The 137,463-nt window shown below is 39.7% G+C and overlaps 1 protein-coding gene, 1 long non-coding RNA gene and 1 pseudogene across 2 annotated transcripts; 1 reads left to right on the top strand and 2 right to left on the bottom strand.

Annotated features, from left to right (window-relative positions):
- Nucleotides 1-9,411: 9,411 nt before the first annotated feature.
- Nucleotides 9,412-12,727, bottom strand: LOC121954019. The gene is made up of 4 exons (XR_006106534.1): nucleotides 12,549-12,727; nucleotides 12,050-12,147; nucleotides 11,765-11,946; nucleotides 9,412-9,585 (listed from the first exon to the last, which is right to left on the bottom strand). It is a non-coding gene; the product is annotated as an uncharacterized LOC121954019 (long non-coding RNA).
- A 12,283-nt stretch (nucleotides 12,728-25,010) lies between these two features.
- Nucleotides 25,011-31,814, top strand: LOC121953820 (annotated as a pseudogene).
- An 8,796-nt stretch (nucleotides 31,815-40,610) lies between these two features.
- On the bottom strand, nucleotides 40,611-80,911 carry fndc5a (fibronectin type III domain containing 5a). Its single transcript, XM_042501242.1, has 6 exons — nucleotides 80,854-80,911; nucleotides 52,054-52,169; nucleotides 49,789-49,987; nucleotides 43,133-43,222; nucleotides 41,841-41,974; nucleotides 40,611-40,785 (listed from the first exon to the last, which is right to left on the bottom strand). The coding sequence occupies exons 1-6, from the start codon at nucleotides 80,909-80,911 to the stop codon at nucleotides 40,726-40,728; spliced, it is 657 nt and encodes a 218-aa protein (XP_042357176.1). The 3' UTR covers nucleotides 40,611-40,725.
- Nucleotides 80,912-137,463: the final 56,552 nt, after the last annotated feature.

Raw genomic sequence — 137,463 nt, 5'->3', positions numbered from 1 at the left:
TTAGCTAGCAGGAGACAAAGTTCCATACTCGCTAGCTTAAATCTTCAAATGCAAAAACAACCGCCAGGCACTATTGAATGATGTACAATTTCATTATGGAAACTATAAGTATATAACAGTTCTAAATAAATGTAATGTTTTTTTTTTCATTAGATATGCACATGGTCTTTTTAGTAAAGTTTGTTTGCTAACTTTATTTTAGCTAGCAGGTGACAAAGTTACTTGCTAGCTTAAAGCTTCAACTGCAAAAACAACCGCGGACCAGTAAAGGGTCTAAGTGGAGAATATAAGTAAAATACAAGTATAAAACTTTTAAATAAATGTAATGCTTTTTGCAGTTTTTTCTTTAGATATTCCCATGGTGGTTTGTGTAAAGTTTGTTTTCTAACTTAATTGTCGCTCGAATTCTTGTTTCTGTTCATCATATTTCAGTCTAACCCTAACATGAAATAATTACAACAGTGTAAAAAGAAAGGGGTTTTAAATTTTAAACTCTGTTAAAGTCTTCTGAGGCTTTTTATTTAAGTCGACTCAAATTCTTAAAGGTGGAAGGCTCGAGTTCACATTTGTAGTGTCGCTATTAATAAGTACATTAAGTACATTAAGTACAAACATTAAGTAACAAAACTGAAATTTGACAATAGACAAAACAAGTCTGCAAAAATAACTGCACAAGTAAGCTAAATTTTAACACCACTTTGGGTAAATGAATGCTCATTTTGCAAATAACAGTATTATGTTTTCTTTGGCATCTTTAATGACGACAAGAAAAAAAATCATGCATGTGCGGGCAGCATATTGTGAACATCTGTTTTTATCAAGAAAAAAAACATGCATGGATATGAAACTGTTGGAACATAAAATGTTTTATGCATCACAGGATTTTTTCCTAAGATTTCGCTAATTGAATGTTTAATTTGATCATTTATTCAAAAGATGTTAGTGAAGTATCTAATTTTCGTATTGCTACTTCGTAATGCTATAACTTGTGGTTTTCAAACCACCAGTTTATCTGATAGTGACATGAGGGTTGCCTTGATAACTGTGATGGTTCCTGCAATGAAGATAAACAAGTGTATTTTAAATCTCAGTTCAGCACAGTTGTATTACTGTGTGGTTTTTGTATCAGATGTGTGATGTTAAACGTTGTTATAAGTCTTGTTTGACAGCCACAGAAATCAAAGCAATGCATTTGGTGGTTCAGGCATCTGATCAGGATGCGTCCTGACAGTCCTGGGTGCCTCCTGTTAGAGGTTTTCTGGGCACATTAAACTGGTAGGAGACCCAGGGTTAGAGCCAGAACAGGGATTATATATCTCCTCATCTGGTGTGGGAGCGCCTCAGGATCCCCCAGAGGGAGGCGTTGTCTTTTTGATTGTATTGCAGTATAAGTTACTGTTAATTGTCAACATTAAAAACAAAAGAAAACAAGTAAGGGTTTGAGAAAAGAGTTGATGGTAAAAAACAAACTGGAACAAGCAGAGCCTGATGTTTACTTGGTTGTGGTCACAAAAATTAAGTGAATCATTTTGACCCTAAAGATGCTGCCACATGAATACTGCACAGAGAAGTGGTTTTGGGAAATGTAACAGAGTCAAACTGAAGAATAGACGAGATGAGCTGTGAGAGAGTAGATATATGTTAAAAGTAACTTCTGCAATATTATAAAAAATACAAAGTCAGTACAGTCAGACCTGCTCTATCCTAACATGATGATCAGTTTGATTTGTGCCACTCTACTGCATCAGTCTCAAAGGGATTTAACTTAAAGAGTTCAACCTAACCTAACCTTCCTTTTCTCTCTCTGTCCATCTCACTAACAGCCAACCAACAAGAGGAAGAGGGAGCAGGACAGCAGCTCTGGATCCAGCGAGGAGCCCCCGGCCTCCAGACCCCAGCCCTCCACCTCTGGCTCACAGGTAAGGATGGGAATCTTAAAGGAGCCTCAAGACTCGGGTTTGATTCTGTTTAGTTGGTGTAGGCTTGAATTCAAAATGATTTTCGACTGAATGATAAGAAAAGAACGCAAAATTTAAATTCTGAGTTTTGACATTTGTGAATCTGTGCCAAATCATCCATGTTTTTATTGCAAGACATCTAGAAAACCTTTTCTTTTCCCCCCCTGCTCACAGGTGCACCCTGTTCAGCCAGAGAGGAGCTCCAGTCCTCAGCCGTCCACCTCCGGCCATCAGGTGAAGCTGCCCGCCAGAGAGGAGCTCCACCCCCCAGCCGTCCACCTCAGCCCACAGGGTGGAGAGCAGGAGGCTGCCCCGACGGGAGTAAGTAGTCCATCCTAACACTCTGCTGTAAATGTGCACACACAGAGAAGTGCCTTCTGTGGAGTAATACAGTGATTGTGAAAATACAGGAAATCACTCATAGAAGAATTCCAGTAGGCATTTTTCGAGCACATGGTTTAACGTGAGAAAGTTCATGTGGAGGATTACTTTTCCTTCAAGAAAATAGGGCTGACTTGTGAATGGTCGTGGTGTTTCTGTCGGCAGAGTGACCTCCACGACCTGCCTCAACCCAAATGACTCGTCTCATTCTTCTTCCTGAACTTGTTGGAGCTTTTTCTGACTCTTTTCCCCTCTGCCCATCTTTCTAAAAGCTGCGTCCATTTGGGCCATCGAGTCAGAGAGAGAGAGCGCCGCAGAGACGCCCCGAACGCCACCAGCCACCTGCCGGAGGGCGACGCAGACCTCGCGACCGCCGCTTTGATGTGCAGGTAACACTCTCCGTGTTGGGCAGGCCTACTGTGGCCATGCCCACATGGGTTCCACTTGCTAGTCAGTCTCAGGTGATGTCTGAGGTTTGGGGTTGGTGGGTTAACTCTCCTTACAGTGTGGAGCTGTGAAACTCCTCTCAGGTAAAGGGCGTGCGTTACTGCACCATCAGGTAAAGTATACTTAGTGGCAATTCCACCGCCCACACACACACACACACACACACACACACACGTTTATAAATCTTCCTCTACAGCTCTTTATTTTCCTGCTTTTTAAAAAAAAAAAAAAAAAAACAAAAAAAAACTTTTGTATGTAGATGTATTGATAAGTTTGATAAGATGTTAATAAGTAGTAATATGTTTATGATAAGTTGTAATTTAGGTTTTAGATAAATGTGATAAGTTTAAGATATTGTATCTTTAGGAGTTTAGATAACTGTTGATTTTATTTATAAGATATGAGATAATGTAAGTTTTGACAAGTTTAGATTAGTTTAAGATGAGTTTAGATATTGATAAGTTTAAGATAATATAAGTAATGAAATGTAAGTTTTAAATATTGATAAGTATTATCAAAATTTTCAAATTGTAAGTTTAGTTGTAAACAAGATATAAGTTTTTGATATTAATAGTTTAGGATAAGAAGAAATGTATAAGTTTATGATTTGTAAGTTGTGACAAGTATAAGTATATATATAAGTAAGTAAAGTTTACTAATAAGTTTTGGATAAGAACTAAAGTAACTAAGGGTAAGTTTAAATAAGTTTAATATTGATAAGTATTGATTATTTTAGGTTATGAGATAAGTGATATAAGTTTAGGTTGTAAATACTAAGTAAGGTTAAGTATAAATATTGACAAGTTAGAAAAGTGTAGGTTGTAAATACATCATGATAAGATTTGAGATAATTAATCTTTTGTCTTTAAGTTTAGGTCATTCCAATAAACAAAAATTAAAGCATTTTAGGATATAAGTAACTACTTATAAGGCTTTCAAAATTTCCAGTATTTTTTCAGTTTCAAAAAGCTATTTGTAGATTTATTAAAATGACTCAAAATCTTTTTTTCTCACTTTCTTTGAAAAATAATCTTTGTTTTAAAAATTAAATCTCAGTTTTCAAAAATAAAAAAGACTGAAAGGCTTTGGGAGGGTCCCCAGGAAATGTTTCATTCATTTTTTAATTTTAAAGCTATGTCTTGGCTATTTTAATGTTAAAAAAAAGACTCAAGATACAATTCTTTGTTTTGTAGTCTTTTTTAAATTTAAATTTAAAATTTCTTTTCCACTTTTTGATTAAAAATAGGTTGAACGCAATTTTAAGAGTTTGCAGAGCAGTTTCATATTGTTGTTGGTTTGTTAAATTTAAATGGAGCATTTCCAGAGGGTCAGGGTTAGGGTGGGGGGACCCTCCTAAAACCCTTTCTTTGTCTAACTCTTGTTACTGTTACTGAGTTATCATAAGTCTCCTCTGCCATTTCTTTAAAAAAAAAGGAAAAAACTCCTCACAAATGTACATATATATGTTAAAAACTTTAGGATTTTTGCAGGTAAAAGGAAATCTTTAACTTAATTTGGATTTAAAAAAAATGTATATATTAAAACATATTGATTAAAAAGTGTAAAAGAAGGAAAAGACTTCAGGACGGTCTTCAGGAAATGTTTCATTCATTCAAAATCTCTTTTCACTGTAGTTGATGTAATTCTTCAAAGTCACGTTATTTACAATATTAAATTAATTTGTTGAAATAAATTTATTTTTTCATTTTTATTGATGATTAATTGAAAACAATTTTCAGAAACTACAGACTAAGCATATGATAGCAAAAATTATCATCTAAACAACAAGAACCATGTTTGGATGTAACATTTCCAAAGGGTTAGGGTTAGGGTGGGCGGAGCCTCCTGAAGCTCTTTCCTTCTCTTACTCTTATTACTGTGACGTACTGGTACGGTGAGTCATGATAAGTCTTGGTTATGGTGGGTTAGACCCACTCAAAGCGTTTTTCTTCTGTTACTTCTGTAACTGTCACTCAGTAGTTACAACCCATCTACAAAAACAATTAAAAAGCATTAGCATATACATCATTAATGAAACTTACCTAATTTCTTTACACATATTTTTTTATTTAAGCATTTATTTAACATCTTTAAAAATAGAGTGTAAAATGTCTTAATAAAATAATAATAAGTATATTATCAATTTTTTTTTTTTACTATAAATTAGATTTTAAAAGATTTTATATAATGATTTTTTTTTCTGTTAAAGACAGTAAAAAGTACAGACCGGTGTGAGATTGTAAAACTAGTGTGTGAACAACAGGAAACAGATATATTTGGATAGAACATTACCAAAGGGTTTAATAATATGATATTTTTTGTTATTCTAATAATAATAGAATTAGATCTGTATAATTTCAAAACCTTGTTCCGTGTTACTGGGACATACGTCATCAATCTGAGATTAGTTTACATGAAGAAAATTGTAATTAAAAAAACTACAAAAAACAAAATAGAAACCTGAAGATTGACTTCAAAAAGAGAGTCAAAGGACTTTAGGGTCTACTGGCTACAGCTGTTTTTCTACACTGCATTATGTTCATGTCATGACTGAACAGAAATCATTTCCCATGATGCAACAAATTTGATGTGTATTTGATCTGATGTTAGTCTGATTTCAGCCACAAGAGGTCAGGAGTTCACAGGTCTCATTCACTAATATCACAGCCTGCACTCTTTTGTCAGAGTAGAGTTCAATCTTAGCAGTTTATTGTGAAAGTCATCAGGATACTGAGCTGTGCAGCTGACTCAGAGACTAAATAAACAGCTCCAGTCTTGTCACCCTCAGTCATCCCATCATCACAGAGAATGTAAATTTGGATATTAGAGATATATTTGGGAACTGAATAATTGATTGTAGTGAATTTGCACTTTTTTACATCCATGTTTACACAACAGGTCAGTAATATGAATTGATTTGTTTTTTTGGACGATAGAAATGTGTATGGTGTCACTCACGTACATATAAGTGCTTTTACACATGCTAGTAGAGCACAAGACACAAACTAAACTGGAGCCCAGTGATCAAAACATGCTCCATAGTTCCACCAGTGACCAGTAACTCCACTGGGAACCTGTTATGGAGCTTGTACCGAGCACTCCTGACCTCTTGTGGCTGAAACTTGTAAAAACCACTTTGATTGGCTGCTTTGCTTCTGGCATTTTCTTCCCTGGTTGGTATCAAGTCTTGCATTTTTGAACAAACAGGAAGCAGATATTTGGATGGAACATTGCCAAAGGGTTTGGGTTAGGGAGGGTTGGACCCTCCTAAAGCCCTTTGCTTCTGTTACTGAGACTTTAGAGCGAGTTCACCAGCACAGAAAACAGCTTACACTGAACTGAGGAAAACACAAAAGTAATCTGTGCATAATAGTACATGTAATATTGATCATAATTGATTGATTTATCAATTGATTAGTTAATTTAAGTGTTGTGACTTAATTGTGCCGATAACAATGCAGAACAAAAACAATACAAAGATGGTCGCGTAGCCCTTTCTAATACGTCCACAGAAAAAATATATATTATACAAGGAGCATTTCTTAATATACAAACCAGTCATAGACAATTATACCGGATACAGTGTTTTCTGAGAGTAATGTCCATGCATTTCAATGAATCTGGCTAAGGCGTAAATCTTGTCCTTAAATAGCCAACTCAACATATCACACCCAGAGGCAAGCTACCAGTCTTAACTGAGCACACAGGGGCCTCTGTCCCCTTTCTTAAGTTTTTTGTTAAATAAGGTTCTGTGTAGTGATTTTCTTTAATTTGAACATAATTTCTGAGTTTTGGCTTACTCCCAGAGCTCCTCCTTCCATTGTTTCTGATGGAGGTGTAGTCATTTTTTTTTGTTTGACTGTATATTTTATATATTTTACACTGCAGCACATTATTAATGAAAATATAACGTAAAGTCAGAAAAAAAAAGAATATTCAAAACTAGGGCAAAAACTGTGCTATAAAACCAATTATTTTATAAATAACAAGACAAAGCAACAAATACCATAAATGTGTTGGGTATATCGAGAACAATGGGGTTTGTTGTTAATTTACCTTACAAATCATTCCCATAACATAATGAAATAGATAAAAAAATGATTATAGATAAGTCTAATATGTATTACAGGTAAACAGTTATTGAAACTTTGAAAACAAAAAATTAATTAAAAGATAAGTGTTATATGAATTGTACTTTCTCCAGAGGGAAAATTTTTGCAGCAGTTGCATTGAAAAGTAGGAAAGAGTCAAATATGTAAAGTGCAAAGAAATTCCAAATTCTTTATAAATACAGATTATCAGTAAGGTGCAAAAAGTACACAGTGCCATAAATGTCATGCCATAAAAGTTGAAAGAAAATTGTTCAAAATTCATAAGTATTAGTGTGATTATTAATAAGTTTTGTTTAAGTTTAGGATATGGACATTTGTTAAGTTTGGGTTATCAATAAGTAATGGTATTTTTTTTTTTATTTTAAACTATTTATTAGTTAAGGAGTTATAGATAAATGATGAGTTGAGTTTATAGATAAGTAATGGTGTGTTTAAGACATTTTTAGACAAGTATAAAAGACTTTGAAAATCAAAAGTCTTCTTACAAATTACCTATTTCAAAAAAAATGTAGATAGTAAAGATAAGTGTTATAACTGTTTAATCCTCTTCCACTTTCTTCAAAAGTTTAAATTTTTGAAAAGTGTCAAAGAAGAAAGCTTCAGGAGGGTCTCCAGGAAATGTTCCATTTATTCTTTCAACTTAAAAGCACCATTTAGGTTATTATAATTACTCAAGAAAAGGACAAGAAATATATCTTTCAAAATATGTTTATAGTCTTTATTTAAATTGACATCTCAGTGTTTGAATTAAAAATAAGTTCAGGCTAAGTATTAACAAAAATAAAAGGCGAAATAAAACAAGCAATTTTAAAAGTTTACAGATCAGTTTTACATTGTTGTTGGTTTGTTGTATTTGGATGTAGAGCACATTTCCAGAGGGTTAGGGTTAGTGTGGCACCAGCCTCCTGTTACAAAACCCTTTCCTTCATTTACTCTTGTTACTGTTATTGAGTTATCATAAGTTCAGCTCTCTGCCATTTCTTTTACTGTTTCATTAAAACAAAAAAACAATCTAATTCCCAAAATATCAGGACACCCACTCTAATTATCAGGTTAAGTCACCTCAGTCTCATATAACATCTACTGTTTACATGTTGAAGCAGTAATAGTACTTTCTATTTCTCTTTTTCTTTAAAAGTACTCGCTGTAAGAAAACAAACCCCATCAAATGTAAGTATAAGATTTAATAACACTGGTATCTCTAAAGTTAACACAGAGTTAAGTCCTTAACTATATATAATCAATATATATATTGATTTAAAGAATGCAGTGTAAAGCAAAAACATAAACTCTAAAGATTGTAGTCAACAAGGTGCAAAAAAACAATAACAAAATCTGGTGAAAATCTAAAATAGACTTTAGGACGCTCGCTGCTGGCTACACTCCAGGGATGGAAATTAGCACCAGCCACCAGCCAAATGCTGGCAAAATATACAAAGGGCTGCTAGATTTGCTTTCTCATCGTCAGACAAAAAAACAATGGTAATCTATGGAGAGGCTGCTAGATTTTGATATCCACATTTGAGTTAATTTCCAACCCTGACTCTGTTCTACTTTTATCTTACAGTCATTTTGTTAATATAATGTCTGAAAACTATTTTTATATATATATATATATATTGATTAATGTGATAATTTAACCATGTTCCAACAAATTTAAACTCTTGTTTATCTCTTTCTTTTTAGCGAGCAGCACTGTCCAAAACATAGAGGTAGCTTTATATATTTTACAGGCACTTACTGTCGCTTTGAGTGATTAAAATGACACTTGCTAGCTGACTCTATTTAATGGCAAATCTTAAATCCTGACATTATTGCAACAAAAAGTGGACAGCATTTTCTAGCAAGGTCATTTTAAATGTTATTTTAATAATAATGGTTTATGGATGATGATGAGTGGACGGCAGGCGCAGGAGGTTTGCTGCCACAGGAATTTGACTCTCTGAAGCTGGAAACAGGCCAGTATCAAGACAGAAGAAAATATCTTTATCAGAAGGTAAAACTGTGAATTTTAACACAGGTTCTAGCAAACACTTTGTAGTACATGTGAATTTTGTATTGCAGTAGTATTTGCGATGTTTAATGTCTTTCAGATTGAGAAGTATCCTCTCCAGCACAATACAGGAAATGACTAACTGAAGAATCCCAGTCGGCATTTTTAGTGCACAGACTTTGAACATGAGAAAGTTGACGTGGATGTATTTATGTCCTTGAAAAAAAAAAAAAACACGACCGACTTGTGAATGGTCTTCTGTTGTCAGAGTGACCTCATGGACCTGCCACAACCCAAATGACTTGTCTCATTCTTCTCACTGAAGTTGTTTGACTTGTTTGTACCTTTTCCTCCTCTGCCCCTCTCTCTAACAGCCTCGTGCGAGGAGGCTGAATGGAGACGGAGGAACCGGGGGAGCAGCTGGAACGCCACGAGCCATCTGCTTCTGGCCCGCTGCAAGGAGGGAGGAAGGAGCAGGAGTGATGCTGCAGACCTGGCAACTTGTACTTGGGGGCGTGCAGGCAACACTCTCCGAGTTGGGCAGGCCGACCGAAAACATGGCCGCTTGGATTCCCATTGCAGATGAGTGATGGTGCAGGTTTGGGGTTGGTGGGTCACTTTTCCTTACAGTGTGCAGCTGTAAAACTCCTCACAGGTAAAGGGCGTGCTTCGTTGCACCATCAGGTAAAGTATACTTAGTGGCAATTCCACCACCACACACACACACACACACACACACACACACACACACACACACACACAAGCACACGTTACTAAATCTCTTTCTACAGCTCTTATATTCCTCCCTTTAGTAATATGTTTTTGGAAGTTCTGATAACTTTAGGTTGGTAAATTCAGGACCTATATAACTGTTAAGTTTAGATGATGTTAAGTTAGTTGAGGTATCAATAAGTGATAAGTTTTAGGCTGTAAATGAGCAATAATAAAAATGTGGTATTGATAAATACTGATAAGTTAAGGTTACAGATAAGTAATAAGTCTGGGTTGTAAAGAGGTCATATTAACTCGAAGCCATTGATATGTATTGATAAGTTTTTAGGATAATGATAAGTGTTAAGTGTAGGTAATAGATTAGTTGTAGTACATTTAGGATAAAGATAAGTAACTCTTTCTCTCTCCCTTTCTAAAATAAATTAGAAACAGAAAAAAAATGTAGTAAAGGGTAATGTCATAACTCTTGTTGTCTGCCTCCACTTTCCTTAAAAAGTGTCATCAAAAATAAATTTAGAAGGTGGGTTTGGGTTAGAAGTAAAGCCTTTCGCAGGGTCTCCAAGAAATGTCTTCACAGACCACAATCCGCTGACCTCTCTCAATTCCTTGCGTTCTCTTAATCAGCGGCTGAATTTGGGTTTATTGGTGGTGAGTTTTTTCCCTCCTTTGTGGTGGTGGATGATGAGGCGGTTTTAGCAGTGAGATCAATGTCAGCCACAAGACGTCAGTAGTTCACAAGTCTTGACTGCTAATCCTGCAGTCTGCCTTTTTTTTTGTCAAGGTATGAGCCAATATTTCCATTAGGTTAGTGTGGGTGTCATGTGGATACTGTATGAATTGCAACAGAACTGGAGATTTGATAAACAGCTCCACACCATGTAAACCTATGTCATCATTGTCAGAGGGAATGCTTGTTCTGACATAAAGATGTATTTAGGGAATAGATGATAGACTGCAGATAATTTGTTAAACAAAAATAGATTAGTTATAAAAAAAAACTCCACAGAGAACCTGTTATTGAGCTTCTTTGTGTAGTCTTGACCTCTTACACTGCATTTTGCAGCATATATATATATGGGTCAATGACAAAAACAGCTTCTAAAAAGGATTTTTTTAAAAGTACTTTCAATATAGATGTCAAGCATATTTTTAAGTCGGGAACAATGTGTTTAAACAAGTTTCATTTTATTGAATAATTTTTCTAACTGTTTTTACTCATTTTTTAACAGTTTTTTAACTTCACAAGAAAAATGTCAGGTGGCGCAACCAAATATTTATAAAAATATATATACATTCCTAGTTCCTAGTAATTAAATCTTTGGTAACTATCCTTCAGAGTGTCTACACTTGGTAACACATTTTTTATTTTATCATTGTGGGTTTTTTTTTTTTTTTTTACAATAATTTCAGATTTTTTAATTCTGTAGGTCAGGTTATAAGTACGTTAACATCACATTTTACTTTCAAAGACAGGAAAATAATTACATAAATACACAAATTCATATATTCAATATAATAACTACAAAAATTACATTTAGAAACCATTTGGTCATTTTAACTATCATTTTTTTATCTTGGTTGCACCACCTGACGAATATTGGTTGTACCACCTGACAACATTAGTTATGACATGAAATATGCTGGAAAAAAAAATGCATTTTCATTTCAAATAGTAACATGTGTCTCTATTTAAGTTTTCTTAAACATAGACTAACCCCGGGGAGATATAGACTAGCCCTAACCCATCAACAACACTTCACATAAGACTACATTCGATACAACACTAACTATAACACTATTCTAAATGGCAACAATGAAGTATCATTTAACAAAACCGGAACATTTTCTGAGTTGTTGGGTCAACATTAGTAGACAGTATCTCAACTCAGTTTTTGTGTATTGAAGTATTCCCAGTCAGAATGCGTTAGACGTGTGTGTCGTGAATTGAGAGGCTCTGGCTCTGCAATCACTTTGAGCACTTCAGCTGCGTAGAAAAAAATGATGTCAGCACGTTGGGGGCCAAGTGAATGCATTTTTTCCTCCCAGTTGCTGCATGCAGCTCACCTCAATCTCTTCCCCAACCACTTGAAGGACCTGCCCCACAAATGGCTGACCTTCGTAATTCACCATGATGAACCTACCATTTAGATCACTGGTGATCGCTGGTGTGAAATTCAAGATTTCCTCCATGGCCCCCTTTTACGCTCCCTGTGCTTTCTCCGATCTTGCCTCCACTGTTGCCTCATTTTTTTTTTTTTTTTGCTTAGACAGTTGGCTGATGGGGGGCTTCACAATCTTTCCCTCTCTCTTCCTCCTCTGATAACTATAAAACACAAGAACTAGTAAACTGACAAATTCCCATTTAAGAAACTGAAAGTTGTAATATAATAATAATAACTGTAAAATGAACTTTTGTGATTAATTACCTCTCTTTTCTTTTTGCCAGATATGCTTCCCTTGCAGCTGGATCATTTTTAATGCGTGCCCGATGTCGTGCTGATTTTTCTTTAGTTGATAGTGGCATCTAAAATGTACAAATTATCATGTAAAATGTTTTAAAGTGTATAATATCTTTAAATTTAAAAACTAGTAAACATTTTAAAAGTCTCATGGATAATCTTCGAGCTTTGAATAGCATTATATAGTGACATTCCTTGCAGTTGTGCCACCTGACTAACTGGTTGCATCACCTGACAATTGCAACTATCAAATTAAACAGGCTATCGTTTGTTAGCTAGCATTAGCTTCTACCCTTGTCATGAAGTTCAAACAGACCACTTTTCTTAAAAAATGAAGAGTTTTATGATTAAATAATATGTTTCTATCCTTTTACACTGGTTGTACCACCTGACATGGAAAGCGTACCAGCCTACATATAAGTTAAAAGTAGTTATTTTTATCAGTATTTGACAGAGATCTACAAACCTTTTAGCTTAGTCCCAAGGGTCTCTTGGCTGATGCAACATCCTGTGTACAGCTATTGTCTCTTCACTTCAAAATAAAAGTCCAATGTTTATGGTTGCGCCACCCTGACATTTAGGAAATGTTAATTGCCGGACAAAAGTTTAGCAGTTATTTTAAAAGCTTTACAACTATTAATATGAGAAAAAAAAAACATTTTCCAAAAGACTTAAAACATAAAACAATGCCAAAGTATTTTATTTTGAATTTATCATTATTAATATTACATTTTTTTTTTTTTATAGTTTTCTTAGCCTGCTGCTCACTTGCTTGGACAGTTGCACCACCTGACATTTCAAGATTGTGAGAAGCCAAAACATAAAATAAATAATTATTTTTTTGAATTAACTAAAAAATGTATGAAAATAAATAGGTTTTATAGAATGAAGTGACAGATGTCAATGAATAAATTTTATTTTTTTTTTTTTTTTTGAAGACTCGGAGTGACAAAAAAGTTGCATGTCATGTCATTGACCCATCAATATATATATATACCATATATATAAATTATGAGGACACCCACACCCAATATTGGCTTTTGTCACCATAGACAAAAAATAATAATATAATATACGGTATGTGCTTGCCTGGTAGTAGTAACAATACTCGTGGCAGTTTTTGTTGTTGTTGTGGAATACTTGTTAAATGATGTTAGTGTAGGAGTCAATGATCCAGGTATCAGTACAAAGTGAACAAACTACTGGTAATAATGTAAGCGGAAGCTGTGAAAGGAGCAGTATTGGCAGAAAGAGAAGCTGTTGTGACGACTGCATAAAAGAGAGAAAGGACTAAAGGAAGGTCGGCTGGTCAATCCTCATTCTGTGTCTTGAGTCATGTTAATGTGATGAGTAACTTAATATAATGAATGGAATGGTGCTCCATTCAGAGTACAGTAAAAAGGGCCAGCATTTATAGCAGAGTGATGATAAATGCTCTTTAATAATACTTGATGTGATGAAGAGTGGATGGCCAGGCTCAGAGGTTTGCTGCCACATCATGAGTTTGACTCTCTGAAGCAGGAAACAGGCCAGTATCAACACAGCGGAAATGATCTTAATCTGAAGGTAAAACTCTTTCCTTTAAATCAAGTTACAGTAAACACGTTGTGGCTGCTGCATAATCTGAAGTGTGTATTGCAGTTGTATTTGTGTTGTTTGATATCTTCCAGATTATGAAGTGTCCGCTCCAGCACAGAGGCCAGAAAATGCTGTTGTCAAAAAATGGATATTGATTAACCAGTCTCTCTCTCTCTCTCTCAGTTTCGCTTCCCTTTCCCTCTCCCTCACTCCCTTTCTTTCACGCACACACAAAATATGCCGCTCCAACACAACACAGTGTGAGTAATACTGTGTGTGAGTAACTAAATTTGCATCAGCTGTTTAGCGATAGTTCCTTTGTATTTTCAAAATAAAAGCAAAGAATTAGCTGTAAATGGACCTTAAGCGTTCACTATGGTAGAGAGTGATATCAAAGCATTGAGGACACTGGTATTAGGGTAAAGTACACTATTGGAATCTTAACAATTTTACTCATCTAGTAGGCTGGAATGATGTGATGAAATAATGGTGTTAAACTCTGAAGGATGTCAGTAACACTCCATGTGAACCTAAAAATGACTTTATTTTTTCTTGACTCAGGCTATTGACTGTTGAATGTATCAAGACATTATCTTAAATGGCCAAAAATAATCTCTGAAGGTGCTCTGTATGTCTCAATAATCATGAGACATTTCATTAACTCAACACGCTGCTGTAGAACAAGACCACGCTTTAATTTTCCTACATACCTTTGATATATTTGCATGTGAAGAACACTTCTTTCAGTTATGTGATGCCTACAAATACAGTATTTCTCAATATGCCATAAGACAGGCCTTAGAGAAAAACAAATCTATTTCAAACCTTTGCACAACACAATCTGAAGCTGTGTTCAGTCCAGCATCTCTGATCTGAATCTAGTAGTCTCTGTAGTCTCCTTTATTTATTAAATATAGATAATACACAGGTACAGCATTTACAGATGTTTCATAATTCAGGAGTTACTAATATACATGTTAAATATACAAAATCATGCACTCAACTGATATGTGAACAATCATTACTGGTAGTTGTTTGTATATTTGTATAAAAGTTAATGGCCCATCTGCAAAACTCAAACCATAAGAGTTAACCATAACACACTCTTACCCTTCTTGTGGGAGAAAAAAAAGTACGCTCAGGCTGCATAAGGTTTTATTTTGAAGAGCAGTGGGAGGGTTTGTAAGCTTTGCTTGACGCCTTTTTTTGAATGACTTCACGCTCACTACTGCAGGCATAACAGAGAAGAGAAAGCCTGGCAGCCGGCAAGATGGTTATCGCTCAGAGGTGTTTATTTCTGATTTGTGAGTATTTTATCGTTAAAATTATGAATTGAAAGTAAATCCTGTAACCTGCACAGCAGTGAGCAAAGACTTCAATGTTCAAAGTGTCTGCTTACTCAGAACTCATGATTCAGACATTTCTAAACATTTAAGTCGCTCAGTGTGAATCATAACATCTCCTATCTGCTTAGCGATGCAAACTGCTTCACTCACTGTATCGATTGTACACGGTGAATAATGTGAAATTTCATGTGATTTAGAAGGCAGCATTTCACATGCTGACATTGTTTTAGCACTGCTTGGCAAGTTTAGAAATGCTTAACCACTCCATACTCAATAAGTTCACTGTGAGTATGTTCAAGCAGGAACATGTTTGTTGAGAACTGAGTATTTACAGTGTTGCATTTAATCTAGTTTTTTATGTATGTGGTCTGTTTTAGTATTGTCAAACTATGTCATTATATAATTCTAAATGAGCCTGAAAAACTTTCATCATTTAATGAGTGAGATAAAACTGTTAAGTTTTCCTTGAAAGTCTGTGTTGTTTATGAGGGATTTTAACCACGTGTATCAGGAGTTGTTTGAAAGCACACACATGTGGACTTCCAGTAGGCTGGAAGAGCAATGTCTGGCAACATGACGTTTACTTCCGTCATCTTGCTGTCTAGTCTGCACTTGAAAGGTCACATGACTTCTGGAGAATTTCATTGGCTTACAATACAGATCTAGTGAAATTCATGGAGCGTACAACATGCAACAAAAAACATAGTTTATTTCTGTATACTGTTTTATTCTTTTGTGTGAGTGGTGTAATACCATAAATTATTATAAAGCCATGTTTCAATGAAAATGTAAAGAAATCAGACGTCTGGCACATCATGAAAATAATGGCTTTGATGGTGTTGCATCCTGCCTTTTTTAGTATAGTATAGTCTAAGTATCGGCAGCCTACACACTGTACGCTCTGTGCATGTTAGCATCGCTCCTTTTATAGTTATTTGCAGACATAGTCTTTGAGATAACTATATTATTTCAGTCTGTCTGGCACACGCAGTCAGAGAATTTTATAACCCAATCTTACCTCTGGTGATGTATTTGTCTTTTCCCCAGGCTGCATCCTTGAATATTGCAGTGCAAAGATACTCAACTGCACCGTCACTCAGTACGCTGACCAAACAGTCTGCAACATCTCAGACAGTGAGCTTGTCTCAGGTGCTGCGGCAACCACCCCTGTGTACACATGGGCCAACGCAAGTGTAAGTTAAACAAGAATAATTTGGATCAGTGTTTTCTCACTTCTCTGAGTTATAATTAACAACATTACTGAGATAACCATTACATTAATGTTTCCATTACATTTAAATGTTCCAGTAAGCATGAGCAGGGCCATGGCGCAGACACACCGGCCAATTCTGGTGTTTTGTATCATGCTTTGACATGTCAAACTGCCTGCAGTGAAGAGGCCTAACTTAACGGCTAAAAAATAACCAAATATCACTCACATGTACATTTGAAGTTAAATACATTCTAATTTGTTTGGATGATCATAAAACTGTATCCTCTCTGGAACAGACACATGCCTGTGGCTTTTTGTTATGTACTTCCTGTGATGGACTGATTTTTTTTTTCCCCTCACTATGTTGACTTTAGGGCTATGTGCTTGCAAACAACTATGACAAATCTCCCGAGCAGGTGTTGAGACAAAACCTCACCGTTCTCGTCACCTCAAAATGCATTGATGAGATCGTCTTCAAGTGTCACCCAGATTCACAGGTATTACTACACTTTTACCATGTGAACAAAATGACTACACGCTGACCAATTCAAGAAATCTAGAACTAGATTCTCTGTTTTAGTCCAAATAAGATTACGTAGTCTGGAGACTGAAGACTTGGTTTTCATTTCCCATAGGGATAAAAAAAAAAAAAATGGCACTATAGATAAGCTTTGATAACTTTGACACCTGACATAGAGGTTATGATAATAATTTGAAAATGTGACTTGTCTGTCAATAATAATCTCACTGCATTGCCCCTTTCTTTCCTCTCTATAGCCGGAAGCATACGAGGCTTACTGCCGCAGTGAGTAACACTCACTGTTCCACTTTACTATGTTTGTTAGGGGTGTTTTAATTTACATAAATTCCCATTGTCATTAATAATGTTTTGTTTCACTAGTGACCTATTTAACAGATTTTCTCATTCAGTTGTATCTTCAGTAGTAATTTTGAGTGTTGTTCATCATGTATTTTATAGTGAAAAGTGTATTTCCATTGACCCAGTCTTCTAATATCTTTCTCTATATCTCTAGTATCTCTTTTTAACTTTATTTTATTTTTTTTTTTTACAGTCAACTGCACTCAAAAAGCTCAAATGTTTCGGAACAACAAAGGTAAGGAGGAAATCATATAAGATAGATATGGTTTCCTTGATTTAGATGATATTATCAGTTATCTAAAAGATCTGTATCAGACATAGCAAATTGTTTAAAGTCAGCAAAAAGCCACGGTGTGGCTGTTGTGTTTTGTGGTCTGAGCATGAGACATTGTTCAAGTAATGTTTCCTCTACTTCCTGTTTTGTGCAAGAACATGAATTGTACACAAATAGAAAGCTCGAGGATGTTGCTATTCACCAGGGACTTTTGCTTCATAGCACTTTCCATTCATAACTAACAGACAGAAGGTAGTTGTCCTTTAAGACATCTGTAGACATCTGTCACAAGTAAACCAGTTACAGTGGAGCAGGCAGGGGGTCAAACTTGTGACACCTTTAGGAAACTCTGCCTCACCGTCTTATTTGTGAGTTTGGAAAATAAAATGCAGTGTCAGTTAGTGGATTTATTAATTACTACACATTGACAAGATGAAGCAGTTTTTCTCCCACATGTTGTTTCCTGCTTCTGATTTTAATAGATTAGTGTAAGAAGGCTACATGGCTTCCTATTGTGTAGATTTCCATTCAAATAACGCAGCAATTGTAGTAAGCTAAAAGAAAACACTTTTTTTGTGATAAATGTGTTATTTGATTGATAAAATGGACAATTGAGGTAGAAAAAAAATTCTGTTAGTAGATTATTAACTGGTATTTGTCCTCACAGAGCACATCTGGATCCTTCCTGTCGCAGTAATCCTTTTGCTGGTGGTGTTTGGTGTCATATTCTACAAATTCAGAGACAACATTTCTAGGTATTTCTTTTATCACATCAGTATAGAAAAATGACACGCATTGCCCTCATATGGCAAGTTTTACATAATAATCTTTTTTCTTTGGTAGGATATGCAGCTGTTGCCCACTGAGACGCTTTTACAATTCTGTGACAATGCAGGACGTTGACACAAAGGAAGCTGACGCTGAAGCAGGGAAGGTGTAGAAAGACGTTTATCTATCTACAAGGCACGTTTTTATCAAACTTAGATTTTCACTTGATCTGTTACCGCTGAGGCATAGTTTGAAACATTTTCAGTGCCTGAGACTGTGCCCTCCATTTTTAGCTTATCATCTCAATGTATTATATCTACTTCTGCATCATGACATACTGTATTTATTCAGGCTTTCCATGGTGTTTCCCTGCATTATTTTAGTAGCAGTGTGCTTTCATTACTGTATTGTGTCTGCTGCACTACTCTTACATTTAGGAAAAATTATTGTGGTGAGCCGTTCTTTAGGGAACCATCTATTTCCAGTTTGACACAAAGCGATTCCTGCTGAAATCCATATTTCAGCTATGGGATACAAAATATACATCATGTCATGGTATAATTATGTTAGTCACAAAGGATTGGGTTAGTAGGTGAAACACCTATAAGCGAAACATCGTTGTAAGGTTCATACAACCCCCATCCACAACTACCATGACAACATGCCACTGCTGCAAGAACGAGTTCCAGGGAAACACGTTTTTTTTATACATACGTATGTTTTTGCTTTTATATATAATCTAAGGCTAAGTCTTGAGTTACCCTTTTGCCAAGTATCTGCGCTTTAAGCTTTCTCACTCTGTCATGGTTCCTAGGACACATTTATCAGTGTCCGTATACAGACATATACTGTGTGTGACTGCACCTATGCAAAACTGTCCCTTTAAAGAAGCGTCCCTCGCTAATCTTGTTCACATGTGGCCTTTTATCAGGGTTATGTTGATCGGAAAGCTTTTACACATTAAAAAGTAAATTTTGAAGACTAACGCCCAGTAGCAATATTGTAACCCCACCAAGATCCACTCCGGACCCCCATATTGTGTTAACATGAAGCTATGACTTGTAATGCCCTTTCAGTGTTCTGTTGCATAACAGCAGCCCCCCTTGATGTTTATCTGAAGTTTAAAATACATAAATATTACGTTGATTAGATATGGCTGTCATAGCATTTTCATATTTATAGATATTTTCACACAGCTTGATAATATATTTATTTACATGCTATTTTATTTTACAAAATATTAAATGATAGATTCTATTTTATTTGTAAATATATTTATATACTAACATTTTTACATATAATTTATTGATCTAATTTATTGAAATTATTAGGATTTTATACATTTATTTTACATATTGCACCCAAACTAGTTATAAATATATATATATTCATAACTAGTTTGGGTGCAATAATGTTTGCAATTGAATACTGTCCCAAAAACATTTTGTGGAGTAGAATATGGTAATTTTTTTGTTTTGTATCCTTTGTGTACTCTGTATTTTATCATCACTCATCAAATCTTTTTATTATTACTGCATTAAAAAGGTATGATTTGAAAACAAGAGTTATTTTTATTTTTGTTGTTGTCACATGTAATATTATGAGGTGTGGTTTTACAGCAGGGTGTGTACTAATATCAGGTGATATGAGCCTCAGCCAGTAAAAAGTGGGTCAGCTGAGGTGAACTGAGCTGAAGACAGACACTGCTAGTGGGATTTCCCTCTCTCTCTCTTTCTCTCTCTCTGTCGCTCAGCATTTCAAGATAAAAGTCAAAACAGAAGCTTTTTATTGTTGAAACTATTTCAAACTGATATACTGTGAGAGTTGTGAGTACTACCGATAAAATTTGAGAACCTGCCTGCATCTGATGAGTAGATTCATAAAGTTCTCATGCAGTTTGAAAAAAAAAAAAGTTTTAAATTATTTTTCAAGTTTCATAAAATAATCTGCAGTGCACGTGTTTCATCAGTCAGCCGCCTGACTTGTTTTTTATTGCTCGGGATATAAACATAGCAATTTCTCAGACCCAGCTTTTTATGACTCACTGGGTCATGACATCATGTTTATGTGGGGAGTCGTTTCACTACTTTCTAGTCTTTAAAATGTAGCAGTTATGCAAGTATTCACATGGTGTGACCAGTTCAGCCAATCAGAAACAGGTCTGCTGATAAGTGTCACAGTTATATTCAGCTATTTTGTCACACAACATAAACATTAAGCTGATTCTTCTGTTAGTCAAAGTGAAAATCTGTTGTTGTGACAGAAGTGTGAGGAAGTGTAGATGAGTAACCTCCCAAGGAAGTAATAACAGTACAGTGTTCGGTGATTGTTTTTACGAAGAATACCCTCCCCGCTGCGGGCCGTTTCTAAATATCTTGACTGATTGTATCTATCGTGACCTTCCTCTTTGACTGAAGTACGCCGACATATTTAAGGTGAAGCCACATGTGCTTGTCCCAAAGAGTCATAAGGGAAGCTGTGATCACTTTTGTGTGTGAATTAACTGAATATAAGGTTCACTATGCCTGGTGTTTAGATAGAAAACCTGTTGGTTGCAAGGTGTTGGCATTTGATCAACTTGCTGAGTCATCATCTGTGAAGAGACAGGGTGCTGTGTGTGATGTTTTGTTAAGACTAAACTAAGATTGTTTAGTGAGGGGAATGCTTTCTGGCATATTTGGTTAGTATGTGAACCATTTATGAAAATGCAGCCTGGTGTTTGTTAGACTTTAGTAACCATGACAACAATATCTCATGATCTACCGAAAGACAAAGGGTCAGACATCCAAGAACTCCAGTCCACACTTCATGAGATTACTGTAACTCAGTCATGTGAGTTTAGTGTGTGTTTGTCAATATCTTTGTGAGTGTGTGTGTGTGTGTGTGTGTGTGTGTGTGTGTGTACAATAGAGCTGAGGAGAGAGTGTGTGGGCTTGCCCAGAGATCAATCGTGAGTCACAGGAAACGGTGCTTGTGCAATGCTGAAATTCCCTCGCATACAATGGCCAAGCATTTAGTAGGCCTAATGTGAATATGGAGCCAATTACGAATGTATCTGTGACTTGATCTTGATCTTACTGTCTAGCTTTAAAAGAATCTGAAAATATATTAGTACTAGTATTGGACTCAGGTGTTATAATCTCCTGTCTTGTAATGTATCTTTCACTACAAAGGCATCACTATCATCACCCTCATCTCTTCTCTCTGTCAGGGTTACTGTCGGTCATGTGAGTAAGACCTATAACACGTAACCTCAGCGAGTAATCTGCCCAAGTAGAAGTAGTAGTTTCAAGTAATAGTGAAGATAATGCGTGGTTCTTGTGTGGAAACTGACTCAAATGATTTGCTAAAGCAGCTGTTACAAGACCTACCTTCTTTAAAGACCAGCGAGAAACACATGCTCACATTGCTTGACTGATTGTAACCATTTTAGAATTTAAATCCAAAAGATATCCCTCTCTTGTGCTTTTAAAAAGTGATTATTGGCCTTTCCAAAAAAGGCAGAGCACAGATTTTCATTGAAAATCTAAGCAGGACAAAAGCAGGATAATTCCAAAGTTGCTTTGACAGTGCTTTTGGTGTACAATCCTGCCACTAAAAGCCACCTTTTGCGTCTGCATCATATGCTCCTGGACGGCATCAGCTAAGAACACAGTCGGACAGAATCGGTTGTATTGCTACTTTATGCTTCCAGATGTGCGTGCCAGGGTGGGAAGGTTGGTGAATGGGTCCAACAAACCCCTGACTTTCATGCAGGAGTCCGGTGTTCATTTGTGGTTTTGTAAGGAAGGTTGCACAGCCTTTGAGTCATCATTAATAATCTAAATGAAAATTATTTTTGTTTAATCACAAGACTGCTACTTTGCAGTGGACTACAACTTGGCTAGCTGTGGGGAGTCTCCGGACTAGCTCCCACTCTGGGGGTTCGGAAAAATGGAAAGAATAAGGCACCAGCTGAAGGCGCATGGCACACATTTCAGTTGACGAAATATATATATATTAAAAATCTTGTGTATTACGTAACACATTGTTACAGTTGAAGAATGTGAGAGCTACTTTAGGCCGACAAGAATGATAAATTAACATTTACAGTTATTCATCCTCACATAATTTTTTGTCAGGCCACAGGGATCCACTGGAAAGGGGCTTACAGTAAGTGCCACATGAGGCTCTGGAGCCACAGGGTGTCTACCCCTACTGTAGGCAGTAATAGTGGTGGTAAAATGGACAGATCATAGTCAAATTATGTCTTGTGTGGCAATATTGAATCATTACATGGATGCCGAGTATAGCTTTTTTTTACTATATAAATGATTAATACTGCAAGCGCAAATTAAACTTTTGGTAGCCTACTATGTATACATAAATTACTTGTTTTAACTTAAAAAAGGTAGTATTTGGGCTGCCTTTTTTTAAATTTTATTTTTTTTCAAAGTTGTCTGAATTTGACAAGTTGAATCATTACAAAATAACATCAGTTTGTCCTCTCATATTTAGTCAACTTAAAATTTGAAGGGAGCCGAATCAATTGCTTTCAGTCCACTTGATACATTTTGCTGCAAGAAATATTATTTAAATGGAAAAACTTAAAACATCTTTAAGACTTTATCTTTTTAGATAAAACATATGCTGACCATTTTTTTCCTTTGGGGACATGATTTACAGTTAAAAAAGATAATAAATTGCTACTTATTGCAATATATGTTATTGCAATACTAAGCGTATTACAAAACATTTAAAATCAATAATTTGTATCGTGACTAAAGTATTGTGATAATAAGTGGGGCCTTGGCTGATTCCCAACTCTAGATTTCTGCATAACAACAGCATTTATACAGTTTGAATGTATGCGAAATGCATGATGGCATTTCTTATCTGGTATTATTAAAAAAGACAAAAAAAAAAAAATCCAGCATGTATTTCATCCTACATTTTATATTCTTCTCCTTGCATACTTATTAAATTACTGTAATGTATACAAGCCTATGCACAATATACATTTGAGAGGTTAAACCTGCCACTACTTGTGAAAATGTGTGAAAATGTTCGAGTAATGGCATGATTGATACAACAAGTGTGCCAGTTTTTGCAATCACCTCATTTAGTGTTGTGGCAGAGCTTAACTTACAGTGTATCAGCTTGTGTGCTTAACTGCACTCACACGGTTCATACATATGAATGAGAAACCAGATGCAGAACCGAAAGAATCCCACTGAGGTGGCTTTTTATGAGAATTTTCATATGAGTGCTGATTAATTTGTCTTTCTTTGTTATTTCCACTCTCTATTCTGTAGTTATTTTGTCTTTTTGTGATCACCACAGGTTTTTTTTTTTTTTTTACCTCCATTGTATTGGGATGTCAGCAGAAGTCTCACTAGCAGATCTCAAGAAATAACTGACAGCAAAGATGTATACTAGGAAGAGTAAATGTGAATATCTTTCTGTGCAATTTATGTGTATTTACCCTTTAGTGGAGCAGAGCAGCAGAAGGTCGGTACATTGAATGCAATGTGGCTTTTTGGTGCAGTTTGAGAGACTGCACTACCATCTGCTGGCAAATGATGTGTAGTGGATCTATTCAGCATGGAGAAGGCCAACGTGCTGAAGATAGACATGGGCGGATTATGAGACATTGGTTCCCTGGGCACGATTTTTTTTTTTGGGGTCTTATTGAGGTACGTTTTTTTTTTTTTTTTTTTTTTTTTTGCCTTTTTGAGGTTGTTTTGTGTATTTTTTCACATTTTTTCCACCTCCTTTCTCTAGTTATTATGTCTTTTTTCTCTTCTCTGAAATTATTATTATTTTTTTTTTTTTGCTTTTGTCTTTTTTCTCTTTTTTCCTCCTTTATTTAGGGATATTATGTATTTTTCCTCCTTCCTGTAGTTATTTTGTGTCTTTGTCTTTCCTCCTCATTTCTGTATTTATGTTTTTTTCCTCCTTTCTGTAGTTATTTTGTATCTTTTTTGTCTTATTCCCTCCTTTCTGTTGTTATTTTGTGTAGTTTCTGTCTTTCTTCCTCCTTTCTGAAGTGATTTTGTGTCATTTTTTTCTCCCTTCTGTTGTTATTTTGTGTCTTTTTTGAATATTTTCCTCCTCTCTGTAGTTATTTTGTGTCTCTTTGCAGTTCCTTTGCAACTCCTTGTGGTCTTGTTTTGTCTTTTTCTGGTACATACATGTTTATCTGACTGGCATTTTGCATTTTTATGCTCCCATGACTATTTATTTAGTCTAAATAATCTTGGTGGTAATCATAAGAAATATTCATGGGAGCGCAATCTAGTGTGCAGACTGTTTTTCTTTTTCTGTTCATATTTTGCACATGGATATCAGGGTCAAGCTCACTCATATAATTAAAAAAAATCTTTTTTTAAATAAAATACTTTGTAACCTCCCAGTGAGCATACTGAGACAGAGCTGAATCCAAATTATGATGATAAATATGATCAAAAAAATATGATCTCATAACAACAGTATGTTAAGCACATCACTGGACTATCAGTTACTGATTACACCTGCAAGACAACTCGTTTATTTTGGCTTTATAACAGCAGGCACGCCCACAAATGCGCGCTCACACTCATATAGTGTGAAATATATGAAGTTATCTTTCACTGATCCTCTTATTTCTTGTTTATGGTGTCAGATTTCACATTATGAAGGCGTTGGCTGTGATGTAAATTCATAAATAATGTTTTAGAGTTTTAGAACTAGATGTTTATGTGTTCAAAAGTCGCCAATAAAGAGTCGAACCAACAAAATCAAATGACAATAATGGCAAACTCTGCAGATACAAGTTTGAACTTCAACAGCGCCCCCCCTCCCTCTGCGCGTTCATGTACCGGGCACGAGTGCACGTGACCGAGACACGCAAACATGTGCGATAGAGACACAGCCAGCACTGATGTTTCCAGCTGCAGATTTCCGATGGGAGGTGAGTTTATTTAAGTTCTATCACATTTTGGCAGACAAAAACAGTTGGTCGGCTTCATTGTGCCTAGAGGTGCAGCTAACAATTTGCCTTTTGTTTGCCAAATTATTAGCAGCGCAAACGAAGTTAGCTAGCTAGCTAACCTTAGCCTAACTTTGACGGAAGCATTGCATGATAGCGCTAATTCCCGCCCAGTGCTTTTAGCTTTGTGCACCACAGTCAATTCTTATTACATTTGTGTACTTAAATGTTTGGAAATGCATCTTAGAAGTGGAGTTTGCAAATGTCGAAGTGAATTTAGTGCGACGTATTTTTTCCCGTGCGTTTTGAATGTTTTGCCTTTAGCTAATGTCAGATAACCGCGACGTTTACGCGACATTTAGGGAAATATTTTAGCTAACTGCGAACTGACCAGTGAACCACCTTTTAGCTTTGTTACAGAAAATTAATGACAAGGCGTCTCGCTGGAGGTGAAAAATGCGCAATATGTGCAACATTTAGTAAATAACAGGCTTTTAACAGCACTTGAGGCTGGCTCGTGCTGATAGGCCGATGTTTGTGAGGAGGTCGCCATTAAACAGAGCATATGTAGAAGAAAAGGTTACAGTGACAGCGTGTCTTTGTTTACTTTTAAATTGAGGATAATCCTGGGGGTTTGAGTAAAGCTTGGTGCACATTATTAGTTTGTGAAGATCACTTCAAGCCTCCAGTGGACTGTGGCAAGTGTGTCCATTCATTTCTGATTTATTTAGGTTTAGATTAAAAGTTTTGGTTAATCATGCACTTCCTTATACTTTATAGGGGATGATGGATCAAATTTACTAAAATAGTTTTGCTTTTTTTGGCATACACGATTTTGAACCAATCAATCAGTCACTTATTTTTTTTTTTTTACATTTTTACACCAGTAAACAGATCCCCAGCACCCCTGACTGAGGTTTTAGCTAACCCCCTAAAAATGTCCTAAAATTCCAGATATGTCCTGGGATCCTAGAAATGTCCTAAAGTCCTGGGAACTGTCCAAAATCCTAGAAATGTTCTGAAATCTGAGAAATGTCCTCATCATAGAATTGTTCTAAAATCATAGAAACATCCGGAAATCCTAAAAATGTCTTAAAATCCCCGAAATGTACTGAAATATTAAAAGCATCCTCAAATCCTTTAAACATCTTCAAAACTGAGAAATGTCGTTAAACCCTTGAAAAATCCTAAAATCCTAGAAAAATGTATATGGCTGCTGGCCTCCTGTCGTTTTGCATAAGCGGCCCAAACTAAAGCGAGTTGAGTTTCTGTGGTTTAAGGCACTGTAGATGGTTCTGGTAATCTTCGAGCTACTAATGAAGTAAAAATATTTGAAACGCCTAAAAATGTGAAATATTTTATACTATGATTTAGATCCATTCATTGGATGTTTTTTTTTGTTTGTTTGTTTTGCTGTTTCCCTAATTGATAATCTCAGTGTAACTGATGGTCTGGTGTATGTGTTCTTTCTTTCTTTTCAACAGACATGGACAAAATATTTCATTCAACAACAGACACAGTTTTCAATAGGCTCAATCCAGCCAAACATTTGGCGCCGCTGTCTATTTACTCAAGGATGATCAGTTGTGAGGAAAAAGCCAGTCTCCATCACCAGGGAAGGCTCTCAAACCCATTCATAAATTTTAAAATTGAGATAGTAAACAATTGTGCCATAAAAAGAAAACGGGTGGAAGACAATCCAGATGATTATGAGACTCCGGCAAAAAAGGCCCTTAGTCCAAAGGTCTTGTCCCCTGACCTCGGCTGTGTCATGGACTACAGCAGCCCTCCTGCAAGACAGGACTCGGTGTGCTCCTTTGTGAGCTCCATGCCTGAAAAAAAAAGCGTGAGCTCTCCGCTGCATCCTCAGCATGTGGAAAGTGGGTCTTCAGCAGAGGCAGGGGTTGATGAAGGGACTGTGCTACATTGTTCATCATCTGAGGAGGACCTCCTAAATGTCCCACCTGTGTTTGACTGTGATGTTGATGACATCTTGTGCCTCAATCCTTTGGGCCAAAAAAATACCACTTTAGGATTTTCTGCCAATGTAGGGATCTGCAAAAGCCCAAGCGGCAACACATTTCAAAACAATCCAGTCGCAACTCCCACTGTGGCTCGTGGAGAAAAGCTGGAAAGAGGAGATGGACAAGTGGAGGAAGGACGAGAGGAGCTCGAAAAAGAAATGCACCTGAATGTAAATGATAGAGAAGATGATAAAGGTTATTTCTCCATGTCCTACACAAAGGAATGTAAAATAGGTAAGAACCTCTCTCAGTCTGTTCGCTCTTAGCGGCCTCCCCCTAACTCTAGCAATCGAGACAAAATAGATTGATTATAGGCACCAGCGACCTTCCTGCACCATCCTTAAAGTTAATCTGAGCCAGATTGTCATAAACAAACTGAGCTGTCTGGGCTGCATAATTCCTTCACAGTTGGTGTTTTGTGTCCTGTTGTAATTTGGCCACTGTTAAAGTCTCATAATTCTCCCGTAGACTCTTTAGAAGGTGAAGTGGAAGAGGGGTGGACGGTTGGTCCCCCCCTGCTGCAGTCCTCTGTCTGTCATGGTGCGCCTGCGGAAGAGGAGACAACCTTGGATACAAGCTTTGAGAAAACATTACCCCTCCGAGTGAAGGTAAGCTGTTTCATCAGGGAGGTATACTACAGAGTCAACAGAGCCACACTCTCTTTAACTGAGCTGGCTCTCGAAACCCTGCGACCTCGGTCAGAGCTAACAGGGTACAACGAACTCGTTATAGTTATATATATATATAACTATACCGTTGTAGCGGGGGTAACTACAATATAGTTATAGTATGGTTTTTATACTGGTTATTCACACACACACACAAATTGTGTGCTTTTTTTAAGGTCAAGTCTGTTGTGGTGGCTATGAATCAGAACCCTTCGAGCAGCAAAGCGCCAGCACCTCCGGGGTCAGCGCACACTGCTAAGCCCCCCAAGCTCAGCACAGACAGCAGAGGCAGGTATGTCAAATGTGTCTGGAAAGAATCAAAGGTAGTGTAGTCGCTGCTCTCACCTCTAGAGGGAGCAGTACACCCACATAAAACACAATATGGAAGTTTTGATTATGACTCAATGATCGCAAGGGCCGCTGAGTGTGTCCTTGATGGAGCCTCATACTCACCTGTCTGTCTGTCTGTCTGTCTGTGTGTCTGTCTGTCTGTCTGTGTGTCTGTAGGTCCATATGTTGTGTTTACTGTCCTCACAGATTGCTGTGTGAAGCCTGAGATGTCTTCAGTGGCTGAATGTGGTTAAGCGTGCTCTTATAGCCATTTTGTTTTTTTCAGGCCGGTGGTGTTTGACAGCGACTTGGATTGGGAGCGCGAGAAACGGCTTTACGTACACTCTGTGATGCGACACATGCGGGAACAGCCCTGTGCTGATGAAGGTATGACCCTGTGCTAAAACACAAATACTAGAGAAACACACTGACACCAGCTATAATGGATTATTTCATAAGAGGCAGGTTTCATTGTAGTTTGAGCCAATTCACATTCTGTGTTGGAGTACACTGGAAAAAATGCAGATATTGTTTTAAACACATTTTTTTTACTCGATGCACATGGGATGGAGGGGTGCTAACGAGGCTGCAGGTTTGTAAAAAGCAATTTCTAAAAAAATGTAAACTTGGTGTTAAAACAATACTGGCACATGGACTGAATGTTTAGTGCACAGGTGTTTGTGGTCAGAGACAGAGGTGGTCTTTGATCTCGTTACTGTACAGGTCTCTGCTTTATCAGTCGTGTATGAATTACACTGCAGACAGAGTGATGACAGACTCCGATGGGGGGTTCATATTTTAAATGATCGCGTGTCCGTTTTGATAATTCTGTGTTATCACTCCAGCATCAGACGTGTTTGTGGGGCTTCTTTTTCTCCTCTGCAGCTGAATGTCTGCGAGGGCTGGATAGTTGATCTGTTGATATATTCACAGCTGATCAGATCAGATCAGATCGATGGATGAGAGATGTCTGTAAGTTAAAGCAAAGTTTTAGCGAAATTAAAGTTTAGTTTCACTTTTAACGCGCCTGACGTTCTGCTGCTCGTCTCTGCTTCTAACGCGCTATAAAAAACACCCAACAGTGTATATATTTAACTACCACTCCTGATTAACAGCACAGCTCCAAAAATGTAACCGTGGCAGCGGATGGTTTAGATGTTGTGGTCCACCACAAATCAGTGAACGTGTGAGAAGCCCTGTTATCAGCTCTTCATCCGCCTGAATCACCGTGACGCTGCAACAATCATTTCCGAGAAGAAAACTTTCAGCTGATTTCAATTTTGGAGCTGTGTGAAATCTGCAAATGTATTTATTTCTGTTGTCATCTCAAGCTGTAATTTTTAAAGATATATTTTTAAACGTGGTGCTCCGATCTGTCTGATCTGTAATGTGCATCTTCGCTAGTGTCTTTGATAAACCCAGTCCAACAGTGCCGAAGCTCAGCAATATACTGCGGTGGACGGGGGCTGCATTTAGCCAGCTAAAAAGACGTCTGTCGCTTGAAGCTTATGCTGCACTTCTGTTCTCCACCTTACCTGACTCACTAACCAGGCAACACAGCATCTCCGGTGTTCTGAAAAGTAAAATTACTGCTTTAATCAATGAAGTCTGGTAGCGTTGACATAACTAATTGCTAAAAGGAAAAGGCTTTTTGGACAGCGAACTAAAGTGGTGAAAATATTCCAAGTATAGCATGCCCTTTAACCGATTGATTTTAAAAAAAAAAAATTTGGTGGCTAAAAACGAATTTGTTAAGCGCTTGCTCTGTTTCATTATATGTGTGATGCAGTTTTTTAAAATTTTCTTTTAACCTTGACGTTACTGCAAACAGCAAACAGTGCTTCAGTCCATATGAAAGTCTTTATTTTTAAATCTGGTTTTGAAAAATGCACATTTTTGTTTCCTGAAGATGTCACGTCTGAGCTGCAGAATCTAATGACACATGTGGCCGACCAGACGCCAGGGACAGGCAGGCAGTGGCAGCATCCATCCGACATTACGAGGAGGTATATTTTTTTTTCGTTGGGTTTCTTAATAGTTATGAGGAGGTGTGGATTTAAGGCAGACCTGTCAGCCAATGTAAAATACGAATCTTTGCTTACTTTTAGGAACTACACACGGAGGTTCGGAAACAAACATCCAAAAATGACGCTCCACGAGTGGAAGGCAAAGAACGATACACACAGGCGCTTTTCCAATGTTCCAAAAATTTTTGTAAGAAGTCAGGTTTGCTAAAGTTGTTTGGACATTTTTCTTTGTTGTGTTGTGGAATTATAGTAAGGAAGTCAAGGGTTTCAGGCGTCTTAAATGGCATGCCTTTTTTAATATTTGAAAGTGTGCCTGTTTTAATATGTATTTATGTGTGTTTTGTACTTTTGCAGTTTGTAATGTTGAGCTTGTAATGAGCGCTGAGGTATTCTCATAGAAAAAGAATAAGCAGAACAGACATTGACTCTAATCGGAGAGATGGAGGTTTTTACGTGTGTTGTTGCCATTGCCACCGTTGTAGTGAGGGTAACTTGTATAAACAAACCAACAAGGTGCGAACTGAAGTTATGTGGTTCCTAGCAGAACCACATAACCACATATGGTGTCAAATATGCAATCCGTTTCTATTAGATACGACCATATATCCCTGTTTCTTTTGTTGCCATTAGTGCATGTTTGTTGAAGCGTGGTGTACTGAAGCTGCCTCTGCAGATCGAGTTAGAGCCGCCGCTGAGAGGCAGACCAGCATATTTTCACATCTACCTCAGTGAATTAAGGGTTTAATTCAACTAAACCTGAGTTTGATTGTTTGAACAGCTGACTAACTAGATCATTAACAAAAAAAATTAAGACAGTTTTGGTGAGTTTTGTTTCTGTTGAGCTTAAATGAAAAGTGTTTTATGAAGAGTTAAAAAGGAAGTGAAGCAAATATTTTTTTTAGTCTGGTGAAAGAGAGAAACACGGATTGGTGCACGGTTGTATTATTTTTCTGATAAATAAGAATAGTGGGTATAACAATAGACAGAATCAATGCTAAAATCAAGTGGCACTGAGCAAACACTGCTTATATTGGCTAGTGTTTAGCCACCTAACAAGGTCTACCAAAAAATTCAGTATCAGTTAAAATGTATGCTATATTTATAATATTTTCACCACTTTACTGTGCAAGCTTTTCATCAGGAAATCAGAGTGATTATTTCAAAGCCACCAGACTCCATTGACAGAGAGTATTTTTTTTACACTGGGTCTACTGCGGCCTCGATCGGTTTGTGTGTAAGGGAAAGAAGAGAAAATATTCAAATATCATGTACACTTACTCTGGTAATGAGGGCTGCGGGCTCGTCCGCAGCGGTACGTTGCTGAGCTTCTGGTAGATTTGATTTCTGAAAGGCGATAACAAAGCAACACAGAAATTAAAGTCAGCAGAGCAGAAATGTCAGATCAGCTGGACCAAAGTGTTTAATTACATATTTGAATGTTAAAGTTACAGCTGGACATGAGAAATAAATCAAAATTTGCTGATATCACCGAGCTCTGCATTTGAAATAAATAGCCAGTTGGCTGTATGGAAGTGATTGTTTTTGTCAGAGCCACATTGTGATGATTCAGTTTTTAGGGCAACCGAGTTTTCAAAACTAGTGATTATGGCCCTTAATGTCCCCGCTGACGTGTGTTGTCAGCATGGAGTCTACAAACAATCATCATTTTCGTTTGTACTAGTTAAATGACCACGAAAAAACAGCTCAGTGTCTGTTCTGTTTGTTCTCTTTGTGTGGGTATCACATGCTCATGTTTACAGTCTCAGGCCTGTCCTGACACGTTTGTGTTCCTGTTGACTTCTCGTCTCTTCGACTTCCGATGGCGTCACTTTTGTTTCTGAAAATTATTGTGAAAACGCAACCTGCAGCACTGAAAGTTTTACTATTGAAGAAATTAGGTTGGCATTTTGGATTGCATTATTGCACATTGTCACACGGTCCTGTGACGTTGTCCCTGTTGTCAAGTCCTGTGTGTTTGTGAATTTATGACGTATTCTTTGAAATGTTTAAATGAGGTTTGAGCCTGTCCTAGATGCAAACCTCAGCACATGTATGTTCATGGACATTCCTGCACATTTAGCTCAAAATTGAGTCAACCCTAGCATTTATAATGTCATTTAATATATTTTAGATGTTGGAATTAATCGTTTGTGCCCCACCCAATGTTATGTTGTTAGCAGAAGTGATTGTTTTTAAGGTCTGTTCACCAACATCATAGAAACATTTTTCAACTGTACCCTAAATTGAAATGGAGGATATGTGTGCATTTATATGTCCTCAATAATCTGAATCATCCTCAGACCTGTGGACACTTTTATAGCACTGTTTTGATCCAAAAATTCAATAAAGCGATTCACAACAAGGTCTGTAGTAAAACAGTCTGGGAACCTTGCTTTTGAGCTCTTTAAAGTTAGTTTGTGAGATCCATAAAACAAAATTCCTTTGGACAATCTTTTTTTTTTTTTTTTTTTTTTGAGGATGTGTCAGTGGTTTACATATCAAAACCTGGCGAATAAACATGACCCCGAGAGGTTACATGGTAAAATGTTTTAGTGATTTGCGTGAACGGACCTTTTTAACTTAGCAGCAGTGAGCACAGTGCGGTCTGAGCTGCTCGGAGGACTCTGCTCTGCGGTCTCATTAAGGCCCGTAACACTGTGAGAGAAGTGTAAGTGCCACGGGTGCTGAGAAGAGAACTCGGCCCCCAGAGTGAGAGCAGGGTTTGTGTTTGTGTGGGGGCGAGACAGCGCTGATGATGAAGTAGTCATAATAAAACCGAATCTATTCAACTCACATCACGTTTGTCGTTCCCTGTTAATGTTTGGATAATAGTGCCTCACCTTTTAGCTTTATTCTGAGTGTACTTTACATTATGTGGTACAGGCAGACAGAAATGACCCCAGGGAGCCCAAATACACAGACCTTATCAGCATGGGTCCCTCTCGTTGAATAATGCAGGCTGTTAAAGTAGTCCTCTCTGTACAGATAGTGGGGCAGCCATCCCTGGCCAGCCATCCAGAAGGCAGAGGTGTGTGGGTGTCAGTGAAGGCCTCGTGACACACACTGTGCACACTGCAGGGCACGTGCGCAGCAGAGCAGCCGCAGCGCCCTCTCCGCACCTTCCAACAATGTTTCGCCCCTCTAGTGTCACGAGCAAGAGCTCAGTCGTCAGGGAGCAGTCCGTGTTCCTGCCTCGCAGTTCTTCTGCGGCTGTGTTGCTTTTTGTCAAAACAGAAGCAGCAGACTGAGAGATTGAAGTGGTACATGACGGCTATAAAATCCCACAGCCTCCTCTCGGCTGCTCGGTCAACCCAGCGGTTGCTCTCGTATTGATGCATGGATGCACGTAATCTAATGTGGGACCGGAGTACGATCAAAGTGATTTGTTGTGTTTTGCTGTTTAGGTTTCATTGATTTGAAAGTCATTACACATTCAGGCACATTTTCTTGCACAAGCTGCTGACTCGACAGTACACGTAGTCTCCTGAAACCATGTAGTTGGGTGAATTTTTCAGGAGAAATAATGTCTTTCTCAGGCAAAACTCATTCCTTTCCAGTAACAGTTCGTAGCTCCGTGTGCTTTTTTTTTTTGATGGAGAAAACTGTGACAGTTGAAGCCTGAGCTTCACATGTTTTATTCACTAAAGAATAAGTCTGTCTTCCTTGGTTCTGACACAGAGACCCCCCCCCCTCCAAAAAACAAAAAAACAAAAAAGATTTTCCTTTGTCCAGAAAGGTTTAGACAATGTTATCTTCACACTTATGTTGCACTTACTTCGCACTTACTTTATGTCACCACTTAAAGGGATGGTTTCAATTTTTTTAACAGGGTTGTATGAGGTACTTATACAGGGACGGTAAATTATAAACAGTGGAAGTACCAGGTTGGAGAAGCAGGCTGGAGACCAACATGCAAGCCAAACATTGTTCTGCAGTTCAGGGGTCAGCAAACAAAACACGTTTTAGCCACCTTAAAAATGTCCCACCTAAAATGATATCAATTTAATTTTAGGCTATATTGAGTTTTTTCACTGCTTTACCTCAACGTCAGATAGTGATTTCCAAGAGAAAAATAGATCGTGAAGGGCCGAACAGATAACGTGCCTTTTGTGTGATCGATTCCATTGTTGTCAATGCTGCAGGCACATTCGTAAGCCACACAGACGCCGTCGCAACACGCATGTGCTTCTGAGTGTCTGTTTCTCAGGGTGCAATGGCCGCACCCTGAGATGAACATTGTTAAACTTTTCGAATGCAGCGGCGCGCATCACATGTTGTGTGAGGAGGAACAACCAATCACACAACGATCATTTTTGAACAACATGCTATACGATGACGTTTTTAAAAAAATTTTCAATGACCTACTATTCTATGACGTTTTTATGATTTTTGAACGATATACTGTACTATGACGTGTTTTTAGGATTTGTGGAATATGTTGAACTTTTGTAAGGTGACTAAAATACATTTTGCTGCAGCACATTGCTTAACTTCTGTGTCAAACTAAAGCCTGATTCCCCAAACTAGCAGCATAAGGAATGACATCTACTGTATGCAATACACTGACTATGGATAAATTCCCCATACAACCTCGCTTCAAAAATCCTGAACTGTTGCTTTAAGGTATTGACCAAAATAACCCAGCACAAAGTAGTATTGACATTTCTCCAGGTAAACAATACACTGTGAAAAGAAACTAATTATTTTTTTGACCTAAATAAGTGAGTGGGCTGCCTACAAAAACTTAAATTTACTGTATTTGAGAAGAGATGTTGAGGTAATTCTGTAATGATTTAACTTATTTTCTCAAATTCAGTCAACTTAAAAAAAACTAATAACTATGTTAAGTTAAAACAAATATTTTCTTTTTACAGTGTTCCTGCATTCAATTATTTTCTTACCCAGATCTAAAAGAAAAAAAGAATATTGTATAGTTTTATTTGCAGCCTATTACTGCAGGCATTTTTATGCCTGTCCAGGACGGCGATAGCAGTGGCCAGAGGCATTATGTGTTCAGGTTTTTCGTACATCCATACGTCCGTGCGTTCTGTTTTTGAGAGCGCAATATCTCAAGAATGCCTTGATGGAGTTTCTTCAAATCTGGCACAAATGTTCACTTGGACCCAACAATGAACTAGTTAAGTTTTGGTGTTTAAAGATTACTGTGACCTTGCAAAACATGTTTTTGTCTGTAGCTCAAGAATTTGTACGGTAATTATGACATCATTTCACACAAATGTCTAATAGGATAAAATGATAAAGTAATGATATTTTATATCCCAAAGGTCAACTTCACAGTGACAGTATAATATTCTGCAAACTATCTCTTTAATTTCCTTGTTCACATTAAGATCAAACACAGACTTTTGTGGAAAACATTAGATATTTTATTGAAGCATACACAAGTAAGCATACACCATATTCTTCATAACTGAAGTTGTGTAACCTTGTGCATAATAGTTAAACCATGCTAGCCCTCATTAAGCAATGACTCCTGTACACTTCATACAATGAATATAAACATGATAGCACTAATAAAGCAGTTCATTTTTCTAAACCATGCTTCTTTGCACATCTCATTCCTATATTTCAAGAACTCATAATGAAATAGTCCAACTCCCGTGTTTCAGTCTAACACAAAATACATATTGTGTAAGTTGTTTTGAAATAGCCGGTGCCTCTTTACTGCCCTGCTTTTCCGTCACAAAGTAGTCCCATCACCGCTACCAAGCATACAGTGTGTTCCAGGCATTTAATCACACATACCGTAGCATGAGAACGCGTCACACTGACAGCATGTCCTCCGTGTGTTAAAAGAGTGGTTCGCCACCGCAGGGCTGAAGTGGAATGTTGAGTTCTTAGTCACCATTAGTGGAAAGTGATAAAGGAAAAAGATTTTTCTGTCTATAGCTGACAGGTGTTTACTTAACCTGTTCCAACCAGAAACACTAATAGTGTCTGGATGGCGTCGCAGCTATAAGTAACTTGAATCCAGTCTGATTCTGTAGTAGTAGGAACACTAAGGTCCGTGTACTTCACTGAAGTCCACCACCAGGTTTGACTGTGCGGACTAATTAGGTACCATGATGTTATCCACTAATTCACCCTCTGTGTAGTAATTTAACATAAACACACTTCTATGAAAAATCAATTTCTATTCTGCAGCTGTTTACCGTCGAACTGAGGCTGCTGAGTTATGTGCAGGAGAGCTCACTCAAACACACTGCTTTTATGCAGAAGCTGCAACCTTTAAAGGCATAGTTTGACATTTTGGGAAATATGATTTTATGCCAAGAGTTAGACTGAGGGATCAATATCATTCATGTTTGTATCCTAAATTCGAAGCCTAGTTTCTAGTCTTTAACGTCATGCGGCATTATGCAGCTGCTGTCTTTAGCCAGGGACAGAACAACAAATTCTGAGGCCTAGCAGCCTCTCTGGGCTCCTTCCCCCTTCCTATCTTGATCCATGTCTCTCTCAAACATCTTTTTGAACTGAATTTCTTATGCCTCAGTGCTGGCACTATAGCCATAGCTAAGAGCATTATGTTTTTGGGTTGTCCGTCCGTCCGTCCGTCCGTCCGTCTGTCCCGTTCTTATGAACATGATATCTCAAGAACCCTTGAGTGAAAATGCGTTGAATTTGGCACAAACATCCACTTTGACTCAATGGTGAACTTATTAGATATTTTGGTGATCAAAGGTCAAGGTCACTGTGACCTTGCCTTTGTCATTCTTGTAAACCTCTCAAGAATGACGTAAGGAAATTTCTCCAAATTTGGCACAAAAGTCCACTCCAACAACTAGCTTCATATTTATTGTACAGATATAAGAGTGGTATCCGTCTTCTCGTCTAAGTCTGTTAGAAATTCCCAAAATGTCAAACTGTTCTTGAACGGTGAAGTTGGACTACAACCTGCCACCAAAGTGGATTTATACAAAAGCCCTGCATTTAAATTGGTAATAAAGAATACAATATTTACAGTGGCAACATAGAGGAGTGTATCATCTTTTGGAGTTTTAATTTTTATTCAGTTGTTGTGTAACTTTTACTCATGTAGCCAAATCTCACAACTTGCCTGATAGGGTCATCCACACCAAGAGTGATAACTGTTACTATAACTTAGTTAAAAACTACTTACATACTAATAATACTAACAGCCAATCAGAATCTGTCTTATTTAGACATCACATCCAACATAGATCCTGACATCTAATGCTGACCACGTGATGTATGTTTTTATATTGAAAAAGATGTCTGAAGCTCTGGACTGTTATACCGTTTGGTTTTCTTTTTGTTGTTATTTCAGTGAATTTAGTCATCAGTAGTTGATTCGTCTTCCTGACTTCAGCTGATTCTGGCCAGGAGATGGAGTTGTTGACCGCTATCAGAGGAAGAAGACGAAAGAAAAAAAGTCCTTAGTGTTGATTGAAAAAAAAAAAACACCTTAATAAAATGATTGAAAGGCTACATAACAGATTTTAAATTCTATCCTCTGAATTTAAAGTACTCAATTTGGGTGCCATCAGAACATTTAAGGGCCAAAAATAAAGTTCTACAAAATAGTTTCAGGGGTGATTACAAGATTGGTGTCTTAATTCAGCTTATCCCTTTCATTTAGGATTTAGGAGCAAGCTTTAGCATGGTATAATCACTTAATCACGGCTATAAATGACTATATTAGCTGTTGGGCTGCAGATTACACAAAAAGTAATTTGACCTGAGACATCCAGCCAAACGGTCTCTGGCACTGATGGGGTCTCTGAAGCTGGTTTGGTCTTTTCTGATGTCGTCTTTTACCATCGCCAGAATGTCACAGCAGCTCTCGAAATACAGTGTTTGATTCTCCCAATTCCTGTCGTCTTTGAAGAATTTCTCGGACTCACATCGTTTATTGTTTCCTGTTTGTTTCTCGTCAACCTCTGCGCAACTTACAGCCAGTAGCAGCTCGTCAACATCCGTTTTCGCGGAGTGCATAGCGCGTGCTCTGCGCTGCTGTTTACACGTTATCGGTCATCAGTGTGGATGCTGACATCATTATAGTTATGGTTATAATTATAGTGCTTGGTGTGAACGGCCCTGTAAGGGGTATTAAATCTGTACAGCATCATATGACACCCTCTGTCCTTACACCCTTGACTCAAATAAAGAAAACGCACTCCTAGCTGAACCTCTGATCTCTAGTTTTAGTTTTACCGATTTAAGCAACCAAAGAGAAGGGGGGTAAATTTACAGCCTACAGGGAATGTCGTTTAGAAATATATTGTTGGCACTCTTAAGACATGGCGCCCGTTCAAAGAAACCATCCAGGGAGACAATCATCATTATCCGTTACTGTGTGGATGGATGCCTATCGATCGCAGAGCCAGCTACCGGGTGCAGTGTTCCCAGGAAAAAAAAATGGATTCAACCTTCAGCTGTAGAAGTTTTCAGTGAAACTCTTAATAAGAGCAGAAGTGGAGGCAGGGAAGCTGCATTGGTAATCATTCTACCGACTCCGCTCAACCTTTTCTGTCTTTCTCTTCCACACTCAAGGCCACGGGAAATGTGACCTGCACGTGTGTTTTTGTGTGTTTACAATAAGTGACCAGGCAGGATGAGTCGTTAATACAGATTTTCCAGCGGCTGAAAGGCTACCAACCATTATGTTTGGGCAATTATTTAAAGTACTTTTTCATAATTTTCCTCCTCAAAAAGAGTCTTTTCTTATTGCACATAAACAGCGCAATGACATAATGTAATAGAAATACATAACAGCAGAAGAGCGCTATGAAAGAAGCTAAAAAAATCGAAAGGACTCTAAATAAATCACCTTCACCATTAGCAGGGCCCTTTTACACTTTCCACATTAAAGGCTCTTTAAGCCACCAAACAGGAACATGAAATATAAAATGTATTTACACATTCAATGGCAGATTTTCAAAACTTCAGTCTATGTCTTTAATATTTCCTTTAACTTTGCACACACAATTAAATATTATGTGAATGAATTTGACACAAATGTGAGATACAGGGCCTTCTGTCTGGTTAGATAAATCATAAGATACAATTATTTTTAAGGCAGTACTACTGAGTTTGAATCAGCCCTCAAATACACTGTTTACTTTCCTAAAAATGAGTTCCCTCACAGTGCACAGTACTGTATGGCAACAGCTGATTTCTTGCTTTTTTTGTCTCCTCGACGTGGAGTTTCAACGCAAATGTTGACTTTGATTAGTGAAAAAGTTTTGATAGAAGCCCTTCTGTCTTGGTGACACCTGTTGATGTCATAAGGAAGTCTCTGGGTTGAGTGTTGGGCCCGTAAAAAGTTTTTTTTCCTCATGCTTTCCATCAGAAAGTTTCTACAACAGCGCTGAAATACTCTGAAAGTCAATGTGCATGAACATGGCATGCTGGGAGGTTGAGTTTTTTGAACGAACAGGCTACAAGAGTTCGAGTCCTCGCTTCCGCACTTCACCGAAGGCTGTTATTGCTGATATAAGGTATCTCTTCAGACATCCATAGAGTCCAGCCCCCCTTTTCAAAAGTTCATTAATTAGACAAATGCACTCCATCGTGGCTGCTCCTCTCCCTTCCCAGAATGCTTTGAAATCCATCAAAGAGAAAGACACGAGGGAATACTAAAGGGCTCATCCTGGACGTGGAATGTAACATTTCTGATAATAAAAAGCATGAAAGAGGACGAAAGCAAACGTGACCATATGATACCACACCTGGCCGTTACTGTATGTACGTGTTCAGATCAGAGATGCCTCTCGAGTCTTTTCTGGGTGATTCAGCTCTGGCGGTGAGCCAAGTGATCGCTCTAAAGCCGCTCCGGCGTCGTCGCAGCACGTCAAAGAAATGGCTCCAAAGTCAGCCAGGTGGAGTCTGGATTCCCTGAGGGGGGAAAATGAGCTCGGCAGAATGAAAACATTTCCCACAGGAGTTTTCTGCCTGAAAGGGTGGGGATCTAAAAAAAAAATGATACCAGAACAACAGGACTGCTCCAGTGGCACCTCATTAAAAGTAAAACTACAATAATACACTTGGATAATCAACGGTGTTTACATCCGATACAGAAAGCGTAGAAAACAGGATGTGATGAAGAAAATCAGGTGTCGAATATGAGTTTTCGACAGTGTGGGTGCATCTCAGAGCCGCCCCGTTAATGGGGAAGGTTTGTGGTTGTAGATAACGCACTGAAAGAGAAGAAGGAAGTGACAGAGAGAATGAAAAGGTCTCTGGCTCTGTTCATTTGCTTTGGTCCCTGGGGTTGGTTTATCTGCAGTCTCTCCACCGCCGGAGCCATTTGGCCCTAATCTCTGCTGCCCCATGGTACAGTAGTTATTGAGCACGGTTCGGCCCCTGAACTGTGGCCACAGTCGCTCGGCTGCAGGATCTGCTCTCAGATCAGCTCCGGACTGACCCTCCGGAGTCATGCAGCTTGGCTTCAGCGGCAGGCCCCGTGCCAAAGGAGAGTAAACGCCGCCGAGGGTGGGGCCCACAGTCCCGGCCTCATCTTGACAAGCAGATGGGCTTAAAAGGGGCCCCGCTTGTTTGTGAGAACACAAAGTTTTTTGGATAAAGAGGAGACGTCCTGGCAGTCACACCTCAATGATGTTGACAGATGGCATCCTATTGTTGTTGTTGTTGTTCTTGGGGAACTGTGGGAGGAGAGAGGGAGACGGCAGGTATGAGAAGGCTGGAGGACTCACAGGAAATCACACAATAAGCTTCTTCAATGAGCATGAGGATGCCTCTGTACACTCAGATGTTTTATTGATGTTCGTAGCAGGAGCGTGAAAGGGGTAAAGATTTGTTTTGACGTGTTTTCTGCTCTGGTTTGAAGGCAGGAAATGGATATGATATGGGGCTCTGTGCACTGACCAAAAATAAGAACTTATTTGAAGCCATGTTTGTTATTTGAATGTTGCAGAGTCATGCACATTATGGTGCCATGTTGAAGCTGAGGCTCAGATGACGGGTTTCCATTACAGATTTGCGCCAAGTTTAAGCGATATTTTCAAAAAGTCAATGAAACACAATTGCGAGATGACTGCACTTCTATTAAGTGATGTTCTGCAACTTTACCTCTTGAGAGGAGCGCGGCGGTGGATGTTCAAAACATTGGCAGGTTTATTTATATTGCATCCATCGCACTAGCCGTCATTATTTCCAACCGAAGGTGACATAGGCGTGTTATGTGAGAGATAATGGAAAGGCGAGCCCCTTATACGTGGGAGCGGTCATGTATGAGGGATTTCTGGGAGCTGCTAGTCCACGATTTTACAGAGGAATTGTGGTTTCCAAACTTTCAGATGATCCACTTCACTTTTAAAGAGTTATGCGATGCAATGACAGCTCTTGTAGCTGCATCTTGCTAGCACATAGCCAACCATGTGACCTATAAAAGCCAAAAAAAGTGTTTCCATTGCAGTTTTACAAAATATGGCTTTGTCGAATCGCCTGAAATACCACCTCATGCAAGGGTAAAAATGTTTTTTTTGCGATAAATGGGAGTTGTGGGAGTGTCTCTATTGGACGTATTTTATACTCGCAATTTCAATTTGCGTAATTTGAGGGTTGATGGAAACCCGCCTACTGTGATTGTGCATGAAGTGTCAGTGGAAGAAGTCTAGAAGTGGCCGGGACCATTCACCTGCCCGGCGCCGCTGTGAGGGAGGCACCCGGGGGAGGGAGGAGGGGGGGTGGGTTATACCTTACTGCGCAACAGCCCCCCTGTCGGATGTTCAGGAGTGCTGCATTCGGAGGAGTTTTTGGCTTTGTCCTTGTTGTTGTTGGGCTCGTTGTCTTTGATGATGTCGTACTGGCGGCAGAAGAGAGCGATGACACCTGGGAGGAGATGAGGAGTGTATTCATCATCAGCCAACTCTGCTTAGACACACACGAATGAGCCAGCTTTTGTTTTTCTGTTATTCTTTGTAAAATAACAACAGAAATATTGGGCCTCATGCAGGAGGCAATGTACAAACCAAATTTCTCTTATTTTTGTTTATATCAGTGATTTGGTCTTATTTCGTCAGTACCTTTGTCCTTAAAAGAAAAAAATACTTTCACTGTCCACAAATGGTTGTCCGCTGCGAGAAAAAACAACTATTACATTTGATGAATAATAATAATAATTATTGCGTCCCTTACGAGGACAAGCGGTTACGGACAATGAATGAATGACTGAATTATAATAATCAAATTTTGATTATATTTTAGGCTAATTATAATGATTGGATTGTATAATTTGTTGACAAAAAAATACTGCTATACATAGTCCATTGATCCTAATTACTGTAATGACACTTACACATTTGAGGTATTTTTAATCTCAGACCACGTCTACACCACTGCACTTCAGAAGAATAGGTTGTGCTTTTTACCACGGATATTAAATAACTTTACTTACAAGTTACTTTACACCTTTCGATTTTTACACACAAACCATCTGAAAATGTACAAGAGCAGCTGAGATGATTAGTGGATCATTTCAAAAATGGATTTGCAAATATATTTTATAATCATTTTAGAATTGTTTCATTGTCCAGCCTCTAAATAAAAATGGGACCTTGCTGCTTATCATTTTGGCTGTTTTAATTATTTTGAGTGATTAACATCCATTCAAAAAAAATTTTTTCTCCTTTTAATATCTTTAAATAAAAATAACCCTTTTATTTGTTTATTTTTAAACAAACATTTTTATTTTCTTATTTTTATTTTATCTATAAACATAGCATCATGAAAAAAAACTGGCATTTAAAGGGTTAAAATTCTGAAAATTGATTCTGATTTAGGCTGATGGTTAAAGTAACAACTCAACGGAAGTAATAATATTAATGTCGAATATTTTTTTAAAGCTTCATTTTTAAAAGCTAATTTTGTGTGCAGAGCAGTACGAGTGTGTAATATAAAAGCGCCCTAAATGAAAATTAAGAGAAACTTCAGAAATTGTTGCTGAGTGAGGCCCACTGTGTGTATAGCTGAGTGCAGTTTTGTTCTCACCTGCCCACATGATAAGTACCACCACGATGATGATGAGCTCCCCCGCCCTAAGCTGGGTGGTCTGGCCCACTTCTTCCATCGTCACTTCGTCTGAGGGATTCGAGGGGGCAGCACATGAAACATTGTGTTAGACGATTATGATTCACTAAAAATGTCAAATCCTGAATAATGACTGAAACACAGGAGGAGGTAGAAATAAATTGTCACTGAATGATTCGCCCCAGACGCACATATTCATCTCATCAGGCTGCGTAAGAGTAAAAGAACAAGGTCGCATTGCTGCTGATCTTCATCAGAGCTCATAATTATCAGAAACTTTTTAAATTAAATTTTCTCTCCCTGCTGCCAGAGTGAAACTATTGTCTCACTGACTCAGATCACCTCTCCTCACCCCAAGTTTGGATAATTTCTCTTTTGCACCCAGTGATCCGTCATAAAGCTTTTGCTGTTACATCCTGCATGGAGGTTTAAGTGTGTCTTGATGTTGAGGCAAGTTGTTGTTAATGAGCTAATTGGCTTTGAGCAGCAAAATGATTCAACACATCAGCAAAACCTTTTCCCATGAAATCAGGATTTTCACTGCGTCTAATGACTGACACTTCAAGCACGCCGAGCTCGGAGGCAAATAAGCCGGCCTCAGTGTTTGTGCAGCTCGGCTCTGTTGTAATAAGAGTTGCCAGGTTGCTCGATCACAGAATCAGCACACAAATCCTGCGCGTGATAGAAGAGCTTTGCATCAAGCGTCTCCTCAGACGTCAGACGGCTGACGGATCAGGGTGCTGTGATCACAGAGGAGGCTTGTAATTTGAATAACTCTAGCATTTGTGACACGGCTGATTTAACATTCAGATATCAAACAGTAAACAGCTTCTGATATCCATTTCTTCCTCCTATGGTAATTAAGAGACGGAACGACAAAGTAAAAGGGCTGGGCTACGTAGTTTTTCTTTTTGATGACTTTTGGGAGAGCTGAGGTGCATGTTTTCACTTTTTTCTTGCCACAAATTTGTGTTTTTTTCAGTCTTCCCTTGGGTGGAAAAAACAATACTTTAGAGGGGTTTAAAGATGCGCTTTAAGCCTTTGAAGCCTGGGCTCATCTGCTTGATTTACTTCAAAATATGGGAAGAAGTCAATGAGTGACTTAAGAAAAGATGACCTCAAAATTTGTTATTAAGTTAGTAAAAAGTACAAAAATATTAACACAAAAAACAACTGCAAAAGGGAAAAGTTTAAAAAATAAGTAAAGAAAGAAAAGGACCTGAAAACAGTGGTAAAAATGACCCTAAATCTGTAAAAATAATTTGAGATTTATTATAATGAAAATTAGAAATAAAGGATATTGTATATATATATATTTCTAGCCATTTCTGCCTGGCTTTTTTTTTTTAAAATAATGATGTAAATCTACTGAACTATTTTGGGAAGACATCCATACTTTAGTGTTGCTTTTACTCCACCACTGTGCTCACATAATCATAAGTACTGTCTTTTGTTTTTGACACAAAAGACTGTACGTGCGCCTCCTTAACTCTGATCAAAATTTTTAGGGGACCCTCTCACAACTCTCTTTTTATCATAACTTGATTCATTTGGACTATTCTCAGTTATTGCCTTTGCTGTAGTCTTGTTTTTTACCAGACAGTGTGGGGAGAATGGAGAGTTCACTTCTGTTTGTTTCTCACCATTTTTGGAAGCACTCCAGTAATCCCTCTTACCTCAACCAACATAGCCTAAAGTCATCTTTTACTTTTTCCTTTTCCTGCTGCTCCTGAGAGGATAACATCCACCTCTGTCTTTGCTCTCCAAGTTCTCGCTGCACATGTAGAGCAGAGCAGACCTGATTGAACTTTTCTGCTTTGTCACTTTATCCATTTGGGGCTTTCACTGACGTACTCTTTTATTTGACAAAGTTGCAGTTCAAGGTCTGCACTGTTACCCTGGAGATCTTGAACTTCCTCACACAGTTTTTTTAAGGGTTGATGTCACCATTTCACAGCCGTCTTATTCCCCGAATGCTCTGTCAATCGAGTGCTTATACCCGTTGAAAATCTCAGTCTAGACTCTCTACATCTGTAAGGAACAGCAGCACTTGTCAGCCACTCTTCTCCAGTTGCCATTATGTCTTAAATTACAGGTGTGGCGAAGTAATGGCAGGGAGCTGAAGCACAGGTGGCTGCAACAAGTAAAGAAGCAACTATTTTCAAAAGACTGACTCCGGCTCGGGCATCTTCAACTAAACACAGCCAGATGCGTGCGTGAGCCGCTATAGAGATATTTCTTGTGAGATCGCTAATGGGGCTGATTCTCTGAGCGCCTTGTGGAGTCAAAAGATCACACAGATGCCGAAGATGAAGAGAAGGCTTCATCGAGGCCATTGGGGATTCTTCATATCAGAGCGTGATGCAGAGATAAAGCTATGAAAAAAAAAGAAGCTAATCATAGCACTCAGGATCAATCCTCACAAGCCTCAATTAAATTCCATCATCATCTTTGAAGCTGCATGACCGTCAAGAGAAAAATCAAAGAGAGACGTGCGTTGTTTCTCCTTGCAGTTTTACGCCTGCATCCCTCTTTTAAACAAAGCAGTGGCACGCAGTAAGTTTTTCTTGCCCTGCTGAGCGTTGTGGAAGTCAGAGGCTTGATCTGAAGTTCACTGCAGCGTAGAGAGCGCTCCTATCCTTTTATTAGATGCAGGGGGTGACATTTGGAGGGCCCAGTGTGACAGATACCCCACGCTCCAGTGGCTTTCAGCAACAAGCAATTCTGCCGATCAATTGGCCCCTGTTGGCTGGTGTTAACTAATCAAAGCACAGCGGCCCGGGGCATCTGAAACCGTGGCCGGCCGGCCTCTCTGGGGCTAACTGGTCAGCTGTAACACCTCTGATGCGCACTGACCATTCGCTGCACAAGCTTTTATGAATGAATGACTTTAAAGTGCAAATTGCTTTTGGGATTGCAACACATAACGTGACACGGGAGGAGAATTTGTTGCTGTTTTGTCACTTCTGTAATCTTATATTCGGTTTTCATACTTTGATCTGAAGCTCTTTAGATCATTATTACCGTAGATGGACCTATTATGTTTAAGGCGGACAAACAAACAATGTTTTTGCGATAATCTGCCCTCCAGAAATGTCATTTTGTAGATTGTGACTGCTATGACATAAACTTTATCTTTAGGGATTAATTCAGCATTTTTGGAAAGTTTGAGCTTTGCCTATAGTAGGGGCAAGAAGTCTGGACATATGGGCCTCTGCTGCTTTCATTTTACATTTGACTTATCTTAAAGGGACAGTTCACCCCCCAAATCAAAGGCACATATTTTTCCTGTTATCCGTGGTGGTAATTATCAATCTGGTTTGTTGCGTGTGAGTTGCCAAGTGTTGGAGATATCTGCTGTAGAGATGTCATGGGGGTGAGCTATCCTACCAGATGACGCAATATAGTGAAAAAGTAGTCATCCGGCTGGGTTTTGCTGGCTCTCAGCTGTTGCTGGAACTACAGGCTGTACCTTCACAGTATTGAAGTGGATCAAGAGACATATGCTCCCCTCTCTCGCTCTAAAACTTGGACTGAAATTCAATCAAAGAGTGAAACTAGGCAGTGCTCAAATATAAATCAAGATTCTGTTATTCAGTTGCCTATCTCTCGCTTTGAATATAACATGTCTCAGCTTACTGTTTAACTATAATATGAGTTTGCTTCTGGCCAACTGGCAGTCATTGTTTCACATTTTTGAGTTTGTGTTATGTCACCCACCAGTGGGAGCATTTATTGGTCTGGGGTGGCGCAGTGCATTCTGGTAGTTGTAGGTTTTCAAACTCTTGAACACAAGTGTCCTTTTTCTGTTTTCTCTGGTCATGTAACACCAGTGCCAAAGGTATTTGGCATCTTTCAACTGCATAGACAGCCTATTTTTACTCGACAGCCATCTTTCCAGCAGTGAAATTCTTCCTTAAAGCAGAAACTGATATCTCTCCAACAGTCTCACTCTCAAAATGGAAGCAAATGAGCATATTGCCCAAAGTGTTGAGCTTTTTTTTAAGTACCACAGCCATATAGGATTCTCCATTTGTCTTTTATGTGGCTACTTCTACTTCAGTGGCAACAAAGTGTGAAAGAAAGTATTGTTCATCCTCTGGGATGCAGCAGAGCTGAGGGAGGCTGTCTGGAGAGAGATCTCGCTGTATTTTACCGCAGCCTTGTTTTGACATACATATCAATCTCCTTTGTGACAGAAGAAAGGCGAAACTTTTGCTCCATCCTTGTTTTTGAGAGTTTTCCTGTGGGCCGGAGAGAGGAAGTTCTCCGTTTATGAGATCTGAGGAGACCAATGAGCCTTGATTGCTGTACTTACTTATCCAGAGAGTGTACATCTGTGTAAAAACACACACCAAAGAGTAGAATAGCCAAAGAGTATAATTTACAGGATTTCTTATTTTTCTGCATCCTTGTCCCCCTCTGTTCCCTCCTCCTCTCTTTCCCTGATGCATCATCTCTTTTTTCTGTTTTTTTTTTTTTGTGTGCATTTTTTCCCTCATCTCTCTGGCTTCCTTTGATCTGCTGAAGCTTAGACCCATTGTGAAAGAGGAAATTAGATGAAAACACGGAATAATCCGGCATTTCGGGCTCATCCTTTGCTCTTTCCACCGAGATCAGCATGATACGGCAGAACAGAAGGGCTGAGCAGTCGAGCGAGCACGCTGAAAACCTCCCTTTTCTTCTAGGGACATTTGCCTGTCATTTCGAGACAATGGACAAACTCAGAGACTCCCTCTCCCACACTCTGTCCGCTGCAATTATCTGCAGTAAATGACAAACTCTATTTTTCTCTGTTTGGCTCATCGCTGTAGCAGTTCTTTTCAATAACCATTAAATAGACACTTTTGTTGTCGTCAGTTTGCAGAATAACGAGCAGGTAATGTCACACTGAATCAACATTTCAATTTTATAAGAATAGTGTAGAAATAAAAGGATAAGTGATCACCTGTTGGAGTTGGAAAAAAGGGGCAAATCATGCAAAATAACTGAATGTTCATTTTGATGCTGTTGTGAATCCTGAATTGTACCGACACTGATTTTCTGCTGAATTACAAAATGTTGACTTGAGGAACATCTGCTCATCTGTCATCGAGAGGCTTCATTGTTCCAATGTAGCTAAGCTAATTAAACAGACATCCTTGAGCAGGCGGCGCAAATGAGACAGAGAAGGATGTGCGGTGTTGAACTGTGAAGTTGTTGTTGTGTACGAATGAAGGATGATGAATCGCAGACCTGCTCTCTGTGGAGATCCGCTTTGGATGGTGGGAAATGTGTGTGGAGCGAGGAAATCTCTTTTGCTTTGCAGGGGGATAGGGACTCTGACTCGCTGTGTGTGCAGAGCCTGCAAATATGTGGAAATCTTACATTTTTGGGAAATGGGTGATTGAACTGAGGCTGCTTCTTCTAACAGCCTCATACATGCATCAACTGCATTCAAACTCAACAACCTCATTAAAAAACTGGAAGTATGCTCTCTGGGATGCGGTGACGGCCTGCTCATTTTAAAGGAATTATGAGACATTTTTAGACTTGCAGAGAGCTGAGTGGTCTCAATCTTCCCGATTGATACCACTCTTCATGTTTGTTTGTCTCTCTGGCTGAAGCCTCATGCTGTAAAAATGTGAATGACAAACTTTTTCTTTCTTTTTCCTGTTGCCATTGTTCCTCATAAAAAAATCATTATTACTGTCAGTATATTTCTTTGTGTGTCCCTTTGTCTGCTGAGCATGTTTGTGGTTATGAGGCACTCTTGATTGTTTCTGTGCATTGTGCATGAGCTGCAGCTCCTGCTCTGTCTTCACCGCCTTTGAAAACAGCGGGCGAGAGAATCAGATCTGCAAACTCAAGGAAACAAGCATGTGCATGTCCACAAAAAGATAACATCTTTTGTTTATCTGGATCCGGTGCGGTTATTGATTTCTGTGAATTCTGAAACAACACGCAGACAAACACTTTCTGTGCTAATTAGGCCTCAGTGGTGAGAGGAGCACGTCTGCAGAGCTCTGCGATGGTGGTACATGTGTCTGCCAGCCAAATGGCCACCAGAACAGAAGTTCCGCCTCTCTCTGGCTCCACACTTTGGGAGTATCGAAGTATAGCTCACATGAGAGATGAGTGTAAATGAGAGGAAGAATAGATGGAGCAGAGCCTCAGCCAAAAGCGCATTGATTCGCCACCCCTCGCCGCTCTGAGTGCCTCCTCTCTGTGTCTGATAAATGCCTCTCCTCATTTTGGTTTACTGTGCAGTTGTGCTGGGTGCATGCGGGGTGAGGCCCGCAGTGGCACGTCAATACACAATGAAGTATGCCCCCCCTCTCGGCACTTTTATTCCCTGAGTAGTGGTCAGCGGGGGTGAGCTTCAGGAGCACTCTGTTGTGAAATTTCATTTCACGCTTTGCGTGTCTATTGATTTTTATTGGTCTTTAGACAAAATCAGTCAAGATATTGTCAAAAGGCTAAGTCCCCTCTGCACTCGCTGTCGTGAAGAGGACAGAAACAGAGCGAGGAAGAGTTCAGTTCTTTTTCTTTAAGTGTGGATGTGTTGGATGACTGAGCAAACGTTTGTGTGTGTGTGTGTGTGTGTGTGTGTGTGTTTCGTCTTGGCGTCACTTTACCTTTACTCTTAGAGGCCTGAGTCTCGGCCTCCTTGGGCGTTCGGAAGCGCAGGGGTTCGCTCAGCGGGCTTGTCCCAGACATGCTGATGGACTGGACATGCACAATGTAGTCTGTCTCTTCCTCCAAGTCCCATAATGCACAGGAACGTGTGGTGGTGTTGACCTCCTGGATGAATCGCAGCATGCGCACGTCTTTCTTCTGTTGGCGTATGACACGGGAGAGGATGGTGAGCATTCAGTGAGGTATTTATCGGCCCTCTGACTTTAAGACAAAATTTACATTATAATTTATGATTTAATTTATCTCTGATGGGGCAGAGATTGACGTAAAGTTGGACCTAGCAAAAGAATTTGGACATTGAAAGCAATGCTAATGTTGTACAAGTTGGGCTGTTATACATAAACACCTCACTGTTTAAGCACAACAGTTCAGCGTTTTAGGAAATCTGCTTTCAAGAGTCAACATGTCTTTTTTGACAACACAAAGCCGGAGCCAGGAGTGCATTAGCTTAGCTTAGCATGGAGGCTATGGGCAAGAAATTGTCTGACTTTCTTTTATTTGTTGTATTTTATATATAAACAACCAAGATATAACATTTTAAATAGAGAAATTTAGGTCCTGGTTGGTGCCTGTCACCTTGGCAAGATGCCTGCCAAGCTGCAGACCACGGTCCGAGACCAATAAGCAACATAACTGCTGTGTTTCCAGCAGCTTTTGCGACCCACTGTTGTTTTACCGCCGTCGACAGCGGCACACAGAGTGGCTGACAATAACACTCTCCCGTATTTTAAGCCATAACATTATCTTTTCCTGACCATAACCAAGTGTGCCTAGACATAACAAAACTTTAACCCTTTGAAACCTGAACTGACATCAGTTTTTTTTGTGTTTAGACACCTTTCACAAGCATTCAAATCTTTTGAACCTGGGTAAATTGGTTTGATTTCTTGAACTTGGCAAGAAATATCCTGCAAGTTGCAAGAAATTTGCAAATGGTGACAAGTAAAAGACAGAGAGAGAGAGAGAGAGAGAGAGAGAGAGAGAGAGAAATGTATGAAAAAATTAGCAAGAAACTTGGGAAGATGTTCCAGACAGAAAAATCTATGTATAATTCTTAGAATTTTATATTTAAAATGTATTACTTTCCCCCCCTCCAGGTATTTAATTAAAAAAAGGAAAAAAATATATATTTTATTCTTCAGGTAGTTTTCTGTAACTTTTTTTTTTTAATTTCTTGTTAAGTTGCTCATTACCACGTTTCCTTTTTTTTTCTCATATATTTTTTGGGGGCGTTTTTGCCTTTAATCGATAGGACAGCACAAGTGTGAAAGGGGGAGAGAGAGAGGGGTGACATGCAGCAAAGGGCCGAGGCTGGAATCGAACCCGCGGCCGCTGCCGCGAGGACACGGCCTCTATACATAGGGTGCTTGCTCTATCAACTGACCCACCAGGCACCCCCATTACCACATTTCTGTGTTTTTCTTCCCTTGAAAGAAATCAAGCCAATTTCCCCAGGTTTTAAAGGGTTAACCGCAGCATTGTTAAAAAAAGACACGTAAAGTATTAACATATCTGATACATAATAATCTTTTTTTTAAAGAAACATACAATACCAACATGTATCGGGTGATTGGGTTGCAGTAAGCTTGTAGCTATTCCAACAGCTATAATAATATACCTAGGTTAAGAAAAAAATTGACCCAATGTAATGTAGCAAGCACACTATTGACAGATGTGTGTTTCTGCTACTAATTGCTTTTTCAGAGAGAACATTGTACCTGCAGAATATCACAGCTCACATCTTCAGGATTTCTTCCTCCTCTGCACAAGCACGCCTCTGTAGCACTGTGACCCTCACTGACCCCGCAGCTGTCCTCCTCCTTCATGTCTCCCTTACCTCCTTAATGAATGTGTGATTGTGTCGTAGAGTCTCGCTTGTCAAGTAATGCGATTAATGTGTGTGTGTGAGCAGCGTAATATGTGTTAGAATTGACAGCAAATAATATCACTTTTTACCACGTCACAGAGCTGTCACTGTCTGCTGTTGTCAAAGAGCAGACAGGCCGTCCAACGGGATCCAGCGTCCTGTGGTAATTCCCATAATGCACACTGACTCTGCACATCACGGTAAAGACAACTGCACATGGCAGCAAACAAGCAGTGATTGATCCTGTTAGTGTTTGTGTGGTTTATCCAGCCTGCTGTAACATTTACATACAGTATATATCCAGCATGAGTGTCTGTCCTGTATGTGCGCTGCTCACCTGCTGTGTGATGGCAAAGCCAATAACGGGGTCTCCCTCGGGGATGTCCCATGTCACCACAGCAGAGTTTGCTTTCACCGCTTTGATGGTCACATTGACAGGAGGCGACAAGCTATCTGCAAACACACAGAGAGAGAAATGAAAGCTTGTTTTATCGTCTGCCGTATGAAATGAGGAGCTCTGCTGGTCGCAGAAATGGCCGCCGGTGTGGCAGGAAGCCAAATTCAGTGGTGTTAAGAAAGGGCTCAGCCAATCTGTTATGTAAGGTGGAACCAACGAGTACAGAAACACAAAACAATTCCTCAGAGTGTCACAGTGCCTCGTGCCCAGCAGACGCTGTGGTACGTATGATGGGATGGATCAGTGCGGTGTGCATGTAGAGTAAAATCAGTCCCAGCATCCATGAGGACCTAAAGTTTTAAAAATGGACTGGATGGATTGCCATGAAATTGCGTGCAGACATGCATGGTGCTCAGAGGTTAAATCCTGCTGTTGGCTTCACTTCCAGCACCGTCATGATGTTCACATTTGTGGTTTTAAGTGAAATGTCTCGACAACTTTTAGATGGATTGCCATGAACATCCATAAAGACGTTCTTGTCTCCCTCAGGATGAACTGTAATAACTTTAGTGATCCCTTAATTTTTACTCCAGCAGAAGCAGTATTTCTTCAATGCTTTGATTTATGAACTTCAAAGCTTCCCATCAGCCTCAGTTACAATTTGTGTTTGGCAAATGTAGCAAAAGTAAGATGGCAAACAGTGTAAACATAACACCTGCTTAGCATCAAGTTTATTATAGTTAAATAAAATGAAATAAAAATTGAGACTAGATATGTATAACATTTCTGTAAATTTAGTAAAATAAAAAATAGGCTTTACAAAAAAACCTGGAAATTAATAATCACTGAAACAATTTGGTATACTCAATAGAATAAAATAAAATAGAAGAAGATTGAATTTTATATATATATATATATATATATATATATATATATATATATATATATATATATATATATATATATATGTATGTATAAATTAGTCAACTTTGCCAACACAGCAAGCATGAAGAGACGTTGGTCCATATGTTCATTGAGACGTCTGTGTGACTGTGAGTCAATTACCTTCACAAAGTTGTGAAGGTAATTATAATACAAATACAACTTATAATACAAAGTCTGAACTTAACCTCCTGAGACCTGAGGTTTTCTTTTTTTATGCATTTTTCGATTTTAAATTTCTCCTAGCTATTTGGGATTAGTAGCACCAGACAAATAATAAAAATGAAGCATTGTCTTGAACATTTTGAACAGTTTTGGAAAAAAATAATGTCATATGAGGACAATGGGTTTATTATTAATAGTTGTAGATAAGAAACAGTTTATTTGCATGACTTATATTTTGTAACTCTGTAGGTTAGGGGTCACAGTTCAAGTCTAAAACTGTTCAAAACTGTTCATTTTGATGCCTGAACATGGCTGTTCAAAAGTAAAATTTGAATAACAATAAAATAAAATATGAACTTATCTTGCTCTATCTTTCAAACTTGGAGTACCCCTCCTGTCTGTCTGTCACATCTAATTCTCCTGTGAGAAATGCTGCAATAATAAAGTCCCAATGTCTTCTAACAAGTACTTCCTAATATACAGCATGTTAGCTTGTTACTATGGCCTGTATTGGTCACATTTTATGCCATATTAAACTACAAATGTTAAGCATAGATCAACAAGTTTCAACCTTTAAATTTGATTAGATCTTGTATCAGCTGTTGTTTTTACTTATTTTTTCTTACAATTCTTAGCATATTATGCCTTTGCAACCACCAGCAAAAAAAGTGTCCACGAGTGAGGACGACAGGTATAAGTCCAGCACACTGAAGTACAAGAAGCAGCAAACACAAAGAGTGATGTCTTCATATGAAGATGCAGGGTTGAAGGAGGTTAAATCTTGCCCCAGACAAATTTGCTCATATTATGAAAACAAAACAAAAACTAATACTGAAACTAATGAATAGCCTACTGGAGTAAAAGTTAACATTTAAAAAAAAAATACAAACTAAACTAAAATAAACAAACCAACTCTGGAAACCAAGTGAAACTAAACTGAATTGGAAAAAACAATGAAAAACAACCTAATGAAAAGCACAAAACTGTAGTAACACTGCTAAGAATGTTCGTCATTGCGATGTTTGTGCAGCCTCTCAGAGCTGCTTGGCTGTAGGCTTTTTATCTGTCTGACGTTCAACACACAACTCACAGACATTCAAAACTTTTCTTTTCGGTATTGCATGCATGGATTTTTAATAACACAGTTTTAATGATAAAAAGAGTTATGAAAGTCTCAAAGACAGAAAAGCCCAAATCGACTGTTAACTCGCCATGAGTTAACGAGAAGTCAACCAACCGTAACTGTGCCGACGAGAAGAAATGAATCTTTCCGTTTTGCGCTCTGGATTTATCATTTTCTTTTTGTCTTTCTGTCTGTCTGAGCTTACCTAATGGCCACTGAGATTTCAAACGATTTAACTTTGTCGGAAAAGCTACCAAATCTCCGCTTAATTCAGTCCCCCGAAAACCCAAGTGAACATTGCCGCGGAGCTCTTTGATGCCGGGCAACATACAGCATATTGCAAAGTACAAAGATCGGGCCAAAATACATTATGTATAGAACAGACATAAAATAACTATTGGCACATACCAAATCTATCTCTCATTAAAAGTGTGTTTAAAACTGAACGTAGTGAAAGACACTGACTACAGTAAGTCCTCATTAAAATCTACAGCCGAAGTGTCCGCTGACCTGTTTCAATGTTTTTAACGATTCTGTGAAGTTCTGAAACAGACTGAAATACAAGTACGGTGAAATGAAAACACAAGGCAGGTCACCGAGTGCAAGAATTGACAATAATGACTCAAATAATTAAGTGTGAGATTAGGTGTGTGTTTTTGTGTTGATGTGAACTTTGGTCGCCCCTGCTGCTGCCAAATAACTCTCTAATTACTGTACGTGTTGCCCCAGTCTGCACAGCACACACACACACATACACACATACACACACACACACACACACACACCTAATGCGTGCAGTATTAAATGAGCGTGTGCAGGTCAGATGATCAAAGTGCCTGCAGCAGAGAATACATCGCTTTGCCTCAAATGAGTGTAGAATTGGTTTTTCATTTTCACTGTTTTTACAATCTCATCTTCTGTATGTTTTTTGGTCTCATAAAACTCATTTCGAGGAACTGCATCAACCGAAACGGACTGAAAAGTTCATTGACTTGCAGTACGAGAGTAGCAAATATTGTGGCTCCATATTTTATGACACAAAAACATGACTGTGTGCACCATAGAGGTGGACACAGATTATAATTCCAAGTAAATCTAATCAGTTTTGACTCGCAAACAAGTTATTTTATACCGTCTATGCTCCCAAAGTGTGCCCTTTGTTTTCATTTAGCTGCAGTTAATGCCCAAGAGGCTAATTAAATCTCATACTGCCTGAAAATGCTGATTTTCTAAAAGAGAGGCCAGAAAATAATCAATCAGTTAATAAGATAAGTTGATCTTGGATACTTTATTTAATAACAGCCTTGTGCCAAACTACTTTTTAAGTGATTTCACTTTTGCAGACAAATTTCCAGTGTTTTGCCTCAGTTGGTGTGCGCTCCTGAGATCTCCACTGTTTAGTGTAAGGTGGTTAAAAACCTAGCCCGAGCTGTCTTTTTATTTTTTGTCTTTACGTTCCAACAAAATCAAACATGTTTAAAATTAAATACGTTTTTAGTCTTGGCTCATGCAAATGGTGAATTTTAATGATGAGAACATTGTCAACAACCAATAGCTGCGCTCTCTTCGGCACCAAACAAGAAGCAGCAAACTGGGTAGACAGTAAACATGGAGGGGACTGCAGGGAGGTGCAAGAACATGAGCAAGTCTCAGTTCTCTTGTAATGTGAAAAAAACGGAGAAACTGGTTAAATTGTGTTTAATTCAGCATGTGTCTTATCCACCAGCTGACACTTATTTTACTGAGAAACCTTAAATTTTGAAATGTTTTTGCCTCTCATTCCCACAGTCTCCTCCCACCAAAACTCTACAGCTAACCAACAGAGGCTGGTAGCAATCTGAGACAGCAAATCCAAACAGTTAAATTTTTACACAAAAATTAGATTAGATTTATGGATTATATTAGTGCCGAATTGACAAGAACACTTTCGACATATGAAGCCTTTAATCTTGTGTTTCTAGAGTTGTGTGTTTTTTGCAGAATCGTAAGGCATTGCTAATTTGCTTTGTGTATTACGCTTCACTAGAAGAAGGATGGGATATAATCTCAAAGGGAATCCAGTTGTAGTCTTGTAAACAATGTCCCTGACAGATCCCAAGTCTTTGGTTATAGTGTGTGACTTAAAAACTCATGTTGTCTATAGATGTGAGAGGGTGTCAAACTTGAGTATTTTAAGTCTTTAAAAAGTCCTCTAGTGTATGTAGGCATACAGCTTCTGCTCAGACATTTGGTAATTATATTAATGTTTTCAAGAGTGCTCCTGGAATGAGCTCCAAAATCTGGTTATCAGTTAGCATTTCAGCCCCTCCAATTTCCTCATCTCAAGGTCAAGTGGTTCTTTGATTTTTTTTTTGGTAAGAAGCCTGAAATAAGCTCTGTTGTTGATGCAAGCTTAGGTGACTTTCACATATTCTTCTACAACATAAAAAAAATACCCCAGTCAGTTAAGTGTCAAAGACAGTTGCTTATGAGCTGTTAAATGAAACAACAGAATGTCTTCATGTGGAAATCAGCTTTACAGCCTTGTTTGTGGTGGCCATGTCACTGTAGTGTAGTTTGCATATAGCCTAAATGTTAGCTTTTGACTTCTGGCGATTGCATTTAGGCTTCAAAAATCATATAGTGGTGTTAATTCATAAAGATTATATTGCTGAACAAAACATCAAAGTAGTCTCTTATAAAATTACCAAAAAAGGAGGAAGAGGTTAGACTTATTATTTCTTTTTTTACAACAGTGTGCCTTGGAAATTTTTGGTTTTGACTTACATTTTGGTCATTTTTGCCCTTGAATCCAAAGAGCACCTGTTTTTGAAACTTACACATGTGATGTAGCACTCCTCAGACAAGTTTGTATAGAGTATTATAGTCTTTATTTTATGCATTATTCCAAAATCCAATGGAAAAATCCCACTGGCCTTTTGACCAAGCAACCAGGGCCATCAATGCTAACTTTTGCATCGGCCTTCAGAAAAATGTCGTCCCTGGGTTACTCTTTTCAAGACATTCTCAATCTGATGTGTTTTATTATCTGGTTTATGTACTTACATTTTATGTACAACAATTATATAATGCATATGCTTTGCTTTCTTGCAGTTAGATAACCATGAAGCTACAGCCAGCAACCAGTTAGCTTAGCTTAGCAAAAAGACGGGAGACAAGGGGAAACAGCTACTCTGGTTCTTTCCTTGGCTCCATAAGTTTTTGTATGGCTTCAACAAACAGACATAATGTGTTAATTAGTGTTCTTTGGAGGTGCCGGCATGCATGATTTTCTCGCCTTTGGACGAAGCCAGGCGAGCAGACAGCAGTTTGTATGAATCACCGAGGCCTTTTGGGATTGATTGATGTCTGTAATGTGATGCAGGACGGAGAGAGATGAATAGGGACGAGGAGAAGTGGTCACTCTCAGTGATGCTGCTCTTCTGTCTTTAATGGGATATAAATCTAATTCAGTCCACCAAATGCAGTCAATGAGTTATTGAATAGGTTAACGCTCACTTGCCCTTCGACGGGTACAAATCACACAGCTGGTAATTACAGGATGATGGGCTGCTGTAGCGCTCCTCGTATACACACTGACACACTGTACATTCAGACACGGCGCACCATGGCCAAGCTGTGTTACGTTTCCACCCGCCTGCTGCTGACGTTTTGATGAATGGCCTGACTAACAGTGGATGACAGGATGGAGACCTGCTGCATCTCTTCATCTGCGGGGACTCTGATGTTTGAAGTGGCTTTGCTTTTGTTTACCGTTTCCTGAGAGGCCTGAGGGACGGGCGTCTTGGGCGGAGGGGGCTGACGAGACTTGAGAATTCACAAATCAGACTCATTATCTCTCAGTTAGTCCTCTCCCGCCGTCTTCCTCTCTCTCATGCATTATTGCCGCTCTCGAAAAACACTGTGATAGTTAACATTCAGCTCCTAATGTTCCTCGGGGAACAGATTTAGTTTTGGGACTCTCACACAAGCTGCTGCTTTCTTTGCACGTGCCAAAAAGTACTTCAGAGCTGCAAATATACATGTTGTCTTTCTCCTCTTTCTCCTCTTTCAGCACTAACAAGAACAATGGTACTTCACTGATTTACTTGTTCGGACTCGGGTTAGGATACTTGTAGGAACCAGACAAAAAAAATAGATAAATAAATAAATAATCAAAAATCAGTGTAGCAGAGATGTCCTAACTTTTATGCTGTATTCACATCTGTAGTTTGTTTTTTTTGGTGCGGATTAAGGGAAACACAAATACATTCTTTTTAGTTCCGGTCTGATTCATGTTCACATCGACTTATAAAAAAGGATCCACGCGTAAACAGAAGTCATACGGACACATGGGTGACTCACCGGTTTGGCAATTTTAGTGATGTCATTCTGCATTATCCGCACCACATGGACCAGCATGAGGAAATCTGATTCTGGTGGCTGACAGCAAGTAAACAGAGCATCACTACATAATGCTCATGTCATGAAGGATAGTGATCAGATAGAGACGAACCATCAGGACAGTTTTACTCTAATATTAGAGGGAGGTAGAGACTGTGTGCTCACCATTGTCAGGCAAGTTAGTTGAACACTTTGAATAATTATTCATTATACATTGCCAATTGAAAGAGTAATTACACTTCTTCACTTATTACCGAGCACCTATTATTGCGTTGCATTATGTTTTACTTTATTTTCATTACTCAGCTGTCAGCTCTGTCAGATGTGCCTTTAAATCTCCTTGCTCATCTCCCTGTTCAGCATATAAAACGCATCATCTGACAGACTTCACAACAGATACGAACGTGAAAGTGGATCAAGAGAGACACCCGCTTCTCTCTCACTCTCTCTAAAACACAGACCAAACACTGATACGCCTTAAAACTAAACAGTGCTGATCAAATATAAACCAAGTTATTATTATCGTGTTGCCTATTTCTCGCCTAAAGTGTCTTTAAAAAAAAACACCAAGAATTTGTGAACTCAGCTCATGCCATATTGTTTCCTGTACCAAACTGTGACAACCTTACAGACTTCATTTGTCCAGTGTGACGTGTATATTTTGATTTTCTTCCCCTTGAGCAAAAGCAAATGCCACAGTCCTTTTTCTCGGTTTTCTCTGGTCATGTAGCACCAATTACAAAAGCATTTGCATTTTTCTATTACATAAAGAGCCCAGTTTCATGACAAGACCATCTTTCCATCAGTGAAATACTTCTTTAAATGTAGAAATATGAAATAAGATATTGTGGTCTAACAAAGCAGGCAGAGTATGTTTTGGAAGGAGCGATGCTTGTTTCACTCTCCAACTCTAAACAAAAGTGGGTGACTCCTGTGTATAGGTTTATCTGCGTAATGTTGGCTCGACAGCTAACTTTTACATGGAGCCTAATAATCTAATTAAAATAGTTTTAAAAGCCCAAACAGATTTAACATGATCCATATAAACACCTCAGTCAGCTTTAACAGGCCCAAACTGATTCAAATTTCAATCGGTTTCAGAGGGGTACTTTAAACCTTTTCATAAACCGATTTAAACGATGACACTGATGACTCTCTGGCTGTGTGCTTTCTGCGCATGCTCGCCCTCTTCTCCTCTTCATTGCCTTCAAGTATGTTGGTATCACATTTTTGAGCATCAAAACAACAGCAAATACTGCGCTGAATAAAAGATAAATATACATTTTGGCCATAGGTTTGGCTTCTGCTTCCGGGGATGATGTTTAAGTGGCTCCGGCGGCCCCGTAACCATAGCACCTCGCTCAATCCTGCCCGAGTGCACAAGAGGAGAGCGAGAGAGCGCTGTGCTGCTGTCAGAAGTTATTCATTATTGATTTTTTTATTGTGAGAAATTGCTCTTGTGGCATGTGAGTATGTGAAAAGTGTCAGTTGCTTGTGTCTCATGGTCGATGCGAGAGTTGGCAGCCGTATCAAGTTACTATATTCATCATTTTTGCACGTCACACAGCTGCTCCGTTTACATGCTTTGGCACATGTAAACGGATTAGAGGACATCGTGTTGAAGGACATCTCATGTAAACAGTTGACTCAAAATCTTCAATCAGATTGATTTCAGTCAGGTTGAGATAAAATGTGCATGTAAATGTATCTTCTGAGACTTGCATTAGAGACAATAACTCTTCCTTAAACTCCTGCACCAAGCTAGCACGTCCTAGACCGGTCTCTCAACTGAACACTGAAAGCCTAAACTATTATCAGCCCTGCATCTAAATACTAAAACAGCGAGCAAGACAACCGCCAAATGTCAAAGTAACGGCGCTCCTGCTGGGATCAGCAACTGTGCAATTACTGCATTTCAAATTGTAATCCATTACATTACTCACACTCAAAATACACAACTCCATGTGTAGCTACTGAAATCGTTAAACTCTAGGTAACCAATTTGTAACATTGGCTCTCTGTAAGGATTTTTAACTTTACAAGCCCAAACCAGACAACTCTGATGACATCACTGTGCCATCATCAGCTTTATTTCCTCACGCTGGTCAAAGCTCGTGCAGAGAAATACATCATGCGGCTGTTTTTATAGGCTGCTGTACTCATGACTTGTTCAGTTACCTACAATTTGGAGGTTTTTGAAGTTCCAGAGCAGACTGTGAAGAAAAAGACTTAAAAACACTAAAGCTGATTTTGACTTTTAACACGAGTTAACTACATGAATAGAACAGAAAATTGTATCTCCCTAATGTGATAATGGAGTCAACCTTGATGCGACTCTAACCCTCTCATTTCTCAACAACCGCCTGACAACAGTCTCTCCTATAAGGCTCTGCACCTCTCACCTCATGTTTTTAAAATCGTTTCATTTTGCACAGAGCAGGTTAACTTTGAATAAAAACTCCAAATATTTGATATTAGTGAGAGTGCTTCCTTTTTGCTCCTTTAAATAAAGCAGTCCGTCGCACAGCGCTTCAAAATCACAACTTCCTCTTCCAGTGGATGATCTTAAAATAATGATACCTCGTATTTTCACTTTCTGTAACGTTGAATAATGGAGTTTCTCGTTTTGTTTCTTCTTCCTTTATTGTATATATTTCTGCCTGCCCCTTTGCATGTGGGGGTGGGATTATTTAGTTTTCAAGTCTCTCCTTGAAAACAGACCTTGATCTGTCTGAGATGCCAAGATCAAAAAAAAAAGAGACAAATGATAAAGCAGATGATTATTATAGATTGCAGGAGATTGCAACAAGGTGGGGAGTTAAAAAAACAACAACAAAACAACATTCTGCCCTTGTTATTTATTTTAGTTTCTGCAAAACAAAGTTAAAGCATCTCTGTGAGTGTCCTCACGTCCCAACAGCTTCCGGTCGCTTTTTGTCTGTCTTTGCCCCCCCCGTATGGCCGCACTGCGCTAAGGGACAACCAGAGCTGGCCCTGACCGCGGGCCTTTAAATATCCACATGACATGAGAGTCAGCTCTAATGAAACACCAGACAGATGTCTTCATAAACTCCTGCTCATCACAGTGGCACACAGCCTCACCCTGAGAGATGGGGGTGACTTTGAGCTGTTTCCCGTGTATATGTGTGTGTGTGTGTGTGTGTGTGTGTGTGTGTGTGTGTGTGTGTGTGTGTGTGTGTGTGTGTGTGTGTGTGTGTGTGTGTGTGTGTGTCTCTTCGTTAGCCCAATGATGATCAGAGTGACAGCTAGTTGTCTATCTCATGCTGAGGAGTGTGAAGGGTGACAGCTCCTTAATATCCCTGTTCATTAGAGAACACACCAGGAGTGACTGTATACAGTCAAGGAGAAGAAGCGTTTTCACACACACACACAGACACACACACACACACACACACACACACACACACACACACACACCAGTCCATAAAGAAGCCTATCGTTATTTAATGAATGTTCCTCTTGTCTCTCCGACCTCAGACAGGCAGCATCGCTCCTCCCACTCCTCCTCCAGGCCGGCTGCCATCCCTCCCTCCTCACTCGTCTGAATCTCGGCTCAGTTTGTTCTGTTCGCTGCTTTTAAGGTGCTGAATCCCTGAGTGGATTTATAGATGGGATGATGTAATGTGGAGATCGTAGTGCGCTATAAAGAACCAATAGGTTTTTTTGTTTGTTTTTCCTTTTACCAGATGAATAATTCTGGTCTCTGCGGGATTTATTTTCTTACCAATAATCGTCCCGTGTGAGGGAACACATTTACACCTGGTATTATCATCAGGGTTCACTCACATTTTTACCAATAAATTTCCATAACTTTTCCATGACTTTGAGGCAGATTTTCAAGACCATACGTTCTCTGAAACGACCACTGATATTCCTTATCGGTTCTTTTTCATTGCTATGTAATCACTTTTTTTGAAATGTGTTTTATTTTAAAAAAGTTATGAATCAGAACAGGATTAGAACTGAATATTTAAATGTGTTAATTGCAATGCAGTGCAATTAAGGAAGCTATATAGTGCGTTTAATTTTTTTTTATTGCATTTTTCGCCAGCCGACATGTCTGTCTTTAAGAGGCTGCACTGGGTTAAATTTGAGAGCTAGATGTGGGCTAAATTTGGGTGATGGATAAACAGAATGGCTGTTTCACAGGGGTCCCCTCTCTGACCTCAAGATATCTGAATGAAAAGTGGTTTTATAGGCTCCCATGACTCCCCTTTACAGACACGCCCACGTTATTCTCGTCCCATGTACTTTTTATTAATTTACTTTTTCAATATGGACCTCAAAACTGTTTTTAAATGCAAAATAATGGCATTGAAAACATTTGATAAAAAAACGCAATTCATTGGGATTAATTATTTAAATTTTGTGATTAATCACTACTTAAAAAATAATTGTTTGATATATATATATAAGTGTCAAATAATAGATAAAAATACAATATTGCAAACGTAGAGTCATTTAAAGCTTTGAATGGTTGGATTGGGTTCTGGAGGTGTGGTCACAGTTTCTGAACAGGATTGGTGTGGCATGTGGTGGTGGTGGGGCCCAATGTGAGATCGTCACATGGCGCCCAAAATCCCGGCAGAGCCCCTGTTCCCGCCCCCCTGTTAAAAGAGGTCATTCACCTGTCCTACAGTTAACACCCACAATCTTTACATGAACCGATCACAACCCCAGACAGGTGAAACCAACCCGCGGGGAAACTATTGGTGTGTGTGAGAACCGCTGTCTGTCAGTGGAGAGAGGCCAGCGTTAACGTGGGGATCAGAGCGCCTTAAAGTCCGCGTTTTTAGGCCGCTCGTGGGAAGGAAGACGTCGGTGTACGGATCATTCATGTGGATGTGTGTTTCCCTCTTTCTTCAGGAGTTCTGGAAAGAGTTAAAAGCGACTGCAAACCTGACGGACGAATAGACAGACGGACCGGTCAGCGGAACCGTGAGTACCCGGTGTTTATGTTGGGAGTGATCCCTGTCATTGACCTGCCTCATACACGCTGTTTTCTATCTTGATTTCCTGATTTGTGTTTCGCGGTAAAACCCGGATCGGAAGTTTAAGCTGGATTGTCTGTAGGAAAACTGATTCAGTGGACTGAACTTTTAGACTGTGGGACAATTTCTTTCTCTCTCTCTCACTCACGCACACACACACACACACACACACACACACACACACACACACACACACACACACACACACACACACACACACACACAGGATTGCTTGGCTTGCTGGTTGAAATCATCCTTTGAGCTGAACTGAGCTGAGCTGTGGTCTGTTTGTTTTTGCAGTGCTGGTTTTTGGTTGATGTATGTTTCATTATCTGCTGTGTGCTTCATTGTTTTGTAGACTGTGGTTTGACAACTATTTTAGAATCAGAAAGGGATTTATTGCCAAGCACGTTTTCAATTACAAGGAATTTGCTTTGGTTTTTGATGCAAAAATTAAACATACAATAAACATATTAAGAGGAATAAAAGCATAAAATAGTAATAAAATTAGGCAAAATACTGCAACACTTAAGAGCTTAAATACAAATATGTTAGAGATAAAAAGTAGATAACATGACAAATATGTACAATGTAGCTGTTTCAGTATGAGAAAACTGTATGTTTTTTTGCAGAGATGTGCAAAAATGTTTGGCAACCAATGTGTAAAAGTTAAAAGTAGTGCAAAGATAAGAGTCCAAGGTGTCTCTGTGTGAGGACAGACAGTCCATGTCAGTGGGGTACTGGGCCCACTGCAGTTTGGAAGAGACTGTTTGGTGTAAAGTTTTAGTCCTGATGGACTGCAGCCTCCTGCAAGAGGAGAGTGTCACGAAGAGTTTACGTTGTGGTGGGTAGATCCTCCCTGCCTGTCTCAGGTTCCTGGTGTACAGGGCCTGGAGAGACGGTAGACTGCAGCCGATCACCTTCTCAGCAGAGTGTGTGATATGCTGCAGTCTGCCCTGGTTCTTGGCAGTGGAGAAGCGTAGCAGATAGTGATGGAGGAGGTGAGGATGGACTCAGTGCAGAAGTGCACCATCATTGTCTGTAGCAGACTGACCTTCCTCAGCTGCCGCAGGACATGCATCCTTTCTATTTTCTTATTATTTGCCAGATGTGACTCTTACTGGCACCCCGATTCATTTAAAAAAACATCAAATCCAACAATTGCCCTTAAAATGATCACCAGGCACAAAGTAAACAGTGCAGCTACACATGGCAGCCTAAAGTATAAAGTTTGTCCACAGCTTCAGAAAACAACCAAGCACAGCAGGTTTACTACCTCACATCAGGTTTGCTGGGTGTTTAAAGTAGTTAAACATAAATCAATGTAGGATAATACAAAATACTAGCATAATTACAAACGAATTAGTAACAGTATCAAACTTCTACATAGGCCTCTCTTTATAAGACTGGACTTATATGTTAGGTGAAAACCAGAAGTTACCTTTAGGCCCCAATTTTTTCAGTTGATGTCCTTTTACGGTACATACTGAATTTAAAATGCTACCATTCAGACTTACAATGTGATGATACTCAATGTACTTGAACACTTGAGCAGAACAAAGCCATTGTTGATTTTATTAGAAACATCGACACTTCTCATTATGACAAGTCAAAGTGTCTGCGGTGAAAAATACAGCTGCTCGTGGTTTACATCATTAGGATAGGATTAAGATACCAATCATGTGGATGGAAGCATTCAGTTTTGTAAAATGCCACGAGATGCCACAGGTGTGTAGTATAACCAGATGTTTTTGGTGGCATCTTGGTATGTTTAACTGCAAAGTACACTATACTTGACTTCAACACACCACAGACTGGGTTGTGGCTGCTGCCATAGTGGGCCAATCACACGTTACATTGCACTACAATTACCACCTCGCAGTTGTAAACCAGTCAAGTTGCACTTTCAGTTTACATCCATGTCTGTGAAAACATGGATCCTTCACTCACTGCTCAGGAGATGTATCTAATCAGCACAGTTTCAAGGTGGACACTAATTCAGTATCTGAGCAAATGTCCCCCCTTATGTTTTTGAGATATAATGTTGAGTAGTTTTCAGAAAAGTGTTTTTTGTAGAACATTATGATGTTACAGTGAAGCTGACCTTTCACCTTTTGGATATGAAATATCATAACGTCTTCATAATTTCTTCTATTAGACATCTGTGAATGTCATAATTACTGTTCAAATTCTTGAGCTATGGCCAAAAACATGTTTTGTGAAATCACAAAATCTTTTGCTCCCAAGTAAAATTTGAAGAAATTCCTTCAAGGCATTCTTGAGATATTGCACTCTCAGGAATGTTACGTAAGGTTGTATGGCTGTACAGAACACCCAAAAACATAATTCCTCTGGCCACGCCCATCGGAAGCATAAAAAGGCTTGCAGTAATAGGCTGCAAACAAAACCAGATATTATTATTACAGATAGTCATTATTTTTAGATTATTGTACAAAAATAACTGAATACAGGTACACTGTAAAAAATAAACTATTTGTTCAAGTTCGATAGTTCAATAGTTAATGTCTGGACTGCTTGACTAAATTTGAGAAAACAAATTAAATCATTACAAAATTACCTCAACTTGTCTTCTCAAATTCAGTAAACCTACGTTTTTTAGGCAGCCCCAGACACTCACTTTTTAAAGTTAAAGTTTTTTTTCTAACAGTGTTTCATGTAACTGGAGAAATTTCAATAATACTTGGTACTGGGTTATTTTGGCCAATAACTTATCAATAAAGTTATCGAGTTTTGATACACAGTGATGAAAAAGGCCTATTTGATTGTGTATTTGGTAAAGTTGCCCACCTACTGCCTCCACTGTGCATTTAATAAATCTCTGAATGTGCAGTGTACGAGTTGAACCTGTTCAGCTGCAGTACACTGTGTGACCCCGGTTAGCTGCAGCAGTCAGATTCAGTGTGACACCTGAGCAGACAGCAGAGGAGAGCGATCAGGAACGCTAGCAGGGTGGCGTCCCAGCCTCCATCCGCCCCCACGGGGAGATCTAACTGATTTGTACCACCTTGTTACAGCTCGGCAATACTTAGAAATGCATTTCTCAGAGTCAGGCCTCTGCAGGCCGGCCCTGCTCCCCGGGATGCTAATGAGTGAGTCTGTGGGTTTGTGAACTAACATGAAAACTGGCTGTTAGCTCCGTCATATTTCACTGTTATCTGGTGTGTGAGGAGCAGGCACAGACCTCGGGTGTCTTAACTTCCTGCTCCTCTATTTGAATCCCTTTGGGAATCACTGTGCAGCCGCTAATTCATGTTTAGCATATTAAGCCACTTTAGCTCATTTCACGGCTAATAGTAAGTAAACAGACACTTTGTATGGGAGGTGTAATAACCAGCGGGTGGGGGTAAGTGTCATATATTTGAAGGAACACTTTAGTAATGGGAAGACATAAAACATAAAACTTTGTGCTGCAGCCATAACGGCTAGAAAGCACGAGGCCACGGGGAATTAGCGGCTATAAATTAGCACGTGTTGATTAATGCGGCGATGTCTGGCACCGTGGCTAACGACGACGCTGCTGGGGGAATTCGAAATTCTTGCCGCTTGTTTCCCCTGCTAACATGTTATCGAGTCTCGGAGCGTGTGTGAGCCTGCGGTCACGCTGTGCTCTTGGATGGGTTAGCGCACATGCATCTGGCGGGGACGCCGGTCCCCCCTCATCCATAGTTAATGTGCCATGATAGAGCCATCAGGATTTTGTGCTGATCTGGATTTTGCCCTTGCATGTGTCAGAGGAGACCTTGGCACGTGGGCTCGTCCTTGTGGACACACACACACACACACACACACACACACACACACACACACACAGAAGTTAGGAGGATCACAGTGTGATACAAACAGGAGGCGCTAATGTGTCTCATTTATATGCTAAAACATCTGGTGAATAATAGCGAAGTGCTATCTGACGCATGTGTACACACTGGAGTCATACTGTAACGCAGTTTCATGTCTTATAATTACCCATAATGCCTTTTTTATTACTGTTTCCCACCCGTTCCATCTATTTTCCATACACTGCTACTTAAAATGTTACGTAAACCACAAAAGGGAGCTCCGCAGTGGATACCCTCTTTTCTTCTTCTTCTTCTTTGTCCCATTATTTGTTCCATAAAGGAGTGTTTGGATGTGAATTCACCACCTTCTTATCAGAGGAAATCCACCTCACAGGTTCCCTCTATTTCATCCTCTATTCATTTTTTCTTTCAATGCCTCTTTTTCTCTCACTGTAATGGACACTTTGTGCTAAACCTCCCCCTCACACACACTCGCACTGTCTATCTGTTTTTGTCTCTCTCTCTTTCTCATCTCTGTCTGTCTCTCCAACACTCTTCGCTATATTTCTGTACATCTACTACAGCGGGGCTTTTTGGCAGCTCCTCCGTAGCCTGGCGTGTAAAGCTTTCTGTCTGAAACTGACACTTCAATGGGAATCCGGGTGGAGATGGTGGGTGAAAAGGGGAGATAGCATCGCTGCTGTGACTCACTCATGTACTATTCTGCTATTAATTAGCCTCACACTACCAAGACAGCTGGTTTACACAGGACCAGACCTAGCACATTCAGAGCCCCAGGCAAGCTTCCCCTGAAGAACAATTAATACAAATAAACAATTTTACTAACAAACTACAATAATGAACAATTCAAATCTGCAAATGTCATCTGCTTCTTTTTCTGTCTTTTTTTATGGTATTGCCCCCAGATGGTTTTTGCCTTTTCATTACCTCTTACTTTAATGCTCTGTGGAGTTGGGATGATTTCTGGTTTTGCCTGTTTCATTCAGTCCAGTCTGATGTATGAGCTTAAACCAGTTTGATTTTATGCAAACTGGCATTTGTCATTATGACTTGTGCTGGCAAATTAAAAATTCGACATCAGCAACCTGCGCTGATGGTGTCACAGCACTAAATCCATCTCATCTTAAATTAGTAATGAGCCATGTGACTGCGTGATTAATGTAATACTATGTTTATAAATGGACTAACTGAACCACTGGTGTCTGACAGGCTGTGTGAAATTTACTGCCAAGCCCAGGTGAGTGTCAGCAACATGAAGGAGAGCTGTCTGCTGACTTTAAAGTTTATGTGTTTTTTTTGGGTGACAAGAGGAGACATAGCAGAGGTAGCTTCTCAAGAAAAACTAAAACTGCGCCAATATGACAACATATTGAATTTTAAGAAGACGAAAGTGGTGTCCTAACTGGCTTGCAGCACCATTTTGAGCTGAGATTTTGTTGAACACCATGTTTCTATTTATTCCTGTCGCTTGCTTTGAAAGCGCCTCAGTTGAAGGCTGATTCATGAAGCTCAAGTGAGGAATTATCTGTGCATTCTCATTTCACTGTAAACGGCAAAATAAAATGGATAAACTGGTAATCTTAATGACCTTTGTTAATACAAGCAAGGCTACTTGCTGTCATTTCCAGTAAATGCCAATAGGAAGAAAGTGATTGCTACTCAGCCAACTTTCAAGTGGTTACAACTCAAGTTTGATCTTGAGCCTTCCACTAGAAATCTGTTTTTTGACATATTGTAACAGAAATGCATTTTTAATGGCTTCAGTTTGGACGAAGAATTTTGATGTTATGCGATGCTACTTGACATTCAGACACTGGTTTTCCGTTGGGACACAGTGTCAATATGTTTCATTGAGAAGCGGCTGCTGAGTGAATTGGAACACCTAGTAATATTTGGTATACTGGTCCAGTCTGGTGATTGTCTTAATGTCAAACTAGTTTTAAGATGTTCACACCAGCCCAGCCTTTTTGCTCTCTAATTACAATTCACTCCACCATACCCATCATTGCTGTATTATGCTCTGAGTGTGATGATCACTCACTGATGGACTATCATTGATGGACTAGAGGTGGTACCACTACTCCAGACAGTGTCAACATTACATCTGTGAATCAAAAATTGTTTAGGTGGCCGTCTGTGTCGCTTATAGGAAGATCTGCCACTGAGTTTACAATGAAAGCATATTTGCAGTGAAGGAATGGAAGAATTGATTTGAGGCTAGATTATTGTTCGCCTATTCATTTTAATTCTAACAGCCACGGAGTGCCTGTTTGCGTGTGTAGGTGGCTGCATGTGTGTGTTTCTACATAACTCTGTCTAACAGAGCTTGTGCATTCTCTGTTGTCCGCTCTGCCCCTGCACACAGCGGCACTGTCAAATAATCATACCTAAGGGTCTTTTTGTCCCTTTGTAGAGAAATGAGTTATTTACTCATAGGAAATGAATTTTCCAACCCCGTTGGCCACCAGAATGCAGGGTGGGATTGCAAAACAGAATCTTTCTCCCTTTCTTTACATCAGACACATGCACACATACAGACGCACACAGTCTCACACACACACACACACACCGCATACACACGCACATTTTTCTCTAATTAAATGTCAAAAGGCAGGGTATGAAAATCAATGCAGCATTGTGTGCAGAGAGAATGCAAGGCAGCTAATTCAGAAAGGCAAAGGAGTGCCGTGAGGCTGATTATTTGACAGGCCCACTGCTAATGAAATCTCAAATCTGCTGGGATGGGGCTGATAACGCGAACTGAGCTCACAGCGTGATATAAGGCTATGAATATGATATTAGCGCCTGATACATAACTGTCCTCTTTTCTCTGTCTTGCACTCCAGACGTCTCTCTGTCTGTCAGTCTCTGTGGACTCTGGGACAGCTGGGAAAGTAACGCCTACAGTAGCCGTCACAGGCAGGTGGGGGGGGGAGAACGTGAATAACACACACTCTCTCTCTGTTTCTTGCTCTCCTTTTGCCACTAGCATTCTCTCTCTTTCTCCTTCGGGGTTTGTCTTTCTCTCCCGTGGCTCTTACACGAGCACTCTCTCCCTTCTGCATAGATTCATTTGCTTTCTCTCCATCCATCTGTGTCTCTCTAGCAACTATGCCCCGAAGAAAAAAACACATGCTGTGTGAGTGACTGCTCGATCGAACCCCCCCCAGCCCCAAAACCAGATGTGCAGCTTCAGGAACAAAGGTTAAACATTGGAAACTGACTGACATACATGCTGAAGAACACACACACACACATTTACACAAGTGTGAAAAAATGTATTCAGTCTTATCTGTGTCACACACAACTCCTGGAACAGGAGACAAAACTTTTGTAAAAGGAGACAAATGAGCAGAAGAGTGTGTGCTGGTGAAGGTGGTGCAGGTGAACTCCTAGAGGGCCCACCTGTGCTGCAGACTGCTCGAATGTAAAACACACCATCTGGGCCAACACAACCGCCCCACAGGATTTCACTGCCTGGTGGCAAATAAAAACAATATTTTTTTATGTTCTGCTAGGCTGCTGAGGAGGAGGAGGAGGAGGAGGAGGAGGAGGAAGAAGAGGAGGACTAGGGGCCTTAGACCATACATGAGCTCATAGTATATATACTCTGAATATAATTGATCAGTTCCTTTTTGTGCGTTAGAATGAACGTTCATTCAGAACCACACCCCTTTTTAAATATGTTTTTGGCTTTTTTTGTATAGTACAGTTGAAGAGGGACAGGAAGTCGAGGTGAGATTTTTTTAGGGAGTGATAGCCACTCCTGACAATACATACCAACAAACCTCCACTGCTCCCACGTATAAGGGACTCGCCTTTCCATTATCACTCGCATAACACACTTACGTCATCTTTGACTGGAAATAATGACGGTTAATGCAGCGGCTTCAATAAAAATATACCCGCTAATGTTCTGAACATCCATCGCCGTGCATCCTGGAATGTTATCACAAGAGAAGAAGTCGCATAACATCACTCAGTCATCTCACAATTGTGTTTTATCGACATTTTGAAAATATCGCCTATGTTTTGCGCAAATCTGTAATAAAAAACCCGCCTTATATCTTAACTGCATCTCTATATCTTTGGACATGTGTTGATTGATCTAGCTTGGTGTAGCTGATTTTTATTTAAGACTAAAGTGATTTTTCAGCTGTGAAACAATAAGAGCATTATACAATATATTTTGGGAACTGCCAGAACAGCATTTCAGGCAAAACAACCTCTACACAGTACAGACCTGTACCAGTTATGCACACACACCACTGCAGATACTCTGTCTACATTTGCACATTATAACTGATTGCATAACAACACATGAAGTAGAAATGTTAGAACATACTATAAAATGAAACAGCACCAGTACAAATGCAGGAACATGCATGAATTGAGAATTATGTTGATAAATAATTTGCTCCAGTGCATGCTGGGAAGCTCTCTTGCGCTCTGCTTTCAAGATGCTGCAAAATATGATGCTTTTAGTATTTATGGTTCCCTGTTGCCATCTCTGTCTACAGCAAGTAACTCTTAACTGCTATGACTTTCAAAGAGATGATATTGGCTGTATGTCATTCTGGAAGCGTTTCTGTATGTAAATGAGCCTGTACGTGCACAGGCAGGTGAAATCCATCATTGTTCATTGCATACAATACTCATATTTGATAAATACAAATATTACTTGATTGGACATTTCCTGTACACACATTTTTTGAATGTTATAAAAAATGCTTTGATAAATGAGGCCTCATGGACTTCTTGAAAATCTCAGATCACGCACACACATGTACACATACAAATGAGTCCATGACGCACTAACACTTTTACATTCATGGCATATATCGTCCCCTCCCACCTGCACACATTCTGATGTGACACTGGACAGACGACAGACCGCGTCAGCGAGCTGCCGCTGCCACGTCAGTCTTTTGGCATTGCCATCTCGTTCTCCCACGGGCCTGGTGTCCAGATGATCGCACCAATCTGTCCTCTACCGCCTGTTTCGGCTAAAAAAGAGCCGCGGTTACATGGTTTCAGGGAAGCGTCCAAGTAAAAGTACATTAAAAACAATTTCTGAGGAGAAAATGATTCAGATCTAAATGATTGTCTTAGTGTTTGTCGCTCCTGCTGTTTGGTCTTAATCTGAGTGTTAGCACTGGATCTGAGGCTTAACAACACATGAGCCCTCGCTCTCAACCACAAGGCCATCGCTCTATTCATCTGTGCCTCGCTAAGCCATTGGCGAGCTCTCAAACAGGAGCTCAAAGAGGCTTTTTGAAATGAAGAAAAGGCTGACGAGGTGCCAGAGGAAAGAGCAGCAGCAGTAGTATGTTGATACAAACACTCAGCAGCACTTATGTAAGAGGACTCTTGACAGGACGTCATAAAATTGGACCCTCAGTTCTTTTAATTCAGCTTGTCAGGTGGCAATTAAAACGTGACAGGGCGAGGGAAAGATGAAGGAGGATTATCTGGGCAGCTGTGACACAGTAACAACAGTAACGGCGCTTTGGGGAGGACAGACTTCTCAAACACATCTTTTTTTTCTTTTTTGTCTTCCAGCCCCAATTCTGTGTTCCAGAAATACACCGGCTCTGTCGAGTCAAGCTTATAAATTAGTTCTAGCTTCATTTTTCTATTCTAAAGCTGTTTACACATAGATCTGTGTGCAGCTTGCATGCTAAAAATAATACAAACAAACCAGTATCAATATATATCTTTATCGCTCTAAGCTTTCATTCGAGTTTGAACAAAGATATCTTCAACAGAAGATATCAAAAACAGAATTACAAAAATGCTTGCATGTTAAACTAAAGTACAGCCTTAAATCCTATGTTACATCTCATTTATCTAGGCCAAAAACTTTAATTTGCACTGTTGAGAACTAATATTCTGCCATGGCTTTTGAAGTAAAATGAAATATATATTTAGATTACGTGAGCTGTGTGATTTGGGAGAAGTTTTTCCTTGTGTATTGCACAAACTATGATTTAAGAGAGTCTATTTCCCATGAAATGGCACGAGAAAACACATGCATCAGTTTGCAAACTTTGTCTCAGAAGCTTAGAAAAGATGGACTGTTGACTTTTGATTTTATGAATTTTGCTGTAGATATGGTCTGAAAATTCGATTCTGAAAATTTTGATTTCTTTGTGGCATTTTGACCTTCACCAGGTGTTAGCCTCGGGGTAGATTATGTATTTGGACGTGTGTGTGCATGTGAATAAGTATCTACTACTAGTACAAACTAGTATAAACTACTGGACCAGTCAGCCTCATATTTTGTATGTGCTGAATGCTCAAGGATCTCTTGTGATTGCGCTGATTCCCAATTGTTGAAAAACCTGCTTGTCTGTTTAAGGCCACATTTTGGCCGTCACTGTGGCTCAAAAACCATAGCATCATCAGATTAATTCCATATGTGTTATGATTCATTAAAGTTAGGCATGATACTTAGTGAAGTCCCTGTTTTTGTTATCTTCGCTACCATCTTTACTGCAAGGGAGCCAGGAAGGACAAATCCACTGGGTAAAGCTCTCTGCGGTCTGTCTTAGATCCCAGTTTGTTCCGTTCTCCACATGGTGTTATACCACACTGGGTGCACAGAGTGTTTTACTTGCCCATATTTTGTAGACTTTCAGGTTTTGTCGATTTAGTCTTTTTTGTTTCTTTTTTGTCTGTTTCAATTGTGTTTATTATTGTTATTTCCTGCTTTGTGGTGGTGGAGCCTGCAAGCAAAGCCATCAAAAATCCAGTTATGAACAACACAGATCAAAGATTTGCGGCTGTGTTTTAGTTATTAAAAATACATGAATCCTCATCATTCTTTTGTAGGCTATCAATATTTCACATACAGTGCCTGAAAAACCGATTGATTCTGAGCAACAAGATACGGCTCTGCCAAAAAGCAGCGTGTTTTTGAATAGCTTCTGGGTTGCATCTGAAACATGCAGCTGCTTATCAGCTGGAATTACAAGAATTGTCTGGAGTGCACTTTTAGCTCGGGCGGCTGCCGTGCTGAGATCTGTATTCTACTGAGTGCATTTTTCTAGTTTTTCTTTGTTTTGGGCTTTTTATGGCATAATCTCAATATGAATGAAGAAGCACTTTGGCATGACACAATAATAAAAACTCTATTTATTCAGTCTTTGTACCATTACCCTGGATCAACATCAGTTTGCTTGTACTGCATTCAGACGCCTTTCAAAAGCATTTTAAAAAAGATTTTTTTTCGAATTAATCAGGAAAAAAAGCCATAACCAACATGATGAAAAGTGTACCACAACCTGCAAGAAATAGCCTAAATATGACCAAAAATATTACCTAAAAACACTTTCAAAAAAGAAGATAGTATTTTCAGAAAATTAGCTAAAAAAGGGGAAAATATCCCAAAAACTTTATTTATAACTCTAAAGATTTTTCAAATTTCCTGCAGTTTTTACATTTTTTGCATTTTTTTGAATTTATTTATATTTTGTAACTTTTTTTTGGGCCATGTCTTGTGTTTTTTTTCTATGTTTTCGAAAGATATTAATATTAACAACAACAACTAAAACAGGCCCACTGATTCTGCGGTAAAATGGCACCAAATAGCTATCATCACTTGCTTTACTAATTGAAATAAAGAAAGGATGCGATGAACTGGAGAAAAGCCTTCCTTAGTGTGTGCCTGCTGCAGCCTAGAAACTAAGTTAACTGTAGAGGGGACTTGCCATTGTATATTTATGCCTTCCTGAAAATAATATGGTAGAAATAGCACTGCAAAAAATAAAGTCACAAAACATCCTGGAGTTCTGGCATTGTTGCATGCAGTTGCAACATAACAAGGTGTTTCCCTGCCAAAACCCCCAAATCTGATGCAACATATTTGTAAGAAGGAAAAAGCAGTGAGTGTGTTATGATAAGCCCCTGGAAGAAAAGTGCACTACAGTGCTTTTAAAAAAATGGCAAACAAGATTACAACAAGCTAATAATTACAAACTGCTAATTGTGCACACACAATTGACTACAGGGAAACTAATGAACAGATAATCACATGCTCACACACACAATTCTGCTTCCCCTGCGTCTATTACATGCACACCCACACACACACACCTCCCATCTCCTCCGTGTTCTGTTAAAGTGCTTATTCAGAAGGAACAGTAATGATTCCCTGGATCAGGAAGCTGCCCCTGATACCAAGCAGGTCCAAAGGACACACATTGAATCAAATCAGGGCAGCAGCGTTGCATTCGGAGGATTAGAACTACACTACGAGACTGCTGTTGTTCTTAATGCACTGTAAAAAAAAATACAAAATACGATCAATTTCTAAGAGTAATCTGCAGTTTTTCAGCATACAGTAAAACACTAAAAATCTTGAAATCCTGATGCTTTTTGGAGCCAGTATTACACTGTAACAGTCTGCTGTAGAATACTGTAATAAATTTACTGTTGAAGTAATTCATGGTAAATTTACGGTACTGTAAAACAACAATGAATGCTGGCAACTACATGTAATTCAGCAGAAATCTAAACTTTTACAGAAAAAACTAATGTAAAAATATGGCCAAATTCTGGCAGTATTTTACAGCTTTCTTTTTTTAAAATACAGTAAAAAAATGGTATATCTTGATGCTTTGTGAGAAATGATTACACTGAACCAAACAGACCACCGTAGAATACTGTAATAAATGTACAAATTCTACGTTATCTACAGTTTTGCTCCCCAAAATACAGTTAAACACTGTATATCGTCATGTTTTTTGCAGACATTACTGCCAAAATACAGCCAAATCTAACAGTTATGTACAGTTTTTTTCAACTTACAGTGAAACATTGTGAATCTCGATGCTTTTTGGAGCCAATATCACACTGTAGAATACTGCAATAAATTTAACATAAATATACTGTTGAAGTAATTTACAGTATTGACACGAAAAGTTACAGCAGGATGCTGGCATCTAGACTGACACAAATTGCTGTAAAAATACAGCCAAATTCTGGCAGTGTTGTACAGTTGTTTTTTTCAAAATACAGTAAAAGTTGTATATCTTGATGCCTTTTGGAAACAAAATTACTGCTGATATACAGCCAAATTTAATAGTTATAAAACACTGAGTCTTGATTTTGCAGCCACTATTACTGTGGCTCACCTAAAATTCTACTTTAATAAATTTATCAATAATATAGCCTCCTGTTGAATTAAGTTACTGTATTGATACAATAATACTGTAAAATAATGGTAGGATGCTGGAAGCTACAGCTGCCAGTAGTTCACTGTAATGGTTCAGGAAAATTTGTTGCTGTGTGTGTACAGTAAAGATCACAATGTCATTGTTTCGGTGTTGGACGGTGAACAGGAGCCCTGCACACTGTCTGCTCATCCTCTCACACTGATGCTGGACTCTATTCAGCCGTCTCATTTCATGCATGTGACTAAACTGCAGCCTGGAAACTATAACACACTCAAAGGCTGTTTTTTCCAAATAAATAATGCAACTTGTGTGAGTGTGTGTGTGTGTGTGTGTGTGTGGGTGTGTGTGTGCGTGAGTGATAAAAAGCTCAGAGAATCTCATGAAACCACATTCATTTTGATTTTCTCTCTTTCTCCGCCTCTCTGACTGACTGCATGTCTGCTCAGAAATATTCACTTTCTTCCTTGATGGTAATTTGCTGTGAAAGAGAAGATTTTGACTAACTTTGTCTCTCCCAGCTGAGGCCTGTAGCTCCTCTCTACGGATGCTGCACGGCTTGGCACTTGACACATTATACGCCGGCACTAAACAGTGAATTTATCACCTGGCAGGTAGCTGCCAAATGGTCCTAGATTTTTTTGTTTACAGCATAAAAGATAACCTCTGAGCTCTTGAAAGACTCAGATTCCTTCAATCATCATTACAAGCGCGTCTCAAAACAAAGAGAACAGCCTGGAGCCTTTCCACCAACTACATCACTGTTCAATTTGTTGATTGATTCATTGATTTTTTCCCTCTGTCCAAACCCAGAAGTGTTAGAGACCGGGAGAAAATTGCCTGTGAGGATTTATGACCTCATTTAGAAGAATGTGTTAAAGAGTCAATTTACATTTTAAATGGAAACATTACCTTTCCTTTCCCGGATCAACCGACTGTTTATGAGTCACTATAAACACAAGCACAGTAAAGACGTCACCGTAGTGTACATTTTATGGTGCGGAGGCGCGCGCCCACTCGCTCCCGCTAGTCCACCTCTCCGCCTCGACATCGATTTGGCCTGCTTTTCCTGCTGCAGGTGTCTGACTGAGTCCAAAAATAAACTGGGAGAGAAAAACTTGAATCAACTTGAATTGTGAATCCAAGAGGAATGCAGTTACACCTCGGTCTGCAACTTTCTGAATTGACCACATAAACATTTGGAAACACTGACATTCATGGTTGATTCTCAACCTTGAAAACAGCAGTTGACAAAACAGTCTCAACTGAAGGTTCATTTAGAAGCATTTGATCGTTTTACATGATCTCTTGTAGTGTAAAGAAGGACAAAGTCTGTCAATGGAGTTTATCAGGTCAGCGGACAGATTGTGAATTTGTGTTTCTTAGGATAACCGAGGCATGACCCGCCCTACTTTGCTTTTCTCTGCCTCTGATTGGTTTCCATGACACTCTCACTAACTCTTACCACTCTCAGTCCTCTTAACCAATCTAACCACCATTGAAGACAATGAATACTAGCCAATCAGAGGAAGAATAGGTCATGCCTTTGCTATCCTAGGAAACGCAAATTCACCATTCACAAACACAAGATACTGACCATTGTTCATGTCCCATGTGAAACCAAAGGTCAACTAAACTTACCTAAAACTAACCACATAGTTTCAGAGTGTTAATTTGACTGTTTCATGAAATTATCCACTGTATAAAACTGGGACTGGTAATACTGAAATATATATTGTTTTAGAAGATTTTGGCAAATGACCTATTCTTTTGTTAAGGTATGAAGACGTGTTGCTGTAAGGACTTCTTGGTAAACGGATAAAAATGAGTGGAGCACATTAGTTGATTTTCAGCCTTGACTAGTAACAGGCCATCATTTCAACACTATTGTGTCCTCATCAGAGTGAAATAAAGAACAAAGACACAAGGTAAACGCATACACTGTCAACTTAGAACATGTGTACAATTGTCAGCTGGTTTAACAGGATATTAAATCAGTTTTTTTTTATTAAGACCTCCAACCCAGGATTACTTAAAAGTTGAGGTTCAAAGCTGCAGATGAAGATTATTTGATAAGAACTCCTGAACAGCTACTACATGGACCTCAAGGTAAGGTGGTTTTGTCAACATTTAAACACATCACTATAAACCCCACGATGGCCTGATGGATGCTGTTTCTCTTAGAAGTCTGAGCTGAAACAAGTTTTTCTGTCGGTACTTGCTCACAGAGTTGACTGGAGTTGCAAATCATGGACCCTTTGTTATTGTAACATTTTTTTTTTGCATTTTTGCTCGACTTGCATCTATCATTCAGCTAGGGGAGTGTTCTCTGAGTGTATGGCTTTATTTGTTGTTTCATAGCTGAGAACACGTCAGGCTCTCGTTCATCGTCTGTGAAGCAGCTCCAGACTTCATACTTGATGACATCACAAGTTTGAGACTCTGGTGTTTGGCTTTGAGAGAGAGTCACTCATGTTCATAAATATTGATTGAACTTTCCTAGGCCATGGAAACAACATATTGGGATTCTTAATTTAGGTGATGTTGCCCTGTAAGTGGTTATTGATGTATTTGTCTTCAATGGCAACTAATGAAGAATCTCCAGCTGGTGTAAACAGTCGCTCTAAATGTAACGTAACATAGATGAACGTTTATCATGAAATTGTCCATTTAAATTATTTCTATACTTGCATATGCAGTTACTAAATGCTTAACAGTGCACAATAGGGATCTGTTTATATGTGCAGTCTTATAGCAGTATGTATAACGGCTGCTACTGTGTGTTCATTAGTTATAGATATTATTTATAAGAGCAGTAACAATTTATAATCATTTTCACGTTTGACTATAACAAAGCAGTCTCAGCTTACAGTTGAATTTGAGTGTCTAATGAACAATTTATGAAGTGCGTAATACAGGCAGTTAGTATAAAGTGTTACCAATAAAAACTAAAAGGTGCAGAACATGTTTTATACCTTCAAACAAAAAAAAAAAAAAATTCTTGAGTGCTGAGCTCATACAATCAAAATAAAGCAACGTGCCAGTGCCAGCTTCCATTACAGACATCCCACAGCCTACCAGTAGAAATGCTAAGGGGTTAAAGTGTGTGTGTGTGTGTGTGTGTGTGTGTGTGTGTATGTGTATGTGTGTGTGTGCAAGAGAGAAGAGCAGCACAGTGATCCATCGTCAGTGGGAAGATTGAGGAGTGGGAGGATGCCGAGTGAGCCAGAGGTGCATTTTGATGGCAGCAGTGAAGTGTGGCACTTCATCGCAGTGAGTGGTCAAAAGTGTCAGTGTGTGTGTGCTGTAAAAAGCATGTTTTATAGATGCACTCATATACAGTATATGTTTGGCATCAGCACTCACACACACAGACACACAGGCACAGCATGCATCAGTGGTGTTTCCATGGATCTGTGCGTGAGCAGAGGACCGCTGTTGCTCCTCTGTAATGCAATCATGTGTTTCCAGTAGCCAGCGGCAGTTCATTACAGCCACAATTGGTTGGAGTCTGTGGATACATTTTCATGCAATATTCTCGCATTCACACTGACAGACGGACAGCGTTATTAATACACAGCTCAGGTCAACAGTGAGCTGGCAGCTTGCAGCTTGCTGTTTATACTACCTGCCTGATTCAAAGGTCAGCTTGGCTTACATCAAACACACACACACACACACACACACACACACACACACACACACACACTGCAATGCTTTAAGAGACAAAAACATAGTTTGCTACAGATCACTTTAACCCCATTTATCAATCCACAAGACAACTCGTTGTGATTCTGTGAAGGTCTCTCAGGTTGAAATGTATTCAAACCACGAATTGCAATGTTTGTTTCCTTGGATGACAACACGGAAATGCCTCTAGTATCCTGCAAACACAACCAGCCCCTCCACAGATACAATACGCAACGTCTCACAACAATAGAGGCTAAAAATCCCAAATCCTGCACATCACAGCTCCGTGTTAGACAGCAACACATGCCTCTGCAATCCCTCCACGGTTCGTTCACCACTCTGTGAGCTGCACCTCCAAAAAAAAAAAAAAAAAAAAAGAAAAAAAGCATGGAAACATCCTTCAAAAATGTGCACATAAACACCAAACTTACCCGCTGTGACTCGAGAGACGCAGAGACAGCTGAGGACGAGCAGGGAAAATCTCTCCATCTTTCTAACGCTCGGACGACGTGCGGTCCCATTTACTCTGGCCGGGGGTGCTGCTGTGTTAACCGGTGCGCCGATGTTGTGCTGCTCGGCTTCGGCGTTCACGTCAGTTCATGCGTATCGTCTCGACTGGAGGGGAAGAAAGGGAAGAGGGGGGGTGGGGGCGGCGACGGCGGCTTTTCAGCACCTCGGACAGCGCTCCAGGAGCACCTCGTCCAACAGCCTCTCCGCGAGCCTCCGAGCCGCACAGTGAGCCATTATCATCGGCTGCTCTCGAGCCTGCCGCTGTGCGTATGCGTCGTCGGTCCTCCGACTGAGCTCCACAAAAAAAACCCTCCCCGATCCGCTGCTGTTGCTGCTGGTGGTGATGCTGGAGGTGGTGCTCAGCGCCGCTCGGCTGCTGCAGACAGAGTGAAACGTGCTGGCTTTGTATATGAGCGTCTGGACTGTCCCTGCCTGCTGCCACACAGTGAGAGAGGGCGGCTGCAGGGCAGTCAACGCAACCTGGCGTAATAATTCATAAAATACAAGTCAATAAATGTCGTAAAATATTGAATATACATTAAAGGATTTCCTACACTTACAGGCCTGATCTCATAGTTTTCTATTGTTCTGGCCTACTTTTCTCCACACTCAAAATCATCAAAACCATACCAGCTGTAATAATTTCCTCCAGATGCACAAGAGCAAGAGCTCCCAGCTGATCAAACTTGTCACAAAGCCCTCTCCTTTGATCGGCTACTCTCTCTCCTGTTTTCCTTGCCCACTTGGTGAGCCAGTTCTCTAAATTACTGCTGCCCACTCACCGATTAAATATGCATACACTGGCCCACGCAAACAGTCGCCTGCGCAGAGATAGAAAGTCTCTGTGGCGCTGCTTTCCTCCACTTCAAAAACAAACACGTGCCTCTTGACTCCAGCACTGAGTTGACCCCTCTCACCGCTCACATTGTTTCATCAGATGGAGAGAGCACAGGATGAAGTGAGGAGTGGTGGATAAAGTGTGCATACAGTACCTGGTGGTTTTTTCCTTGCAGCGCGCTGTGGACTTCCCGGGATTTGTGTGTTTGTTGCCTGTGTGTGTGGGTGGGAGTGTCAGTCCAGAGTTTGGAGACCCGCACTGTCCCCTAGCTGTGTCCCCAAGAAGTGTTTTCTTCACCCCGCTGTGCACCTCGATTCACAGCCCGCTGCCTCTGACGTGCTTCAGAGGAAAACACTGTTGGTGGTGGTGGAGGGGTTATTGTGCTGTTTTTTTCTCATGCTTCACTCTCCTGAAGGCTACTGCTGCGCCCCCCCCCTCCATCTGTGTGTGTGTGTAAGTGAGAGAGAGAGAGAGAGTGGGAGGGTTTGTAGCCTCATACCAAACACTTCTAGCACCACTACAGTGTATCCATCAGCACCAGGAAGAAATACTTGAGTTTGAATAGTAATCTTAAAAAAAGGGTAAAAATCCAACACTAAAAGAGTATGTATCAGCAGAATTTCCTATAAGTATCAAAATAATGTATGTACTCATTACCTAAAAATGTCCCCTATGAGTGTAATACTACAATATATTTTACAATGCGAGGTTACTTTTGCTAATGCAATGTGAAGCTACTTTTAGCTGTTTTATATGGTAGTTTAATCTGATTTTATGTCAAATTAAATGTAGAGGAGTAAAAAGTACAATGCTTTGGCATTGTACATTTCGGCAAACCAATAATATGATACAAAATGTTTTTTATGTGTTGACACTTTTCATGTCCTTACCTTTCAGTTCTCAAATTGATGTTGGGATTAACACTGTAGTTAACATATGGTTAGGGTAAGCCATAAAAAACACTTGGTTAGGGTTAGGAAAATGTCTACAAATACAGCTGGAAATGCCCCAAACTAATGTTCAAAATACCTGCTTTTGTTGCTACAAATACAGCTGGAACTGTCCCAAACTCTCATTAAATGTTTTATTTTTTTGTGATAAACATAGCTAGAAATGTCACAAGGTCTCATCAAAAATTCCCCAGTTTGGTACCAAAAACACAAATGTCCCAAACATTCTTTAAAAATACCTACTTTTGATACCACAAACACAGCTGGAAATGTCCAGATATCTCATTGATACTTTTGCCACCAAAAACACAGCTAAATATGCCTCAAACTCTTCTTACAATACCCGCTTTTGTTGCCACAAACACAGCTGGATATGTCCAGACATCTAGTTAAAAATTGCCAGTTTTGTCACCAAAACACAGCCAGAAATGTCCCAAACTCCTGTAAAAATATTTGTTACATACTTAATATAAACACAGCTGGAAATGTCCTGAATTCTTTTTTTTTTTTTTAAATACCCGTTTTTATTGCTACAAACACAGCTGAAAAGTTCTAGATGTCTTGTTATAAAAAAAAACCAAACTGATTTTGTTGCAAAAAACATTCCTGATGATGTCCCAAACTTTTATTAAATATACCTGCTTTTGTTGGTAAAAATTGAGAAAGCCAGATCATAGACATGCAGTCTGAATTATGTCATATGTATAAAATGTACCAATGTAAGCTGTCTGTGGTTTACAGGAATGTAGAATACCAACATTTTATTGTGGTGACTAGGCTGTGTTTTCATCTGAAACATTGAAGTGTAGTATAAAATATTTGGAAATGGAAATAAGCTGCTAAAATAAAGTAAAAGTACCTCTTTGCATACTACAATACAGTACTGGTACTCATGGTTTTATTTTAAACACATTTTGTGTGAGCTAAAGTCATGTAGCAAAATGTTGCCCTACAGTAAGGCTTGTATTGACACAGCCAGGCCACCATATAACTGCAGGGTTTTACATTTTACTTCACATATTTTACATTCTTTCGAACCATTTGAGTGGGTGTCAGAATAAAATGCTTTCAGTAGATTTAAATGAACAGAGTGAGATTTTCCTCCAACAAAGATCTTTGCACAAACACATTTATCCTCCAGGTGTTTGTGATCTGCATGATTAAGAGTCAATCTACTCCTCAGTCAGCGCAGAGCCAGATAACACTGTCAGGATGGCATTTATTGGCATCTTTGATTGCATAAATAATGACAGTTTTTTGGAAAAACTATTAGTGTTCATGCCAAGACTCCTCTGGTCTCCACTCCTTTAACCTAAAATTGCGACTGGTTTTGACATCCTTTGTCCACTCTCCTCCTCTCTTTCTCCTCCATGATCGGATCTTTTGGCTTCATGCCATGTTTCTACAGAACTGGATTGAAAAACCAGATGGAGTGGTGAAACAGCAAAGACTTAATGCAGCTTTTCAAGCCTGTGTTGGCTCCACAGTTCATCCTGAGATCTAACTTCATCATCTCATTTTCCACTTATGAATCTTGAACTATATTTGAATCTTATATGTGAGAAGTTTTTGCTCACACATGCCCACCTGATATGAGATATTTGCCTTTTCATTTGTAAAAACTTGCAAAAACTCTAATGTCGTACCTGTTGCCTTGTCTAAAGCTTGTCCTATCGTCTTTTTCTTGCACCATCTGACTAGTTTTCAGCAATGTCTGTGTTCACAGATCTCAGCCCTTAACTTTGTGAGTAAAATGTGTGCATAACTGTGGTTGCCAAAGTTATAAACATAAAACTCAAATTGTATTAAACCAGAATGATCCTATAAAATGTGTTTCTAAAACTCAGAATATGTTTTTTACAGACAATAGAAAGGCGATTTGGTGACAAAAAGTACCATTTTTTATCATCTGGGAGAAGTGACAACAGCTGGTTTCTGTAAATAGACTTGCGCTTGTATAGTGGCTGGAGGGAACAGCCACTGGGAGCAATTTGGTGTTCAGTATCTTTCCAAAGGATACTTCAACATGCGGACTGAAGGAGGTGGGGATTGAACCACCAATCTTCCAATCAGTGGACAACCCATTCTACCACTTGAGCCACAGCCACCTGCAGAGGAGATGACAACAAACTTAAGTTTGTAGCTGATTTTCAGCATATTTTAGATTCTTAGGGCCCTGACACACCAGCTGATTGGTTGTTGATGAACGTCTGTTGCCCCAGTTTTTGCAGCGTGCCTCACACTGTTGGCCCTTGTTGGCTGTTTTTGGCTGATTCAGCAGATAAATCTGTGTCAGACTCAACTGAGTCTGTGAAAGTAATTAAATCACTCTGATTGGCAGTTCAGCTCAGCGCATGAGAAGAGAAACGGAAATGAGGAAAGCAAACTAACAGCTTAAGTCAAGAGGAAGTGAGATCAAATCACACCTGATTTACATTTAAAATGTATTTTAGCCATTGAGCTCTTTTGATTAAATGGTTCATAGTTGTTTTTGTTATTATTCTCAACACAACCTTAAGTTGTTGTTATTAAGCTAACTGGTGAAGTAGCACCTTGAATATGTCCTGTCTGCCCTCCACTTTACATTTTTTTGAGAGACAAATTCAGTCTATCATCTTCTACCGGTGTAGAGAGTTTTTTCTCCTATGCAAGCGCAAAACACACATGCAAGTTGTTGGTTGGTTGTAGCACAACTTTTTGGCAGAGTTACAGGTGACAACGTAAAAGTCGGTCTTTGATTTCTTTGTCGTGGGTTTGGTGCATCTGTGCCTTCACGGTGTCAGACACGAGTATTTAAGTGTTGTGAAGGTCAAATTCAGATTTGGATTCAGACAACTTAATTAATTCTGGCAGGGGCAATTAGTTTGAACTGCTTGACATTACACATACAGTTAATAAATAATAAAGAGAAAATACAAATATGACAAGGAGTTTAGTAGAATAAAGGAATCTATAACAAGAATAGATTTAAGTTTAATTATCAATAAAATAAGTAAATAATGTTTATCTTATAAGCAGATAAAATGTAATGGCTCCCTGAAGGCAACAGAGAATATTAGCTTGCAAGTACATGTCCAGAAGATGCTTTCTGGAGGATTTGTTGGTTGTAGAAAATGGTCAGGTTCTTTTGTGTCACTCCCGTGATCGTAGAGCAGATTGTATCAGTGCTGATCAGACTGATGAGAGGCGGCAGAGGATGACGGGACTGAATGAAAAGAAATTTAGTTTATGAAGAAGGTGAGTTCTTTGTTTCCCTCGCTTCACAATAACTGCAGTGTTGAAATTTAAGATGTTCATCGATAAAGGTTCCTAAATGCTTGTATGAGGTAACTGTTTCCACAGTCGAATATTCGGACAGAGAAAAGATGAGGAAGATGCCTCACGCAATTTTGATGAGTCCTTGTTGTTTTTGTACGTTTTAAAGAAACAGAGTTTTATCTCAGATCTTTGAGGTTAGAAAATAGAAAAAAATGCTGGACCTGATTTAAAAGACTACAGTTTATTGGCACTCAATGTTGTTTGTAACAGAGACGACCTTTTCAAAGTACATTGTAGTTATAGAGAACTGTGAGAGTCAGTGAGCGCAGAGCTACGCCGCTTTCTTTCTTGTGTAGGTAAGAATCGCGCAGTCACAGCCTTTCTCTCTAAAAAGTAATTCAGGGGACCTATCACCACCGACGGATTAAACTGCAGGATCAAAATTTTGAATTGATTGATTTAGACAATCCCTTTTGGGTTGCAAACATCATTTGATGAGTTGTGTTGACGTAATCATGTCGATAATTGTGTCATCTTAATAATGTGTGCCATTTCTGTGTTAATTGATTAAAAACAAAATTCAGTTGTTGTAACTTGATGACATTGGCTGGATAATTTAACTTTCCTCCACCTTGAGTTAATGATTTCAAGTCCCCTCCCCTGACCACTTAAAATGCCTGGAAAAATTCAGACAGTTAAGACTGTTTGTTAGAGACATGTAGCCTAAACAACTATGACACAAAAGACATTTTCAAGGTGAGTATCATTTCATAAACACTTAAACTTTTGTTTTTATGTCATCATTTATTAAGATAGTGCTACTGAAAAATACCTTTTATTGTAGAAGAAAACCTGTTTTTTCTTACTCAATATAATATGTTTGTCATTTTAATTCTAAGTTGTCATAGCTCCTCAAAGATTGATGCAAACTGTGACATTTTTTTTTTAATTTGTTAAGCTGGAGCATTTGTTTTTGAAGTGTTAGAGAACAGAAACCCAAACCTGCATCTGTCCTAAAGATGGCATTCAACGACAGATTGCTGTAATCTGTAGGAGCAAATGTCCTGTGTTTAAATTGTGGAGCGACTAAACGGCACCAGCTGGATGACAGGTGATGCATAAAGATCACCCAGGATGTGATGCTCGTAACTCCTGCTGTTATTATAGTTTATTTCACTATAAGTTCATCGCTGCACTTTTGGTGTCAGTACACAGTGATGAGGAACATGACAGAGTGCTGTGTTCAGGGGAAGTGTGTATGGAGTACGATTTTGGCTCGGGGGTTAAAGGGGTAGATGAGCACTGAACACCTTGATTTGTTCAGAAAGCAGCAGAGTGAGTGGAGAGCTGATGGATGGATGAAACAAATACTGAGCGTCAGATTAAATGGTAACTGATTTTTATTGTCTTTGTCTTTCCAGAGTAGAATTCACTGGGTTGATGTAAGTGCACGCTCAATATAAAGCAGATGTTGTCCAGTTTGGAGACGCCTGCTGTGACCATTATTAATGATGTTTTTTGGCTTCATGGTAACCACTGAGAACATACAAAAATGATTAAGCATAAGCAAAACAAACAACGCCTCCTCCAACAAAACAACAACAACAAAAAAAACAGAAATAAATGAATAAATATTACATACAGTTTATGCATTCTTCCCCACATTTTAATTTTTCAATTGTTTTCTTCCTCTTTAATCTACACATCAACCTCAAGCTTTAAAAGTCCAGCAGAACATGCTCGGGATTCTTATTTTACTTTTGTACATTCATTTCAGTTAATGTCGTAGCCATTTTTAGAAGTCCTCAAAATCAATTAGTCTATCTGTACCGTTGTCATCACATCAATACAAAACACAAACTTTCAGGCATATTCCAGGCAGAACCTGCTGCATATTTTACAACTGACAAGTGCTGAAGCATGATGATGATTGCATGCTAAAAAGTCAACAAAAAAGAATGCAATATATCGTAATATCAAATCGCAATATTTGCAGAATTGCAGTTCTTAAAAATTGCAATACATATCAAATCAGCCAAATATTGAGATAGTATTGACTGAGATACCGTCCCAGTCCAGCAGAAAATGTGCCGCTGAGTAGTGTAGCACACGCAGCTAAGGCAAATTGACTTCATTCATTTTAAGCCCAGGCAGCACAAAGACACCCACTGAACTGTCAACAGTTTCCACACTGAGGGGGACTCTCAGGGATCTCTCAAAGTCCTGGGCCAACAGAATGTTAATGGTCTTTAAATTCAGCACTCAGCAAACACATAAAGGACTCAGCCCAAGCGAGTAATTTGCTTCTGGAAATTGGCCTCTGTGATACTTTACAGTCTTTTACATTAAACGCAGATCAAGCAGAAAATCTGCAATAAATCTGATGTCTTTATGGACATTTTAGTTCATCTATGTTCCTGTGAGCGTCAAGCCAGCGGAGGGAGACGTTGTTTATCTCGGTGTGTGTTAGTGTTTGTGTTTGGTCAGGGAAAAAGGATAGGTATGGTCCTTGTAATCACTTTTCAAAAGGGGGAGCGGGGGGCCATGAAGTGGAACATTAGTCCAAAGTTATCGAGGTTACGCTCAGCTTATCTTACTCTTTGAAGTGTCCCCTCTGCAAACACTGACTTCAGTAAGCTCTGACCACACTGCCGCTTATATAACGACAGAGAGGCTCGGCTCACACCTGACAGGTTACTGATGTGCTGAGAGACATTAAAGGCTAAAGCAAAGGTTGAGAATTGATTTGGTGAAGCATTTTGGGTGTTTCTATCAGTTTGTTAGCAAGTTTAGCATGCACAATAACACTCAATAACATAGAACTCAATAATAAATGTTCTGTACAAACTTATGAACAAAATACCTGGGAGCTGTAAATGGACCTGTGCACACTAATTAGAAATAAGCTCAGGGTTATTATTGTGACTTAGCATTACGATTTCTCAGCAGGAGTGGGTTCCACAAGCTTTTCATAAATCCATTTCTAAGTTTCAATGAAAGTCCTTCCTGAGGTCTCCATGGAATTTAAAAAATTTCAGTTTGTTTGAAAGAAATAAAAGTCACCGTTTATAGCCTTAAGCTTATTTAACATTAAACTTGGGGACAGAGACCCCTGTGTGCTCAGTTAAGATCTGCTGCCTTGCCTCTGGTGATCGAAGTCAGTAGGTATAAAAGTATTCCTGAAAAGCAACGTATGTGTGTTTTGTGTGAGGTTGAAGCTGTTGAGAATGAATTTAATTTTTTGTTCTTCTGCTCTCTGTATAGTTATCTGAGAAAGATTTAGGGGCATCTACGGAGAGAAATGGGATGTACCATTCATAACTATGTTTTCATTAGTTTATAATCACCTGAAATTAAGACAATTTGGTGTTTTTGTTGCCTTAGAATGAGTTATTTATAACCTTTATATGTGGGTCTGCTCTACAGTAGTTCAGAATGGACAAACATACTTCATGTAGGCCACTGTAGTTCTCTTACACGCTTGGCATGCTGAAGAAGTTTCAGCTCTGCAACCTCACCACTAGATGCCACTAAATCCCACACACTGGACCTTTAAAGTGTTCCCATCCAGCCTGAGAGTGCCATCAGGAGGAGCTGAATGATGTGGCCGGGGATAGAAACATTTTGGATATCTTGCTTAGTTTGCTGTCAGAGCGACAAAATGATGAGCTGGTGTTCAAAGGTCAGCAAATCACCTCAATCCCGAACCTCTATTACGCTCCATATATTTATTTTCAGTTGATATAAAATATAAAATCCCATGTATAGTCCACGCTTGTTTGAGACAGTTCAGACATTTTGTTATGCATTTAATTTGAAACTGCTGAGGTGTGAAGCTCAGCCATTATCACTTATAGTCACAAAGTAAGAGCTCCATCTGACCAAGCACTAGAGGATTATAAAAAAAAGTCAAGAGTCCAAAACAGTTGCTAAAATCCACATCCTGATATTGCATTTTTCTTAAACACAGAGTGAAACAGCAGCCGGAACACCCCGGCATGAATATTTTACATGCACCAATATTTCCTGACGCGACACTGGAGCTTACCGGGACTTTTCTGCCTTTCAAAATGAGTTTGGATTATGAGACGTGGCAGGTCGCTCAGAGGTGAGCACCAGGTCCAAGGGGGTATTTTTTAGAGACTGGCGTGAGGTGGATGCTGGGATGGAGCGAGCGAGGGACAGCAGTCTTTGTTCCTGTTACAGCTTGATAGGATTGGGACTCAAGCCCAAGAGGGGACACAACAAATACTGAGCTGTGACAGCAGGGGAAGGTGTGATTAAACCTGGAGAGCTAGAATTCACACATGGAACCAGTTCAAAAAAAACTTTCTCTTTCCCTGTTTAGTCTTAGCTTGAGGATTTTGATTGGCAGCCACTGTTGACATGTTCGGTGGAGCAGATGCAGCAGTCCCGCTCACACGTGGAGCAACTGCAGCTCTTGGATGATTGAGTTCCTGCTCATAATCCCATTACCGCACCGCAGATTCAGAGTTCATTTGTAGCTTTGTGGGAAGACACGCTCCCCTCTGAAAATGGGGAAAATCTGAACTGGCAGCAGCTCACTGACTCAAAGCTTCTTATGGCAGAACACGGGAGATGAGGCTTTTAAACTGACCGAAAATTAAACAAAATGAATTTCAACAGTAGCAGAAAGCACAACCACTTCTGACAGGCAAAAAGTAAACGTCGCTCTCTGTCAATGCGCTGTCTCCTGAGACAAAATTACTCTTGTTTGTTGCGTTGGTAATTCTGACTGTTTGATGAGGGGCAATTTTATCTCTCAGCATGATTTGTTGAGACGTGTGACAGCACACGGATGTTCGAATATACAAAAGCAGTAGCTGGCAGTGTTAGATTGCAGAGCATTTTGTCAGGTTTGATATATTTCTGACATTGTGAAGTTGTTTTGATGGCCAGTTATCAAGTTATGTGGCTGCATTTATAGGTTGTGAGTACAGTGCTCTGAGGCCCAGGACAGGATGTAACTGTGTGTGTGATTGTTAAGAATCCCCTCCCCTGAACTGCACTAAAATGTCTTGTTTTATGATGCCTTATTCCAGTCTTTGACGTTTTTTCTGTGTAAATTTACTTGTTTTGTATTCCAGATGTCTGAGTGGGACCCTGAAGAGCGGAGGGGAGTGGTGAACAGCTCTAGAGTCGTTAGTACTGAGAAAAAACATTGTTCTACTATGGTACAGCACTCCTGTTAGGCGCTCCTCTTTCGCTGCTGTGTGACACGATTTTCTGGCGTTTTTTAGGCGTGCATAAAAGTTAAAATATTTCTTACTTTTCTGCTCAAGACACGGAGTCGCACCGCTTGTTGATGTCACTTTTGGTCACTTAGCCCCGCTGCACAGGCACTCTGAGCTGTTGTCCAGATGTGCCTCAAAGGCGTTTTTGGAGTAGTGTCGCCTGGCGAGGTGCGTTTTGGTGTGATCGCCCCCTAGGTCTGTCTCTTTACACCTGGCATTTTATTGCGTCTCCACATCAACCTGAGTGACCACTTGTGATCGATCAATCAATATACCAGTCAATCATTTATTTGTCACATTTAATTATACAACGTACATCTCCAGTGAAATGAGATCCCAGCAACTCCTTTAACTCCCGCTCTGTAATTTACTCCCTTTTGTTTCCTCTTACATTGTTTGCTGCTGATTTAGAATTAGCTTAGGTGGTGTGTAATATTTAATACATTCATACCTTCCAAGCTTTCACCAGGGTATGTGATGTATCTCAGGCATTTTGAACACAAAAAGCACCACTAACACTTGCAAAATAGACATCAGGGCCTCATATGAGGCAAAGCCCTCATGTGAAAATGGGCCACAGGAATACAGAAAAGCTTAGGAGGGGCCCAATAGAGAATGCCTATTTGTACGGGGTCCAAAATTTTAAGCTACGCCCCTGTACTGTAGTGTATAAGTGTGTAATTGTGTGCGTGTGTTAGCTTCGAGCAGGCAGGAGGCAGACTGGACTGCTCTCTCAAGCAAAGAGACCGCATCCAGCTCTCTCCGGGACAGATAAAAGACATCAGGTCAGGGATGCAATTACAGTCATCTGCTTCCTCCCTCCACGCTGCCATCTCTGTCTCCACCCCCCCTGCTGTCTCCTGTCTCTCCAGTGTCTACAGCAGAGATACTCAACTTGCCAAATAACAGGAGGCCAGGGCCCAGTCACAGCAACTCCATAAACATTTCTCGAATTTTAGGACGTTTCTCAGGTTTTAGGATGTTTCTAGGATCTTCTAGGATTTTAGGGCATTTCTAGGAATTTAGCATGTTTCCAGGATTTTAGTATGTTTCTAGGATTTTAGGACTTTTCTCAGATTTTAGGATGTTTCTAGGATCTGAGCACATTTCTAGGATTTTAGGGCATTTCTAAGAGTTTAGCATGTTTCCAGGATTTTAGTATGTTTCAAGGATTTTAGGACTTTTCTCAGATTTTAGGGTGTTTCTAGGATTTTAGGGCATTTCTAGGAGTTTAGCATGTTTCCAGGATTTTAGATTGTTTCTAGGATTTTATGACGTTTATAGGATTTCCGGACATTTTTTAGGATTTTAGGACATGCTTTTGATTTTAGGATGATTTTAGGATTTAAGGACATTTCTAGGATTTCAGGATATTTGTAGTTTTTTTGTACATTTGTAAGATTTAGGTATGTTTCAAGGATTCTAGGACATTTGTAGGATCTTAGGATATATTTTTTAGGTTTTCAGTATGTTTCTAGGATTTTAGTAAATTTCTAGAATTTTAGGATATTTCTAGGATTTTAGTATTTCAAGGACCTGGCACCCTATCAGGGGTGATGGAAACACATTCTGGAAACACATTTAGTCCATGGGCCTTAAGTTGAGTATCACTGCACTACATTCTCTGTGGCTGACTGAGTTTAAGAAATTTCAGGCTCATTAATGGCACTGAGTCTCTGCTGTGGACCACAAGAGCATCTTATCCCTGACTTTTGTTTGGGTCTAGTTTCCCCTTTGTATTGTCTTCCCTCCTTTATTCTCTCTTTCATCATCTTTGACTTTTGGCACTGCGTCATCTCTTCATTCCCAGCCTATCTCCACTTTTTTGTTTTGTAATCTTTTTTTAAATGGCTTTCTGATAGCATCTTATGGCCTTTAAGTGTTTGCCTGTACAAGGCAGTGAGATTTAGAGCAGGTCTGCAGGTCAGGGCTGTTCAGCCTGTTCATGCAGGCAATCAGGCCGTCCGCCCAAATAATGACCGTCATGAATCAAGCAATGAATGAGGCAGCCATCGGATTCAGCACCACGGTCAGCACTTCTGCCTTTAACTAACCCTACGAGTGGACGATAAAAGTGAAGTGGAGGCTGTTGTGTTGAAATGAGTGTGGCGGGCGCCTGCTCTCAGGTTAGCTCGGGATGATTTGATTTGGTGGAATAGTTACAGTGGAGAGGGAGGCTTTCTTCCCTTGGTGGAGAAGTCAATTTAATTGGCCACGCTTTGCATCATGGAGCACAATTGCATAGTTATTTAAGTTTTTTTTTTAATGAGAGGCCTCATTGGAATAAAGCTCTCTGACTCCTGCTGCAGCACCTATTCATCAAGACTGTAATCTTTACTTTAATGGGGACGAGTTAATGTTTACTTTGTGAAGTGGAGGAAATGACTTGCCTGCTGTGCATTAGCAGGAAAAAAATAGTAAACCATCCCTCTTTATGTACTGGGTGTGTGTGTGCTCTAAACTTTTTATCGATTTTAACTGAACCATAAGCCCAAATGACTGAAAGTACTGTCCTAACGCACAGATATGCTTTTATTCACCTTTCATATTTTGATTTTTTTAGCACTCTTAGGAGCAGAACTTTGCTCTGTGCTAAAATTACAGCGATAGCAGTTCCCTTAAATGATCATTAGAAGAGTAGAAAAAAAGAGCAGCTTAGGTAACTCTCTGTGGGTACTCTGAACTCTCTGATTTATTGCCCAATAAGTAAAACCTCTCACTCTCTGGGCATCTCAGCCGGCCAAACTATGTTCTGCGTACACCCAGTGCTGACGATGTTCCAACATCCAAACCAAAATTGGCATTTGCAAAGTCCCTCCTTAGCGTTCATCAAAGCCGCATCGAAACCACCACTTCTAAAAGCTCAAAGTGTGCACAGATCATCTGAGATGAAACAGCAGCGATTGATTGAGAGAAATCCCCTAAGCTGCTTCTGCATCTGGTTTCTGCCACTCCGACTCTTGATCTGCAATGTCATTGAAGTTCCAGCGCTCCAAGAAAGCACTCAGGAAAACTACTGCGGCTGCTGGAAAACAGAAAGGAAAAAAGGCTGACATCACCTTCTGCGGTTTGATGAATATTCATAAAGCAGCAGGAGTCGTGAAGGTGTGATTTGTGTGTGTTTGTGTGTGTTTACACAAAATAAGAGAGAGACATGATGAAAGTGCATGTTTGACAAGCTTCTCAGCGGTTTGTGACAGAAGGGAGGTCACTGAATCCTCCTTGGCACGGACGGGACTGTCACATCTACTGACGTCAATGACCCTCCTTCTGATATAACGCACGCATGCATGCACACATGCAAACTTTGTCGTCATCCAAAAGTCTTTGAATAAAACAAACAAAAAAAAAAAGGATTCTGGTCAGAACACAAGCTTTGTATGGTTCCTTCTTTGGAAAATAAATAAAAAGGTGGATAAAGTTATAACCAGCAGCCACTAAAATCCTTTACATGTGAGCATAAATGTGCATGATTTTATATCAAATGGAAATTCCAATTTCACAACACTTGGGTGTTATTTTCAGTTTAGATTCAGCCATCCTTTGAATAATTATGACATTGCATTCACCAAGTCACATGGGACTTTCACCAAAAAGAAAGTTTTACCAAAACAAACCACTGAAGGAGAAAATGAAGCCAGACAGTTAAATTATTACCCAAACCATCTGCTGTTAAACATCCATCCAGCCTGGTCTCACTTCTAGGGTGTCAAAATGTGCCACTTGGGCAGTGGTACCCTTTAGCATCTGTATGAGATGCACTGGGCTTTGAACAAACTCAAATGTAAACCCATCTGCGTCATAATTAGACGCTCAGAATAACGATGTAGTTTAAGGAATGTGTGCTTAGGGTGGAGGGAGGTGGATGGCTTCAATGGTTGCCTAACAGCCAATCCCCTCTGTGTTGGAAAAAGCTGCCTCAGCCGTGAAATATGATGTTTAGAGATGCGAACACGTTGATCCATCACAGTGAACGTACATGTGGTTCAACTTTGACCCATTGTACTATCCATAGTTGTGCATTACGGCTGTCAACTTCTATTCAGAATTCTTCAATCCACTGTTCAAATGTGAAAAATCAATCACCTAAACACAAAATTAACAGTGCTTAAATTATTGGTGTTCTCTGAACAAAATGTTAAAGAATGATCAATGGATAATCATGGCAAAAAACTGTGTAAGAGGCAGTGCTTGGCTTGTTATTAAAAAAAAACCCAACAAAATATCTAACTCATTTCTCAGAGTCTTTTCAAAAGTTATATTATTATTTGAATTTTACTCCCTGCCAACAAAAATTTGTTGCACTTAGTGTTGTATTACTTTTCCATTACACCCCTCAAAATTCCTAAATACATTTTTTTCCTCAAAATTCAGACTGCATGAGGGCCTCTGTACTGATGTCAGGGTAATGTCGGTTGAGTGCAGCTACGGCTAGATAGCCTGCAAATCATTTACCTGGAGGGGTCCTCTCTTACCTGGGACCATTATCTCCCAAGGATCTGTCTGTCATCCACCACATATCCAGCCCAGCAGCAGGCTTTAGTTCTTTGTTGCTTGCAACCTTCAGCTGTCTGTGATTCAAATCCAGTTTTGGTTGTTTTGCAAGTGTAGAGCTGCAGCCATGTGCTGCGGCCGGGGAGGTCTCGCCTTTGGTGGGCTGTTTTTCACAAGCTTGACGATGTTGTGCTGCTGGTCATAGTAGGTGTTTTCAGGGGTATGAGGTCATGTTTTTTGCAGTTGAAAGAGTCTTAGTTCTACTACTCTACTGAATGCAGTTTACCATTTTGTCACCTTTCCTCCTAACAAAATCAAAGTAATGGAAATATTCTCAGAATGTGTTTCCATCTTTCCAAGCCAGCTTGCTGCTTTGTGACGTGCATGTGGGACATTCATGGAAATGAATCCGAGGATGTGATTGTTAGTTGGAGTTTAAATCAGTAGGTGGGTGATAACAAAAGCAACACTGTAATGGGTTATTTATGCTTGAGGTAACTGTTATATTATTATATTATTATATTGGTTTTTAATTTGTTACCCCACCCATTATTGGGAAAGATTGTATTACTGCCCAACGTGGCTGAGATGTGGGCTTTTTTCCATTTTGGAAAAATCAGGAATGAGGTGAGGCTGTTTTCTGACTTTAATTCAACTGTCTTAAAGTAGTGTCAGCTTGTCACTCAAGTGTGACAGCAAAGGCACCACGAATGAACAAAATACATCATTGATTCTACAATGTAGTTTACAATCAGCCCATGTTTATTGCATCCAAATGAATTCAAACCAATTAGGTATTAGTTCTAATAAATTTGAGTTTTTCTTTTTTAAGTGACTGCCCTGCTGTGCTTATTTTCTTTATATTTTAGGTGTTTTCATCTAAAGTTCTCCCCCCAAAGTGGTTTAGACAATCAGGATATACTGTTGGCTTTTTACAACCTGCTTGCTGATTGGCCGACTTCTGACTTTGTTGTTGTGAGGTCGCCGTGTTCCCTGCAATTAATGTGGTGAGTAAAATACAATAATTACTTTTACTCACACACACACAGGAGGGATAAACACAATTGATTGCAACAGGAGAATATACACGCACCCTCAGCGCTGCACTGTAAGCAGTTGCACCGAGCTTGTGTGGGCGGACTCACTGGCTTGAGGAACACAATTACTGACACACCACAGCGCTCATTTGCTTCCTGAAATAGTGCATTGGCTGTTGTGTTATGTAGTGCCTCTCTCAAATTCATGCTTTGTCCTCATGCTGATCTGATGTGCTTCCCAAAAACTCGAAGCGACACTGCCCTTTGTATGTGTGTGTGTCTTGTTCTCCTTGCCCTATTGTTGTAAGACACTGCAAGGTTGCTGCTGCAGCTGTATTTTGCTGGTTGCCCTTTTTACTCTGTTGGCCTTTTCTCTTCAACTCCCCCTTCAGACATTAATAATGTTAGTGTTAGCATTGTTAAGCTTCAGCATACACACGAACATGCACACGGAGACAATATAAAACTGTGTTGCATTGACGTCATCTCGCTTCTTTTGTTTCCGTGTGGTTCTGCTCAAATAGTTGCACATGCAAACCTGGATGTAACACCATCCATCAAGCTTAGGTCCCATTTCCACCCAAAATGTTCAGTATTGTACCATTAGAACAAAAAGTAACCCCTGGACCGTAGATTGATTTAGCGTTTCCACCACAGACAGTACTCTTAAATGTAGGCGGGGTTGTTGTCACTCACTGCTCTGCTCAGCTTTCGATGTATTTCCTCTTTACTGGTGATACACAGGAACGTCTGCACCTCGCTTATCCACCACAGAGTGAGGTTGCACACGGACATTTTTAGAGGGAATGGACAGACTGGGGTGAGAGTTTTTTCCAGCTCCACCTTCTAGTACTGGATTAGTGCTAAGTACCCCAACTGAGGGGTGAAGAAAAATGGGGACTGGAAAAAACGGTTCTATATAACATTTGAAATATTTCATACCTCACTGAAGTATATGGCAGTATAAGTATACAGGAGTGCCTGTATTTATGACAGTATTGAAAAACATTTAAACCTACACCTTCTTCTAAAAACCTTGGTATACTATAATACCACGGTAACGCCTAAGCCTACCATCCAAAACATTTCATAATGCAAACAGAAAAAATAACCATTCTAATGTGTACAAAACTGGACTGGCTGGCTAGCCGGATGGCTCAGTTTATAATGTAGCTGGATGGAACCTGTTGTGGCATTATGATGCACTTTTGGGTGGCATGACATCAAAATGCTGCCAGATGTAATATAAGGACCTGGAAAATTGCCGTACAGTGGGTGGGTGGGAGGGAGGGGTGGTTGATGGATTCAACAAACCCTGGACTTTCACCCAGGAGCCAGCTGTTCACTTATCGTTTAAATGTTGAGCCAAACCGTGATGCTTTTCTCTAAACTTAAATGGTAAATGGACTATACTTGTATAGCGCTTTTCTAGTCTTATTGACCGCTCAAAATGCTTTAACATTACATGTCACATTCACCCATTCACACACACATTCACACACTGATGGCCGAGGCTCCCGTACAAGGTGCCACCTGCTACTCAGTAATCATTCACACACACTCACACTCCAATGACGCAGCATCGGGAGCAATTTGGGGTTCAGTACAAAGCATCATTCTTTGCATGACACATACATGCCACTAATAAAAACTCCCCCCACGCACAAAAGGAGCTGAAGAGCACATCTATCAGTCTGTGTTTGGGCTGTGGCAGGTCAGTAAATTGAGTGCATCTACACATCCCAGCTCACTCTGGCAGCAGCCTTCCCATCATCCCTCTCACCTGTCACTCAGCGTCTCTCTCAATTAACTGGACCACTAAGCACCAGCGTTAATCTTCGCGGAGAGATTTGATTCGAGGCGAAGGGGCCGCAGATTCGCGGGGACTGAGCCACAGGGCGGAAGGAGGCATGTGTTTGTGTTTGTGGGGCCGCCTGGATCATATGTTTTTGTTTTTGTCTACAACTGTAGTCGCACATGAACAGCAAACCTGACTTACAAGCCTTAGTGACACTGATCTTTTCACGGCTGTCTAACCACGGAACAATCCGATCCTGTGTGGGCTCGCCCTGTTTAGGCTAAAAAAAAAAGAAAGTCAGATTTGTGCCATCAGGACTGTGAGTCTGTGTGAAATCGTGCAAACAGCTGAGCCGAGCTGAGCTTCACTGTTCGAATCCAAAACGTGTGTGATGACACGTCTTAGATGGCTTCCTCAGTGTGATGGAACATGATTTGTCTCTTGATATTACCGCTTCAGTCTTTCATTTGCTCTCTCTCTGTCCTCACCACCATACATGTGTTGGTCTATGTGTGTTTGTTTATAGTAAAGAGAGAGAAGAACATTACTGAAGGAAAGCAGCCCACTGGGGAGCTGCAGCGGATAAAGCACCAATGCTCACTTGAGAGTGTGAGTTGAACGCTGGCCTCTAATCGAAAGGCTCTCTCTTTCTCGACGCCCCCTCAGTCCGACCTCTGATGTAACAGGTCACTTTCACACACCTACACTCTTTAACACCCTGTTGTTCATCCTTCATTGAACTTGAGTTGGTCAAAACTGCATGGTAGCACAAGTAGTAGTAGTAGTATGAGCTATTCATACAGACAGGGCTCCGACACATTTTTATGGACAAAATTTCAAAACTTCACCATGACTTTTCAAAGGAAACATAATAATGATAATTTTAAAAAAAATCTTTGCACGTTTCAAGTATTTCAGATTCAAACTCAAACATAATTTAAGCTACAAATAATAAATATGTCACAAGGTTACATGACATGAAAAGTTATACATGGAAGAGTACTTGTGAAAATTTCGTTACACATAACATAATCCCCAGATGCGATTTGATTACTATTTGATTATTATTAAGTTGGTGGAAAAATGTGGATATCAATATTGTATTGTTATATATCGGCATACCAGATATTAGCGAAAACACTAATACGGTGCTTCCCTAATCTCTAAAAAATCTCTTTCAGTCCTGAAAAAAAAGTTCAAGGTTTTCCATGACCGTGGGAGCCCTGTATAAAAGAGTTTTGGCAGCAGAGTCTGATTTTAGGAGGAACATTTTTGTTTTTTGTTTTGTTTTGTTACTTTGCAGAGATAGTTGAAATGATGCAGGAATGCACATTACATTCACAGGCCTGATCAAAAGGACTTTTTACCCCGTTTGAGCAATGTTAGCTAAACTGCCATCTCCAGCTGTCCCCAGAAATAATTTAGTATTTTTCCAAAAGTGAAACGATATATTTTTGATTTGTTTTTAAAAATGTACGTCTTCAAAAGGAAGGAATTGGCTTGGGACTGAAAGCTGCAGGCAGAGAAGGGAAGTCAGAAAGTTAGAGATAGACTAAGGCGTTGATGGCTTTTGTTTTTTTATGGCATTTGTTGATGAAAAAAAACATTATAAGCGTTTACACCGCGTAGACTGTATATAAAGACTGGCGGCAAGACAGCTGCATGGATGTATAAAGAGAACTGGATATGGCGTTGGAGCTTGGTATTAAAAAACCTCTGAAGAAAATTGCTCTGTGCCGCGCGAAGCCAGAAAAGTTTGACCTCTAGTGAAACGTGATTTTGATATCATTGAATTGCCTATTACTCACCTCAAATGTTTTCAGAAACATGTTTTATCTTACAGTTTAACTGTAATATGAGAGCCAGTCGGCCACCATTGTTTCACACGGACCATTCGTCAGGCGCATAGCATTCTGGTAGTTGTAGGTTTTTATAGGTAGTTGTAGAAAAAGTGTCCTTTTTCTGTTTTCTGTATTTGATTGGAACACATTTAAACAGTACACAGGGTAAAAAGGTGCTGTAAAATCATGACATCATAAAACTGTAAAGAGAAAAATAATGAAACAGTGTTTACAGTAATATTTTTGAACAAAACTGTTCATTTTAAAGTAAGAATATGTTGAAATAATCATATTTCTTTGTAGAATTTATATTATTATATATGTATTTTTTAGTGAAAAAAGTGTATTACATTTTACAAATTCATATGTTATGCTTTACAGATGAATATGTAGCCTGCAAATGGATTTTTACAATGGATTTTAAAACATCTGAATGCTGTATTTGAATGTTCCTTAAAACTTGAACTTTCCTTCTGATATTCATTTTAAAAATGACACAAAATGTTTTTGGCATAAACAAAAAAAAAAAAAATTACCTGCCAATAACAATAGTTGAAATTGAAAGAAAAGTAATTCTGATTTTCTAATGTGAGTAGATTTTCAAATATTAATTTAATTTAAAGGTTTTTACGCATAATGTGTGATGGAATTGCAGAAGTTTTATTTTTGTCCTCTAAATGAAAAGTGTAAACTTTGCAGTTTGAAAATATTGGTATAACAACAGTTTTATTTTTTAAATTTGACTGTACTTTTTACTGAAATATTCTGGCAACCATAGCTGCCTTTTTCCCTGCAAAAATATCAGATTTTTTATTATTTCTTTTTTTAAATTTTTTTTTTTTACAGTGCTTTCTGCTGCATAGACTGACTACTTTTATGTGATGGCCTTCTTCATATTGGTGAAATACATCTTGAAGTTTGGCAGAAGACTGTTTTTGCCATCTGGACTTGTATGTTTTGGAGCCACTAGCATGGCTAGTAATCATATCATCACTGGCCATATTTTTAAAGCCATAGATTGTGTTTTGTGGCATTATTTTCTATTGTGTTCCTGACACTGATATCAGCTCCAAGTATTTTCCAAAGCTGTTCAATCTAAATCCTCATCGCACTGTAATGGATTTTTGTGTTACCACTGAACTCAGCCTCCTCCCACATCAGAGGCTTTCTGTGGAAATAATATGATGCTCATTACAGGAAGACCACCAACTGATTTCAGCATGATGATGATGATGGCAGGAAAAGACACTCTTTAGATATGAAATGTTCCTCCGCTGGTCTGACAAGTGCACGGTAACAGAGAATTACATTATCTGACCAGAATTTCTGTCATAAACGTCCTCGGTCAGCAAAAACGCACTGCCATTCATCATAATAACTCCTGTCATTATGCACTTGAAGTCCTCCATTTAATGCTAATTAACAGGAAATACTTCCAAGGCCAATCAGTCATATTGTAATTTTTTTTACAATCTTTCATTATCATTTCAGTATGTCTCTGCCCCACTTATTCTCTTTTATTACTGTGCTTCATGTTTGCAGCATAATCTCAAAATAGACTGTTTTGATTCAATGATAAAGAAGCCACTCTTTATGTCAAAAATAAAATAATTATGCCGCGCTAGTTCACCGTAAGGCCAAAAGATGTAAACACTCTCTCCTGCTGCACGGTAAACCGAAAACCAGCCTCTCTTTGCATCTCTCCCTCCCTCTGTCACTCTCTGTCTCCCTCATTGTCTTTGTGTCTCCCAGGTTATTCCTATTAGACATTATTCAGCATGAGGCTGACAAAGACCTGCCTGCAGCGTGCTGATACAGCCACAGAGCACGGCTCCAGCCTCTGCTCTCTGATGTTACGCCATGCACACACACACACACACACACACACACACACACACACACATAACACACACACACACACGCATACAATGAATTCTCTTTATATTTGGAGCAGTAAGGTGTGTGTGTGTGTGTGTGTGTGTGTGTGTGTGTGTGTGTGTGTGTGTGTGTGTGTGTGTGTGTGTGTGTGTGTGTGGAAACTGAGAAAGACAGAAAGGATTGAAGCATTGACAACTAAATATTTTCCTTTGCTTGGACAGAAAACAAATGTGAAGGTTGAAAGGATTTAGAGGACAATGGACATAAAAGCACAGATTTAGATTCTCCAAAAGGAGGACAGCAGTGCATTGGGAGACAGACGAAGGGCGGCAGACAGACAGACAGACAGACAGACGAAGGGCCGTGGACAGTGATGGATGAACACAGACGGTGGGCGACAGTGAAAAATTAGAGGATGGGACTTGTTCTTGAAGTGACACATACAGATGATGGCGGCCGCAGAGTGAGGGATGAACAAAAAAGAGGGATAGAGAGGGGTGTGTAAGATGAACCTGACTAGATGGGTCAGTGAAGTGAGTATCACACTGCGCAGCCTAGCCAAAAGTGTAGTGACACACGTGAACACACACGACCCGTGTACGGCTTTATCAGCTCTGAGATGATGGAGATATGCAGCGGAACGGCTACGCAATTAATCATATTTGGTAAAGAGGAAAGTGAAAAGAAAAGGAGACTGTGCTAGTGATAGTCTGAGAGACTGAAAATGAAAGAAAAGGTAAATATTGTGGGGGTGTCGTGTTGTTTGGTCATGAACGAGTAAAGAGAAATTACATTGAGATGGTTATACATGAACATAATCAGATCCAGTCTGATCAAAGTGTTTAAAGAACTTTAAATGGATTTTAAAGTCAGTTTGATTTACTCAGCAAAGTGTCAGAGAAAAGATGCAACTCTAAGCTGCAGTCATTTTCATATCAGATGGAAAATGTCACAACATTTGCCAGATGTGCAGAGCAGACACCCTGATGCTTGTGAGTGTTTAATGTGAGGAAGAGAGACAGTAATGTTTCACTGTCGGTGTAATCTTACATTACTTTCACTTCATCTGTGGTCATTTTCGTACGCGTGCCAGACTAAAGTGCATTAAAGTGGGACTTGAAATTCAGCATTTTGGAGCTGCAGTCAGGTGGTCAAAGTCATTCATCGCCAAAATCATCATGGCTCATCCTCTGAGGACCATCAATTGACATGCAACATTTTGTTCAATATATTTAGTAGATGTTGAGATATATGACTGAATAATTGAAAATTCTGACGTGCTGGTGTTGCTAGATAAAAAAGTTAAGGTACCAGAATCTTGAGGATTCATTCTTTGGGCTCCATAGATATGTGGGCCCAATTTCATGGCAGTTAATCTAATAATTTTTAAAGTATTCCTGGATCATGGATAATTTGTGGGGAACATCCATTGGTCCCATACAGTGAATAAAGACTCAATTCACAGGCATTCATGTGACAGTTACGACAAAAAACTTAAATTCTACATTAATCTTATTAACATTTACTCTGTACAAAACTGCAAAATAAGAATGAAGGATTCATTTCCTACATAGTGCAATATAAAATATGTATGACAGTAAGATTAAGTCTGGAGTCTCATGTGTCATATAAATATTTGAGCATGTATACATGCATGTGCAACAGAGCATGTATTTACATAGATATATGCGTTGCATGCATGTGTGGATATAATATAAATTTGTGTCTTTTGCACCATGCGTACATTTCCATGTGGAAAGCTGTAACATAAAGCAGAGGAGGAAAGAAGGGTGCAGAAAGCCGGTGAGGAGCCAGACTCAGCACCACAGCACATGATAATTCACAGGCCGAGCTGACTGTGAGATCTGAGTCCAGCAGCAGCTGTTCACACAGAAACATCACTTGTTTTTCTAGAGAAGAGACAAGTTTAAGGTGCTGTATATGACATTCAGAAGATTAGAGGCACAGTTCTGTTTTTTTGAAGTAGGGTTGTATAGGGTGCTTATCCAAAGACAGTGTGTTACATACAGTAGATGTCAGTTGGCACACCACCAGTTTGGAGAAGCAGACTGGCGTAATCTGAGCTTCTCTGTTAGAGTATATATGTACTCCTCTCACACAATGATTACCTCTGATAATGCTGTCCGATCCTGCAATGATGGAACGTTATCATCCAGTGGCGCTGTTAATTGCCACCCCAAATCCACCGGCGAAAATAATTAGGGGCCAACATTACTGTTTTATGCTCATGTTTGAAGTTAGCATAAAGCTAGGATCTTGTGAAACTTAGAAAGCCCAAGGTATCCATTTGTACCTATCATGCTGGCATAACGTTTTGGGAAGGCGGCTTAATAAGGCCTCAAAGTTAGGTTTAATTGTGGTGAAGGAACAGCATGGCCATTTGTAAAGGGGTCCCTCGCACTCTCACCTCTAGATATCTGAATGAAAGTGGACTCTATAGGTAACCAAGAGTCTTCCCTAAACTCTAGAAGGCTTGTTTCTACTAAATGTTTTTGTTGTTTTTTTAAAAAATACCATCAATGTACTGCAATTAACAAATTAAAACTGTAAAGTTGTGTTTTAAAGGAAACTACTCAATATATTTAAAGAAGAATTAATCTCCTTAAACATTTACATAACACATTAAAGCAGGACTGATGTGGAACTCAAAATTTTAACTGTACAGGTATCAGTCTATGCAGAACATGAACTTAGTGACTTTAAAAGAAGAAACTGAAGTATCAATGTGCAATTCCTGAGCTATCCATCAAGTTCCTGAAATTCAGTTATGACTTTTGGTTTTGGTGGGCTATTCCAAGATTTTCAGTGGTGCCATCTGGCCACCCGTAAAAAATGATTTTGGGGTTACTGTAGTTAGCACTGTTCGCACTGTTAGTACCATTAACTGCTAGCAGTTGGCTTAGTCACTTTTGTGTTGACAGCCATGCTCAGGCAACCCCAGCTCAGACTTGGAATCATTGAAATGCTCTGCAGTTGCATACAGCTCCTTTTAGAAAAAAAAGTCCTAATTTATCTGCAGAAATTTGGAATATAAACCAGTGTGACTGAATGCAGCTCACTCCAACATATTTATTTCACTGACTGGAGTTCTTCTTTGGCAGCGGGCCTTCAATCTAAATACCTGCAGCAGTAATATATTTAAACCCTGTTAGTGCTATAAACATACTTCTATGCACACCCCCTCTACATCTATGAAAAAACTCCCTTCAGAAATATGCAAATAAGCACGAGGAGCAATTAAGAAAGTGAAGCATCTTGGTTTGATCAAATTGATCAGAGCACAGATGAAGCACTTCTTATTTAATGTGTCTGAGCTCAATAAAGTGCTCATTAACAGGTGATGGATAACAAGTGGCTGTTCCTAACCATTGCAAAGTACATCTCCATCTAATATGAGTCATAAACAACGTACAGTGCGGATATGACATCCATCAGGCAGCCGATCAATCTGTCATTCATTCGAACCCACTGAGGAGAACTAAAAGGCACGTCGCTGAAATAGTGTGCCGGGCTGTCAACCTGTCAACGTCACAGCAACAATATACTGTAGTGCTCTCTGACTACTGTGTGAATGATGAGAAACACAATCGCAAAGTGGAATTTGGCAGCCGAACGAGGTTAGCCCTGCTTGACCTCCTTTTCTTGGCTTTTTGGCTGAAAGCGAGCGCTGCCGGCCACTACAGTAATTAAAGCCAGTGAAGGCGACATCCAAGAAGTTCTTCGCTGGGGCTGGAAAAGAGGATTGCTGATCATAAACAAGACAATGATCTCCCGCGTGGCATCTGAGTGTTGTCTTGCCTCTTCACATACACTCTGTGTCTTTCTCTTTGTTGTCCTTAAAGCTCAGGGGAGCGCCAGAAAGCCAAACTTCAATCGGACGGCATTGTCGTGTGGCTGAGTGACTCACCGAGTTTAATGAGGGTGTCTGTCAAAACAAAGGACTTTTCTTTTGAAGTCTGGTGGTCCTGTCTTCTGACAGCTATATCAAAGCTGCATTAGTTAGTGGTGACTCGAGGTTTGTTTTTGTTGTTTGATCTGGAGTGATTCATCTCTGTGTGAAATCCATCCATCAGGATCATTTAAAAAAAAAAGTTTGACTGTAAAAACTTGATATTGTTTATTGGTAAGAACTTGATTTTGAAAATTTTAGAAATGCTTTGCTTATGATTGGTCACCTCAAAATCCCCGACCTTTCAAACGCATAGCTCGGCCTCCCTGCCATCTGCCTCAATCGTCCTAATGAGGCACGTCCTTCTCCGAGGTCTGCAGAGGCGGCACCTCCTTGCAGGCCCAATCAGCCTCAGAAAGCCCCTCTGGCAGCATCCGGCTCGGGCCAGGCCAGCACAAATCGGTCATTTCATCACCACTACGCCCCTAATGAACTGAGTATGGAAGGCAGTGAGAAGAGAAAAAAGGATGGAAAAACAAGGGAAAACTACAAGTGCAGGCCCTTTGTACTAATAAAGAGACTCTCTCCCTAATGAAAGTGGCTCTTTGTTCCATATCAGGCACACTCAGAGGACGGGACTCAGCGGACGAGGCCATCTGACCACTTTAACATTCAGCTCTGTGATAAATGGTCAAGCCGTGAATTATTTCTCCCTTTTGGGAGGTCTTTCTTCTCACATGCCAGCTTTGAATTAAGGTCTCATTTTAACTGATTGGTTCCTTTGTGCTTCGAGGCTAACGTGGCTGCACTTGCAATCTCTCATTCTGTGTATGCAAAATGTGTATTTCTTTGCAGAGGCAGAGCTTTTTTTGCTCTGCATCAAAGTCATATTCAGTCACTGGCTATGGTTACATGCACACTAATATTTCCCTATTATTCTGAATATGACAATATTCTGTGTTTAATGTAGGTCATATTAACAGCATTTTCTGTTTAAACATTACGAATTAGACTGTTTTCCATCTTCTTATTTAAGACATGTGGCATATACTGGTATTATATGGGTTTTCGGAGCATTATTCAGGAATTTATACAGCCAGTTAGGAGTATGGGTCTCATTTGGGGTTTTTACTGCCATTTGCTAAACACGACCTCTTGTCTGTTTTCGGTTGGCTTTGTGTGTTGTCATATACGTTGCACACAAACAAACACAACAGCAGTTTGCAAGACTGGAGTAGATGTGGGAAAAGGGAAAGTCCTACTTTCTGGTCAGATGAAGAAACACATTTGCTTTTAAAGATGAAAAACTTGGATAACAACGGGTTTTTGGATATGCACAAATATCCAACATGTTTGCTGCTTTGCAGTGGACTTCAGCAGCTACATATTACGCTCTTGGTATCCTTCTGAGTGAGATGACGCTGCATGTGGTTATGTTTAGACAACATAAACACATGGCAACCAGCGCTTGGACGTCAGCAAACTCACATTCTGGCATGGATGGTAAAGATTAGGGAAAGGAGGGGGGTAGAAGAAAAGTGTTACATTCAGATGTGAAGCAAGCGCCAGACTCCTGCATGAAAGTCCAAGGTTTGTTGGAACCATCCACCGACCTCCTTCCGCCTGTTCCTTTGTTTTTCCATCCTGTATTTTGACATTATAAATAAAATTTTTGAGCATGTTAATTGGAGGGTTATGCACAGCTGCATGTAAATGGTCATGTTATTGGAATATTCACTTTCATTAGCAATGTAAATAGATTAATAGGAATATTGTCTTTTTCAGAATAAGGGCAAAAACCTGACTATTTTGTACATGTAAACATACTCATATATATATATATATATATAATAGAACTGATAAATATAACATATGCATTACTCAGAGATACTGATTAGCTGAGATGTATCTTCACTTTAATAAGGGGGGAAATCAAGGAGAAGTGGCCTTGCAGAATATTACTTACAGCACAGTTTCAATGTTATTATCGAGCATATTAATCATTTATATAACCCCCATCCACTGAGCACCCTGCCCTACCTCATGCCAGATTGTGGCTCTAAATATAGTCCCTCCTGTTCTCGCTCACCTACGCATACACCCACACCCACACACACACACACACACACAGAGCAACATTGTCAGAGTTGTAAGATTTGCTCTGTAGCCATGTGTTGTCTCTCTGATTGAGCTCCCAGTAGATAACTCACTTTTGTATGGACAGATGCCAGAGGGAAGCTAGTCAGGTTGAAGCGGGAAAACTTCCTCCTGTGTGTGTGTGTTTGCGTGTGTGTGAGTGTGTGTTTCTGATCATCTGTAGGCCGCACAACTTTATGCCACGTTATGACGCTGTTTTTTTTTTTTTTTAAACAAACTTGATTTATATGGTTATTATCGTAAAGTAAGCCCCAGCGACGATGGTGGTGCATTTCCATTTAGAGGAGTTTTATTGAGGCTGGAGAAATGATAAAGCAAATGATTTATGAGCAGGAGCGACATGCCAGGTTAAATCTAATCCTGCAGCGTGGAGGAGCAGGGGGGGACCCACGACTCCATTCTGATGGAGGTAAGAGGGCAGTTTGGCAAATTGCAGATAGTGCGAGGAGATGAGAACAGTACGTGATGTTAAGAGATACAGGTTTTGTGTGCTGAATATTAACACTTTAATGTGACAGTGTGAGGCATCGCAGATTGAAATCTACAGAGGTGACTCGGCTTGCTGAATATCTGATTCTTTCACCAGTTTTGCAAAATGAACCCACAATCTCAACATTTCTTATCAATCTGACCAACCCCTTACAGTTCCTTTTAAATATTTACCACCAGTGTAACGCTGTTGTCTGGCCATGCGAGTAGATTAAAAATGAAGTGTATCCCAAAATGTGCTTTTTCGGAAGTGCCCCCTCAATGTAGCATCTGCCAGTGTCCTCTGGCTACTCTGCACTCATTAGCAGGCAGACTGGTACAGGACTTTCTCCATCTGGTAGCCCCAAGCAGCATATACTGCACTGCACTCAGCCCAGCACAGAGCTCATACTAAATACCAGAACTGTGCAGAAGGAGCAGCTTGACGTGCACAAAGTATATGGAGAGTGACGGAGAACATGCTTGGCCTAAAGAAACAGGTAAGCATGCAGCTCACACAGCCTGGGGTCCATACAGCTCTGTGTGTAGATACTTCCTGCATTGACAGATTTTCCTATAGGAGACATAAGCACCAAGACCAGGAAACCTGTCAAATTCAGATATTTAAATCTGCCTGGTCATAAGGGACAGTAAAAATACTTCCCTCTGCAGATATGTGGGAGTAACATTGTGTACTAACAGAGAGCATGCGCCTGTCTATCCAGACTGTGTCAGACATATAGGACATGCACTTCTGCAACGTCATGTAAACAAACAGTGTAAGTTAACAGCTGTGCGCTTGAGATCTTAGACTTAAGATAGAGCAATTTAAGACATGTCCAAGTGCTTGCTGTGCCTTTACTTTTCTACTTTTTAAGCCTTAAAACCTAAACCAGTCATCATGATGCCTTTCATGAGTAAAACTGTGAGCAAATATGTTTGATTTCTTTCAGAAACATGGGGAAAAAAGGCAACGAGCAACTTGGCAAGAAATGTCACGCATATTTCAAGAAATAAGTTGATTTACAATTTTTTTTTAAAGCTAGGGGAAACTATATGTCTAAGTAACATGATCACATATTCAAAATTGTTTTACTTTTTTCCAGGTCAGATCTTTTTTTTTTTTACTTTCTATTTTGTGTGTATTTTTTTGTGTTTTTGTGTCTTTTGTTTTGTTGCTAATTTTCAGGTTATTTTCTTGTACAAATTTTTTATTTTTTGGGCCTTTTCTTTCTAACTTCCCATCATTTTGAAAGAAATCAAGCCTATTTGCCCTAGTTTCAAAGGGTTAAAACAGAAAACACATGTTTCATGTTTTTGATATTCGCTTGAAATTACATAAAATTTAGCCAGCGCCAAGGGGGTCATTACCAGATGCTTTCAGCCCCAGTTTGCAATCGACTCATTGATTACATGTACGCAGATTCATATTCGTTTTGGATCAAACCTTTGGCGTTTCACCTCTCTATATTTGCATTTTTTTTTTTTGCTCTGTCTGCGATTTTTCACAGCTTTCTCTTTGATGTGCACTGCTGCTATCTAATCATTACCTTTGAATGTGTCCAAAATCATCTGCCTGCTGTCTTTGGCTGCAGGGCCACACACTGCTGCCCAAAGGGTGACGCTAAGTAATGCCCCAAGTGAAAGGCAGGCAGAGGGCAGATACATACATTGCAACACACCTCTAACGGGTCATAAGTGATGATGAAGTGGGATTTTGTATAAGTTTATAGCCTATATTGTTTTTGCATAGAATACCTTTACGTCTTTATTGGCTGTACAGTTAATGTTCTATATGTGGCAGCTGACATTTTAAGATCCCATCAAAGTAAGCACTTAACTGGTGCTGACAGCACAACACCATCATAAACAACAGGCACAATAACAATAGCCTAGACCATATTTGTTGATTTCTTATGGATATTTCAGCTTTCAGAAGAGCCACATGATTTTTTGGCACAAACACTAAAAAAAGCATACTATTTTAGTTTCCTAAAATCACTTCAGAGCATTAAGTTTTGGCATCTTAAAGGTTCTTTCTTTGGTATTGAGCAAAACTTTGACTCTTCTTTTAACTAGTCTGAAAAACGTAGGACCATCTGTGAAATAAATAACTTGGAAATTGATGTGTCAGCACAAGAAAAGCAGCTTTTAGTGAGCCGAGGGTTCCTGTACCAAAAAAAAAAAAAAAAAATCTGCCAAAAAGTCCCATTTGGCAGGAACACGACAACTCCCTTGAATGAATAATAACCACAATCTTACTTTTTTAATGCACAATACTTCACTTGAGATAAAAAACAGCTGCATTTTGACAATGTCAAAAATATCAGTGCAAATGCAAAACAAGCAATAACCATTTCTGTGGTCGCTGTTTTTTTTAAACTGCGAAAACAGCAGCTAGTGTGAATATAATGTAGCTTACAGTGTGACATTAGAGAAGCCATAAAGTATGCATCTTTAGTGTGATTGCCTCCAGTGAGAGGTGAACCACTAATCCTGGCAGAGATAATGACATACTCTACAGGACAAAAACTTGCTTCTGTATGTGTTTTTCACTTGCAAATGAGCTGTTTTGGGGAAATACGATGCAGGCTATCGTAGACAGGCATGCTCAGTGGAATGAGCCTCAGCCCTTAGCTTATACAGAGCACAGCCACTCTCCTGCAATCTGAATACCGTATTCAGATTCACCAACAGTTTTTCACCTGAAGTTTCAGGATAAATCACCCATAAGGAGGAGGACAAGTGAGCAATTCTTTGTAAAACTTCCTTTTTTTTTTCGAAAGGATGCTCAAACCAAACAAATCATTTGGGCCTGTCTGTCATTCCTATCCTCTCTTGCCAATCGTAAATCAAACATATTGCTACAGTGTACTCGTGTATTACTGCTCCTGTTATGCTAGATGATAGATTTGACAGTTTGGCACATCTATAAGCTGTGCTATTTTGGGAGTGTTCGGTGATCCATGTGAATAACAGTCACATTTTTTTCTTGCAAACGCACCGTTCAGCAGAAGAAATCGAATTATCTAATGCACCAGATATAAAGATCAACTAAGAACTTTTATCAGCTAAATTGCCCTGAAGCTACAAGTACTGTATCATTTACTGCCAATATATTTGTATAACAGGCATGACACAGTTCCACCAAGAGCAACTGTAAGATAAGAAACACAAGGCTGAGCATGTGACGGTGTGGACAATTCCCTGTGCAATTCATGTGGCACAATGGCAGGATTAGCGCTTTTCTATTCACCGGAGGGATTACATGGAGGGGGCGGCACAGACTATATCTGTCTGCTGTGCAGATGAGACTTTTCTCACACACTTAAAATGATTTATGGGTTGGAAAAGGCTGGGATACGACAAGACGGAGAAGAGAGTCAGAGGAGAAGGCATGTGGGGCAGCGTCTTGGGAATGAGAAGGAAGTTGGAAATGAGGTTGACTTGAGTGACAGTCAGGTGAAGTGCCTGTGGAGACAGGATGAGGTCCATAAGGTACAATATGCATGGATGTGTGCAGTTCAGCTTTAATTACACACTGAAATGTCATTTAAATTTAGACTTCTGATGAGATTTATTGCGTTTGCATTAGTGTTCACACACGTGAGCATGCTCATGGTCAACGGCCAGATTTATGTGTCGGGTCTGCGGGACATTTTTGGCAAAAAAAGGTTTGCATTAACAAGAGGAGGGACTGCGAAATGAAAGGACATACTGAGCATGTGTGTAGGGGAAAACATAGATGTAGAAGATACAGCATTCCCGGTTTGACGTGCATCTGTGTGGACGTCATATTAGTGAGGTCCTGTAGTAAACAAATACATGTGGATTCAGAGATGCAGATTTCACAACAAAAGGGACTGTAACTCGCTTAAGACAGAAACAATTTTTATGGATTTTTTTATTATAAAGAACAGAAACTGAACATGATAGTGGTAACTTGTTTGAATTCATTTCAGTTACTGAAGGTAATCTAATCATCTCTTTGACAAAACAGTTATTTTCTGACTGGCCACAACAATGAGACTTGCAGGCTCTGACTTATGGACAAGCAACATACTTTAGTACAATTTTGAGGTTGCATTTTCTCCCACTTTAAATTCCATGCAACTTTATTTACGTCAACTTCATACTTGCACTACATTTCAGAAACATTACACATTACACACTGGCTATGTTAAAACGACAAGCCGTGTTGACACTGCGAATACTGTTTTGATGATTTTCGTGACATGATACGATCTTTTACTGCAGTTTCACTGTCTATACCCGTCACAGACATCAGGAAATAGAAAATATTTCTGTTTCACTCAACTTTTCCTGTTTTGCTTCAAAATAAAAGCCCTCTGACAATGTTTCTTTCAAAAGAATCTTATCAGTTAATGACACAAGGCATTTTATTGTGAAATATTTGCAGGGCTGTGCTGTTGACAATTTGAGAGCTTACACAGCCTCATAAATGAGTGGAACATGTGCTTTTAACTGTGAAAATACAGTACTCAGAGCAGCAGGCAGCCTTGCAGAAGCATTGCAGCATCACTGCAGCTAATGTGAACATCACAAGCGTGCAAGATGCGGCAGTTTGGCAAGGTTGCAGTCACGTGTTGCTCACGTATGCAATGCGTTCCAGGTGTCAGTGTACTTAAGCAAGATTACCGACATGTGTAACCAGTCCAAAATATTATTGTCTGTTCACAGACGATGAAAATTAGCTTTATGCTATATCTGGTGCAATAACTATATTGTTTTAAATAAACCAATTCATAAAAAGCAACCTTCAAGTGAATATTGTGCAGTCCCTTTTTGGCAGTCCAGTTTCTAATAGTATGGAGGCATAGTGCTGAGCAATTTTGTTTGCTGTTCAACATGCAACAAGGCATAGTATCCAACCATACTAACTGCTGTGTCATGCTGTGGACTTACGCACATTGGTGCTTCACCAGCAACTTCCATACTCACCACGTTAGTTTAGCGTGTTAACATGCTAACATTTGGATAGTCAAGATTTATCATCTAGTGACCACAAAACACTGTACAAAATTTCATGGCAATCCTTTTAATAGTTTGAGATATGTTGTACAGGACCAAAGTTGTGGCGCCACTAAAGACAGACACAGACACACTTGAGCTGTGCTTAAATTTCAACAGGGCAAAGAAAAGGGCACTAGAAGCAGGCTGTGTCTTTGTTCTGGGTTCCTCCATCTTTTCTGCTTCAAAGGGTGACAGCCAAGGCAGAGCTAAGAACTTTATAGGTGCAATTTCAGAGTTAGCAAAGATGAAACTTAAGCATAAAAATGGCTGAAAGCTCCCTCTGGTGACATTTCATTGAGTGAGTAGTCTTTCTGAGGGACAATTTATTTTCCTGTTCCCAATCTAAGACACATAAGGACACTCGAGCTGGTGGGTAAGAGATGAAATACAAGAAATAATCATAAGTAATAAACTAAAACCACGCTGTAAATCGAAATTATTTGAGTCCCTGAGTGTTTTAGTTTGAAAATGCCACCGCACCAGGACACCTGCCTCCTCAGCTGAGGAGTGGCAGGTGACAGTGAGGCGTTTGACACTGATGGACGAGCCTCCTCCTCAACATGTCAAGGCCACTGGGCCAGATGGAGACCTGATGGGTGGGTCCTTATTGATGGGTGCTGCACACTAAGGGGATGGATCGATGGAGAGCAAAATGATTTCACCTGTGAATTTGGAATGACTTTGACAACAAATGAAAAGTCTTCGACGGGGTTAGCGATTATACACATCATTTTGATAAATATCCAGTGCCGTGCGCGAATGAAAAAGTGACGTATAACACATTCAAAAACCAGCTCCTAACCCTTGCCGGCTCTCCTCTGCCTGCTCACACTAGCCAGCTGCCTGCAGCATTTAACTGGCAAAGCCTAATGACATATTAGCAATTAGAGGAGAGCAGCTGTAATGATTTCATTAGGCCCACGGCTCTGCACGGCTTTATTTAATTGCAGTCCAGAGGAAGGTTGTGGTGTGGCCACAGCCTGAAGAGAAATGCGGCTGCTGATGGAAGGTACTCAGAGGTGTCGGCATGTTTTAGAGGAAATTCACGATAGCTTATAAATAAACAGTATAGGCATTTTGTAAATTGAATTATTTTAAGTCTGAATGGGAATTTGGTTTTGAAATAGAGGGCTGTAATGAGTTGTACAAAAGAATTTTCTAAAATTATCGGAAGAAAACAACCTTAAGTTTTCAACCTGGCTGCTTCACCTCTGAAACAAAAGCATAAGTGTGAAAAAATGACTTTATTTAATCTGAACCATGGAACATAATGTTAATGTTGAGTTATCAGTGATTTTATCCTTCAGCGCAAAATACACTAATCTTGTGTATCTTTGCAGTTATTTGAAATATTAAGATATTAATTTGAAAAGAAATCCCCAGTTCTTGAGAGATCGTGCTCACAACAACACAGACAAGGTAAACAGTGACTCAGATCTTGACCACTAAATTCCAATCAAGTCATTGCTGAGTCCAAGTGGATGTTTGTGCCAAATTTGAAGAAAAAGACAAGAAGAAAAAGACAAGAATGGCAGGAATGAGGGACAGATGAACAACCTGGAAACATTATGCTACCAACCACGGCTGTTGCTGATGCTGAGGCGCAAAAATTAAAAGTACAGGAATACAGTCAGTTACTCTTTCTTATCAGTGCACGGGTGAGTGATGAGTTCTGGTAATTCCAGGTTATACTGACATGAACTAAAATCTAATTTATACAATTGTTACCAATCACATCACTGCTATGTTTTAAAGGAGACTATTTACTATGCGTGAGGGGAAACAGACTTTAAGCTGCTCTGTATGCTTGGCGCCTCTTACAATATTTAACGTGACTTAAACTGCAGTACTGTAGCTGTGATCATTGGTGCAGTTTTATGAAGCAATGAACCGGCGGGTAAACTTGATGAAATGAACCATGTCGTTCATAAACAATGTGGTGCGTATGTGTTTTCTGTAACACAGCCCAGTGATGGAGTGTACCTTTCACCATGTTACCATGGTAAATTATGGCTCTGTCAGGGTGAACATCTGTTTGTTTGCACTTCAGTGTGTGACCATAGCTCTTGTTTGATTGATACCTTCAAAAATGTGTGTGGCTGCATGTGTGTGTGCATAGACTTTCATGTTGGAAAGTTTTGTTTTATGATGTTCACAAGGGGAGGAATAAAGTCAAATAAAGAGTTAAAAGACAAAGGCCAGTTAATGTTTCAGAAAGCACATTAAAGACAGATCTGCATTCATGTATTTATCTTGTGTCTTGCAGCTTATTGGGATTTTAATTTGCCATTGTATGCTATGTCAAGGAATAAAGTTCATTTTATCTTATCCAAGTGTTATGATACCCCTACATTTAGAGAGATGAACCTACTGCATTATAAATCCAAGCTAACTAAGCCTTCTTAGCTAAAGAATATTGCTAAAACAAACAACACATATCCACTAACTAAATAGAAATGAATAATATTCAAAGCATAGTTAAGATAAGATAAGATAAGAAAGAACTTTATTACTCCTGAAGGAAATTCTTGTGCCAGGTTGCTCCAAAAATACAGTAGCAAAAAAAAAAAAAAAAAAAAAAAGAGAGAATACAACAGATCATCAAATCAGTGAAAGATAGTACAAAGTGTGTAATAATATTGTTTAAGAGTAAAAAGTAAAATGTAATATTGCACCTGGAGTTTAAAATTGCACGTTGAAATAACTAACGTACTATTGCACAAAAAATACTTCAGTTTTCCTTCTGTAGAAGGGGGAGGAGTTATACAGTTTGATTGCCACAGGTAGAAAAAACCTCCTGTGGCGTTCTGTGGTACTCCTCGGTGGTCTCAGTCTACGGCTGCATAGTTACACATATGCAAACTTGAATGTTGCCGGGTTCAAATGTGTATTTTCCTGATTTATACCCTCAAACAGATTTAGTCTGGTCACACATGATATTCTAAATGGATTCTACTTTTTCTACCCCATTTACCAAAATTGCAAAGCTGCTGAGCTAAAAAATTATATATTGACACCATAGAAGAAGAGGGCTCTCACTTCTAACACACGCTGAAAGGATGGATTTTGAAAATTATTTTGGAGTTGAATGGTTGTTTATCCACACAACATGAATATCAGAGATGAATGGTGGGGATTACTAGCAAGACTGTATTACCCCATCACAGAGCCATGTTCAGGTTGAACACTGGGCTGAACACACCTAAAAATAGCAAAGACTTCAGAATCAAAGTCTGAGATCCAAAAGGGCTTTAACATGATTTTCCAGTCCACTGGTCACTAGGGGTGGCAAAAACAAACTGTGAACAGCATTGACATATTATCGCAATTTTAGTTAGTGCAGCAAATTGGATCCTATTGACACATCCAGCAGACACAGAGAAACAGTGGCTTCAATTTGGAGCATTGTTTTTGTCATGAAGGTCCAATATTAAACAGCAGCAGTTTTTAAATTTACAAACGCACCTTTGTATCATTCTGTGTCCCCTCTTTAAATTCTGAGGGTTTTTTTTGCGCAGACTGAGCTCTCCATGAGTTCTTTTTTCTGAGCAGTTTGTGAGTTCCAGGGTGGAAAATTGATCTATCAATCCAGAGCTGATCAGATCAGATCAATGGATGAGCGGAGCAGCTGCTGTTACACCCTTACTTCTTGCATCACTACATATAGGTAATGCTTCTTCCTGCATTTGCATTAAATGTAATCATTGAGCGTAAATGGTGAGATGCAGAATTTTACACAAAACTTCCACCAATTCACCTGCACTATTCCCATGGTGGAAGGAAAGTCAAACTTGTGTACCTGATCCGATCAGGTTGGCCCCCGTCCCGGACCTTCTGTCAGCTAATGTTGTCGTTCCTTCATCATTGGCTGTAAGTCAGCACTCATTACATCTCGGAGCCACCCCTCCATTTTCCCCAGCCAGCCTCTCACCCTACCTCTAATCACTGCCAGCATCAGCACAGGAATACTAACAGTACCCTGTGTTGGGAGGACTCCAAGCTGACAACTCCCCACAATAATAACCGACTCCCACGTTCAATGGGAGCAACAACGGAGCATTGCCACCGGCATTACTCCCAGTATACACTTATTACACCAGCAGTAATAAAGGTGCTTTCGCTGAGATATCAAGGTAATGGTGAGGAGGGGACATTTGTGCTGATGGCTAGTTAATTAACCCTTGGGACAGAACTATCAGCCAGTCTTTTATTCCACACTAACACAGGCCAATACAGTATATATGGAGCTGTATATCATCCTAATGGCCATTTATCTGGATGAAGATTCGAGTGTTGCTGCTCCCACAACTGTGGGAGTGTTATGGCCTCAGACAATGATGCCTTGCTGCTGGAATTGAAATCCATCGATCTAAAGGAAATTCAGGTAAAAGCGGAAAACAGAAAAAGAAAGAGTAAATTCTTTTTTTCCGCTGTCACATTATTGATTGGCAATGTTTGGGGCTTTTCCCACAGAATGAGAGAGGAAGTGAGTAACATGGAGAAAGCAATTTTCAAAATAGACACCGGCATGAAAGAGATTAAACAAGATTCACTATAGAAGTTGGAATGAGGAAATAAATCCTCTCTGTATTTCATTTAATTTCTCCCGCTTGCTAGAGTTATTAATGTTTGAGCCTTAATTACTTTGTGGACTGTGGTGAGTCAACGCTGTTATCCCGAGAAGGACTCGTTTTTTTTTTTTTGTTTTGTTTTTTTTGTGTGGAACATGAAGAAGCTCTTCACACAGGCTTGTTTTTTTGAGGACCGCTCTGGAGCATAATTAATGGACGGGACAAAAACCATGAATAGCAATGCAGCAAATATGTCATTTTTTAAAGCGCCCTCCACTCTGCTCTCTCCTTCATCTCACTTGAGGGAGCACTTGTGCTGTTTGACGGTTGAGGTGATTCATTGGTTGGGAGGCTGTTTAAAAAATGGATGTGTGTTTAATCATGAAGCTTTTGTTAAAGAGTGAGAGGTTTTCGATGATCTGGCTTGTCGTTAATCTTATTCTTAAACCAGCTCAACTATTGATTCTGCTACATTACCAGCATCGGGCTCGGGTTCGGTTCTGTGATAGGACACATGGCCTGTTGGGTTCAAGTCTGACTCAGTTGCTACTCTCTTGGACTTGGATTAGGTTCAGACAAATATTTACAAATGATTTTAGGCTTGGTTTGGCATACTTAACATGATGTTTCATGGTTTTCTCCCCGGGTAATATCTTTGCTATTTTGCGTTGCAGTTGGTCCATGAGGAAATGGATGACCCTAAGGAGGGTCCCCAGTGTGATTATGCAGCAACACTGGAGCAGAGTGTCCTTACATTAACTTCATTGGGCTCATGTTGGGTTTGGACATAAGAGACAGAAAGCCTTTCGGGTCAGGCTCAGTTACTACTTTCTTGGGTTTGGACAGAAGTACGCAACCCAAGCCACAGTCTAGTTCAGGCATGGCCTCATTAAAAACATACACCTCTGCCTTTAGCCTGCTGTAAATTTCCCTCAATGCATGTCATCATTCAGAGCTACGGACACCTTCTTGGATTGCCTTTTTAGATGCAAAAACCAACGTCAGCACTCGCAGGACAGAGCACTTTTCCTTCTTGTGTTTATTTCCTTCAAGGGTGTGTGTGTGTGTGCTTTCCTCTTTATTCATGTGTGACAGAGTCATGTTGGATAAATTCCCAGCCATTTCAACAGAATGGATGACCGTCATTAAAGAGGCAGGGTCTAAATCATTCGGCCTGATAACCGTACAGGCCGTGATGGCTTTGCCTATTGCATTACCACACAGCAGCGAACCCTGTAATCATCACAATTCCTCAATCGATGAGGCGTCCATTCAGTGCTCCAATTGACAAATCGACTCCTTAGCCTCCAGCTCACCCGTTCCTCCCTCTCTCTCTGTCTGTCACTGGCTCCACATGAAAGTAGAAAAGACTCAGCGTCCCTTTAAACCACATTGTGTGTAATCCCCCCCATTTCCATAGCTTTGGGGTATTCAGCCTTTGGACAGAAAATAGCAGCGGATTGTTCAACCTAAGCATTGATAATGTGGCTGCTGGCTGCTGGCTGCTCTTGGAGGACGTCAAGCACAATAATTCCATTAAGTGTTCAGCTCCGCATCAGCATAGAGGCCGACATTTGCTTCCTCAGCTTCCTTCTATTCATCGTTTCCCTGTGAGAAGATGTTTATTTCTGCTTCTGTACACATGCACAGCAGGGATGGCTGATAACGTTTTCATGAAAGTGGGGCTGATGAAGTTGATGTTTAAGGAGATGCATCCGTGGTTCCTCTTCATGGGTTCACAGTAAAACGTCCGGGTAAAGGGCTACTATAATGTGGCAAAATTACATTTATTTTTCCTTCAGCCTCGATCTTTGGACTTTTTCAAGAGCTTATATTTTATGGATCAAAGTTAACCCACTGGCCTCGTGCACACTGAGTAAGTGACCTACATGTCAGTCCCTGAAGCTCACACTGCTATGATTGACTAGGAACAACTCCGAGCCCCTTAGGTGTACTAAGGACCAATTGTCTTTCAGTCTATATCATGTTCTGTCAGTTCAAGGGTGATTATTATGACCTTAATGGAGGAATGATTCTTTGGCAGTGGGTTGTAACCAGCCTCATTTAAGCTGATGGATATACTGTATATAGGGCTATGTGAGGGAGTGGAAAGGCAAAAAGACATTATATGAGTATAATTTAGAGATCATTTTTAAAAAATGTCAGTTTTTACAGTGATGCACTCATTTAAGAATAAAAATGATTCAGTTTTAATTTGCATTCATTTAGTTTCCAAAACAGGAAATCTGAAAAAGCACTTTACCTGCCATTACCTACCTGCACAGAAAAAATCAATAATTGTGACATCTGGACACCAAGAATGTGTTTAAAACAAATAGTTGAGGGAATAAAAGAGATAGAGATTGCTGAGCATAGAGATTTATGGCTGAATATCTTATGATATCATATGACATCATACATTGGTGCACTGTCCAGATGGAGGGCATGTAACTGGAGGCTTTGTAAACCAAACTTTAATCAGTTCACTCCTGACTCAAAGTGGCATTTGTTCCAAATTTGTGCTGATGTTTCCTCAAGAAGTTCTTAAGATATTGCATCACCAAGAATGAGACAGATTAAAGGTCAAGACGACCTTGACCTTTGACCACCCAATTCTAATCAGTTCATTGTTGAGTCCAGGTGGACATTTAACCCACATTTAAGAAATTCCCTCATGGTGTCCTTGAGATATTGCCTTCATGAGAAGGAGGATATATGGGCATACGTACAGTTCAACCCCTTCAAAAAATACTTCCAGCAATGTTTACCGCTGGTGTAAAGGCATAAAAACCCTTGTCTCCTGTCTTGAGATTTGGAATCATCTTATGTCAAATGTTAATGTTAAAATATTTTGCTCAACATTCCTCAAGCTAGATTCAGTTTGGCCTACAATGTGACAATACTCTGTGTTTTTAGCCAATAATTAGCCACAACACAGATTTGTAACAGTGTTTTAGCAGACCTCTGAAAACAGTTGACCTAGTGCGAAGAAAAAAGTGGCTAAAGTTACCCAACCACAACATAATAGTGATAATTCACAAGTCTTATATGCTTTGGGAGTATTGGAGGATGAAATAATTTGCCACGACGATAGTGTCCACAAATTGGTCAGGTTGTGGGAAAAATCACTTTTCTTTGATTTTCTATGGATTACATCCATCATGAGTTTCTGACGATACCTGCTGCCTGCAGGTTTATCCAACCCTTTCATATAGTCGTGTTCTTCTATTTCTAATTCAGACTGTATGTGGCTCTACTACTTCCTGCCGCCATCTGAATTTGGCAGGACATAACAGTCACATATTAGCAAACATATTGACAAAAATTAATGAGATAGACAAGGTCTCCAAAGACCTTAGTAACATTCACACTCCCAAAAGGCAACAGAAATATACTCACAGTCTCTTATTTAGTTCTTGTATCATAAAAGCTCCCCCATGCAAATATTTATTTATTTCAGGCATGTTGGTGACTCATACCAAATGGTATTCACTGCATGGAGGAATTTTGTTGTTTATAGTAATATGACAGTATTGGCCCAACATAATGCACTGTACCATGTAACCCAAGAACAAAATACATTTGATGTTGTGTAGATGTCACCTTGTGTTGGTGGTGAACAGTTTTCGAAGTGAGCAGGTCAGAGTGGCCTCCACAGGGCTGCCACTACAGATGGCTCATTAGACTACTGTTTGATAACCCCCCCCAACACCCTCCACTTTGCCGCCATCTCCCATCCCTCCATCCCGCTGTCATCCCTCTTTCATCAGTCTAACACTCTACCAGCTGCTCACATCTAACAACCACGAGAGTTCAGACACACTGGGAAGAAAGAGCGAGCTGAGAAGCATATTGCGCTATAAAAACTGCAGCTAAATAGTTCATAGCCGGCTTATCTTAAATTATGCCCACACAGAGAATTTGAAACACTCTCCTGATATCTCCTGGGAATCAGGAGCCAGTTGCTCCAGCTTGTCAAACTCAGCCTTAGGTAAGTGTTTACTAAATGTAGATACAACACAAAATTAAAATGGGTCACATCCAGGTATGGAAATTAGCACCCGCCACCAGCCAAATGAGAATTTTGATCAAACTACCAGCCATGGTGGAGGTTAGCAAGGGGGCATACGAATTAATCGCTCTGTCTATAGTCTGCTTAAAAGCAGCAAGACTAAGGAATCGGGCTGTGGTTAGTTTTTCCATGTCTTTGTCATCAGCACATCTGGTTATGCAGTTGAATGTGCATTTGAATATTCAATGTTTTTCTGTTCATATCTCCTACAATGGTGACGCAGCACCTTTACAATGTTCCCTTACACACAACTGTCTGCCTGTTGCTGTTGCAGCTGCTGATCGGGAACCCACAGGTGGGTCTTCCTGCTTTGCGTTTCATTTGCGTTCGTGTAGTTTGTATAGTGTGACTGACTCGCACGTTGTTCTGCTTGTTATGCTTACGTCAGCATATGTTGGTAACTGTGTAGCCTACCGACAAAAGTTTACGTTCGGGACTCGTGCTTATGGTTCCACATTACCCCTGTCATCCAGCTTTGGCACCAGCATAGCATATAAGTGGCAGGTAGAAAGTTAGAAGGAAGATCCCACAAACTACAGTAGTTCTTTTGTGGAGACTATTTGTTAGTTAATAATCTCACTTAATAACTGCCAGGTATTACTGTCAGTTACTGCAACTATATGACTCATTTAGATGGAGAAGTAAATAGGGTGTCATCATTGCATAAGCCGTAGCAAGCTCTCTTCATTGTCTCTGGATGGCTTTTAAAACACTGTATATTCACTCACAGGGCTGTAACCAGAACTCATCCAAGTTCACAGCATAATATTAAGTGTTCAATACACTTTATGGTCCAGTGTGTTCTCTTTTATTATTCATCCATTGTAGTCCTTTGTTTAAGGTTTGACTGGCACAGTTTGAATTTGTCATCTCGTTGTGCCCTCTTCTCTTGCAGGTATAATGGTACCTGATTAGAGAAGTAGCGTGACATACTGCTTATGTTGCTAAGCAACTCCTAAATTTTCCATAGCAAATGGAAAAGTGCATACAAATAGCATTTTCGTTTTGCTGGTTTTCTGAATTTTGGCTTTTTTTTTGCTACATTTGGATGGAATTCAGACTGTTATTGTCATGCTGCGTTTACATTATCAGTTGATGCATTATTAACATAAATAATACCAACTTCTTGATATCGCTTGGCATCATAAAACAGTTCCTCTACATTACAGGTTGTGATGTTAGTGTCTTTCTCTTAACAATGGTGAAGACTTTTCTGAGCAACCAAATACCACTTTACTAAAGTGTTGACTCAATAGAAAATATTATTGGTGAAACCTGATTAGTAAATTTCTAGTGGTCCTTAAGAGCTTTGGAAAGACTTAACGCAGAAGCTTTGAAATGAATTTAGAACTTATTGATAAAACCCAGTCCAGAAGAGAGAGCGTCATGATAACAATGGAGAGTTTTTTTCTCCTAAATAATATATGCATGCAGCAGTTTATTGATCCACTATGTATTTGTATAAGTATCCAGTTTTACTACAACAAGAATATACCTCTCTTGTTTTATCTTTTCTCAAGCAATTACTGAAATGGATGCATTTATGTGTATGTGCACAGGGGTGACCTACATTCTGTTTCTACAACATAAAACACACTTTATTACATAAATATTGTATATAACCCCTGTAGCTGCGAGTGTTTGTCTATGCACTGCAGAGATTTATTTCACTGTCACTAAATGCAATGCCTCACATTTCATCAAACAGCAGCCGCGCGGCCTTCGTCATTGCGGCGATTGAATGGGTGTGTTTTACGGCACTTTCATCATGGCGGTGTGTGTATCTCTGAAGTTTATTGGACGCTGTTTATGGCTCTGGGGTAAACACCGCATGTCTGGTGAGTTATTGATGTGTGTGGAGTGTCTGCGTGAAATTGTGCTACGAGGTGTCTTGTCTATGATCGGGGTCATTACATGGAGCCCCGTGTTGACAGACAGAGTCCTTGGTTATGAATGTGTCGCTGATTAATTGGGTCTGATTGAAATGGATTGGGTCAGATTGAAATGCGACGCCAGCGATGGGCTTGACCCGTAAAGAGGCGGCATCGCCTCATTGCTTCTGTAACAACCACTATAATTTAAGACTTAACCCTCTGCGCACTCCGTCACACAAGCCTGTGTTTTACAGCCGTACAGTGCGAGCGCTCCAGATCGCAAAATGTCAACATGACCTACAGATGGGTTTGCTTTTCACGCATGAGTGAGACAAAGTCACAATATTGCATCATGACTCAACTTTTCTGGAAATTCCGGGCTCAAGAGGAAAAGATAAGTTTGAGGAAAACACAAGCGAGGGCAAATGAGCGGAGATCAAAGGTGTTTATAAAACCCAGCAAAATCGCAGGAAATTTCCATCAATATTTAAGGATGGCGTATCGGCTGTCTCACTGAAGGCGGAGAGAGAGCGGGGAGAGGGAGACAGAATTGCAAAGAGATTCTCTAAATGGGGTTCCAATGTTTTTATAATATGTTGAATATTTCATCACAGCTGTGGCAATTAAAGAGCGATAATTTCCATCTCCTAAGAAGTACAGGGTCATATTCTCTTCTCTTCTCTTCTCTTCTCTTCTCTTCTCTTCTCTTCTCTTCTCTTCTCTTCTCTCAGAGGAACATCAAAGAGGCAAACAGGATATTTAGAGACGAGTCCCTCCTTCGAGCTTCTAAGAAAGTGTTACCGAACACTTTGTTCACCTTGAACTTGCGGTGCACTTACAGATAGCTGGCGTAGGGACTGGGACTTGACTCAAGGAACTTCTTCAACGAAGCCGTCAAGAGAAAATTGCATTAAAATTTAATTCATGAAGTGTTATGCTGCGGTAAAACATGGCCCCAAACTGTGCACAGATGGAAAGGGAGGAACCATGCATGGCTAAAACCGAGCGACGAACGCAGCCCTTGGGGGACAGAAGTGTCGCCAGACAGAGGGTGAAATTTACTGGTGATTTCCGTGTGAATGCCCCTAACCTGGCTGCATCACTCCTGCATGCAACGAGAATCTTAGACACATAGATTTGAGCCCCTTATCCTCATTAGATTTACAGGCAGTGATGTTTGCTTTGCAGTTTCACTTCCTCTCTGATTTTCTATTGATTGTTTCCCCCCAAGGGACATCTTGTTCCTATCAATCAATGATCATTGGCCATATGGCCAGTTAGGTTTCGTAGCACAATGCAACCCCCACTCTCCCCTGTACATTTCTTTTACATTTAAAGGTCCCATGATGTAAAAAGTCAGATTTCTATTTTTTTTTTATATATAAAGCAGGTGATGGGCCTATATAAAAACTATGACAGTGTCAAAATTGTCCATCCACAGACAAATTTACACAGTCTGAATTCCGAAATTTTGCATTTAAACAAGCTGTGAGGACTTCTGTGGATTTGTAATGTCACAAGTGTACTATATTGGTTATTTTGAATTTGAAACATAAACATTATAAATGTTGGAATGTTTTGCAGTGCATGTGAATGACATCAGCTGAAAGTAAAAATGAGCCTCTTTTACACTGCCTGTTCAGGGTGGGAATATTGTGCCATTATGTTGCCTGGCTGTTCTGTGTGTTAGGCATAATCGCTGAATTGGGGGGTCAGAGTTCTAGCGCCTTTAAGGCACCACTGGAATCAGTAACAGAGCCAAAATGGTGTCTGTTTAAACAGGACAACTGGTGGAACAGGATCATCAGTGGCATTAGTGTGATGTTTTGACTTGAAGTCAACCGATATCGTTTTTTCTGGGCCAATAACATTATCGATTGTTAGTAGTTAATGATACTGATAAATGATTTTTGGGACCGATATGCATTTACAATAAAAATGAAAATCTTTCTGTCAATATCAAAAACTTGGAATGTAACAAACTCACACAATACAACAAACACACAACTTTGTTTAAATACCTTTAGCAAATGTATAATCAAAACTGAGACTTTTAACATTGTATAAAGCAAGCCCCCAGCAACTTCTGTTATAAAGTCAAGTGAATATTTAAATAAAAAATGAATAAATAAAAATAGCTCTCTGAGGTTTTGCAAAGTAAAAGTTCCTCCCATGCTGACACTTTCTTTGCACTTTTTAATCAGTTAGTTTAATGGGCGATTCTTGAAATAAAACGCTAATACAGATAATCTCCAAAATGCCAAATATTGGCCCCGATAATCAGCCTAGCCGATAATCTGTCAACCCCTAGTTTTGATGACTTGTTATGTGTACCACCCACCACAGGAGATTTCAGAAGAAGCTGTAAGCAGTTAGTGGCTAATGCAAATATGAAGAACAGTGATGACTCTAATTGTCCACAAGTTGGGAAAACAGCAAGATTTGGGAGCTCCTTACGCTAAGAGCAGCGGATCAGTTCAGCTGCCATATAACAGGGAAGATAAATGATTATCATTCTCATGGTATGCCAGTATTATTGTTTAGAAAGTGCTGGCGATGCATATGCTTTATGTCACAAAGAGGCCGACATGGTCGTGTTACGTCACACCTTCACATCCCTTTTTATTCCACAATGCCCCATCCATCTATTGTTACACACTGGAGCGCAATGATGCCGCCTTTGTTTGTGTTGTGTGTAAAAATGCCAAGTAGGCATAAAGAAGGGGCTTTGTAGCAGCCTTATAGTGTGATCTCTGTGTAAAAAAGGCTTTGGACTTAATCTCTTGCCTAGCACATTAATTCCAGTGAAAAGATCTATCTATCTATAAAGATAGAAAGTGTTGCTACAGGCATTTCCTCAGCTGCAATAGTGGTGCAGAGATGCTGAGAGGGCAAAGGACCTAAAAAACTGACCAGTCAGAGCAGACAGGGTTTTTTCAGGAGGGAGCTTAAAGAGACAGGCGATAAAATGGAGCGTTTTAGACAGAGGGTGAATACAAGTATATTTAGGCAGACAGAGTCAGAAAAACATTATGTTATTTTAACATTAAAGCATGTAAACATGTTCTAGTAGAAACCAAAAATAAAAGAATGACCCAGAAAATGAGCATAATATGGGGCCTTTAAGGTGCTTAAAATAGCCAGTAGCCCCACTCGCCATAGAAACCACTGCGCAGCCACTGAAGCTTAAAGACTCTCCATCAGCCCCTCTCCATCCTGAAAATTGACTCTAGGTTCAGCGTGCGAAAGTGCAGAGGTGGCTGCAAGGAGCAACACATTGATTGCACCTAAAAGGTGCTGTTGTTTAGATGTAGGTAATGTGTCTGAGTACGGGGAGAGGGACTCTGGAGATGGCTCACAACTGCTTGGTTGCGTTGTCTAATGAAAGCTTCATTTTCTCTGCTTTTGGATCAGGCTCACCTCATCCATCACCAGAAGCCCATCAGTGAGAGATGGTGGGAAAAGTGCGGGGCCTCTGGGACTCCCTCTATCCCCACCTCTGAAAATGAGAAAACCAATAATAGGACATGGCTGGGCATTATCACAGAGGGGACCATAGTGTTTACTGCTTTAGTAGGCAGATAAACAAGGTCAGCGACCTTGATTCTCTTGTGTTAGAGCAAGATGGTGTATGTTTAAGAGATCAGATGTGGTTTAATGAGGTGGGTCAAAGATCAGGAAACACCACATGGTTACTGCTGCTACCATGACACATTCTTGCAAATTCCTATGGTTTTGTACACAATCTGTGAGTTACAGTTGCATGCTATTATGACAGGCTGCTTGGTGTTCTCCTGTCATGCCTGCATGTGCAGTCAGTGGCTGCTCTGACAGAAAAAGATAGAGCAAGGTATAGATAGAAGAACAGATCCTTAAGGGAGTATGGCAGCGACTGTACCACTAATGAACCCTGACTTTGCTGACCTCTCTGGGCTCCAGAGAATGTTAGCAGCCACACACACTGCAGCCAATTAGACCAGAGACACATAACATCACAAACGCAGCAGCAACAGAGCCGCTGATGAGTGTGCATGCTATGGGGAGAGATGGTATTGTCGGAGGGTACATAAAGTGCATTGTGAGTCTGTAAATGCAAATGGTGATATAAAATCTGTGGTGACAAACCCACAGAAAATCATCATGCAAATATGCAGTTCCCCTAAGCTTGTTTTAGCATCTTTTAGCTATATGTTTTGAGTTGTACGACCTGCAACATTGTTTTTGGTTGAGTCTCGTTGTGTTTAATAGTAGGCTGTTTTCAGAAAAAAAACCCACTCTGCACGACCTTCTAGGCAACAAAAAGCAGACAGACAAAGCTAGCAACTAGCTTGTGAACATAATAAAATATTTAATGGCTGAAGAGACAGTTATGGAGAGCAAAAAAGAGGTAAAAGAACAATGAAAAGTTAAATTCCCCTTGAGACCCATTTTCAAGGATATAAAAATACAAATTCATATATTTAAATATTTTGTTTGATTCTTTTCCCCTCTTAATAGTCTAAACGAAATCCTAAAAGAAGGCTAGAGGCAGATCTATTCTTTCTCTCATTGAGTAATTTTGGATCTGGCCTCTGCCCTACCTACCACTGCTGCTTACAGTAGGTTTTGCTTTTGCGTTTCGCTTTTTTAAGCATGGGCATGGCACTAGGCTATTAGGACAAGACCGGTGATCAGCTGACATATTGATAAATTAAAAGACCTGGATACAGCGTTGGTGGTGAGGCCCCATTCATTCCTATGAGAGCCGCTCAGCATGCTGTGTGTTGAAGTCTGTTCCTCCGTCAGTATGTGTTTCCTGTGCGATTGGCTTTCATATTAGTGCCACACCTAATCTAGCTTGCCTGATTTACATTTGTGTTTCAAATATTAGGCAAATGAACAGACATAACTTCCTTCAGTAGAGGACTCTCAAAGGACAAACTTTGCACAGATACATGTAAGTATGAGAAAAAGTTGAGGGGGACTTTAATTTTAATTTATCAGGTATAGACATGACACAAATGTTTATATTGCGACATGTGTGATGTGTAAATAGGCAACAGTATGCTAATACATTGGTCTTTTGAATTTTATAATATAATAATAACATGTTGTTGTTTCTTGCAATGCCCCCAAGTGGCCAATAATATACTGAAAACTTAAATAATCAACACTGCACCACCTTTGAATCCAAGAAACTGTCATTTGGAGCTTGAAAAACAAAAACCATTAACACAAATGGATGTTTAGCTTCAGGACATTAATTATGCCTGTCTTAACGTGGCTGCCTATAATGCGTTCATGTCAGCAGTTAATGGTTTTACTGTCTCATGGTGTTAATGACCAAGGTATTTTTTATCCTGCAAAGAACTGTGAAGCAAAAAATTATCCTTTATGTTTAGTATTTATGTTGCTGAACTGCTGGAAACAATGTGATGTGTGTCTCCTGCACCACATGTATTTCCCCTGTTCCTTTTTCTCCTGTGGGTTTTCGAAGCTCTTTTCCTCTCACAGTGGAGACATTAAGCTCTCCTTCACCTCCTCCACAACGCTCCCTGGGGATCCCATCACGCCCACCTTCTCCCATGGATACCTCAACTCTCCCTCTCATCACCGTGGAGACCCAGCGAGCCGTTTGCTCCCAGCAGGCATCGATTCATAGCACGAATCCGCCAATAACATGGTGTTATCACCTGCACTAATAGAGGCATTTAGCTGGTTTGCATTCCTTTGAATGTTTCTTAAGTTCCAGGACTCATGAAAGACTTCAAGGCCTCCCAGGTTCAATGTTTGTAGTCTAGATGCACTTAAAAGGAAAAACCTGTAATGAAATCATAATGAAGTGTTTGGCAGTGTTTCTGAGCAACTAATTAGCATCTCATTTGTCATCTCTCCTCTGTAGCTGTTTCATCGTTTGATGATAAATTTAGCTTTGAAACCTGTTTTAAACACCAATATGCCGACTTTTCCCCATTTTCATCTAAACCGTTTTCTGTGGGAACTAGAAAAATACAAAATAAGTAACAATTAAAGGCTTCAGGCTTCTTCTTGGATGCTTGATGATAAGTTACTAGGTGCGGATGGTGTTTCCTCTCTGTCAGCTCTGCTAAATTTGTGTGAAATTTGTGCTAAACTTTGGCTTTTATGATTATTTTGCAAATGTTGGTGCTTGTTGAGGTTGGCTTTTGGTGGTGGTGGCTTGTGGCTGCACTTCAATCATCAGGGTGAGCAAATCAACGCACAGTATGTACATTCATCTCTCCTAGGAACAACGCCAGGCTTTGATGTAAATTTTATGTCGTGGCCAAAAGCAGAATTAAACTGTCTTGGTTTTTTGCACAATGCTATGGGGCCCAGAAGTACTTTTTCCCATAGACTTATCTTTGAAAAGAGACATCTGTAATTGTGGGCAATCAGTTTTTTTGAGTGTCAAAACCCGCATAAAATTATTTGTCCGGAAATGTGAGGTGCTGTCCCAGTCCTGCTGTGGATCTCTGCTAACTGTGGCTGCAGTGTGGTGCTGCCATGTTTAGGAGAAGTCACCATGCAGCCATGTTGTTGAGCTCGGGATGTGTGGGCAGTTAAATCATTCTGCAACCAGAAACCATTGATTATCAGAGCCACCCAGAAACATGGAAAATTAGAAAGCAGCAGCCAACAATGTAAAAATATGCAGAAAATGATTGAATAAGAGTGCACGAGTGAAAGGAGCTGATAGGATCACATTTTACTGGAGTTGTACCTTGTATAATTCCATGCGATAAATTGCTACCTCCTTTGCAGAAACAAAACTTCAAGGTTTCTTTGTTATCCCAGCAGGAAACACTGCCTGCAGCAGCTACCTTATTCAATTAACTCAATCTCTTGCGTGATATTCTGTTGTTTATCTGCGATTTCTCCGTAGGGTTTCTCACCTCCCACTCCTCTGCCTGTAAATTCATACATTTGCCCACAGTTATACCACTGTGGGCCTTATATTCAACAGTAATGTGTGTAATGTATATTAAAGAGCTGGGGTTTTGTGCCAGAAACACCTTCAAGCAGTTTGGACTGCTTCCCATCTAAACCAAGCAGCTAACTGCCTCCAGGAGATGGATTTCCTCCATTAGAGGGACTCATTCAGGACCCTGAAATAAAACATTTCCCGCTAAATCTGCAAAGACTAACAAGTATTCCTTTGGTGACACACAAGGTCAGTGTTGTACAACAAATCCTAGTATTTCTTAGTAATCCTCAGTAATCTTCCATCGCAGACCATTTCAACTCCACAGCCTTTTGCCTGAGCACTTGGCTGCGACATTTTATATGCACTTCACATCCTGACAAATACAGATTCAAGCGACTTTCTCCTGGGACACATTACCAGTAAGTTCAAGAGCTCCTCCTCAGAGATCTATTACCCTTCTCAACCTAACCTTTACTTTGATGGTGCTTTAGCACACTTGTAGGGCAGGGACCTCCACGTGGGAGGTCTGGCTCTAATTTGGCCTTTAGCAAATAAGTGTTTTGTATTATGCCAGGTAGTTTGTCACACAGTAAATGCTCGGTGAGTCACAAACACTTCCTAAGGAAGGCTCTGGTGATTTAATGTCTGCAGGATCGTGCTTATTATTCAGTGATGGTCAGTGTTTTGTTCTTTGCTCTGATGCAGCCGACACCAACAGGATCAGCAGTGTAGGCTTGTGGTGTCCGCGGGGTGGTGTCTGGTGGAGTTATCAGACAGGATGCTGCTTACCGAGCATCGTGGACAATACATTTCTGCCTTTTCATGTCTTTCCAGATGAGCACAGGAGCAGTAGGATTTACATTTTTTTGCAGCAAAATCTCTTCATTTCAATTGAAGCAGCACAAAAAGGGAAAAGGGATTTGCTCGAGGAGGTGAAAGTAATCAAAGGCAGTTTTGAGTATATTGGCAGGTGTTTATATGTCTGTCTTTGGACACATTTTAGAAATGCAATAACGTCATAACTGTGTAAGATGTAGCCCTGAAACTTGGCAGAGTTCAAACATGGGTAATGGTAAATGGACTTGCACTTCTATAGCCTCTTTTAAGCACTTAAACACTAAAGGGCCACATTCACCCATTTACACACACATTCACACACCAGTGGCTGAGGCTATCGTGCAAGGTGCCACCTGATACCAACTTTAAAATCTTCATATCCAATATCACACCACCGGAAGCAATTTGGGGTTAAATATCTTGCCCCAACTTACCTCGACATGCAGAGGAGGAGGGCGGGAACAACCAATTGTCTGATTAGTAGACAACCCGCTCTACCTTTGAGCGAGGGCGTCAAAAGTAGGGGGGTAGGAAGTAAAAAAAACACCTCTAGCTGACATTTACTTTTGATCCCAAGATTTCATTTTCTGATGTTTTATTGGCAGTTGTTTGGATGATCAGCAGATTAATCAATATGAAAATGAGTTTAGTTACAGCCATAATTATCATATACCTCATTGTTATTTTACACTCATTTGATTGCATCTTGTTTTTACTATGTTTTTCTGATAAAGAGCAAAGTCTTTAGGGTACAAAATCTCATTGATTTAATTTTCATCTCATCAAAGGACAAAAAAAAATCACATGATCATTGCATTGCCAATACAATACCTCAATATAAAAAAAAGAGTCTGTCACAATCACATTTGCACATTATTTATTCACTTGGAGCAATTCATACAAGTCCTCAAAGATACTCTTGTGTATATATATGTATCTGTTCTCTCTGCTATCCTCTGAGACTCTGCTCCCTGGAGGAATCTGTATCATCCTATGCACGATGCGTCACTTTGTTTGATTTTGTCCCCATCTCAATACGGTGAGAGTGTGCGTTACATGCATTCTGATACAATTATGCACATAGCTCACAGCTATCTGACACCAACATGTTTAGATCATGCATGACAGCACACCCAAGGGTACTACTGTCGCTTTGATATGAGCAGTAGCTGCTCAGTTGTATTCAGAGCCTGGGGCTCATCCACTGCTATCTGATCTGATCTCATGACTGTTTTGACATGAATAAAAAATGTTCTTATGTGATGCAATATCAGACATGAGGCAGTTTAACATCCTTTAACTGTTGAAGTGATTTACAGTTAAAGGTTTCTACAGTCACATATGGAGCGTGGCAGAGAATTACTGAGCCAAAACAACAGAAGATGAAAACAGAACAGAGTGTTTCTCTTTCTGCCTGGCTGGCATCAGGCCACTGGAAGCTGCACATGGCCGCCCTAACTCAAGCTGACACCCAACATTACGACTGCTCCAGCTCCAGCTCCTTTCTCTGGTGAGAATAAAATCCCTCTCTTGTTTTCCTCAACTCCTCCCTGGCAACTTTTCACCCTGAAATTATCAATATTAATGTGAAATTATGAATCCGATTCCCTCCTAAATGTGCCCTCAATTATCGTACAGTTACTGTGTGGGGCTGGTGCACCTGAGGAATAAAAGCTGGGCTCATTACGGTGGAGTGAACGTGAGGGGGATTTTTATTAGAGACGTGTGGCCTGGTGTAAAGCTGGGAGACGTACGTGACAATGCCAAGAGCTGAGAAGCATCGCAGGCACTGAGAGCACCTCACATCAGGGGGGCTGAATCCCCTTTTTCATCCTTGAAGATGTTTCTGTGCAGGGCTTTAGGGTCTACAGCAAGCCAGTAAAGTTCACCTTAGCCTTGACTAAAAGCTTTGCAGGCTGAAAAGCTCCTGCCTAAAACTAATGCAGCCTAATACAACAGCACTGCAGTAAATCCTCACTTTATCAGGGTTATTATTTTCACTTTTTGTTGAAAGTCTTTTGGAGATGTGTTGCCTTTATTTAAAGCAGTACTTCAGCATTTTGGGAAATACGTGTATTTGCATTTTTGCCAAGAATTATGCAAGTTGTTCCCCTGTCTCCCAATCTTTGTGCTATGCTAGGCTAATTGTGTCTCTACCAGGTGACCAAGGGCCTGTGCCTGGGCTACGCTGGGTTTTGCTCTGGGTTGCATCGGCCGCTGACTTGGCGCTGTTGCCCGCTCTCCTCACCATATGGTGGTCTGTAGTGGCAGGGAGTAAGGCGAGGACACACTGTGATTTGAGCCTTGTGCTAACATTAGCTGCATAAACATGAGCATGTAGCTACAGTTGTGAGCTTTTAGCTCCAGTTAGCAGAAGGCAAATCATATAACATTTTCTCTCATCTGAAATACTACACCAATGTGTTTTGTCTCGTTTATTGTCTCTCGCCTTTATACCCCTCTGCCACCAAAATTAGTGCATGCACCAGTTTTTTTAAACATTGGTAGATAAACAGTAGAAAGCAGCAGAAACAGAGGTCTGTGAAAACTTTACAGTGGTTACTCTTTATATATCTCTTATTGATTCAGTCTCTCTTTCAAACTCGGTGCTGACTAATTTGGATAGATTTTGAGCGCTGCTTAGGAGGAGATGGGCAGTAATTAGTGGTGCTGCATCATTGCATCTCACCAGTTAGGAGCTGAAATCACCGTGTTCACCCTGGTGATCAATGCTGATCAGAGCCGGAGGCGATAAAAAACCGTGACTACTGCAGAGTTATTGACCCAGGTGTTAATGCTCGTGTACTTTCACGTTGCATTGAAAAGCTAGATGTCAGCGGGTGTTAGTGCGTTTTTTGTGCAACGGAAATGAGGCTGTAGAATCTCTTTTTGATAGGTTCATCTTCTTTACTTTGGTCGTTTTGTTGTGTTGGCAGTTGTCGCCAATGTTAAAACAGAAACTTTCTCTGCCATTGACTCAAGCTTTTACTGAAGTGACATCCATACACATCTGCATTTGTAGAACAGCCAGTAGATTGGCCAAAGTCTCCTGTCGTGGCCTAGATCTCCAAAGCATAAAAAAAGACGGTCAAGATGAGTTGCAGAAGTCTATTCTTCTCTCAGACTACCTGAATTACAAGGTGCTCAAATGTAATTTAGAGATATTTATTAAAATTTAAATGCCTAACCTAGCTTTAATGCACAGACATGAGTGTGATATTGATCTTTTCAAATAACTCTGAAAGAAAGGAAATATATAAAAAAGTTAAACTACTTTTTAATAATCAGTGTTCACTTAAAACACATTATCAGTTGCATTTGTCACAATGAGTGACATTTCATAGTTTTGTTTGAATATTTTCTCCAGTTATTCAAAGATAGATTAAAAAGGGTTAGAAGATGTCATATAATTTGTGCATAAATGTGTTTTTTTCTGCTTATATATCCTGCCAATCCCGAAGGGAACATTGTTCTGTGTCCACATCGTTATGGTGACTGGGAACATTTCTCGTATTATTCTTATTTCTGCGGTGTCCACATACACAATGTGCAGTACTTCTCATGCTGACAACTCTATCCTGTCTCTCCCTCTGTGACACACACTGCAGGTAAAACAGCCTCAAGGGACGCCCCGCGGCTTTCCTGCACCGCTGGGTGTTTAAGGAGATTTAAAAACCCCCACAGAGAGACACTTGATATCAACATACCACTTCTTCCTCTCTTCCTCTCTCCAGCTCTCTCTCCATCTCTCTGCCAATTAACAATATAAGCTGCAATCAAATCCTGTGATTGCTGAGGAAGTTTGCGTGTATCGAAACACATTTACAGTACACTGCAAAGGATGCAACACAGCGTGGCAGGTGTGATTTTGTATGTGAGAAGGTCTGCTTACTGTACCTCACATGGTGGAGTCAGACTGGGAAGGAGATCCACAGCTCCCCCTGTCAGTAACTGGGGACATTACAAGATGCATTTTTCACATGTTTTATTGCACTCCATTAGGCTGGAACAAGTCTGTATGTTAACTAGACACACACACAAGCAAAACACACTCACACGGTGCAATAACTCTTGTAAAGTCCAATTAACTCTCTCATGCGTTGTACCTGCACCTCCCGCCTCTCTGGCTGCTTCTGGACTCCCCCCTCCGGCTCTCTGCAGCTCCCCTGAGGTCACTGAAAACGCCACGTAATGTTTGTTCGCCCGTAAACACACTGTAAAATAGATAGTCCTGGCGTAGGGAAAGGTTCTGCAAAGTCACAGTGACATTGCTGAGCCGGGGCGAGAGTGCTGATGTGAGCACGAGATTGTACACAGATGAATATTCCACCGCTGAGAAATGTCATTAATCAGGAGCTTACCTTTTCTGTCAGGCAGTGGTTTGGCCGCCCCCGACGAATGCTGGTTAAGGTCAGGGTGTGATGACTGATACAGAAAGTATGTTTTACCTTCATTGTCCTTGTCTAAACCTCATAGTCTTTTTTTTCATCATACACGAGTGTAATTTGAAAGGTATCTGTGTGAGCATTTTAATGGCTTTTTAAAGGACACTATAATAATTTCTCTAAGTTGACTGAATTTGAGAAGACATAAATTCCAGATAAGTATTTCAAGCCAAATAAACTTTAAGCACAACTAAATTAACCCTTTGAAACCTGGATCGACATCACTTTTTTTGCTGCGTTCAGATGCTTTTCACAAATGTTTGAAACCAAACTGGTTTGATTTCTTTCAAAAACATGGGAAAAAGGCAAAGTGCGGCTTGGTAAGAAATGCCCCTCAAATTGCAAGAAATACATAGATTTAGAAGATTATTATTAATTTTTTTTTTCAAAAAATGTCTGGAGAACTACATTTCTAATTATATTTTACAAAATTATTATAATTTTCAGGTAATTTTCTTGTACTTTTTCCTGATTTCTGCTAAATTTTAGGTAATTGCCTTGCAAGTTGCTCATTGCCTTATATCATGTTTTTGAAAAAAGGGTCAAATTGGCAGTGTTTTAGAGGGTTAAATTTCAGTAAACTAATTCAAGTCTCAACTTGATTTCTTAATTTTAGTTAACTCAAAATTTTAAGGCAGCCCGGACACAGTTTTTTAAAAGTTAAAACAAATGGTTTCTTTTTACAGTGTGCATGAGATGAGTTTGGATTACACGCTGTGCCCAGGAGCTACAAAGTCAGGCGTACGTGGGATTTGTGTGTTTCACAACCACCATAGCCGTGATCATGACATCCTTGTTAGCTCCAAGCTTTTGTAATTCAGCTTGAAAGGTGGTAAAAGGAAGGACAAAGTTAACACAACCGTGAGCCCCTGGAGCTCTTCCTCTCCTC

Source organism: Plectropomus leopardus, chromosome 14, assembly GCF_008729295.1.
Source record: "Plectropomus leopardus isolate mb chromosome 14, YSFRI_Pleo_2.0, whole genome shotgun sequence".
Taxonomy (NCBI): domain Eukaryota; kingdom Metazoa; phylum Chordata; class Actinopteri; order Perciformes; family Serranidae; genus Plectropomus; species Plectropomus leopardus.
The sequence above is the reverse complement of the archived record's forward strand: the minus strand, read 5'-3'. Positions and strand labels throughout refer to the sequence as shown.

Excerpts from the sequence above, each read along its gene's own strand:
- fndc5a (XM_042501242.1), bottom strand. The coding sequence starts at position 80,911 with ATGGAGAGATTTTCCCTGCTCGTCCTCAGCTGTCTCTGCGTCTCTCGA. Across the intron at positions 43,223-49,788 it reads TCAGGCCTCTAAGAGTAAAG|ACGAAGTGACGATGGAAGAA; the intron begins GTAAAGTGACGC and ends CGAATCCCTCAG. Across the intron at positions 41,975-43,132 it reads GGTACTTATCATGTGGGCAG|GTGTCATCGCTCTCTTCTGC; the intron begins GTGAGAACAAAA and ends ATCTCCTCCCAG.